The sequence below is a fragment of the Pongo pygmaeus genome, chromosome 2 (genome assembly GCF_028885625.2).
Source record: "Pongo pygmaeus isolate AG05252 chromosome 2, NHGRI_mPonPyg2-v2.0_pri, whole genome shotgun sequence".
Classification (NCBI taxonomy): Eukaryota; Metazoa; Chordata; class Mammalia; order Primates; family Hominidae; genus Pongo; species Pongo pygmaeus.
The window spans coordinates 104,196,477-104,337,574 of record NC_085930.1 but is presented as its reverse complement, the minus strand read 5'-3'; the positions used below and the strand labels follow the sequence as shown (position 1 = coordinate 104,337,574).

Below are 141,098 nucleotides of genomic sequence, written 5' to 3'. Positions count from 1 at the left end.
AAAAATGTGTCTTACTTAGTGAATACATGGGATTGAGGAGATTTATAGATGTTTTATCCTGGAACATGTTACCAAAATTGCTGGCAACCGACTGTAGTCTTTCCCTCTTCCTATAGGGGGAGACACAAACTTACTGATTCAAATTTTGAAACTAAACATACGCACGCGTGCACGCGTACACACGTACACACACACATACACACACACACAGACACACACCCCTCCCCAAACGCCTAGCAAACAGTCCTGACTGAAGTTTATGCAGGAGGAATTTCTAAGAATACATAAAAATGTCCAAGGTGTACTCTCGAGTAAATACTGTGGTCCAGCATAGTGGTAAAGAACCAGGCCTTGGAGTGCAGCTGCCCCAGGTTCCAGGTCCACATTGCCATTTTCTGGCTGCTAGTAATAAGCACCTAACTTCTTAGTCTATTTATTTGGTGGACAATGGGAGTACCCACTTTAAAAGGTGTGGTAAGAATTAAATAATTTAGTAGCACAGTGTACAACACATTAAAAAGTAGCAGATGCAGGCCGGGCATGGTGGCACACGCCTGTAATCCCAGCACTTTGGGAGGCCGAGGGGGGCGGATCACGAGGTCAAGAGATCAAGACCACCCTAACTAACACAGTGAAACCCCATCTCTACTAAAAATACAAAAAATTGGCCAGGCATGGTGGCACACGCCTGTAGTCCCAGCTACTCAGGAGGCTGAGGCAGGAGAATGGCATGAACCCGGGAGGCGGAGCTTGCAGTGAGCCACGATCACACCATTGCACTCCAGCCTGGGCAACAGAGCGAGACTCCATCTCAAAAAAATAAATAAATAAAAAATAAAAAATACCAGATGCTGGCCAGGCATGGTGGCTCACGCCTCTAATCCCAGCACTTTGGGAGGCCAAGGTGGGTGGATCACGAGGTCAGGAGATTGAGACCATCCTGGCTAACACGGTGAAGCCCTGGCTCTACTAAAAACACCAAAAATTAGCCAGGCGTGGTGGCGGGTGCCTGTAGTCCCAGCTACTTGGGAGGCTGAGACAGAAGAATGGCATGAACCTGGGAGGCGGAGCTTGCAGTGAGCCGAGATTGCGCCACTGCACTCCTGCCTGGGAGACAGAGCGAGACTCCGTCTAAAAAAAATGAAATAAAATAAAATAAAAATACCAGATGCTACTATTGCTTTCATAAAACAACTGTCAATTCAAATTCATCTATAAAAGAATTTGTTTATCCAATGGTTGGCCCTTAGGCCCTCTGAAAATTCCTTTGTTGGTGGTCTGCTAAGCTCCCCACAGGGTAATCCTCCAGTTCCTTTCAGCTCAGGGGTGTGAAAACACTACTTTCTGGAATTTATAGAGACCATGTTAAGGGCTTGGGGATATAAATGGCTGTGAAAGTGGACTTTCCCATGTTCTAGCCCTTGGCACAGTGTCAGCTCTTGGCTGTGTCTGTGCAAGTGAGAACAGAAATAGATCTTGGGTGTGGCTAGGAACTATTCCTTTTAGAGAGATCTAGAAGTCATAGGCCCAAAAATGTAAAGGGAAGGAACTATCTCCTTTACATACTGAATTCCTCAGCCAAAAACAAAAACCAAAACAAAATCCTAAAACCCTTTCTCAGCAGAGGCAAGTTCCTGAATGAGAGGTAAAGAGGGAGGGACAGTACGGCTGTGCTCCATAGTTCCTGGGCAAGTGGCTGCCTGGGAGCAGCAGGCAAGTTCATGTATGGGAGCAGCAGGCAAGTTATTATACCACTGTGCCTGGAAGAGGGACATACACACAATTACACAGAGCAGCCATGAAGCAGCGTGTGGGAAGGCAGAGGAGACCTTTGTATTGTCCTCACAGAGATGAAGAAACTCAGTCTCAGAGCTTACAGAATGTTTGAGCTGAAAACAGCTGTTTAAATCAGCCCTCCCTGTCATTTCTGCACTGGGGATGGTAGTATCATGGTACTTACTGAGAAGCTACAGCCTGTGGCAGAGAAAGGACAAGATCCTTCTGTACCACACCCCTACTACCATCTTCCCATCACACAGCTGGGATTCCTCTTAAGAAAGGCATCTCTCATGGTAGGACCATCTGTAGGAGCAGTAATTTGGCCTTCTTCATAGGCAAAACTGTTGAAAAAAGGCTGTGGCTGTGCTGAGGAGAGTTATCAGAATGTCTAGCTCTGCAGGGCAGGAGGAGTTGAGCACTGATGGCTGCCCACGATGCTCTCAATACCCATCTCTTGCACCCAGGGGTCAGGGCCAATCCACATGAGCAATGACTGCCCACATTTTTGTTCTGGAGATATGAATGCAGCAAAGTCTCTAGAATGTGTCCTCTGACCTGACCTGCAGCAGAAACTGCTGAGTACTCACACGAAAATGTCATCCCGAGGCATGATGTGGTTTAAACCTTCATCCATTTGGAAAATTTTGTGGAATCGGTGATTATACACATCTGCGACCACCATCTAAGAATGAACAGTAACAGAAAGACCACAGAATGGCTCAGAGTGCTCCTACTAACTGCTTAAAACCCAGAGACAAGTGAAAAAAAAAATACCCATACTCAAGTGTTGCCTCTAGAGAAACCACCACACAAACAGCCCCAGAGAGCTGAGGGCCAAGGCCCGAGGGGGAGCAGCATGGCTGCCACCAGAATTGAACATGCTGGTAGCATCTGCCCTTAGTGGCAGGAAGGGCGAAGAGTGTGGTGCTAACCAGAAACCAGCAGTTGTCCAGAGCCTCTGGAGTATTCCATAGTCTGCAGTCTCTATGCCACCCTCAGTGCACAGAACTGACAGCGGAGCCCTACTCCTGGTCCTCTGACCACGGCTAGTGTGAACCCAATGAAGGAAAGATAGTGTTTCCTGGAGCTGGAAGGGACAGTCTCAGTCACAGTGTGCATAGTGAGTGAGGTATCCAGACACACACAAATAATCACATTTGTGCTGGCAATAACAACAACCCCAAAAAGTGGCTTCAAGGGTGAAAGTAAACTCCAAATGCTATGAAGTATCCCAAATAGAATGAGTGCCACTGATCACCCCGCCTTACATTTTCTGCAGCAATGCCAGACAGCCTGGAGAGAGCCTCGCACAGGTCGGACACAGCCCCCATCAGCGGCACAGTCACACGGTACTGCAAGACAGAGATGGTCAAGGTCACAAGGGTGCCCCACAAAGGGTGCGAAATGAATTAGGAGAAGCAGGCATCACTAGGGGCAGAGGAGCCCCTCTAGAAACAGTGTATGGTGAGGTCAGGGTACAGATGAGTCAGAAGCAGAGCAAATAAGCAAGACCTCTGTGTCAGCATCCTCCTCAATACACAGGCAGCAGCATGGGGGCTAGGCCATCTCTTTCTCTTCCAAACATTGCTTCATTTTATTCTTAATTCTTTAGAGTACTTTCTAAAGAACTGCTAAAATTACACAAATTCAAATTGCCATCTGTTCCTACCTTTTTATTTTATTTTTATTTTTTGTAGAGACAGGGTCTCAAACTCCTGGCCTTGAGCAATCCTCCTGCCTCAGCATCCCAAAGTGCTGGGATTACAGGTGTTGGCCACCAAGCCCGGCCTCAACTTTTTTTTCTTTTTTTTTGAGACAGAGTCTCGCTCTGTCACACAAGCTGGAGCGCAGTGACGCGATCTTGGCTCACTGCAACCTCCACCTCCCGGGTTCAAGCGATTTTCCTGCCTCAGCCTCCTGAGTAGCTGGGATTACAGGCGCGCACCACCACGCCTGGATAATTTTTGTATTTTTAGTAGAGACAGGGTTTCACCATGTTGGTCAGGGTGGTCTCGAACTCCTGACCTCGTGATCCGCCCGCCTCGGCCTCCTGAAGTGCTGGGATTACAGGGGTAAGTCACCGCACCTGGCCTGCCTCAACTTTTTTTTTTTTTTTTTTTTGAGATGGAGTCTCACTCTGTTGCCCAGGCTGGAGTGCAGTGGCGCAATCTCAGCTCACTGCAAGCTCTGCCTCCCAGGTTCACGCCATTCTCCTGCCTCAGCTTCCCGAGTAGCTGGGACTACAGGCGCCCGCCACCACACCTGGCTAATTTTTTGTATTTTTAGTAGAGACGGGATTTCACCATGTTAGCCAGGATGGTCTTGATCTCCTGACCTCGTGATCTGCCCGCCTTGGCCTCCCAAAGTGCTGGGATTACAGGCGTGAGCCTCCGCGCCCGGCCCTCAACTTTCTTTAGAGATAAAGAAACCAAAGCCAGAAGGCTAAGCAATACAATTACTCAGTGAGCCATCAGCAGGGTTAGACATTAAGACCCGCTGCTCACACCTCTCATCTGGCCTAATCTTCTGTACAGGCTGTCCTAGGTTATTTGAGGGTATATCTGAGTACAAAAAGTACCCTGCTTCTGGTTCCCCAACATTCAGATTCAAGAACCACTTAGTAGATCAGGTTACTTTAGTCGCGTGAATGAAGTGTGGCCAAGAAAGTGACAGAGGCTGGGTGCGGTGGCTCACGCCTGTAATCCCAACACTTTGGGAGGCCAAGATGGGCAGATTACTTGAGGTCAGGAGTTCTGGCCAACAAGGTAACATCCTGTCTCTACTATGTCTCTACTAAAAATACAAAAATTAGCTGAGCGTGGTGGTACACGCCTGTAATCCCGGCTACTGAGTGGCTGAGGTAGGAGAATCGTTTGAACCTGGGAGGAAGAGGTTACAGTGAGCTGAGATCGTACCACTGCACTCCAGCATGGGCAACAGAGCGACTCTGTCTCAAAAAAAGGTGACAGAGAAGCAGAGAAGCCCCAAAAACCTTCACAATAGGACTTAAATGATATGGGATTACACGAAGGTCTGATGGAGGCCAAGGGCCCATACCCAGGCAAGTACCAAGGGGACTCAGAGGCAGCCAATGCAGCAGATAGGAGCAGTCCCACTGGGATCTGGAGACCACTTGCAGTGAGGGGTGCCATAAGGGTGTGGATTCTGTCACCTGAGTAGGTCTGCAGTGAGGGTCAGCAGGAACGAGGAAAACCTCCATAACTCGATCTTTCTTCAAGGGCAGTGGCAGCGTTAGATAGCAAAATGGGTCAAAGGTCACAGAAACCTTAGCACATTCTGGGCAAACCAAAGTAGATTTGAAGAGGCCATGGAAAGTATCCACAATCACAGAATCATTCCTCAACCTGTGATTCTCCCAGGCTTCCTTTGCCACCACCTGCGTGAAAGGGATAAATAGGACATTCTCAACACCTCTCAGCCCCTTGCCCCTGCATCCAGAATGACTCACAGCAAACCTGGAGATGAATAAGGTGGCAATCTGTACAGCCAAGAGCTTGATCCAGGACAAGCAAGGCCAGGACTACTCTTAATGTATCATACTCATACCACACAACAGCTCTACACCCAATCCCCACCCCAACACACATATACATATTTCATATATATGTTTTTATATATATATATATTTCAAATATATATTATATTGATTGAGACATGGTCTTGCTCTGTCGCTCAGGCTGGCGTGATCACGGCTCACTACAGCCTCGACCTCCCGGACTCAAAGCAATCTTCCTGCCTCAGACTCCCAAGTAGCTAGGACTATAGGCATGCATCACCATGCCTGGCTAATTTTTTTTAGGTTTGGTAGGGATGGGGGTCTTACTATGTTGACCAGACAGTTCTAGAGCTCCTGGCCTCAAGTGATGCTCCCACCTCAGCCTCCAAAGTGCGGAACCGCAGGGGTAAGCCACTGCGCCTCGCCCTAATCCTCACACTTAATAAGGTTGACAACATAGGACCTATTGGAAACTAGGGGTCTGTGTGTCCTGATAGGAAACAGAAGCCTGGAGAACACCATGGGTACAGAGACATGGCCAGGGCAAGGAAAGCCCCCCCATATGTTTCCAGTGATCTAAAGTAAGGTTTTTGGCCGGGCATGGTGGCTCACGCCTGAAATCCCAGCACTTTGGGAGGCCAAGGCAGGCGGATCACCTGAGGTCAGGAGTTCAAGATCAGCCTGGCCAACATGGTGAAACCTCCTCTCTACTAAAAATACAAAAATTTTGCTGGGCGTGGTGGCACGTGGCTGTAGTCCCAGCTACTCGAGAGGCTGAGACAGGAGAATCGCTTGAACCCGGGAGGTGGAGGGTGCAGTGAGCCGAGATCGCGTCATTGCACTCCAGCCTGGGCGACAGAGTGAGACTCCATCTCAAAAAAAATAAATAAATAAATTTAAAAAATAAAGTTTTTATCTATACTACAGCTCAGCTAACTCATAGTTTTTCTAAGAAGATCTAAATTTTACTTTAAAGCATTCATATTGATTATCCCAATGTGATAGGGTAGCTGAAATACTAAAATCCTCTTGCACTGATCAGAAAATCAAGGCAAAAAGTATAAATGTCCTAATGATACTAATAACAAATTAAGTAATCATGGATGGATTTTATTGTGAGCAATAACAATCTTAGGGGTCCTCACTATAGGTACTTTACAGTTTTCAGAGTGTTCTTAGTCCCTAGTTCACCAGTGAAATATCAAACAAGCTCACTCTAATTTGAAAAAGCCCAAGAGGAAGCATTAGGAGTAACTAGGGTACAGTGCCTCATGCCTGTTGTAATCCCAGCACTTTGGGAGGCTGAGGTGAGAGGACTGCTTGAGCTCAGGAGCTGGAGACCAGCCTAGACAACATAGCAAGATTTTGTCTCTATTTAAGAAAAAAAAAAAAAAAGCAGTAACTACAGTTAGCCCCTTTCTGACCAGAGACCATATCCCTATAACTAGCTACAGTGAGAAGCAACCAGGGCCCTGTCAACAACACTCAAAGACCAGAAGAACATCTCTGCACTCTCAATAGGAGGCAGGTTCTTTGGCATATTATCGTTCAGACATCATTAATGGCATACCACGTCTGGCCGCCCATTGGCATCCTTCAGCTCCAAGTAGGGCTTTTTCTTTACTCGGTTCAGATCTTCATGCAATCCATCTAGAAGAAAGGCCAGCAGCTCCTGAGAATCTTGTTGCTGGTAGCCAGAAAATTGAGGAGCAAAACGTCCCACTTGAGTCTACAACAAAAACCAACTGCATCAGAAGGCATAATACATAAAGAACTAGTTAAATCAAATAAGAATTGTCATCAAAAATAGCTCTGAGGAGTTAGCTGGGGCAGTGAGAGAGAACACTTGGTTGAGTAGTCCAATTAACTCCTGAAGAGCCTACAGGAGGCCAGTGGTTCCCACCAGAGAGAAGGCCTAGATCAGAGAGCCAGGAGGATGAACCTGGAACCTGGGCCACTGCCCTGAGTCCTAAGGAGGAAGGGTGGGGTACCCAGAGTAACCACACCCAAGTACTGACATGAATCCCTCTCCAACATGTCCTTCTTTGGTTCAGAGTCTTAAACTCCATAAGGACATTACAAACAATACTTGCATCAGCTGGAGGAATCCTCCTGTACATAACAGCCCTCAGGTCCCTAAATACTGTCTGTCCAGTATTACTCTCTACCAGTTATTCTGAGAGTATGGTCCCCAGCCAGCAGCATTAGTATCACCTGGAAGCTTAGTAGAAAAGCACATTCTCAGGCCCCACACCAAACCTATTCAATCAGAAACTCTGGGGATGGGTCTAGCAGTCTGTGTTGTATTAAGCACTCCCAGAGATTGTGATGTATCCTATGGAGAACCAGCCAGGCACAGTGGCTCATGCCTATGATCCCAGAATTTTGGGAGGCTGAGGCAGGCAGATCACCTGAGGTTGGGAGTTCAAGACCAGCCTGGCCAACATGGTGAAACCCCATCTCTACTAAAAATACAAAAATTAGCTGGGCATGGTGGTGCACACCTGTAATCCCAGCTATGCAGGAGGCTGAGGCAGGAGAATCACTTGAACCCAGGAGGCAGAGGCTGCAGTGAGCCGAAATTGTGCCAGTATGCTCCAGCCTGGGCAACAGAGCAAGGCTGTCTCAAAAAAAAAAAAAAAAAAATGGAGAACCGCTGTTCTACACCTGTTCTCTAATACCATAGCCACTAGCCACATATGGCAATTTAAATTTATATTAATTACAATTAAAAACCATTAAAAATTCAGTTCCTCCGTCAAATGAACCACATCTGAAGTGCTCAGAGGTGCTTGAGCTGGTGGCTACCATAACACAGTGCAGATATACAACACATCCATCACTGAGGAAGCTCCACACTTCCCTAATATCCCTAAACACTACCTTCCAGTTGTTTATTTACATTAGCTTCAGCACAGTGTGTTGCCACCCAATTCTTTTTTATTTTTTTTTTTCTGGGACAGGGTCTCGCTCTGTTGCCAGGCTGAAGTGCAGTGGTGCGATCTCAGCTCACTGCAACCTCTGCCTCCCAGGTTCAAGCAATTCTCATGCCTTGGCCTCCCGAGTAGCTAGGATTACAGGCATGTGCCAACACACCTGGCTAATTTTTGTATTTTTAGTAGAGATGGGGTTTCACAATATTGGCCAGGCTGGTCTCGAACTCCTGACCTCAAGTGATCCACCCACCTTGGCCTCCCCATGTGCTGGGATTACAGGTGTGAGGCACCGCACCCAGCCGTTGCCACCCAATTGTAGTTTCTTTGTGACTTAGTATGTGAACAGTCATTCATATATTTCCCAGGGATTAATGTGACCAAGGGGATGAAAGATAATTAGTTTTCAATTTCAACAAACCACCTGAGATTTTAGTTTTCTCACTGAGCTAAGGTGCTATTTTTTTTCCTCTCTGAATCATAAATATGCATGTCTTTTCTTATCATATGTTGCATGAAGCTCCATGAATCCCAGTGGTACAGGCTAAATAGGATCTTTCAGATTTCAGCTTAAATCTGCTGAGCGGGAGGGAGCAAAGCACCTCCACCTCAGCAGGAAAAAGCATTTGGGGCAATGGAAAGCCCAAGTTGCTCCGAGTGTATCCATGTCTTCTCCTTAAACCTTCCTGGCTGAGGGACCCCAGTGATAACTGCCCCTCACATCACCTTCCAAGAATGTCAGCCCAATTCCTGACTTAGGGGGTCCCAACTCAAACCACAAAGCCTGTAGAATCCAGGCTCAGAGAACCTGGAAACAGCCTTCAGATGATACTAGAAGTTAAACTGAATTTTCATTTTTTTTAGAGACAGGGTCTCTGTCGCCAAGGCTGGGTACAGTGGCACAATCACAGCTCACTGCAGCCTTGACCTCCCAGGCTTAAGTAATTCTCCCACCTCAGCCTCCCTGGTAGCTGGGACTACAAGTACATCACCATGTCCAGCTAATTTTGTTGTTGTTGTTGTTTTTGAGACAGAGTCTCACTCTGTCGCTCAGGCTGGAGTGCAGTGGCGTGATCTCGGCTCACTGCAACCTCCATCTCCCAGGTTCAAGCAATTCTCCTGCCTCAGCATCCTGAGTAGCTGGAATTACAGGTGTGCACCACCACGCCTGGCTAATTTTTGTATTTTTAGTAGAGACGGGGTTTCACTATGTTGGTCAGGCTCATCTCGAACTCCTGACCTCGTGATCTGCCCGCCTCAGCCTCCCAAAGTGCTGGGATTACAGGAATGAGCCACCGCGCCCGGACTTTTTTGTTGTTGTTGTTGTTTTTTCTTTGAAACAGAGTCTCATTCTGTCGTCCAGGCTGGAGTGCAGAGGCGCAATCTTGGCTCACTGCAAGCTCTGCCTCCTGGGTTCACGCCATTCTCCTTCCCCAGCCTCCCGAGTAGCTGGGACTACAGGCGCCTGCCATCACACCTAGCTAATTTTTTTTTTTTTTTTTGTATTTTTAGTAGAGACGGGGTTTCACCATGTTAGCCAGGATGGTCTCAGTCTCCTGACCTTGTGATCCGCCCGCCTCGGCCTCCCAAAGTGCTGGGATTACAGGTGTGAGCCACCGCGCCTGGCCAACTTTTTTGTTGTTTTTAAAGAAACAGAGACTTGGTCGGGCACGGTGGCTCATGCCTATAATCCCAGCACTTTGGGAGGCTAAGGCAGGCAGATCACCTGAGATTAGGAGTTTGAGACCAGCCTGGCCAACATGGCAAAACTCCGTCTCTACTAAAAATACTAAAATTAGCCAGGCATGGTGGCGCACACCTGTAGTCTTAGCTACTCAGGAGGCTGAGGCATGAGAATCACCTGCACCCGGGAGGTGTAGGCTGCAGTGAGCCAATATCATGCCACTGCATTCCAACCTGGGCAAGAGAGTGAGACTCTGTCTCAAACAAAACAAAACAAAACAAAAACAGAGTCTCACTATGTTTTCCAGGCTGGTCTCAAACTCCTGGGCTCAAGAGATCCTCCCACCTCGGCCTTCCAAGAAACTGAATTTTTGTAGTCCGGCTTAGGAAACTGACCATTTATTTAAATACTGCCACCACAGAATACAGCATTCTTAGGAGACAGCTTACAAATAACTTCTGGGACATCCCCAACCCAGAGGTGGGCACTGAGGACACTTAGGGGTGTGCTAAATGACTGAATAACAGAAAAAAGGGCTTGACAATGTGGTGCTTTTAGTCTCAGAAACCATCTTTTTTCTTTTTTTTTTTTTGAGATGGAGTCTCGCTCTGTCACACAGGCTGGAATGCAGTGGCACGATCTTGGCTCACTGCAACCTCCATCTCCCGGGTTCAGGCAATTCTCCTGCCTCAGCCTCCTGCGTAGCTGGGATTACAGGTGTGTACCACCATATCCAGCTAATTTTTGTATTTTAGTAGAAAGGGGGTTTCACCATGTTGGCCAGGCTGGTCTTGAACTCCTGACCTCAGGTGATCTGCCCACCTTGGCCTCCCAAAGTGCTGAGATTACAGGCATGAGCCATCGCGACCGGTCATGAGATCACATCTTTTTTTTTTTTTTGGAGACAGAGTCTCGCTCTGTCACCAGGCTGGAGTGCAGTGGCGCGATCTCGGCTCACTGCAACCTCCACCTCCCGGGTTCAAGTGATTCTCCTGCCTCAGCCTCCCAAGTAGCTGGGACTACAGGCGCGTGCCACCACGCCCAGCTACTTTTTGTATTTTTAGTAGAGATGGGGCTTCACCATGTTGGCCAGGATGGTCTCAATCTCTTGACCTCGTGATCCACCCGCCTCGGCCTCCCAAAGTGCTGGTATTACAGGCGTGAGCCACAGAGCGTGGCCCAGATCCCATCTTAATCCCAAAATGCAACGAAAGGAATGCCTCATAACAACACTAAACCACTCTCCCCAAAGTGGGAAAAAGGAAGTACAGGAGAGTATCCCTTATCCGAAAATCTGAAATCCAAATGCTTAAAGATCCATAAACTTTCTAACACTGACATGATATTCAAAGGAAATGCTCATTGAAACATTTTAGATTTTGGAATGGGGATGCTGAACTAGTAAGCATAATGTAAATACTGTAAAAAAAAAAAAAAACCCTAAAAAACCTGAAGTCCCGAAACATTTCTGGTCCCAGGCATCTATATACAGGGATACCCAACCCATATATATATGTCTACCTACTTTGAACATGCGAGGTGCCACATGGGCGTCCCTTCCAGACCACATCTGCTTAATGAGTTCGGCATAGGCTTCTGCAATTTCCCCTTTCATCCCCAGAGGGTTGTCTCTGTTGATTTCGGCTTCATACTCATCTTTGAGAAAGTAGTCAGTCAGTGGTGCAGTGTTGCTCAAGCACTGAAACAGAACATGATAAGGGCTTTACACACCTTCTAGACAGTACCAGAGATACAAGATAAATCAAGTTCTAAAGGGTCACTGAGGGACAATGCCAACAAAATGAGGCACTCAGGAGATTCTCTAAAGGCTCACGACAGTAAAGCACAGCCTCAAGGAGGCCAAGCTGGTGGACCTCTTGCAGCTAATCTCTGAGGGACATGGTCTCAGAGGACCGCATATGCATTGGCTAAGACTTTGTCTCTGAAAAAAACTACCTTAGGAAAAAAGCTGAATAATTGAATAATTCTTATTTAATGAAAAAGGTTTTTTGTTTGTTTGTTTGTTTGAGACAGTTTCGCTCTTGTTGTCCAGGCTGGAGTGCAATGGCGCGATCTTGGCTCACTACATCCTCTGTCTCCTGAGTTCAAGCAATTCTCCTGCCTCAGCCTCCTGAGTAGCTGACATCACAGGTGCCGGCCACCACACCCAGCTAATGTTTGTATTTTTAGTAGAGATGGGGTTTCACCATGTTGGCCAGGCTGGTCTCAAACTCCTGACCTCAGATGATCCGCTCACCTCGGCCTCCCAAAGTGCTGGGGTTACAGAAGTGAGCCACCGCGCCCAGCCTTTTTCATTAGTTTCTGTTCTTAACACTATTATTTCTCTCCTTCTACTTCCTATGGGTTCTTTTTCCTAGCATCATGAGATGGAAGCTTAAATCATGAAATTTTAACCCTTTTTGCCCTAATATTTACATTTAGAACTATAAAACTCATCATTATCCTCACTCAATAGCTGAGGAAAATTGAGGGTACAAAGACTTGGAAAAACTTGCCCATGAAAAGCCAAATCACACCTCTTCTTCAGTACTAGGCTACTTCCACCTCACCACAAGAGGAAAATAATTTTTTTTGTTTGTTTGTTTGAGACAGAGTTTCGCTCTTTTTGCCCAGGCTGGAGTGCAGTGGCGCAATCTCAGCTCACCACAACCTCCACCTCCTGGGTTCAAGCGATTCTCCTGCCTCAGCCTCCTGAGTAGCTGGGATTACAGGCATGCGCCACCATGCCCAGCTAATTTTGTATTTTTAGTAGAGATGGGGTTTCTCTATGTTGGTCAGGCTGGTCTGGAACTCCCAACCTCAGGTGATCCACCTGCCTCGGCCTCCCAAAGTGCTGGGAGCCACCACGCCCGGCCGGAAAATAATTTCAAAACCCAAGGGTTATCTAATCTTTTAACAAATGTTTTATGTTTTCGCTCACACTACAAAAAAATTCCAAGTTAGACTGTAGGCCAGGTGTGGTAGTTCATACCTGTAATCCCAGCACTCTGGAAGGCTAAGGAGGGTGGATCACTTGAGGCCAGGAGTTCAAGACCTTCCTGGCCAACATGGTGAAACCCCATTCTACTAAAAATACAAAAAATTAGCTGGGCATAGTGGCACATGCCTGTAATCCCAGCTACCCGGGAGGCAGAGGTTGCTGTGAGCCAAGACTGCACCACTGCACTTCAGACTGGGCAAGAGAGCAAGACTATGTCTCAAAAAAAAAAAAAAGTGAAAATGTAAGTCTTTAAAAAATTTTTTCTTTAATTTTTAGAGATAGGGTCTTGCTTATGTTAGCTAGGCTTGGTCTCAAACTCCTGGGCTCAAGTGATCCTCCCATTTGGACCTCCCAAATCACTGGGATACAGGTGTGAGCCACTGTGCCCAGCCAGATTATCAATTTTATGAGGACAAAAACGATTGCTGGTTTGCTTACCACTGAGTACCTATGTAAAGAATATTGGGCCAAGTGCAGTGGCTCAGATCTGTAATCCCAGCACTTTGGGAGGCCAAGGTAGGAAGACTGCTTAAGGCCAGGAGTTTGAGACCAGCCTGGGCATCATAAGTGAGACCACGTTTCCACAAAACAAACAAACAAACAAACAAACAAACAAACAAAAAACACACATGCAAAACAAAAAGAAAAAACAATTAGCAAGGCCTGATGGTACACACTTGTAGTCCCAGCTATTTGGGAGGCAGAGGTGGGAGGATCACTTGAGCCCAGGAGTTCAAGGTTACAGTGAGCTATGATCATGCCACTATACACTAGCCTGGGCATCAGAGAGAGATCCTGTCTCTAAGAAAAAAAAAAAAAAAAAATGAATTTTGCTTTGCTCAAACAGAAGGTCTAGCTTTGCCCCTGGCTTCTGGGAGGTAATCTATTTGCCCCTGGAATGTTATGCCTGATAGGACTGTCTGTTTGCCTGGTGGGCCTTGGGTCATACTGGATAATCTAACAATACAATTTTGGAGGTGGAGAAGAGGCTGATCAGAACTGTACAGTCTAGTCTTAGGGTGAGAAGGGCTAGCCACTCCAGAAAAACCAAAAATGTGACTTAGGGTGGGGGCTTTGGGTCCCATGGTATCAGTTCACATAGGTAATTAGTCAATCATATTTATACTTTATTATATATTTTTTTGAGACAGTCTCGCACTGTCACCCAGGCTGGAGTGTAGTGGCATCATATCAGCTCACTGCAACCTCCGCCTCCCGGGATCAAGAGATTCTCCTGCCTCAGCCTCCCAAGTAGCTGGGATTACAGACACCCGCCACCATGCCCAGCTAATTTTTTGTATTTTTAGTAGAGACGGGGTTTCACTATGTTGGCCAAGTTGTTGTCAAACTCTTGACCTCATGATCCGCCCGCCTTGGCCTCCCAAACTGCTGGGATTACAGGCATGAGCCACGACACCCTGCCAGTCAATCATATTTATATAATGAAGCCCCAGTAAAAATTCTGGACACTGAAGCTCACGTGAGCTTCCATAGTTTGCAGCTCTCCATATGCATCATTACACATCAATGCCAGGAAAACACCATGTTCTGGCCAGGCACGGTGGCTCACGCCTGTAATCCCACCACTTTGGGAGGCTGAGGTGGGTGGATCACCTGAGGTCGGGAGTTTGAGACCAGCCTGGTTAGCCAACATGGTGAAATCCTGTCTCTACTAAAAATACAAAAATTAACCAGGCGTGGTGGCGTGTGCCTGTAATCCCAGCTACTCAGGAGGCTGAGGCATGAGAATTGCTTAAACCTGGGAGGCGGAGGTTGCAGTGAGTCAAGATTGCGCCACTGCACTCCAGCCTGGGCAACAGAAAGAGGAAAGAGATGCTGTACCAAAAAAAAAAAAAAAAAAAAAAAAAAGGAAAGTACCATGTACTGACTCCATAGGTAGAAAACAACAGAAGCTCTACATTTTGATCCTCCTGACCTCTGCCCTATATGCCTCTTCCCTTGGCTGATTTTAGTCTACATCCTCTCACTACAATAAACCATCATCATGAGTATAATAACTTTAAGTAAATTCCGTGACTCCTTCTAAACAAATTACCAAAACTAAGGGTGGTCTTGGAAACCTGCACACTTGCAGTTGGTTTCGGAAATGAGGGCAGTCTTGGGGACTGTGCCCTCCTAACTTTGAAGCTGGACTTTAACTCCTTGCAGCCCATGACTATTACAGTGCTGTCACATAATATATGCCCAATAAATATTTGATGAATTCATAAACAAGGTTTATTTTCTTTTCCATTTTGAGACAGGGTCTCGCTATGATGCTCAGGCTGGCCTCAAACTCCTGGCCTCAAGCAATACTACTCCCTCAGCCTCCCACAGGGTTGTGATTACAGGTGTGAGCCACTGCGCCTGGCCAATAAGCAAGTTTCAAAGAGGGGATTTTGGATTTTCTCTAGTAAGGAGCATGGGGCGGGACATCTATTTTTTTTTTTTTTTTTTTTTGAAACGGAGTTTCACTCTTGTTGCCCAGGCTGGAATACAATGGCGCAATCTCGGCTCACTGCAACCTCCGCCTCCTGGTTCAAGCGATTCTCCTGCCTCAGCCTCCTGAGAAGCTGGGATTACAGGCATGTGCCACCACACCTGGCTAATTTTTGTATTTTTAGTAGAGATGGGGTTTTGCCATGTTGGCTAGGCTGGTCTCGAACTCCTGACCTCAGGTTATCCACCCACCTTAGCCTCCCAAAGTACTGGGATTACAGGCGTGAGCCACCATGCTGCACCCGGACTTTTTTTTATCTTTTTTTTTTTTTTTTTTTTTTCTTGAGACAGAGTCTCACTCTGTCGCCCAGGCTAGAGTACAGTGGCGTGATCTCAGCTCACTGCAACCTCCGCCTCCCAGGTTCAAGTGATTCTCCTGCCTCAGCCTCCTGAGTAGCTGGGACTACAGACGCATGCCACCACACCCAGCTAATTTTTGTATCATTAGTAGAGATGGGGGGGGTTTCACTACATTGGCCAGGCTGGTCTTGAACTCCTGACCTCGTGATCCACCCACCTCGGCCTCCCAAGTGCTGGGATTACAGGCGTGAGCCACTGCGCCAGGCTGGGACGGCTATTTTTAGTGAAAAGGTAGTCAGCCTTCAGCAAGGCATAATTGAGCTTGGCATCACCTGCTGTAACTTTTCCTCATCCCATCAGAGACCAATCAGGGATGCACTCCAATATTTTCTACAGAGATCATACCTCAACAGTCAATAAAATTCAAAATAATCTTACTATAAAACCAAACACAGAGCTGACTACAAAGACATCTGGGGTCCACAAACACTGATGAAACCATTCTATACCACCTAGTGGGAGATGCCCTAGGAGAGACTACTGAAGCACTAACAAGGGGTAGGCAGGGACTCCTGGGAAAGGATCCACCCAGTACCTTTGCAGCCACTTACACCCAAACCTCAAGATGCTGTGTTATTTGAATGGAAGTTCTCTCTACCTGTAAAGCAGAGTTCATGAAGCAGGTGTTTCCCAGGTTTCCAAGTCCACAGAGCCCAGGTTGTATATGAGAGGATGGTGGCTCCTGACAATTATACGAAGCAGAAAAGCCAGATCCACTGGAAAACACAACACACATCAGCAATAAAAGCAAGTGCATAACACATGCCCTCAAGATGCTTTTTGAGGCTCCTATTGGGGCCTCTAGAACTTGTGTGGTAGTAAGCCCATGATGCAAATTCCCTCTACCCCCACCCCTGCCCTCCAGACCTGCCCCACCCTTTACTTGACATACTAGCAGCTGGTAAGCACATCCTTAAGGAAAGAAACACTATTTGAATTTTCCTCCGTTAGGCTTTGGCAAATGCTAATTTTGCCAGGTGACTTTAGGGAACACCATTTTAGTTATTAAGACCTTGCATCTGCTACCACCCACCAGGCCACACCCAGGCTTGACTGGCCCTGAAAGTTCATGCACACTTCCTCACCTCATTTGCCCTCTTCCCCACATCTATGCCACGTGGCAGGTGTGCCTGAAATGCCTGGAGAAAGGATCACAGCCATCCGTGACAGCTGAGCACTGTCCCTTCACAACTATTCTGCCACATGTGCCAGCCCATCCCTTCATAAACAAATGCAGTGACCCCCCACCCTCCGAGACTACCTGTGATGTAGGCTGTGGGGAAAACACCAGCTCACAGGAGGACAAGCAACACAGATCAGAACTTGGCAGCACACTTTACTGTAGGTATGAAATGGAGTGAGAAACTACATGTAGCATGTTCCCATGAGGAACTCTAACCCCACTATGCTTAGTGTAGCGGCAGATGAGCTCTCAAGATACAGCCTGGGAAAGGACCGCGGGAAAGGAAGCAGAGTGAAAGGACCTGCTCTTACCCCCTGCTGACACCGGAACTGTGCATCCCACAGGTGCTAGTGCTATCACCATTTGCAATGAGAGAGGCAGACACTGAGGAATAGGGACTTGCCGATGATTTTGGAGAGGTAGTAAAATTTCTGCTAGGCGCAGTGCTTGATCTGGGAGAGAGAAGCAGAAACAATGCTACTGACTTTTTGCAAAGAGCAAGCCCTATTTAATGCCTTAGGTTGCTTCTCAAGGAATAAATATTCTTCATATTAAGTTAAAATAAATTACAAAAAGCCTGTATTCATACTACTTCAAGGTAAACTTTATTTAAGTGAGAGTCCACAAATTAACTGGTCTTCCTGTCACATCAGTCCACACCACCACATATCCTTTCAGTGTGAAAAACCACAAGGCTGACCAGGCGCAATGGCTCATGCCTGTAATCCTAGCACTTTGGGAGGCCGAGGCAGGCAGATTGCCTAAGCTCAGGAGTTCAAGACCAGCCTGGGCAACACAGTGAAACCCTGTCTCTACTAAAATGCAAAACAAATTAGCCAGGTCGGGCGTGGTTGCTCACGCCTGTAATCTCAGCACTTTGGGACGCCGAGGCAGACGGATCACCTGAGGTCAGGAGTTTGAGACCAGCCTGACCAACATGGAAAAACCCCGTCACTACTAAAAATACAAAATTAGGCCGGGTGAGGTGGCTCACCCTTGTAATCCCAGCACTTTGGGAGGCCGAGGCTGGCAGATCATGAGGTCAGGATCACGAGGTCAGGAATTCAAGACCAGCCTGGCCATGAGGTCAGGAGTTCAAGACACTGTGAAACCACATCTCTACTAAAAATACAAAAATTATCTGGACGTGGTGGCAGGTGCCTGTCATCCCAGCCACTCGGGAGGCTGAGGCAGAAGAATCACTTGAACCCGGGAGTGAGCCGAGACTGCACCACTGCACTCCAGCTTGGTGACAGAGTAAGACTCCATCTCAAAAAAAAAAAAAAAAAAAAAATTAGCCAGATGTGATGGCGCTACTCGGGAGGCTGAGGCAGGAGAATTGCTTGAACCCGGGAGGCAGAAGTTGCAGTGAGCCAAGATCGCGCCATTGCACTCCAGCCTCGGCAACAAGAGAGAAACTCTGCCTCAAAAAAAAAAGAAAATAAAGAAATTAGCCAGGCATGGCAGCATGTGCCTGTAGTCCCAGCTACTGGGGAGGCTGAGGGGCAGGAGAATTGCGTGAACCCGGGAGGCAGAGGTTACAGTGAGCTGAGATCGCGCCACTGCACTCCAGCCTGGGTGATAGAGCGAGACTCCGTCTCTTAAAAAAAAACAAAAAAAAACCCACAAGGTTCATCTTCAAGCATCCTGGTTTGATTTACAAATCATAAACTTCCCTGAATTTTTTTTCTTTTTTTTTTGAGACGGAGTCTCATTCTCTCACCAGGCTGGAGTGCAGTGGAACAATCTTGGCTCACTGCAACCTCCACCTCCCAGGTTCAAACAATTCTCCTGCCTCAGCCTCCCAAGTAGCTGGGACTACAGGCGCGTGCCACCACACCCAGCTAATTTTTTTGTATTTTTAGTAGAGATAGGGTTTCACCATGTTGGCCAGAATGGTCTCGACCTCTTGACCTTGTGATCTGCCTGCCTTGGCCTCCCAAAGTTCTGGGATTATAGGCATGAACCACCGCGTCTGGCCTGCTTCCCTGAATTTTAAAAATTATCAGTGAAAGGCAAAGAAAAATGGCAATAAGTCCAGGCGAGGTAGCTCACGCCTATAATCCCACCTCTTTGGGAGGCTAAGGTGGGTGGATCACTTGAGGTCAGGAGTTCGAGTCTAGCCTTACCAACATGGTGGAACCCCGTCTCTACTAAAAATACAAAAAATTAGCCAGGCCTAGTGGCGCATGCCTGTAATCTCAGCTACTTGGGAGGCTGAGGCAGGAGAACTGCTTGAACCCAGGAGGCGGAGGTTGTAGTGGGCCGAGATCGTGCCATTGCACTCCAGCCTGGGCAACAAGAGCAAAACTCCATCTCAAAAAAAAAAAGAAAAATGGCAATACGAGATGACTTTCCCCAAAAAGGCTGGATGCAAATTAAATAGCTGGCTATAAGGACATGAGAACAGAAAAATGGCAATTTGGTTTCAATGGAGTATTTTGTTTCTTCAAATTTGCCAGTGTAACCTCTCTGTTTCAAACTCATGTTTTAATATTTTTCAGGCTCTTATTTTAGATTTCTACTTTCAAATTAATTCAAGGGCTAATTGTCCAAATTTTAAATTGCTATCAATTTCATCAATCTGCTAGAATCTATATAAGGACATAAGGAAGAAAGTAAATCTTATTTTAAATTTTTTTAATTTTTACCTTTTTTTTTTTTGGTAATCCATAGCAACAGTCTCCTTATGTTGCCCAGGCTGGTCTCAAACTCCTGGACTCAAGCAATCCTCCTGCCTCAGCCTCCCAAAGGGCTGGGATTACATACATGAGCCACTGCACTCAACCAAAGAAGAAAGTGAATCCTCCTCCATTGTTTCAAATATAAAACTGGGATTTCCCTTATAGAATACTGGGTTATTTTTAGAATACAGAAAATGACTAAGAAGATGTACTGTTCCCACACGGTGTTCACCCTCATGGGATCTGATCTCAACTTGGCTTCCCTGTGAGAAGAAATACGTGGCAGCAAAAACAAGTATGATCTTGTATACCAGCAGTGGGCACATCAGGAAATTATATAGGGTCTAAGCAGGTACCTGAACTGAGGTTTGCTCCACAATGCGGTCACAGTAAGGGAGAATGAGGGCTCCTCAGTCTCTCACCTTCTCATAAGGAAATGTACCCTTCTCTAATCCTAAAGAGGATTTGGTTCACACAGCTTCATCCTCATGCTGCAAAGGAGTCCAAGAACTCAAGCAGCTGCACTAAGTGAGATTCACCACAGCCAAGGGTACTCTCATTCACCACATGGGAGACTTAAGCATGCATGCGTTCAATCCTGTCTAGTGAGATGTCCAATGTGATTTCCTAGCCTCTTATGCATAAAGAAAGTCTGCTGCCCAAGGCTGGTCTGATATGCAATGGCAGACTCAGTCATCTCAGCACTGAGGGCAGGTAAGACAGAATAGTGAAATTCAAGTTCTGATGCACAGAACCTCAAGATATAGAGCATGGCACTCCTCTTTTCGGTAACTATTCATTGATAACTTATCTATTTTCTTGAGCTTAAAAGGGCAAAAATCGGCCGGGCCTGGTGGCTCATGCCTGTAATCTTAGCACTTTGGGAGGCCAAGGTGGGAGGACTGCTTGAGGCCAAGAGTTCAAGATCAACCTGGTCAACATAGCAAGACCCTGTCTCTATTTATTTATTTATTTATTTTTAAAAAGGGCAAAAATCCATACAAATCATTTGAGATATCCAAGACCTGTCAATTTCTTAAAGAGACAACATTTCCAGGTGATAGAAATTAAAGAAAAATTTTATTTGATGTTTAAAATGTTCTAGAAAATACTGCCAGTAGTTTTCACAGTAAATTCAATCAAATTAAGGGCATATAAGGATACTTTTTGTATGCTTTAAAATTTACACAGTAAGATTAAAAAACAAAAAAACAAAAAAACTCTATCCTTAGGCTGGGTGCAGTGGCTCACGCTTACAATCCCAGCACTTTGGGAGGCTGAACTTGTCTCTACAAAACAGAAAAAGCCAGGCATAGCAGCACGTGCCTGCAGTCCTAGCTACTCAGGAGGCTAAGCCAAGAGGATCCCTTGATCCCAGGAGTTTGAGGTTGCAGTGAACTATGATCATGCCATTGCATTCCAGTCTGGGCAACAAAGCAAGACCCTATCTATTAAAAAATACTCTATCTTTGACAGACAAGTCAGAAGCAAAACTTCTCTTCAGAAAATTTACTACAATCTGGGAAATGCTGAGCATTAGGGCAGGGACTTGTCTCCAGACCTTCCGGCAACTGTGGAACACACCCTGGGCATTACAGGCTGGAAAACAGGCAGCCAGGGGAAATGTCTGAATCTCAGGCATATATATTAGGTAAGCAAGATCTCACTCTGATTTGTGACTGGGTCTCATGCCACACTCTGAAAACAGACACCATGCCTCCAAACAAGGATACCTCTCCTCCTAAGAGACACTGTAGTCAAGCCTCTGGACTCCCAGGCACTTTTCTACTGGTAAGTCCTGCTCCCCAGGCATGTCACATGATTATCAATTACAACTCAAACGTGCGCCTGAAACCATGGTGGAGCCCTGTAACATCCCTGTGCCCAGGCTCAAAGTGAGTCTCTGGACAAACCAGGCAGAGCCCATCCCTGCCCTCCTTAATCTACTGCACTCCACTTGCTTCTCAGATGTTCTCCAGACTGAATGCTGCTCTGAGGATAAGTCTATCCTTTAAGACTAGGTTGGGCGCGGTGGCTCACGCCTGTAATCTCAGCACTTTGGGAGGCCGAGGTGGGCGGATCACCTGAGGTTGGGAGTCCGAGACCAGTCTGACCAACACAGAGGAACCCCATCTCTACTAAAGATACAAAATTAGCCAGGCATGGTGGCACATGCCTGTAATTCCATCTACTCAGAGGCTGAGGCAGGAGAATCACTTGAACCCAGGAGGTGGAGGTTGCAGTGAGCCAAGATCGCGCCATTGCACTCCAGCCTGGGAAACAAGAGCGAGACTTCATCTAAAAAAAAAAAAAAAAAAAGACTGACCTCAAGTATCCAGAGTCTGGTACCCGGAATTATAATTAAGATAATGATAAACTCTTTTAATTTAACTTTATTTATTTATTTTGAGAGTGTCTCACTCTGTCACCCAGGCTGGAGTGCAGTGGTCCAATCTCAGCTCACTGCAGACCTCACTTCCCCAGTTCAAGCAATTCTCACGCCTCAGCCTCCCCAGTTCAAGCAATTCTCATGCCTCAGCCTCCCCAGTTCAAGCAATTCTCATGCCTCAGCCTCCCCAGTTCAAGCAATTCTCATGCCTCAGCCTCCCGAGTAGCTGGAATTACAGGTGCATGCCACCATGCCTGGCTATTTTTTTTATTTTTAGTAGAGACAGCGTTTTACCATGTTGGCCAGGCTAGTCTCGAACTCCTGGCCTCAAGTGATCTGCCCGCCTGAGCCTCCCAAAGCGCTAGAATTATAGGCGTGAGCCACCAAGCCCGGTTAATTTATTTTTCATTCATTCATTCAATCATTTATTTATTTTTACAAAGATAATCTTTATTGACAGTCACAGGCCACAGGGGTGAGCCCCAAGGTTTGGGTTCTGGGATGAAGGAGAACCCCTGCCCCCTGCCCTGGTCCTCTGCTGACTGAGGGGACCCCCATGGTGCTCAGACTACAACCAGGGCCTCCCTGGCAGCCCAGGAGTGTGGGTGCCGCAGAGACAGGCCCCTTGCAGAGCTGACCTAGAGCCCACCATCCCCATAGCCTGTGTGAGCAGGAAGCCAGGACCCACAGGCTGTGTCCCGGGCTTGTCACTGATGCCAGTGGAGGTTGGCAGCTGCCCCTCTTAGCACCTGAGACAGTGAAAGAAGGCAGCTGCTGCTATGAAGAAGATGCTCTGTGGACAGACTTGCTGGGGCTGAGTTGAGGGGCGCACAAAGGCAGGCCCTGTCCACGGTCTGGTCAGCTGTCCCTGCCACTGCTACTTTTCTGGTCTGAGGCTGTAGCCTTGGTCAGGTTCCCAGCTTCCCTCTTCAGGACACTGAGCAAATTCTGGGAGCTCTCCAGCATCTTGAGGTCGGTGGCCTCCGTCTCCACAATGGTCTGGTAGAACTTACTGCGAGAGGCAATCTTGCGTGCCAGGTTCTCATTGACGCGGGCCAGCTTCTCGTTGACGCAGGCCAGCTTCTCTGTCAGCTGCCTCACCTCATTCTGCAGCCGCTGTTTCTCGTCCTCCTGCTGGATCTGCCAGCACAGCTCCTCCTGCTTCTGGCATAGCTCCTCTATGCATCTGACCAGCTTGTTGTCATAGTTCTGCAGCGCCACGGCCTGCTGGGTCAACATCTCCTGGGGCCCCCTATTTTTTTTTTTTGAGATGGAGTTTCACTCTTTTTTTGTTTTGTTTTGTTTTTTGTTTGTTTGTTTGTTTTTTGAGACAAGAGTCTCGCCTGTTGCCCAGGCTGCAGTGCAGTGGCGTGATCTCAGCTCACTGCAAGCTCCGCCTCCCAGGTTCACACCATTCTCCTGCCTCAGCCTCCCCAGTAGCTGGGACTACAGGCGCCTACCACCATGCCCGGCTAATTTTTTGTATTTTTAGTAGAGACGGGCTTTCACTGTGTTAGCCAGGATGGTCTCAATCTCCTGACCTCGTGATGTGCCCGCCTCGGCCTCCCAAAGTGCTGGGATTACAGGCATGAGCCACTGCGCCCAGCCTGAGATGGAGTTTCACTCTTGTTGCCCAGGCTGGAATGCAATGGTGAAGTCTCAGCTCACTGTAACCTCTGCCTCCTGGGTTTAAGCGATTCTCTTGCCTCAGGCTCCCAGGTAGCTGGAATTACAGGCACACGCCACCACGCCTAGCTAATTTTTGCATTTTTAGTAGACACAGGGTTTCACTATGTTGGCCAGACTGGTCTTGAACTCCTGACCTTAGGTGATCCGCCCGCCTCAGCCTCCCAAAGTGCTGGGATTATAGGCATGAGCCACCGTGCCCGACCTAATTTTATTTTTTTAAGAGACAGGATCACATTATGTTGCCTAGGATGGTCTCAAACTCCTGGGCTCAAGCAATCTTCCCACGTCAGCCTCTCAAACTGCTGGGATTACAGGCATGAGCCACCAGTGCCCAGCCACAATAAACTCTTAACAGTCAGAATACTTGCTGCCTTCCCAAAAGTCAAGCTGTGACTCCACACCAACACTGTGAACACCATCCGTAGGCAAAGGTGGCTTTCTTAACTTCAGGGACACCAATCTCTTCTAGCTCTGGGCTGGCAACCTTAAAGGGCCTTATATACCTCAGGCAAGTGACGTTAAAGGGAAAGAGAGAAACAGATGGAAAGAGACAAAGCCAGGTCTACAGAAACCCCTGAGAAACTAATATTAAGTTAGCTGGAGCAATTCGCATGGAAGAGAAAACTCTGAAAATGCCCAGAATTTACAAGGTGGTCCTCATTAGTGAAAAAAAGACACTTAAATATAAACAACCGGCCAGGTGTGCTGGCTCACACCTATAATCCCAGCACTCTGGACGCCAAGGTGGGTGGATCACCTGAGGTCAGGAGTTCGAGACCAGCCTGGCCAATGTGGTGAAATCCCGTCTCTACTGAAAATACAAAAAATTAGCTGGGCGTGATGGCACGAACCTGCAATCCCAGCTACTCGGGAGGCTGAGGCAGGAGAATCGCTTGAACCTGAGAGGCAGAGGTTGCAGATCGTGCCACTGCACTCCAGCCTGGGCAATGGAGCAAGACTCCACCTCAAAAAAAAAAAAACAAACAACCACCACCACCACCAAGGAATCCATCCATGGAAACATTTACTATCCTCTGCCAAGAAATATATAAAATTGGACGGAGGACTGTTGAGGGATAAATAAATAAATAGAAATACATTGGCCAGGCATGGTGGCTCACACCTGTAATTCCACCACCTTGGGAGGGATCGCGCCACTGCACTCCTGCTTAGGCGACAGAGCAAGACTTTGTCTCAAAAAAAAAAAAAAAGAAATATATAAAACTGACTCTATTGGTAGGTTTTAAAAAAGTTATTAAGCCAACTAGTGACCTTCCTTCGATGACATATTCCCTTGATGTATGTTTTCTTATTTTTTGAGACAGAGTCTTGCTCTGTCGCCCAGGCTGGAGTGCAGTGGCGTGATCTCAGCTGACCGCAACCTCCGCCTCCCGGGTTCAAGAGATTCTCCTGCCTCAGCCTCCCGAGTAGCTGGGACTACAGGAGCATGCCATCGCACCCAGCTAATTTTTTTGTATTTTTAGTAGAGACGGGGTTTCACCATGTTGGCCCAGGATGGTCTTGATCTCTTGACCTCGTGATCTGCCTGCCTCTGCCTCCCAAAGTGCTGGGATTACAGGCGTGAGCCACTATTTCCATTCCCTCAATTTCAACTTCTCTGTGTCTTTGACACACAATGTATTACTAAACATGTTTTTGTTTGTTTGTTTTTCCGAGGTGGAGTCTCGCACTGTCACGCAGGCTGGAGTGCAATGGTGCCATCTCAGCTCACTACAACCTCCACCTCCTGAGTTCAAGCGATTCTCCTGCCTCAGCCTCCCAAGTAGGTGGGATTACAGGTGCACGCCACCACTCCTGGCTAATTTTTTGTATTTTTAGTAGATATGGGGTCTCCACTATGTTCGCCAGGCTGGTCTTGAACTCCTGACCTCAAGTGATCCACCCACTTCCGCCTCCCAATGTGGGATTACAGGCCATGAGCCACTGCACCCAGCCTTGTTTTGTTTTCTTGTGTTTTGAGACAAGCTCTTGCTCTGTCACCCAGGCTGCAGTGCAGTGCACAATTAGCTCACTGCAGCCTCAAACTCCTGTGCTCAAGGGATCCTCCCACCTCAGCCTCCCAAGTAGCTGGAACTGCAGGCACAAGCTACCATGCCCAGCTAATTTTTTAAAAAATGTTTGTAGAGACAGGAGTCTTGCTATGTTGACCAGGCTGGTCTCAAACTCCTATCCTCAAGCAATCCTCCCATCTCAGCTTTCCAAAATGCTGGGATTACAGGTATGAGCCACCATGCCTGACTCTTTTTTCCCAAGAGACAGGGTCTCCAGCCTGACCAACATGGAGAAAACCTGTCTCTACTAAAAATACAAAATTAGCCGGGCGTGGTGGCTCCTGCCAGTAATCCCAGCTACTCGGGAGGCTGAGGCAGGAGAATTGCACGAACCTGCGAGGCAGAGGTTGCGGTGAGCTAAGATCGCGCCATTGCACTCCAGCCTGGGCAACAAGAGTGAAACTCCGTCTCAAATTAAAAAAAAAAAGAAAAAGAAAAAGAGACGGTCTCACTCTGTTGCCCAGGCTGGAGTGCAATGATGCAATCATGGCTCACGGTAACTTCGAACTCCTGGGCTCAAGCAAGCTTCCTCCCTCAGCCTTCTGAGTAGCTGGGACTATAGGCACACACCACTGTATCCCTGGTGTGGTTTGTCTTTTAAAGTCTGATCTGAGAGTTTGTCTTTAGTTTGGTAAATTTAACTTATCTACAGTGATTCTAATGCTGTTATTAGACTTAACTGAATTTAATTCAACCTCCTTATTTCAGGTTTTCTTCTTTTTTCCTCTTTTTCCACATGTTCTAACATGTTTTCTAACTACCATACTTCTTAGTTTTTTTCCCCCCCTTCATTCTTGCCTTCCATTAATTTTCTATTTGCAGGTGTGGCAGTTTGCTAGTCGCCTCCTGATAGCTATTTTCCCCTCCTTCCTTAGTTTGAGAACCCCAGTTTTCAGCTGGACATGATGCAGTCCTGCTATACAGTACATCCCAGCCTTCCTGAAAGCCAGGTATTGTCATATGATTAGCCAATGAGATATAAAGGAAGGTTTGATGTATGATATCTGAGAAATGTCCTAAAAAGGAAGGAGTAGGTCAGCTGGGCTTAATATTGCCATGGAGCTGCTATGTCAGCAATGGATTGACTGCCTACGTCAGAAATTCTTTTCAGAAAGATGTAAGCCTCCATCTTGCTTAATACGCTAATTTGCAGATTTTTCTTACGTGCCAGCAAGCCTTTCCTAACTGACATAGCATGTTTCAAAGTTATACATTCAATTTTCCGTTTCTATTAGTTGTTCCATTAACTTATTAGGATCTCTATTTTTATTTTTCCCCATAAATTACATAAACTTACAATTGTTCACCTTTCTCATCCCCAAGAATAGTAGTTCTGGACATTCTCATCTCTTTCTGCTCTATACTAATTCCTGCCCCCTCACCTATGTTGGAATTACCCAGAATTTATCTCTGGAATATTATAGATATTAGTTGCTTTCTTAAACCTTGATTATTATTGTACCTTTTTTTTTTTCCTGAGACAGAGTCTCACTCTTATCGCCCAAGTGGGAGTGCAGTGGCACGATCTAGGCTCACTGCAATCCCCACCACCATTCTCATGCCTCAGCCTCCCCAGTAGCTACGATTACAGGCATGTGCCACTGCACCTGGCTAATTTTCTTCTATTTTTTAAGAGATGGGGTTTCAGCATGTTGGCCAGCCACCGCACCTGGCCTATTATTGATTTTTTTTGGCCGGGCGCGGTGGCTCACGCCTGTAATCCCAGCACTTTGGGAGGCCAAGGCAGGCAGATCACTTGAGGCTAGAAGTTCGAGACCAGCCTGGCCAACATGGTGAAACCCCGTCTCTACTAAAAATACAAAAATTGGCTGTGCATGGGTGGCATGCACCTGTAATCCCAGCTACTCGGGAGGCTGAGGCACAAGAATTGCTTGAACCCAGGAGGCGGAGGTTACAATGAGCCGAGATCATGCTACTGCACTCCAGCCTGGGCTACAGAGCAAGACTCCATCTATTAAAAAAACAAAAAAACAAAACCCCTGAGTGTATAAAATCAAGAAATTTGTACCAAGTGATACATCCATGTAACCAGTACCCTAACCAAGAAACAGGACACCCCCAGACCCCTAGGTGTCCTCACGATTCAGTCGCAATTCTTCCCAACACTAACCAGTCCTGACCATGAATCCCCAAGGTTAATTTTGCCTGTTATAAAGTTTTATGTCAACAGAATCATTATGCCCTGCTTTGTGTCCACCTTCTCTCATTCATCATTTCTCATTAGACTCATCACTGTTGTGCAAAGCTGTACAGAATTTCATTGTGTGCTTACACTTACTGCAGTTTATCCACTTACTTTTGGTGGACATTTGGGTTAGCTCCAGTCTGTAACTATGACAAGCAGTGCTAGCACAAACATCCTGAAATATGTATTTAAGAGAACATGGGATATATTTCTATTGGTTATACGCCTAACAACAGGCTTGTTGAGTAGCAGAATGTGCATATAATTCTACATTTTTGCCTCTTTTTTCCACTAGTGTTGCCTGACTTTTTCGTATTGACTAGTAGGAGTTTCTTTGCAACTCTGGATATACGACCAGGTGTGGTGGCTCACGCCTGTAATCCCAGCACTTTGGGAGGCTGAGGCAGGCAGATAACTACAGGCCAGGAGTTCAAGACCAGCCTGGCCAACGTGGTAAAACCTAAAAATACAAAAATTAGCTGGGCATGGTGGTGGGCGCTTGTAGTCCCAGCTGCTCGGGAGGCTGAGGCATCAGTCACTTGAACCCGGGAGGTGGGGGTTGCAGTGAGCTGAGATCGCACCTTGCACTCCAGCCTTGGCAACAGAGTAAGACTCCATCACAGGGAAAAAAAAAAGAAAAAAAAAATTCTGGACACAACTTGTCAGACATGGATTACAAATCTCTTCTCTCACTGTGTGGCTTATGGCTTGTCTCCACTCACTAGTGAACAGACATTCTTTTTTTTTTTTTCTTTGAGATGGAGTTTCGCTCTTGTTCCCCAGGCTGGAGTGCAATGGTGCAATCTCAGCTCCCTGCAACCTCCGCCTCCCGGGTTCAAGCGATTCTCCTGCCTCAGCCTCCCTCCTGCCTCAGCCTCCCGAGTAGCTGAAATTACAGATATGCACTACCATGCCCGGCTAATTTTGCATTTTTAGTAGACACGAGGTTTCTCCATGTTGATCAGGCTGGTCTCAAACTCCCAACCTCAGGTGATCCGCCCACCTCGGCCTCCCAAAGTGCTGGGATTACAGGCGTGAGCCACTGCGCCTGGCCTTTTTTAAAAAAAAAAAAAAAAAAAAAAATGGAGATGGGGTCTTGCTGTCACCCAGGCTGGAGTGCAATGGCGGAATCATAGCTCACTGCAGCCTCAAACTCCTGGACTCAAGCAATGCTCCCACCTCAGCCTGTCAGGTAGCTGGGACTACAGGCACTCACCATTGTGCTTAATCCCATCTGCAAAGTCCCTTTTGCCATGTCACCTGACATAATGTCAGATTCTGAAACAGATTCTGGGAATTAGGATATGGGTATCTCAGGGTGAAGATGAGCACAGCTATGCCTACCACAGCTATTTTATTCATCTTGTCAATAACTGGCAACCAGGGTTTCTTAAACTGGAGTCCATGACTGGACTTCAGTGGGTCTAACAGTTCTTCTCTTAAGAACTCATAGTTTTTATGGTTCTCAAATGACCTAGGAGCCCACTACTGTGTAATGGTCACAGTCCAAGGCCTGACAGAGGGAAAAGGACAGAGCGCAACATTGTTCCCATAACTACTGGAACACAGATATAATTTCCAAAACTTATACCATAAGGAAAATTCATCACTTCTTTATCTCCCTTTCTAAGAACATGCACAGTTCCACTTACCACATGAACATCTCTTGAGACAGATGTGTCTTTAGTCCAAGTTTTGTAGCTGAACAATGCACCCAGCAAGCTCCCAGGGCAACAATGAGTGACAGGCCACTGGGCAGAAACAGGTGGAATCAAGCTATCACCTTTTTCTGTTTTTTTTTTGGGTCAGAGTCTTGCACTGTCACCTAGGCTGGAGTATAATGGTGCGATCTCAGCTCACTGCAACCTTCACTTCCTGGATTCAAGCGACTCTCGAGCCTCAGCCTCCGGAGTAGCTGAGATTACAGGTACCTGCCACCATGCCTGGCTAATTTTTGTATTTTTAGTAGAGACAGGGTTTTACCATGTTGGCCAGGCTGGTCTCGAACTCCTGGCCTCAGGTGAGCCACCTCCCATGGCCTCTCAAAGTGCTGAGATTACAGGCATGAGCTACCATGCTCAGGCCTCAACTATTACTTTTAAGTCATATAAAACCCCATGCCTTAGCCTTCCTCTTATCCATCAAGGCCTCTAACTACAGGTGGAGAAAATAAAAGCATGACAAAAACAAAGCAACCTCTTGGTAGAGCAGCAACCTTAGACTTGATCCCTCAGATCCCTTCCTCCTTTTCTCATTCTCCACGAGGAGAGGCTCGCCACCTTGCTGAGATATCCTGACAGGCTTCCCTTAGATGCTGCCCTGCTACCAAAAGCCAGGGTCTTCATCCAGAAGCATGAACTCTGGATACACAAAATAGGGGTTGTTCATCTGAATCAGATCAATTTTTCTTAGTACAAGTACTGCCTTAGGAAAGACTGTCTCTTTTGCACATGTGAGCCTACGACAAGGGAGAAAAAAATTCACTTACTTTGACTGCAAGGTCTGCCTGGGCCATGTGCCATCTTCATTTTGAGGCTCAATTACCAGCACCTGAGTGAAAGGGGAAACCAAATGAGGAGAGTTCAAACCACCGCACTTCCAACATGCTTAGAAGCAGAAAGTATCTGGCCACACACCCTGCGCAGAGCTACCTGCTGGGGAATGGCCTGGGCCCTCCTACCTGACCCTGGTATAGCCCAGCATCCTGGACAGTGTTGTCTAGCTTGCTCAACTGCTCGTAGGTGTTGCTCATGTATTTGTTCCAGAGCCGTGTTTCACGCTCCGCAGGGATGTTGAACAGCTTCCGCATCTCTTTCTCGATGGTTGCTAGGAACAGGCAGAAATATCACTTGGGGCTTTGTCCACATGCAAGGCTAAAGACAGCCATGGAAAACTAATGCTCATCCTCTTTCTTGTCAGATGCTCACAGGTGCTCTGGATCAACCCCCTGATAACTCTTAAAATCAATCATCTCCCATGGGTGGCCTCTTGCACTCATATGCCTGGAAAGTCTCCCTATGCTTCTTCTCTAACGTGTGTCTCTCATTTATAGCGCAAAAGCAACATAGAAAGTGAGAAAGCTTATCTTTGGAGTTAACTCAGATATGGCTTCAAAAGCTAGCTCTGCCATTTTCTGGCTGCGATTTGTTTTTTTTTAAGACAGGATCTTGCTCTGATGCCCAGGCTGCAGTGCAGTGGTGGGATCATAGCTCACTGTAAACCTTGCTGAGATTTTTAAATAAGTTATTTTTAAACTTCTTTGGATCTACATTTCCTTATCTTCATTATCATAGACAAATGGGCAAGGAGCAGGCCCAGTGTTCTCTCCATAAGAATTCCTGGAGGAATGGGCTCCCAGGTCAGGACTGGCAACTACAGCTCGAGATGATTTGGGTAACAAATCTGAAGAGGGCATATAAAATAATGCCTTCTTCCCTCCCATCAGCCACAATGTCCTACACTCTCTCACCACATACGAGGGACCCCAGCCCAGCCTCTCACCAATGGTGTCTGCCTTGCTGAAATGGCAACTCAGCACATTGGTGGGGTCACTGTTCTCGCAGAGCTTCAGTTCCAGCAAATACACCTCGACTTTGCAGTGCTTGACAAACAGGCCATGCTCCACGACCTATGAACAAGAGGCAGGGGTGAGGGCATAGCGGTTTTGCAGCTGGGCAGTCTTGGATGTAGCATATCTTATCAGAAGCAAAAAGCAGAAAACTCATGATAATTCATTTCCTTTACTGATCAAGGGATCAAAAGAACAGATTTTTAAAGCTACCAGTGCCTGGACAAAGAGTTTAAAAATATTTTTTCTGGCCAGGTGTGGTGGCTCATGCCTGTAATCTCAACACTCTGGGAGGCCGAGGTGGGTGGATCATTTGAGGTCAGGAATTTGAGACCAGCCTGACCAACATGGTGAAACCCCATTTCTACGAAAAATACAAAAATTAGCCGGGCATGGTGGCATGTGCCTGTAATCCCAACTACTCAGGAGGCTGAGACAGGGGAATCACTTGAACCCGGGAGGTGGAGGCTGCAGTGAGCCAAGATCGCTCCACTGCACTCCAGCCTGGGCGACAGAGCGAGACTCTGTACCCCGCAAAAAAATATATATATATATTTTTTCTACCCACTAAGACCAAGAGCATCTTGATGATATTAGAGAGAAGCCTATTCTTCACTGTTTTTTGTTTTTTGTTTTTGAGATGGAGTCTTCCTCTGTCAGCAGCCTGGAGTGCAGTGGTGCGATCTCAGCTCACTACAACCTGCACCTCCTGGGTTCAAGAGATTCTCCTGCCTCAGCCTCCCGAGTAGCTGGGACTACAGGGGCCTACCACCACTCCCAGCTAATTTTTGTATTTTTAGTAAAGATGGGATTTCATCATGTTGGCCAGGATGGTCTCGATCTCTTGACCTCGTGATCCGCCTGCCTCGGCCTCCCAAAGTGCTGGGATTACAGGCGTGAGCCACCATGCACGGCCTGATCAAAGACTCTTTTTTTTTTTTTTTTGCAACCGAGTCTCGCTCTGTTGCCAGGCTGGAGTACAGTGGGGTGATCTTGGCTTACTGCAACCTCCGTCTCCTGGGTTCAAGCAATTCTCCTGCCTCAGCCTCCCGAGTAGCTGGGACTACAGGCATGTGCCACCACGCCCAGTTAATTTTTGTATTTTTAGTAGAGATGAGGTTTCACCATGTTGGCCAAGATGGTCTTGATCTCCTGACCTCGTGATCCGCCCACCTCAGCCTCCCAAAGTGCTGGGATTACAGGTGTGAGCCACTGCGCCTGGCTCAAGGACTCTTAAGCATAGAGGGAAAAGCAGTATCATAAAGGTTTTTTAAGATAAACAAGATGCAGGACATTAACTATATGTCCATATGGCCCCAGTGAACTTTCTCTCATAGAATTTTCCAGAAAGTGTTCTCACAGCACTGCTGGGCACATTCCAAGCCACAGGGCAGCTCTGATGTTTAGAGGCCACTCATGATAATATCCTGGGTGAGCAACTTCGCTCACAACCACAGTTTCCTAAAGAGAACCAGAAACAAGCCGGGTTTGGTGGCTCACGCCTGTGATCTCGCCACTTTGGGGGGCTGAGTCGGGCGGATCACAAGGTCAGAAGTTTGAGACCAGACTGGCCAACATGGCGAAACCCCATCTCTACTAAAAATACAAAAATTGGCCAGGCATAGTGGCAGGCACCTGTAATCCCAGCTACTCAGGAGGCTGAGGCAGGAGAATCACTTGAACCTGGGAGGCAGAGGCTGCAGTGAGCCGAGATCATGCCGTTGCACTCCAGCCTGGGCAACAAGAGCAAGACTCCATCTCAAAAAAAAAAAAAAAGAGATCCAGAAACAAGGCCTCAAGCACCACTATTCAACCACTGAGGTATATTCATTTTCCTAGCAAACACTAGTCAATGTCCAACAGAAAGCACCTGCAGACAGTGACCAGCAGGTGGGACAATTCACATAACTCACTTTTCTGACGATGGGTTGCTGGCCTTCTACACAGCCGTACCAGTTTAGTAGTTTATTCCAGGCCTCGGTGGGGACCAATACGTAGTCCAATTCATCAATTAAGTGTTCTTTCAAGGTCTGACTCTCAGGATCTAAAAAAGGAAAAGAACACATAAGTCACTGCTCTTTGCCCCAGAAATGATGGTTTTACATGATTTCCATGTACTTTTCAGAAATAAGAAAATTATTTACAGAAAGAAATAGGTATGAAATTCCAAAATTCTGTCACTGGTCGTTATACAGAGCAGACTTTTGTCTTTATCCATGAACATTTTATGAGGAATTGGTATTTCTTCTATAATTGGAGGGAGAAGAGGATAAAAAAGAAAAACCCCAGGCTGGGCGTGGTGGCTCACACCTGTAATCCCAGCACTTTGGGAGGCCAAGGTGGGTGGATCACAAGGTCAGGAGTTTGAGAGCAGCCTCGCCAACATGGTGAAACCCCATCTCTACTAAAAATACAAAAATTAGCTGGATGTGGTGGTGTGTGCCTGTAATCCCAGCTACTCAGGAGACTGAGGCAGGAGAATTGCTTGAACCCAGAGGGCGGAGGTTGCAGTGAGCCGAGATCACGCCACTGCACTCCAGCCTGGGTGACAGAGTGAGACTCCGTCTCAAAAAAAAAAAAAAAAAAAACACTCCAATTTACAAAGGGCTTCCAGATTCCACAATAAAAATTGTTCATTATGAATATTTATCTATCTATCTATCTATATATATATATATTTTTTTTTTTTTTTTTTTGAGGTGGAGTCTCACTCTGTTGCCCAGGCTGGAGTGCAGTGGCATAATCTCGGCTCACAGCAACCTCCACCTCCCAGGTTCAAACCATTCTCCCGAGTAGCTGGGACTAAAGGCACCCGCCACCATGCCTGGCTAATTTTTCTTTTTTTCTTTTTTTTTGTTTTGAGACAGAGTCTCGCTCTGTCACCCAGGTTAGGGTGCAGTGGCATGATCTCAGCTCACTGCAACCTCTGCCTCCTGGGTTCAAGTAATTCTCCTGCCTCAGCCTCAAGAGTAGCTGGGACTACAGGCACGTGCCACCACGCCCAGCTAATTTTTCATATTTTTAGTAGAGACAGGGATTCACCATGTTAGCCAGGATGGTCTCGATCTCCTGACCTCATGATCCACCCACCTTGGCCTCCCAAAGTGCTAGGATTACAGGTGTAAGCCACTGCGCCCGGCCTAATTTTTGTATTTTTAATAGAGATAGGGTTTCACCAGGTTGGCCAGGCTGGTCTCAAACTCCTGACCTCAGGTGATCCATCCACCTCAGCCTCCCAAAGTGCTGGGATTACAGGAGTGAGTCACCACGCGCAGATGTCAAAATATTCTTTTTTTTTTTTTTTTTTTGAGATGGAGTCTTGCTCTGTTGCCCAGGCTAGAGTGCAGCAATCTTGGCTCACTGCAACCTCCACCTCCCGAGTTCAAGCAATTCTCCTGCCTCAGCCTCCCAAGTAACTGGGATTACAGGCGCCTGCCACTGCATCCAGCTAATTTTTGTATTTTTAGTAGAGACGGGGTTTTACCATCTTGGCCAGGCTGGTCTCGAACTCCTGACCTCAGGTGATCCACCCATCTCAGCCTCCCAAAGTGCTGGGATTACAGGTGTGAGTAACCGCACCCAGCCAAAATATTCTTAATGATAACACATTAAAGTCAGATATTGTCTTCCTCTGAAAGATTTCTTAAGAAACTAAATAAACAAGGCACTGAAGTTAAATTTATTTAATCAACAGTCAATTAGCATTTTTAGCTTTAAATACTTTAAATCAAAGCCCAGCTGCATAATCCCCTGTGGAGTGGAGAGAGAACATATGCAACATGCTAAACATTCATCTTACACCCACCAGACAGGCAACAGTACTGGGAGTCAGAACTGATCACCCATGGTCTGAAACACACTTGCTCAAAGAAAGAAGGGAAGATTGATCACCTCTCACGATGGGAGCTTCCCTTCTAAGGCTATGCCCATCAGCAGCCACTCAGAGAACAGTGGAAGCCACTGTTCTCCCGATGATGAGTGAGGCCATGAAATTGTAAAAGTAAAATGTACATCCGATGGTGCAACTCATCTGTAACTCAAGGCAAAACAATGTTAAAAAAAAAAATTGGCCGGGCACGGTGACTCACGCCTGTAATCCCAGCACTTTGGGAGGCCGAGGCGGGCGGATCATGAAGTTAAGGAATCAAGACCATGCTGGCCAACATGGTGAAACCCCGTCTCTACTAAAAATACAAAAATTAGCCAGGCGTGGTAGCGGGTGCCTGTAGTCCCAGCTACTCAGGAGGCTGAGGCAGGAGAATTGCTTGAACCTGGGAGGCAGAGGTTGCAGTAAGCCGAGATCGCGCCACTGCACTCCAGCCTGGTGAAAGAGCGAGACTCCATCTCAAAAATAAATAAATCATACGTGAGGTGGTTAGGGTTTCCCACTATCCCTCCGACTAGTTTGCACGCCTTTTTCAGGGCAGGGTTCCTTTGTTGTCATTCCAATAGTGCTCATGTCATCTTCACCAGACGTAGATTTCATCTCGAGAAACCATTTTCTTTGCTCACCCATAAGAAGCAACTCCTCAGCCATTCAAGTTTTATCATAAGATTAAAGCAATTCAGGCCAGGCATGTTGGCTCATGCCTGTAATTCCAGCACTTTGGGAGGCTGAGGCAGGCAGATCACTTGAGGTCAGGAATTCAAGATCAGCCTGGCCAACATGGTGAAACCCCGTTTCTAGTAAAAATACAAAAATTAGCTGGGCGTGGTGATGCATGCCTGTAGTCCCAGCTACTCGGGAGGCTGAGGCATAAGAATTGCTTGAACCCAGGAGGTGGAGACTGCAGTGAGCCGAGATACCTCACTGTACTCCAGCCTGGGTAACAGAGCAAGACTCTGTTTCAAAAGAAATAAAAATAAATAAAAATTAAAATTAAAAATAGGCCAGGCGCAGTGGCTCACACCTGTAATCCCAGCACTTTCGGAGGCCGAGGTGGGCAGATCATGAAGTCAGGAGTTCAAGACCAGCCTGGCCAGCGTAGTGAAACCCCGTCTCTACTACAAATACAAAAATTAGCTGGGCATGGTGGTGCACACCTATAGCCCAGCTACTTGGGAGGCTGAGGCAGAAGAATCGTTTGAACCCAGGAGGCGGAGGTTGCAGTGAGCCGAGATTGCGCCACTGCACTCCAGCCTGGGTGACACAGCAAGACTCCATCTCAAAAAAAATAAAAATAAAAATAAAAATTAAAAAAAGCAATTCAGTCACATCTTCAGGCTTCACTTCTAATTCTAGTTCTCTTGCTATTTCCACTTTTGCTGTTACTTCCCCCACTGATGTCTTGAGCCCCTTGAAGTCATCCGTAAGTGTTGGAATGAACTTCTCCCAGACTCCTATTAATGTTGATTTCGACCTCCTCCCATGAATCATGAATATTCTTGTGCGTGTGTGTGGGCAGGAGGAAGTGGCAGGGCTTACTCTATCACCCAGGCTGGAGTGCAGTAGCATGATTACAGCTCACTGCAGCTTCGACCTCCCAGACTCAAGCAATCCTCCTGCCTTAGTCTCCCAAGTAGCTAGAACTACAGGTGCATGCCACCAGGCCTAGCTAATTTTCGTATTTTTTATAGGGATGGGGTTTTGCCAAGTTGCCCACCCTAGTCTCCAACTCCTGGGTTCAAAGGATCCACCTACTTCAGCCTGCCAAAGTGCTGGGATTATAGGTGTAAGCCACTGCACCAGGTGGAATCATAAATATTCTTAATGGCATCTAGAATGGTAAATCCTTTCCAAAAGGTTTTCAATTTAATTTGCCCAGATCCTTCAGGAGAATCACTATCTATGGCAGATAAAGTCTTATAAAATGTATTTCTTAAATAATAAGACTTGAAAGTTGAAATCAAATCAGGCACGCTGGCTCAGGCCTGTAACCCCAGCACATCGGCAGGTTGAGGCGGGAGGATCACTTGAGGTCAGAAGTTTGAGACCAGCCTGGCCAACGTGGTGAAATCCAGTCTCTACTAAAAATACAAAAATTAGCCGGGTGGAGGGACAGGAACCTGTATCCCAGCTACTCAGGAGGCTGAGGCAGGAGAATCACTTGAACCTGGAAGGAGGAGGCAGGAGAATTCCTTGAACCTGGGAGGGAGAAGTTGCAGGGAGCCAAGATTGAGCCACTGCACTCCAGCCTGGGCAACACAGTGAGACTCTGTCTCAAAAAAAAAAAAAAAAAAAAGTTGAAATTACTTCTTGACTCACAGGCTGCAGAACGGATGTTTTTAGTAGGCATGAAACAACATTAATCTCCTCATGCATCTCCATCAGAGCTCTTGGGTAACTAGGTACATTGCAATGGAGCAGTAACTTTTTTTTGAGACAGAAGCTCGCTGTGTCCCCCAGGCTGGAGTGCAGTGGCGCGATCTCGGCTCACTGCAAGCTCCACCTCTCGGGTTCATGCTATTCTCCCGCCTCAGCCTCCCGAGGAGCTGGGACTACAGGCACCCACCACCACACCCGGCTAATTTTGCTTTTGTATTTTTAATAAAGACGGGGTTTCACCACGTTAGCCAGGATGGTCTCAATCTCCTGACCTCGTGATCCACCCACCTTGGCCTCCCAAAGTGCTGGGATTACAGGCGTAAGCCACTGCACCCGGCAGCAGTAACATTTTGATAAGATTAGCTCAGTGCTTTTTCTGAGCAGGTCTCAACACTGAGCTAAAAATATTGGGAGGCTGGAGGCCAGAGGCCGGGCGCGGTGGCTCACACCTGTAATCCTAGCACTTTGGGAGGCTGAGATGGGTGGATCACGAGGTCAGGAGATCACGAGGCCAACACGGTGAAACCCTGTCTCTACTAAAAATACAAAAAAATTAGCTGGGTGTGGTGGCAGGTGCCAGGCGCCTGTGGTCCCAGCTACTCAGGAGGCTGAGGCAGGAGAATCGCATGAACCTGGGAGGCGGAGCTTGCAGTGAGCCGAGATCGCACCACTGCACTCCAGCCTGGGTGACAGAGCAAGACTCCGTCTCAAAAAAAAAAAAAAAAAAAAATATTGGGAGGGCGGGTGTGGTGGCTCACGCCTGTACTCCCAGCACTTGGGGAGGCCATGGTGGGCAGATTACCTGAGGTCGAGAGTTCGAGACCAGCCTGACCAACAAGGAGAAACCCCGTCTCTACTAAAAAAACAAAATTAGCTGGGCGTGGTGGCACATGCCTATAATTCCAGCTACTCAGGAGGCTGAGGCAGGAGAATCGCTTGAACCTAGGAGGCAGAGGTTGTGGTGAGCCAAGATCGCACCATTGCACTCCAGCCTGGGCAAAAGAGCAAAACTTCAACTCAAAAAAAAAAAAAAAACATCAGTAAACTTGTTGTGGTGGCTCATGCCTGTAATCCCAGCACTTAGGGAGGTCAAGGCGGGTGGATTGCTTGAGGCCAGGAATTTGAGACCAGCGTGGCCAACATAGCGAAACCCTATCTGTACTAAAAGTACAAAAATTAGCCAGACCTGGTGGTGCATGTCTGTAATCTCAGCTACTTGGGAGGCTGAGCCATGAGAATAACTTGAACCCAGGAAGCAGAGGTTGCAGTGAGCCGAGACTGCGCCACTGCATTCCAGCCTGGGCAACACAGTGAGACTCTGTCCCAGAAAAATAAAATAAAAACAAAAATATTAGGTATACCATGCTGTAAATAAATATGCTATCATGCAGGCTTTGTTGTTGCATGTGTAGGGCACAAGCAGAGCAGATTTAGCATAATTCTTAAGGGCCTTGGGATTTTTGGAATGATAAATGAGCATTGGCTTCAAACTAAAGTCACCACCTGCAGTATCCCTTAAGAAGAGAGTCAGCCTGTCCTTCAAGGCTCTGAATCTGGCCGGACAGAGTGGCTCATGCCTATAACCCCAGCACTTTGAGAAGTCAAGGCAGACAGATCACTTGAGCCCAGGAGTTGGAGACCAGCCCTGGCAACATGGCAAAATCCCATCTCTACAAAAAACAAAACAAACAAACAAAAAATACACAGCTGGGCGCGGTGGCTCACGCCTGTAATTCCAGCACTTTGGGAGTTCGAGGCGGGTGGATCACCTGAGGTCAGGAGTTCGAGACCAGGCTGGCCAATATGCTGAAATCCCGTCTTTACTAAAAATACAAAAAAAAATTAGCTGGGTGTGGTGATGGGTGCTTATAATCCCAGCTACTTGGGAGGCTGAGGCAGGAGAATCACTTGAACGTGGGAGGTGGAGGTTGCAGTGAGCCAAGATCGTGCCATTGCACTTCAGCCTAGACGACAGAGTGAGACTCTGTCTTACAAAGAAAAAAGAAAAAAAAAAAAACATATAAAAATCAGCCAGGCATGGTGGCAAGCAACTGTAGTCCTAGCTACTCAGGAGGCTGAGGTGGGAGGATCACTTGAGCCCAGGAGGTTAAGGCTGCAGTGAGCTGTGATCACACACTACAGCCTGGGTGACAGGGCAAGACCCTGTAAAAAGAAAAAAAAAAAAAAAAAAAGGCTCTGAACCCAGGCACTGACTTTTCCCCTCTAGCAGCAAAGAGGTAGATGGCATATTCCCAATAGAAGGGTGTTTTGTCTACATTTAAAATCTGTTGTTTAGGCCAGGCACAGTGGCTCATGCCTGTAATCCCAGCACTTTGAGAGGCCGAGGCAGGCGGATCACTTAAGGTCAGGAGTTTGAGACCAGCCTGGCCAACATGGTGAAACCCCATGGTGAGACTCTGTCTCAATAAAATAATAATAAAAAATTAAAATAAAATAAAATAAAATAAAATAAAACCTGTTGTTTAGGCCGGGCGCAGTGACTCACACCTGTAATCCCAGCACTCTGGAACGTCAAGGCAGGAGGACTGCTAGAGCCCAGGAATTCAAGATCAACCTGGACAACATGACAAAACCGACAAAAAATCTCTGCAAAAAATACAATAATTAGTCGGGTGTGGTGGGGCCTGTAGTTCCAGTTACTCAGGAGGCTGAGGTGGGAGATCACCTGAGCCTGGGAAGGTCAAGGTTGTAGTGAGCCGTGATTGTGCTACTGCACGAGGTAGCAGTAGCTACCTTTTTTTTCTTGAGACAAGGTGGCACCTTGTCTCAAAAAAAAAATAAATGAATAAACAACTTTCTCCATATCAGCAATAAGGCTGTTTCAGGCTCTTATAATTCATGTCTTCACTAGAGTAGCACTTTTTTTTTTTTTTTTTGAGATGGAGTCTCACTTCTGTCGCCCAAGCTGGAGTGCAGTGGTGCAATCTCAGCTCACTGAAACCACCATTTCCTGGGTTCCACCATCTCCCAGGCAACATGACAAAACTCCATCTCTACAAAAAAAAAAAAAAAAACCATACAAAAATGAGCCAGGAATGCTGGCAAGCACCTGTAGTCCTAGCTACTCAGGAGGCTGAGGTGGAAGGATCACTGAAGTCCAGGAGGTTTACATTTACATTCACAACTTGGCTAGCTATATGGCACAAGAGGCCTAGCTTACAACCTATTTCGGCTTCCTTAACCAAACTCAAATCATTTCTAGCTTTGATTTGAAGTGAGAGACATGCAATTCTCCTTTTCACTTGAACATTTAGAAGACATTGTTAGGGTTACTAAGTGGCCGAATTTCAATGTCATTGTGTCTCAGGCAATAGCAAAGCCTGAGGAGAGAGAGATGGAATGGCTGGTTCGTGAAGCAGTGAGAATACACACAGTAATTACCAATTAAGTTCACTGTCTTACATGGGCTCCCTTCATGATGCCCCAAAACAATTACAATAGCAACATGAAAGATCCCTCTTGGCTGGGCACGGTGGCTCACGCCTGTAATCCCAACGCTTTGGGAGGCTGAGGTCGGGAGTTCAAGACCAGCCTGACCAACATGGAGAAACCCCATCTCTACTAAAAATACAAAATTAGCCGGGCGTGGTGGCACATGCCTGTAATCCTAGCTACTTGGGAGGCTGAGGCAGGAGAATCACTTGAACTCAAGAGGCGGAGGTTGCCATGAGCCAAGATCGTGCCACTGCACTCCTGCCTGGGCAACAAGAGCAAAATTCCGTCTCAGAAAAAAAAAAAAGAAAGCTCCCTGATCACTGATCACCATAACAATTAATAATGAAAAACTTTGAAGTATTTTGAGAATTACCAAAATGTGGTAACAGAGACATGAAGTGAGCACATGCTGCTGTAAAAATGGAACTGACAGATTGTCAAGGCAGGGTTGCCAAATACCTACAAAATTTGCTAAAAATGCAGTATCTGCAACATATAATAAAGGAAAGCACAATAAGCGAAAGTATGCCTGAATTTAAAACCTTAAGAATTTTCCATTTCATAAAAATGAGAAAAAGAACAAAATGTGAACATAATGAAATGATTCCTTAGGAAACAAAGTAAATGATATTGTTTATACAATGTAGATCTCTCCTAAAACAAGGTCTGAGCTGAAGCGTTGCTCATTTTTAAAAATATCCAAGTTAGGCCAGGCACAGTGGCTCACACCAACACTCTGGGAAGCCAAGGTGGGAGGATGGCTTGAGGCCAGGAGTTCAACCAGCCTGGGTAACATAGCAAGACCCCGTCTCTACCAAAAAACTTAAAAAACAGCTGAGAGTGGTAGAACACTGTAGTCTCAGTGACTAAGGAGGCTGAGACAGGAAGATAGCTTGAGCCCAGGAGCTCAAGGCCAGCCTAGCCAACATGGTAGAGACGGGGTTTCACCATGTTGGCCAGGCTGGTCTCGAACTCCTGACCTCAGGTGATCCACCTGCCTCGGCCTCCCAAAGTGCTGAGATTACAGGCGTGAGACACCACTCCTGGCACTGCCCTGATTTTTGACACCCATGATAGATCACCTCTATCATGACTTTAAAGAGGTCTGAAGTCAGACAGAAGAAAGCCTGGGAAAAGCTGACTGTCATCTCAGTGCATGTACAAGTGCAAGAAAAGCTCTAGTGTGTTACATGTCGCTTTTCCCACAGTTCCCACTGGGAGCTGACTACAGTCATAACTCTGTCTACTGACCTTCAACCTCTCCTCACACTAGTTATATGATAAAAACAGCCATCACAGGAATTCTTGATGAAAGTTCACAGGTTTACAATTTGTTCCACTGCAAAGGTAACAAAAAATTCTGGTTCTTAAATTTTAGATACAATTTCAAAATGACATCCTATTTCTTTCCATTCCATATACTAACTTAAAATGTGAAATAGCTAGCAGAACTAATTTGCAAAGAGAGAAAGTTAAAATGTTAGAAGCATGCTCTTATCAGATGCAGTTAATTTAAGGGAAAAAAAGTAGCTTAACTTTTCATTAAGGGTTTGCAAAGACTTCTGCTATAGATGCAAAATGAGGATACTTGTTTCTATCTCCTCACACTAGGAAAGTTCACAACGTCCATGTTACAGATGCACATAACATCAGGCCACCGCCCAGGTGAATGTTTAGCTAGAAAAGCAACATTTACTATACCTGAAAATAGCCCAGAGTTGTCTATTGGGCCAGGAAATAGGTTATGTTCACCTACATTATACATGTCCCAGCTGTCAAAGCCCACATACTTCTTCCACTGCTTGAACCACCGGCTGTCAATAAGATACCTAGAGAGAGACAAAAATTTACCAGAAAAGCTGAGATTATAAATTTCTGCAGCTGCTTCCTTAATCTTTTTTATGGTCCTTCCACTTGGGGCATATGCAATACCCACTAAAAAACACTGTCACAAGAGCAAGAGCAGGGCCCAGGCCCCACATGGCACAGAGAGTCTGGCCCAGGGTATGCATCCATTAAGTGAAATGATTGTTCAAAGAGTGAATAAAAGAAAGAAAACAAGTGGCTTCAAAATGCTTATTTAAATGGAGTCTTTCTTTTTTTTTTCTTTTAGACGGAGTCTTGTTCTGTCGCCCAGGCTGGAGTATAGTGGCACAATCTTGGCTCACTGCAACCTCTGCCTCCCAGGTTCAAGCAATTCTTCTGCCTCAGCCTCCTGACTAACTGGGATTACAGGCACCCGTCACCACTCCCAGCTAATTTTTGTATTTTTAATAGAGACAGGGTTTCACCATATTGGGCAGGCTGGTCTCAAACTCCTGACCTCAGGTGATCCGCCCACTTCGGCCTCCCAAAGTGCTGGGATTACAGGCATGAGCCACTGCGCCTGGCCTCTTTTTTTTTCTTTGAGACAGAGTTTTCGCTCTTGTTGCCCAGGCTGGAGTGCAGTGGTATGATCTTGGCTCACTGAAACCTCCGCCTCCTGGGTTCAAGCAATTCTCCTGCCTCAGCCTCCCAAGTAGCTGGGATTACAGGCATGCACCACCAGGCCCAGCTAATTTTTTTGTATTTTTAGTAGAGATGGGGTTTCACCATGTTGGCCAGGCTGGTCTCAAACTCCTGATCTCAGGTGATCCTCCTGCCTTGGCCTCCGAAAGTGCTGAGATTACATGCATGAGCTACCACACTCAGTCTAAATGGAGTCTTTTTATGGGTAAAATCATGTTTGCTAATAAACAAGTCATTAACTTCTTTTTTTTTTGAGACAAGAGTTTCGCTCTTGTCACCCAGGGTGGAGTGCAATGGTGTGATCTCGGCTCTCCACAACCTGCGCCTCCCAGGTTCAAGCGATTCTCCTGCCTCAGTCTCCCGTAGCTGGGATTACAGGCATGTGCCACCACACCTGGCTAATTTTGTATTTTTATTAGAGACAGGGTTTCTCCGTGTTGGTCAGGACAGTCTCAAACTCTCGACCTCAGGTAATCTGCCCACCTCGGCCTCCCAAAGTGCTGGGATTACAGGCCGTGAGCCACCGCGCCCAGCCACAAGTCATTAATTTCATAATGATCTTTACAGAGGTCCCAGTCCAGGCAGACAGTTTGGTTACACTGTTTTGCTTGACATGAACAGCACTAAACTAATGCTCTTTCTGAAAATGGGTTAGAAACACCACCCACTTCAGTTTTCCGTTAAAGACCAAATGAGTTCCAAAAATGTACACACAAGGCCAGGCACAGTGGCTCACACCTGTAATCCCAGCACTTTGAGAGGCTGAGGTGGATGGTCACTTGAGCTCAGGAGTTCAAGACCAGCCTGGGCAACAAAGCCCGTCTCTACTAAAATTACAAAAATTAGCTGAGTGTGGTGGCACATGCCTGTAGTCCCAGCTGCTTGGGAGGCTGAGGCACAAGAATCACTTGCACCCGGGAGACAGAAGTTGCAGTGAGCTGAGATCATGCCATTGCACTCTAGCCTGGGCGACAGGAATAAAACCCTGTCAAAAAAAAAAAGTATATAACATGCATGTACATATATAAATATACACTTACACATGTACATATAACAGTGCCTAGGTATGTTCATCTTGTCAAAAAGCATTAAGTTGTGCTTCATATTCAACTTACCACTTTTTTACTTAAATGTAAGCAAATGTCGTATTTTATTTACCTATTTATTTCCTTAGAGAGAGGGTCACCCAGGCTAGACTGCAGTGGCACAATCATAACTCTCTGTAGCCTCAAACTCCTGGGCTCAAGTGATCCTCCTGCCTCAGCCTCTGAGTAGCTGTGACTATAGGCACATACCACCATGCCTGGCTAATTTATTTTTTTATTTTTATTTTGTAGAGGCTAGCTCTTGCTATGTTGCCCAGGCTGGTCTTGAACTCCTGGCCTCAAGTGATCCTCCTGCCTCAGCTTCCCAAAGTGCTGGGATTACAGGCATGAGCCACTGCACCAGACCTGTTTATATTTTTAAAGTATCACTATGCTGGCTGGGAGCGGTGGCTCACGCCTGCAATCCCAGCACTTTGGGAGGCTGAGGCAGGTGGATCACGAGGTCAGGAGATCGAGATCATCCTGGTCAACATGGTGAAACCCTGTCTCTACTAAAAATACAAACATTAGCTGGGCATGGTGGTGCATGCCTATAATCCCAGCTACTCGGGAGGCTGAAGCAGGAGAATCGCTTGAACCCGGGAGGCAGAGATTGCAGTGAACTGAGATCGCGCCACTGCACTCCAGCCTGGTGACACAGCGAGACTTCGTCTCAAAAAAAAAAAAAAAGTATCACTATGCTGTTTTACAATTAAAACAGAATCTCTGTGGAGCAACAAAGCATCAACAATTATACTGGTGCATCCTTAAACTTTTATAACAAACAAATGCGAGAGGAGGTCAGGCAGCTTCCCAGAGGTCACAAGGATCCATAAAAACACCCGTCTCTAAAATGCTATTTTTCTTCCAAATCCCTTGAGCAATACCTTCCATACAATTTTACTGTATGATTTTAGTCTATCTTAAACTTCCTCTGCTTCTGCTGAGTATTCTTTATGAACCCTATACAGGTTAACTTAAAAAGTACCTCTGCTAGGCCGGGCGCAGTAGCTTCCGCCTGTAATCCCAGTACTTTGGGAGGCCACGGCGGGCGATCACCTGAGATCAGGAATTCGAGACTAGCCTGACCAAAATGGAGAAACTCCGTCTCTACTAAAAATACAAAAAAAATTAGCCGGCCGTGGTGGCGCATGCCTGTAATCCTAGCTACTGGGGAGGCTGAGGCAGGAGAATCGCTTGAACATGGGAGGGGGAGGTTGCCGTGACCCGAGGTCGCGCCATTGCACTCCAGCTTGGGCAACAAGAGCGAAATTCCTTCTCAAAAAGAAAAAAAGAAAAGAAAAGAAAACACAAAAAAAGTACCTCTGTTTACCCTACCTTTCACAAACTGGTTAGCTCAAGGTGAATACATAAGCTGTTATCTGTACTCCTCGTAACCCCAATTTTTCTATTCTCCCGCTCAATTCCTCTGCAGATCATCATCACAATGATTTCTTAAAGATGGGTAACACTCGGGCCGGGCACGGTGGCTCCCACCTGTAATCCCAGCACTGTGGGAGGCCGAGGCGGGTGGATCATAAGGTCAAGAGTTTGAGACCAGCCTGCCCAACATGGTGAAACCCGGTCTCTACTAAAAATACAAAAAATTAGCTGGGTGTGGTGGCGTAAGCCTGTAATCCCAGCTACTCGGGAGGCTGAGGCAGGAGAATCGCTTGAACCCGGGAGGCGGAGGTTGCCGTGAGCCAAGATCACGCCACTGCACTCCAGCCTGGGCAACAAGAGTGAAACTCCATCTCAAAACAAAACAAAACAAAACAAGATGGGTAACAATCATACTCAATGCAAAGTCTAGCCTTAGTTTTTCTACTCCTACACAATAATACCACCCAGGAATCTCTCCAGTAGTACAAAGTATTGTCCCCTCTACTAAACAATCTATTAAGCTGCCTAATAACTCAGCCTGGGTCTTCTAAATTCTGGACTCTTCATCTTCTATCTAGCTCTAGGACCTAGGCTATCCTCCTCTCCCACTCCGAGATACTGCTGCCGCAAATATTTTTGACACTTGCTACCAAAATAATCGGGGTTCTCAGACATTTGTTCAGCTTCTGACCTTGACATCTGTTGGCAGTTGACAAGTTACAAAGTACCTACTTCTGATTTTCCCCTCAACCCACTGAGGGCGGTGAGCCAAATATTGCTATCCTGGTTTTAACAGTGAGGAATCCAGGTCTGTGACACCTTCGCCCAAGGTCACACGGCGAGTCCTCATGGTAAAGGGCTCTCCCCACCCTTAGGGTCCCCACCGACATTCCCCTTCTCCACATCCTTCCTCCTGGCCCCCGCCGGGCCCGCCCCCTAGGGCTCCAAATGAGCTGAGAAGTCCCTCAGGCCCCGCCTGCGCTTTCCCAAAGCTGATCCTGGAGTTCTTCTCCTGAGGGGCAGGTGTCAGGCTACTCTTCCAGGGTCACTACATACCATCCCCGCCCAGCCCCTACTCTAGCCGAGAAAAAGGAGGCCCCTTTTTCTCCGCCCCTGCTTCCGCACAGAGGAAGAGCGATCCGGGAGCTCACCACTGCGCCCCGCGTTGGAGTGTGGTCCTCATTAAGGCTCCAAGCTCGGACTTCTGAGTCTCCGCATCCGGTCGCTCACGGCAGCCTCCACCTTCCGCCATCTCGTCCGCGGCCCCGGCCCAGCCGGCCCGGACATCCGCCCCGCGCGCGGCGTGCTATAGACCGCGCCCACGCACGCACGCTCGCGTGCCAGCCCCTGCCCCACCTCGAGCCGCGGCCTTCGGCTCCTGCAGCCTCTGTCTTTTCTCCCCTCCCCTCTCGCGCCACCTAGCTCACCGGCGAACAGTGGAGCGGAAAGGCACACGCGAGAGGGGTGGGCGGGGAGCAGCAGCTGCTACTTCCTCCCGCCCTGCCGCCCGTTACGCGGCCGTCGGGCCTCCTTCCTTTGCTTAGGATGGCGCTACACTTCAAATCTCTGTTCAGCCCGCCGATCTCAGGGAGTTAGACAGCAAGCCCACGACCCATCGGGCACCCCAGCCTGGACTTCGAGGTTATCCTGGTCCTAAATAAATGCAGGCCAGGTGCGAGAAGCCCGGTAGTTAGGTCTGCTCATTCTCACCCCTGCCATTCCGCTTTCAACTGGAGGCCTTAGGCGAGTCAGCTGCCCAAACGTGGGATCGGGGCTCCTGCTCCGGCGGCCCTACAGGGATTTCGGGAAGTACCATGTGCACCAGCGCCTTGGGACCAAGACTCAATGGTGTGCTGTAGTCATTAACAGTCGCCTTAAACAATCGACGCCAGAGCCACCTGGCCCACCGCAGAATTCCGTCAGCTCTTCATACTGAGCTACTTGCCAAGCAGCCACAGAGGGGCGATAGCAACAGGGGAAGGAGAGGTACTCCACATTAGTTACCCAGGCATGTACTTAGTTCCTGGAACAAGATACAACGTCCTGAACACTATGTTTTCCAGTCGCCCCGCTCACACACACAACCCTCCTCTTGGAGGAAGAAGTAAACCCAGAGGAAAGAGGAAGTAAGGCAGTTGGTCTACATGCGTCTCCATACACTTGTCTAACAGTCCTTGTCCTCAGAAAAAAATAAGACCTAGTTCCTGCCCTCATAGAATCTAGTAGAAAAGAAGAGATGTTTCAGAAATAACCTCAATGCCTAGCAGTATGTGGTAAGTGCCATTAAAGGGTGTGAACCAGGCCGGGCGTGGTGGTTCAAGCCTGTCGTCCCAGCACTTTGGGAGGCTGAGGCGGGAGGATAGGTTCAGCCCAGGAGTTAGAGACCAACCTCGGCAACATGGCGAAATCCGGTCTCTACAAAAAAATACAAAAATTAGCCGGGCAGTGGCTCGCATCTGTGGTCCCAGGTACTCGGGAGGCTGAGGTAGGAAGATCCCTTGAGCCCAGGAGGTCGAGGTTGCAGTGAGTCGAGATGGCACCACTGCACTCGAGACTGGACGGCAAAGTGAGACCCTGTCTCAAAAAAATAAATAAATACAAATAAAGGGTGTGAACCGGCCGGGCGCGGTGGCTCACGCCTGTAATCCCAACACTTTGGGAGGCCAAGGCAGGAGGATCACCTGAGGTCGGGCGTTCGAGACCAGCCTGACCAACGTGGAGACCGAAATGCCGTCTCAAAAAAAAAAAAAAAAAAAAAGGCCGGGCGCCCGGCGCGGTGGTTCATGTTTGTAATCCTAGGACTTTGGGAGGCTGAGGCAGGCAGATCACGAGGTTAGGAGTTCGAGACCAGCGTGGCTAATATGGTGAAACCCCATCTCTACTAAAAATACAAAAAAAAAAAAAAAAATTAGCCGGGCGTGGTGGCCCATGCCTAGTCTCAGCTACTCGGGAGGCTAAGGCAGAAGAATCGCTTGAACCTGGGAGGCAGAGGTTGCAGTGAGCCGAGATTGTGCCACTGCACTCCAGCCTGGGCAACAGAGCGAGACCCCCTCTAAAAAAAAAAAAAAAAAAAAAAAAAAGGGTGTGAACCAAAGGCTGTAGAACGCCAGGCACAACCCCCGCTCTCATAGAAAGCCTTTGACTTGAGTAGCATCTGAGTGTGGTATTGAAAAAAAATGCTGGCGGAATAAAAATGAGGATGCATGTTACAGGAGGGGAGACTCAAGGGACCAGAAGATAATTTCTGAAACAGGCAGGACAGGATCAGAGAGTGGGGATTAGGCCAGCTGAGCCGGGCACTACAACGCTACAACAGCCTAAGGGGATCTAAAGCTAGAAAGGAAGCCAGACAGACCATATATCCTGCCTTAAAAGGCAAGCAGGCATTGTAGGAAGTTTTGGAGCAGAGACAAAATGGCTGAGGGTGCTTCACGCCCACGGTGGTGTAACTCAGACACAGAACCATTAGGAACCTCTCACTATGGAGGTGGCTGTGAGGGAGAAGAGGAGAAACAGAGGAGCCATGTCTATTTTATTTTATTATTCTTATTTTTCTACCTGTTCCTGTTGAAAAGATGAGCTATGTTTTGTGTCAGGGGTGAAGGAAGGGGAACTGGCCCAGTGAAAATATGGTAGGTCATTTGAACAGATTTACTATTTTTATGTTGGGTTTGGCCAATTGAAATTAATTTGCACTCCCTGGGTCATCCATCACACACCATCTGATAAGAAAGGCCTCTTGGCAGTTGGGTAGATAGTAGGAGAAAGTAAATATGGAATTAAAACTGCCTTAAATAACCACATAGCAATTAATCCCCTGTGGATAAGAGTTACCACCACATGATGATTCTACATCTGCAGAGCCAACCCTAACAAGTCCCCTTCTATGAAAGTTCTTTGAAACTTGTTTTTTTGTTTTGTTTTGTTTTGTTTTTTTGTTTTTTTCTGAGACGGAGTCTTGCTGGGTCCCCCAGGCTGGAGTGCAGTGGGGCAATCTCAGCTCACTGCAACCTCTGCCTCCCTGGATCAAGCGATTCTCCTGCCTCAGCCTCCGGAGTAGCTAGAATTACAGGCGTGCGCCACCACTCCTGGCTAATTTTTGTATTTTTAGTAGAGATGGGGTTTCACCATGTTGGGCAGGCTGGTCTCAAACTCCTGACCTCATGATCCACCGTCCTCAGCCTCCCAAAGTGCTGGGATTAAAGGTGTGAGGCACTGTGCCCGGCTGAAACTCTTAAAAATGTTATCAAAAAAGAAACACTACCTTTAGTCCTGTTATTTATGGAAAAAGAAAGTTGAGGCCAGGCACGGTGGCTTAGGCCTGTAATCCCAGCACTTTGGCTTTGGAAGGCCAAGGCAGGCAGATCGCCTGAGGTCAGGAGTTCGAGACCAGCCTGGCCCATGTGGTGAAACCCTGTCTCTACTAAAAATGCAAAAATTAACTGGGCATGGTGGCGGGTGCCTGTAATCCCAGCTACTCAGGAGGCTAAGGTAGGAGAATCACTTGAACCTAGGAGATGGAGGTAGCAGTGAGTCAAGATCGCACTACTGCACTCCAGGCTGGGTGACAGAGCGAGACTCTGTCTCAAAAAAAAAAAAAAAAAGAAAGTTGGTCACTGACATCGGTTCAGAATCTACATTTCAGGGTGTCTGCTTCCCTCTTCTTTTTTTAGCAGTTTCACCAAACCATTTATGGCAGTCTTAAGGAACACAAGTAGGACAAGTCCTCAGCACCACTAGAAAAGGGGACAAAACCTAATTATAAAAATGAAAAATTTGGACAATATTTTTAAGTCAGGAATTTAGTGCTTTTAATAGCTATAAAAATAGCGCACTAATTATTGGTAGTCCTTAAAAATTAATATTAGGATTGCAAAATATTCTTCTTGATATCTGGGTATTTGGAGGGAAAAAAAGAAAAATAAATAAATAAAAGATTACAAAATGCTGGTAGTTGAAATGTGAAGAATAAAGTGAATTCCATAGTTAGAAGGTCACCTTTTTTTTTTTTTTCTTTGAGACAGGGTCTTTGTTGCCCAGGCTGAAGTGCAGTGGTGTAATCTTGGCTCACTTGCAGCCTCGACCTATTGGGCTCAAGTGATCCTCCTACCTCAGCCTCCCGAATAGCTGGGACTACTGGTCTGCATCACCATGCCTAGCTAATTTTCATTTTTTTAGTATAGATGGGGTTTCACCATGTTGCCCAGGCTGGTCTTGAACTCCTGGCCTCAAGTGATCCTCTCTCCTTGGCCTCCCAAGTGCTGGGAGTCCAGTCATGCGCCACCGTGCCCAGACTACAAGGTCACCATTATTTACAAAGTCTTTAAACTTTGCTAGCGAGTTTGTTTGATTTAAATGGTGGGGGTGGCCGGGCGCAGTGGCTCATGCCTGTAATCCCAGCACTTTAGGAGGCCAAGGCAGTCGGATGACGAGGTCAGGAGTTCGGGACCAGCCTGACCAACATGGTGAAACCCCATCTCTACTAAAAATACAAAAATTAGCTGGGCGTGGTTGCATGGGCCTGTAATACCAGCTACTCAGAAGGCTGAGGCAGGAGAATCACTGGAACCCGGGAGGCAGAGGTTGTGGTGAGCCAGGATCGTGCCATTGCATGCCAGCCTGGGCAACAAGAGCAAAACTCCGTCTCAAAAAAATAAATAAATAAATAAATGGTGGAGGGTTTTTGTTTGTTTTTGAGACAGGGTCTCATTCTGTCATCCCCCCTGGAGTGCAGTGGCACAATCTTGGCTCACTGCAACTTCTGCCCTGCTCCCGAGGGCTCAAGTGCTCTGTCCACCTCTGCCTTGAGATTACACGTGTGAGCCACCGCGCTGAGCCATTTTTTGTTTTGTTTTGTTTTTTGAGACAGAATCTCACTCTGTAGTCACAGCGACTTAGGAAGCAAAAAAAATGGGGCCAGGCATGGCTCACTCCTGCAATCCCAGCACTTTGGTAGGCTGAGGTGGGCGGGTCACTTGAGGTCAGGAATTTGAGACCAGCCTGGACAACCTAGTGAAACCCAGTCTCTACTAAAAACACAGAAATTAGCTGGGCATGGTGGTGCTCGCCTGTAATCCCAGCTACTTGGAAGGCTGAGGCAGGAGAATCACTTGAACCCAGGAGGCAGAGGTTGCCGTGAGCCAAGATCATGCCACTGCACTCTAGCCTGGGCAACAAGAGCGAAACTTCATCTCAAAAAAAGGAGAAAAAAAATTAAAAATTTAAAATAAAACAATTAGCCTGGTATGGTGACGTGCACCTGTAATCCCAGCTATTAAGTAGGCCAAGGTGGGAGGATCTTTTTAGCCCAGGAGTTTGAAGTTGCAGAGAGCTGTGATCCTATGATCGTGCCACTGCACTCCAGCCTGGGTGACAGAGCAAAATCCTGTCTCAAAAATAAAACAAAAAAGAGAACTGGAAACAATGAACATCTGCCTGCGTGTTCCTATTGTGGTAGTGACCTAGGGACTTGGGAGGAAATGACAAGGGTAACTGATTCAGCTCAGGAGACATCTTGGCCCCAGGGCTGTGTTCTATGTTGAGCCACTTTATCCTAGAGAGAACCATAGGCCCGGTAGGACACCAAGATCCCAGAAGTGGACAATCCATCCATTATCAGAGGACCTTGGGCCACAAGAACAGAAGAGAAACCAGGAAGGGAGCTAGAAGAAAACCTGGCTTATTGGTCACATACTGGTTGATCTTGGACTGTGATGTCTAATTAAAGATTCATAATGTTGGCCAGGCGCGGTGGCTCATACCTGTAATCCCAGCACTTTGGGAGGCCAAGGAGGGCGGATCATGAGGTCAGGAGATCGAGATCATCCTGGCTAACACGGTGAAACCCCATCTCTACTAAAAATACAAAAAATTAGCTGGGCGTGGTGGCAGGTGCCTGTAGTCCCAGCTACTTGGGAGGCTGAGGCAGGAGAATGGCATGAACCCGGGAGGCGGAGCTGGCACTGAGCCAAGATCGCGCCACTGCACTCCAGCCTGGGCGACAGAGTGAGACCCTGTGTCAAAAAAAAAAAAAAAAAAAAAAGATTCATAATGTCAGGCCGGGCACAGTGGCCCACGCCTGTAATCCCAGCACTTTGGGAGGCCAAGGCAGGTGGTTCACCTGAGGTCAGGAGTTTGAGACCAGCTTGAAGGAGAATCGCTTGAACCCAGGAGGCGGAGGTTGCAGTGAGCCAAGATCACGCCACTGCACTCCAGCCTGGGCAACAAGAGCGAAACTCCATCTCAAAAAAAAAAAAGATTAATAATCTCTGCCTGTGTGAACTTTAAGCTTTTTTTTTTTTTTTTTTGAGACAAGGTCTTACTCTGTCGCCCAGCCTGGAATGCAGTGGCGCAATCTCGGCTCACTGCCACCTCCGCCTCCCGGGTTCAAGGGATTCTCCTGCCTCAGCCTCCCTAGTAGCTGGGATTACAGGCACCCGCCACTGCGCCCAGCTGATTTTTGTATTTTTAGTAGAAACGGGGTTTCACCATGTTGGCCAGGCTGTTCCTGAACTCCTGACCTCAGGTGATCCACCCGCCTCGGCCTCCCAAAGTGCTTGGATTATAGGCTTGAACCACTGCGCCTGCCCTTTAAGCTTTATTTGATTCCAAATCATAAGGTTTTTGTCTTAGCTGCTACCACAGTTTTCTTTACACCTGATAGGACTTGGCTCTCCCAAGTTATTCTTGGTCCACACTTGGCCAGCACTAACAGAGCACACATGGCGGTATTCACAAATATTAGACATACTTTAATTGGAGGTGGCAACAGAGGAGAAATATTTTTGGTTCCTTCTCACCTGTGCCTCCTTAACCTGCCCAGGGGACTGTGAAAAGAAAAAGATTCTAGAAGCACACTTTAGAAGAATTAAATGTCTTCTCAGTGATTTCTAACCTCTGTTATATAAGGATTAGGTTATTGCAGAAGATAATAGAGGCAAAAAACTGAATAAGTCTCACAGAGAGGAAGTGGGATCACTTTTTTTATATGGGGGAGTTGTGCCAATGGACAGATTCCATTCTGGTTATGCCACTTGTGTTGATGGCCAGCCCTCTTTGGGCAGAGGGTGTGGCAGCCTGGGCCCAGGTGCCGCCAGTGTCTTGTCTTCCTCCTGTAATTCTATTACCATCACAGTCTTAACCATGAATCAGTATTTAACGTTAATTTGCGGGTATCCTTTGCCCTTTCCACAGTGCAAATTCTCAGTAGGCATTTCTTGCATAAATGAAAGAAAGAATGATCTGGCCATTAGTCATTTCTTCACTGGACTAATAGTACTTGAGTATTATGTGCTCATGGTCCCTACCCTCCAAGGGTTCACAGTGTGGTTAGGGATGGAGGATGGTTACATATGTAATACAGTATTGTATGTTGTGTGATAAAAGTGTCACAAGGGCCGGGTGCAGTGGCTCACGCCTGGAATCCCAGCACTTTGGGAGGCCGAGGCAGGCAGATCACGAGGTTAGGAGATCAAGACCATCCTTGCTAACATCATGAAACCCCATCTCTACTAAAAATGCAAAAAAATTAGCCCGGTGTGGTGGTGGGCACCTGTAGTCCCAGCTACTTGGGAGGCTGAGGTAGGAGAATGGTGTGAACCCGGGAGGCAGAGCTTGCAGTGAGCCGAGATCGAGCCACTGCACTCCAGCCTGGGCGACAGAGTAAAACTCTGTCTCAAAAAAAAAAAAAAGTGTCACAAGAACATGAAGGGTCATGCTTGCAGATACTTCTCTGGGAAGGAAACTTAAGCAACTAGTGTAGAAAGCAAAGGCATATTTAATTCCTTTTGGCCTTTGGGGGTATATGATGACATCCACAAAGGATGCTCAGGAGACCAGGACTTTATTTTTTATTTTTATTTATTTATTTTTTTAAGACAGAGTCTCACTCTGTCGCCCAGGCTGGAGCACAGTGGCACAATCTTGGCTCACTGCAAGCTCTGCCTCCCGGGTTTATGCCATTCTCCTGCCTCGGCCTCCCGAGTAGCTGGGACTACAGGCGCCCGCCACCACACCCAGCTATTTTTTTTTTTTTTTGTATTTTTAGTAGAGATAGGGTTTCGCCGTGTTAGCCAGGATGGCCTTGATCTCCTGACCTCATGATCCGCCTGCCTCGGCCTCCCAAAGTGCTGGGATTACAGGCGTGAGCCACCCCACCTAGCCGACTTTATTTTTTTATTTATTTATTTTTTCTGAGACAGAGTCTTGCTCTGTTGCCCAGGCTGGAGTGCAGTGGCGCCATCTCTGCTCACTGCAAGCTCCGCCTCCCGGGTTCCTGCCGTTCTCCTGCCTCAGCCTCCTGAGGAGCTGGGACTACAGGCGCCCGCCACCACACCCGGCTAATTTTTTGTATTTTGTTTGGTAGAGATGGGGTTTCACCATGTTAGCCAGGATGGTCTAGATCTCCTGACCTGGTGATCCGCCCGCCTCAGCCTCCCAAAGTGCTGGGATTGCAGGCGTGAGCCACTGTGCCCAGCCTTTTTTTAATTACTTTTGTGTGTGTGTGTGTGTGTGACAGAGTCTCACTTTATCACCCAGATTGGAGTGCAGTGGCACAATCTCGGCTCACTGCAACCTCCACTTCCTGGGTTCAAGCAATTCTCATGCCTCGGCCTCCCCAGTAGCTGGGACTACAGACGTGTGCCACCACACGCAGCTAATTTTTTTTTTGTATTTTTTGTAGAGATGTGGTTTCGCCAGGCCAGGCGTGGTGGCTCACGCCTGTAACCCTATAACTTTGGGAGGCTGAAGCGGGTGGATCACCTGAGGTCAGGAGTTCAAGACCAGCCTGGCCAACATGGTGAAATTCCATCTCTACTAAAAATACAAAAAATTAGCCAGGCATGGTGGCAGACTCCTGTAATTCCAGCTACTCAGGAGCCTGAGTCAGGAGAATCACTTGAACCCAGGAGGCAGAGGTTGCAGTGAGCTGAGATCACACCACTGCATTCCAGCCTGGGCAACAAGAGCAAAACTCCAAAAAAAAAAAAAAAAAAAAAAAGAAAAGAAAAAGACACATGGTTTCGCCACGTTGGATGTTGGCCAGGTTGGTCTTGAACTCCTTACCTCAGCTGATCCACCCGCCTCGGCCTCCCAAAGTGCTGGGATTACAGGCGTGAGTACCTGGCCTGAGACCTGGACTTTAGATTCACTCACATGTACATGCACACACACACAGTCATGTGCTGGGGACAAAGGTGACTGGGGTATTCTGCTGCAGGGAGATTTAGATTCCCTTCACTTGCTTCCCTATGAAGCCAGGTGGTCTTCAGAACTGTAGGACACCACTGAGGGTAAGCTACATGTGTTCCTGAATGCTGCTAGAGCTCTAGGAATTTGGATCAAGTGGGCTTGCTTTGTGATCTCCTCTACTGGTCTTGAAGGCCACAATTACACTGGACCTGTGAGGGGCACTAAAAGTGGGTCTCCCAGGAGCCTCTGTGTCTCTTCACAGCCAAGATCAGGTCACCTGCCCTTACATTTACAACAGGTAAGGCTGGCTAGGAAAATATTCGCCAGCCAGTTAGGGGCAACAAGTTGCCTAGCACCCCTGCCCAACACACCACTGTCATGTCATGTCAATCTCAATGCTTCTAGATGCAACTAACAGAATCCCCAGCAGCAATTGGCCCACCCATTTGGTGGTTCTTGTTTTTTCACGTGACACATCTGGAGTTGAGTTCTTGGGAAGGTCAAAGCTGAAAGACATCAGTTTGTTTCTCTGGGGCCTTCTAGTTCTTTGCCTTCAAAACTCCAACGTGGCTGCCTTGCTCCCAGAATTTTGGGTACCCTCAACAACACCCACCAGTGAGAAGGGAGAGAGGAAACAGGATCCTGTTTCCTGGGATCATGGGGGCTTTCCCAGGAGCCTCTGCATCTCTTTGTAGCCAAGATTAGGTCACCTGCCCCTATCTTTACAGCAGGAAAGTAGATTCTGCCAGCCAGCCAGGAGGAACGACTTGGGAATGGTTGTTGGGTAGAGATCAGCAATGTCTCTGTACACAGCCTCTCTGAGAGGCGGTGAGAATCACACCATTTCAGGGCCAAGGCCTATGAGACCTCATTTCTTGGACAAGGACTTCTGACATTTGTCCCCATCAGCTCCCAATCAGTCAGTGTCTGATGTGAGGCAGATACCCCATTAATTTCTGTGGCTGGCTGGAGCTGGGCTTTATTTTAGTGCCCACCCAGGTGTGTCACACCTGTATGTGAATGTATGCTCTTCCCGCTTACTTGGTGAGTGCAGTAACAAAAACATGTCAATTCAGAATACTCTGATAGGGATCATAGCCTGCTCTTTATAAACCCATGCTGTGTTTTCTTGGGAAAAAAAAAAATTTTTTTTTTGAGACAGGGTTTCTCTCTGTTGCCCAGGCTGGAGGGCAGTGGCACAATCTCAGCTCACTGCAACCTCTGCCTCCTGGGTTCAAGCGAGTCACCCGCCTCAGCCTCCCAAGTAGCTGGGACTACAGGCACATGCCACCATGTCCGGCTAATTTTGTTTTTGTTTTTGAGATGGAGTCTCACTCTGTCGCCTAGGCTGGAGTGCAGTGGCACAATCTTGGCTTCTGCAACCTCCATCTCCCAGGTTCAAGCAATTCTCCTACCTCAGCCTCCCAAGTAGCTGGGATTACAGGAGCGCACCAGTATGCCCAGCTAATTTTTGTATTCTTAGTAGAGATGGGGTTTGACCGTGTTGGCCAGGCTGATCTCAAACTCCTGACCTCAAATGATCCGCCCGCCTCACATTCGGCTAATTTTTGTATTTTTTGGTAGAGACAAGGTTTCACCATGTTGGCCAGGTTGGTTTTTTGGGGGGTTTTTTGTTTGTTTGTTTTGAGACAGCCCAGGCTGGAGTCGCACAGGCTGGAGTGAAGTGGCACAATCTCAGTTCACTGCAGCCTTGACCCTCTGGGCTCAAGTGATTCCCCCACCTCAGCCTCCTGAGTAGATGGGACTACGGGTGCATGCAACCGTGCCTGGCCCCTTGGGGAAATCTTTAGCCAGTACTTTTTACTCTTATCTTATCCAAAAGTTAAAATGTAAGGGATTTATTAGGCTTATCAGGCCAGGAATGCTTTTCTGAAAATAAACTTGTTTTATTTATTTTGAGACAGGGTCTCACTCTGTCTCCCAGGCTGGAGTACAGTGGCGCAATCATGGCTCACTGCAGCCTCGATCTCCTGGGCTTAAGCAATGTTCTGACCTCAGCTGCCCAAGTAGTTGGCTGGGACCACAGTCATGTACCACCAATCTTGGCTCAATTTTTGTTGTTTTGTTTTGTTTTTGAGACAGTCTTGCTCTGTCACCCAGGCTGGAGTGCAGTGACCCAGTCTCAGCTCACTGCAACCTCCACCTCCCAGGTTCAAGCGATTCTCCTGCCTCAGCCTCTGGAGCAGCTGGGACTACAGGTGCGCACCACCATGCCCAGCTTATTTTTGTATTTTTAGTAGAGACAGGATTTCACCATATTGGCTGGACTCCTGACCTCGTGATCCACCCGCCTTTGCCTCCCGAAGTGCTGGGATTACAAGCACGAGCCACCTCGCCTGGCCAGTATTTTTTTGTAGAAACAGTGTTTCACCATGTTGCCCAGGCTGTCCTCAAACTCCTGAGCTCAAACAATCTGTCCACCTTAGCCTCCCAAAGTGCTTGGATTATAGGTGTGAGCCACTGCACCAAGCATGAAAATAAACTTGTTTTAAATGTTGTTTTTAGGACTACATTGAGTTAGAATAAGGAAGTCATTTGATCAACTGCTAATTGTGCAAGAAATGCCTGACCTAATTTTATCAGATTTAATGTTTGACCAAAAAAAACCCAAAAGCAGCCCTTCTGCAAGAACTGCTGAAATGGAAGTTTCTGAACCTAGGTCAGTGGCCTAAATGCTGTATGTGTTTTCTGTGCAAGCAATGCTCTGCATCCATTTCTGCTTTTAAAGCCAGGACTTCACACAGGCTGAATGTGATTTCTACTCTTTTACTTGTTCATTTGAGCTGCTGATTCACGATGGGGTGGGGTGGGTACCGGTCAGAGCAGTAGCAGTTGCATGGTTGAATGAAAAGAATGTGTATATGTGAGAGTGTGTCTGTGTGTATTGGGGGAAGACAGTGAAGTCTTAACTCTGAAACTTCCTGGAGAAGAGAGAGTTAGAAAGGACTGGCCAGGCATGGTGGCTCACGCCTGTAATCCCAGCACTTTGGGAGGCCCAGGTGAGTGGATCATTTGAAGTCAGGAGTTCAAGACCAGCCTGGCCAACATGGTGAAACCCTGCCTCTACTAAAAATACAAAAAAATTAGCTGGGTATTTTGGCGGGTGCCTGTAGTCTCAGGTACTCGGGAGGCTGAGGCAGGAGAATCATTTGAACCCGGGAGACAGGTTGGAGTGAGCCGAGATTGTGCCACTGCATTCCAGCCTGGGCAATAGAGCGAGACTCCCTCTCAAAAAAAAAAAAAAAAAAGAAATGACTTCTAGTTGAGAGAGGAGGCATACAGCTTAAAGTCTGAGGAGGAATGTTCTCCAGCCAGGATCAGGCATACTGGGAGTTCAGAAGTTCCCTTTACTGAAGCTGAGTAATTCCAGGGGAAACCAAAAAAAGTTCCCTTCACTGGTAGTCCAAGGCATAAACTGAGATGGTGGGGGTGGCATGGGGCAAGGAGGGGTGAATCACCAGGCATCCTGGAGAGAAGTTAGAGTTTATTGGAAAGTTCTGAGTTCCCCATCCTGTAGCCTAACCAGAGAGTGTGGCCTAGGCCACATTGACCCTGTACAGGAAAGGGGAGAGTTGAAGTGGGATGTCTCTTCTCACAGGTCCAGCTGGTAGAACACTGAGTAGGACCCTAGGTCCCTAGACTTTCCACTTCGGTGTCTCTGGAGGTGGGTCGTGGAACACATATTTTCACGAGTACCTGGGTGACTGCTGGGCACTGTATATTCATCTCCTAGAATAGGACCTGGTACCTCCTAGACACATGGCTTTCTAGCTTTGGTTCCAGCTGCCCCCTGAGACTGCAGGCAGTCCAGAAGCATGGGTTCCAGCTAACTATTCTTTAGGAACTGTCCCTTCCCTTGGCTCCTTGCTCCAACCTTGTTCCTCCCCAGCTATTTCTCTCTGCCATCGAATCTGGAAGGATTGTGAATCTATAGGCCTCAGGCCCAGGTCCCCTAATCTTTTTCTTGCTGCTTTCCCCACGTGACCTCATCCTCTCCAGTGGCTACTGCTCCCGTGTCTAGACCATTGCCTTTAAACATTCTCTTCTGCGCCTCTTGTAACTGCCTGCCCCAGATACCTCTGTCTGGATGTCTAATGCAATATAGCTGAATCTGAACACATCCACCTACCCCCAAAACCTGCTCCTCCTGTTGCCGACTCAGTCAATAATGCCACCTTCCCATCTCAGGATCTCACACACTATACTCCTTGCCTGCCCACCCGCCATCAGCTTATTCCTTAACCAACTGCTTCTTGACTTCTTTTCAGTCTCAATTTTTTTTTTTCTCTGAGAGGGAGTCTCGCTGTGTCACCCAGGTTGGAGTGCAGTGGCGCAATCTTGGCTCACTGCAAGCTCCGCCTCCCAGGTTCACGCCATTCTCCTGCCTCAGCCTCCTGAGTAGCTGGGACTACAGGCGCCCGCCACCATGATAATTTTTTGTATTTTTAGTGGAGATAGGGTTTCACCGTGTTAGCCAGGATGGTCTCGATCTCCTGACCTCGTGATCCACCCGCATTGGCCTCCCAAAGTGCTGGGATTACAGGTGTGAGCCACTGCGCCCGGCCACTTTTTTTTTTTTTGAGATGGAGTCTTGTTCTGTCGCCCAGGCTGGAGTGCAGTGATACCATCTCGGCTCACTGCAACCTCCGCCTCCCGGGTTCAAGTGATTCTCCTGCTTCAGACTCTTGAGTAGCTGGGATTACAGGCGCCCGCCACCACGCCCAGCTAATTATCATATTTTTAATAGAGACGTGGTTTCACCATGTTGGCCAGGCTTATCTCAAACTCCTGACCTCAAGCCATCAAGCCATCTGCCCACCTCGGCCTCCCAAAGTGCTGGGATCACAGGTGTGAGCCACCGCACCCAGCCTCACTGTCACTTTTTCCAGGAGGCATGCATGAGCCTCCCTACTGGGCCTGGTCCTCTTATTCTTTTTTTTTTAACTAGTATAAGGTGCACAATTTTTTTCTTGTCTTTTTTTCCTATTCTCAAAGCACAAAACATGCTTTTTTGATAATTATATACTGTCCTTCTGACTTCTTCAGGCACCTGGCAGAGCACGTGGCACAGGACTGGATTATGAATGAATAAGGGAGCAAAGTGCTTTTGGGGAAGAGACATGTAGGACATTAGGGGTCACAGGTAATCTGGGTCTACCCAGATTTACAGGTTGCTATTCTCCATTCCAGGAGTCAGATCTGAAGTCTACAAATGTCAAAAAGCCTTGGCACCATTTGAGTGGATTTTTTTTTTTTTTTTTGAGAAAGAGTCTCGCTCTGTTGCCCAGGCTAAAGTGCAATGGCACAATCTCGGCTCACTGCAACCTCCACCTCCCAGGTTCAGGCAATTCTCCCTGCCTCAGCCTCCCGAGTAGTTGGGATTACAGGCACCCAACACCACACCTGGCTAATTTTTGTATTTTTAGTAGAGACGGGGGGTTTCACCATGTTGGTCAGGCTGGTCTCCAACTCCTAGCCTCAAGTGATCTGCCCTCCTCCGATTACGTGGGATTATAAAATGCTAGGATTATAGGCGTGAGCGTCCATGACTGGCCACTCAGGAGTCTTGATTGCATTTGTGAATGACTAATCTTCTTCCCCAGAAGTTAACAGTCTAGGAGGGGTACAGGGGCTAGCCATCTCAGGGCCCACAGGGCCCGGCATATGATATTCATCACAAATATTGGTCTATTAATATAATAACATTTCCATTCTGGCAGGGCGCAGTGGCTCACGCCTGTAATCCCAGCACTTTGGGAGGCCTAGGCGGGCAGATCACCTGAGGTCAGGAGTTTGAGACCAGCCTGGCCAACATGGCGAAACCCCGTCTCTACTAAAAATATAAAAAGTAGCCAGGCATGGTGGTAGGCACCTGTAATCCCAGCCACTGGGGAGGCTGAGGCAGGAGGATTGCTTAAGTCTTGGGAGGTGGAGGCTGCAGTGAGCTATCATGCCACTGCACCCCAGCCTGGGCAACAGAGTGTGAGACTCCTGAGAGTTCCAAGGAACAACACAGGTAGAGTGAGGTCCAAAGGGGAAGCTGATAGTTCTGCCTGGGTCACCTCAAGGGGGACTCAAAGGCTGGGGCAGAGAGAACCAGAGGGAGGTGGGCCTGTTCAGGAGTTCTCAGGTTGGAGCCAGAGCAGGTCCAGAAGGCCCTACAATCCTTAGTGACCTAAGGGCAGACAAAGGGGAAAAGCAGCAGCAAAGATCGCTGCTTAGGGCAAGAGGAAAAGTCCTTGAGAGTTGGTTCAGACATAAGAAGGATCTTGAGTCACAAATTTGAACACAAATGCTGGGACTCCAGAACCTCTGGTCCAGTCAGCTGGGTGAACAGCACTACCGTGTCTCTGGGTACCTGTTTCCACAAGCGGAAGCTACACCCAGGCCCTGCAGTCCCCCGCACTGCGTTAGGAAATGGCTCCAAATCTGTCTTGAAAGATTATTGCTGCTCATGCCTGTAATCCCAGCACTTTGGGAGCCCGAAGCGGGCGGATCACGAGGTCAGGAGATCGAGACCATCCTGGCTAACACGGTGAAACCCCGTCTCTACTAAAACATTAGAAAAAAATTAGCCGGGCCTGGTGGCCGGCGCCTGTAATCCCAGCTACTCGGGAGGCTGAGGGAGGAGAATAGTGTGAACCCGGGAGGCGGAGCTTGCAGTGAGCCGAGATTATACCACTGCACTCCAGCCTGGGTGACAGAGCAAGACTGTCTCAAAAAAAAAAAAAAAGATTAAAGATTATTGGCAGCAGGGTCAACAGATGGAGAGGCTGGACCTGAGTGGTGCCTGAGAAGCAGCAGCTGGCTTCAAAGACAAGCCCTTATCCTGGGCCTGAATGTGCAATTGCACGTTAAGTGTTGGGCAGGGCATAGTCAGAAGGGCCAGTTAAATTGTAGTTTTCTCACTCTTGAATACATGAGGCAGAAACTTGTAAGATCAGCGTCACAGCAGATACAGGCACTTGGTAGCAACATGGAAAGGTCTAGCCAGGTAACAAAATTTCTAACATTGCATGAGCTTCCGTGTAAAATGGGCTTGTGTGGACCTAACAATTGGAGAGGCCATGACTCCAAATATGAGTGGGGGCTCATGTTATTTTGTGACAGACATTTCAGTGTGCAGCAAGTAGTCAGAAGTCTATTATTTGAGTTAGGCAGTCAACCCTTGCCCTGTGTCTTTTTTGAAGTAAGGACTTTGTTTTAACTGGGTCTTGGGATGGCCCTTTGCATGTTCTGGTGAAGGCAGAAATGCAGGCCAGGAGCCACACTTCCCACAAAGAATGGATCCTACACGCTGCAGACAAAAGGACAGAAAGTTCAGACTTGGCTAGGATAAGGGAAGGAGGATTAAGTTCCCACCACTATGACAATGAGGTTAGAAAAAGTATCCCCAGGCCGTGTGCAGTGGCTCACACCTGTAATCTCAGCACTTTAGGAGGCCGAGGCGGGTGGATCACGAGGTCAGGAGATCGAGACCATCCTGGCTAACACAGTGAAACCCCGTCTCTACTAAACATACAAAAAACTAGCCGGGCGCGGTGGCAGGCGCCTGTAGTCCCAGCTACTCAGGAGGCTGAGGCAGGAGAATGGCGTGAACCCGGGAGGCGGAGCTTGCAGTGAGCCTAGCTTGCGCCACTGCACTCCAGCCTGGGCAATAGAGCGAAACTCCGTCTCAAAAAAAAAAAAAAGAAAAAAAAGGAAAAGAATCCCCAAATGACAATGACACAGGACATACACACAGTTCTGCTGACATCCGGCACTTTATTAGTGGGGAAACTCGCCTTGGTCTGGCAGAGACTGGGATGGACAGGACCAGCGCCCATCTCGAGGAGATATTTTCTGGAAAATCAGGTATTCCTCCCTTGTAGGTTTAGAGGAAACACCCTCATAGATGAAAACCCCCCAGAGAGCAGCGCTGCAACTGCCAAGCAGCCGGGGTAGGAGGGGCGCCCTAGGCACAGCTGGGCCCTTTAGAGAGCAGAGCTTCGATGTCAGGCTCGATGTCAATGGTCTGGAAGCGGCGGCTGTACCTGCGTAGGGGCACACCGTCAGGGCCCACCAGGAACTTCTCAAAGTTCCAGGCAACATCGTTGCGACACACCGGAGACCAGGTGATGAGCTTGGGGTCGGTCATAAGCGCAGTGGCGTCGTCGCTGGGGGCTGGCAGGGCCTCCCGCAGGAAGGCGAAGAGAGGGTGCGCCCCCGCACCGTTCACCTCGCACTTCTCGAAGAGCATGAAGTTGGGCTCGAACCCACCACCAGGTCGGACGTACTTGAGGGAATTCAGAATCTCTTCGTTCTTGGCGTTCTCCTACGGGAGAGAAGGGCAGCTAGGACCCGGGGTCAAGAAGGGGAGGGAAACGTTCTAACCACAAACAAGGGAGTTTTTCTATGAGTCACCAGGATTTTGCCCTCCATGCGCAATCCCAAGGGCGGACAGGAATTTCAGCAGCTACGAGCAACAGAAAGGAAGCGAGAGGGTAGCCAGACTCTCCGCGCGTGGAGCCTATGGCACCTACCAGCACACCGCCGGCGCCCCAGCCACCACTGCAGGTCCGCCCCCGCCCCACCCCGCCCCGCCCCGCCCGGCGCACCTGATGCCCAAACTGGTTGCACGGGAAGCCGAGCACCACCAGGCCCCGGGGTCCGAGGCGCCGCTGCAGCTCGTTCATCTGGGTGTAGTCCCGGACCGTGGTGCCTCAAAGGGACGCCACATTCTCGATAAGTAGTACCTTGCCCCGCAGGGAGCCCAGGCTCACAGGCTCCCCGCCGGCCAGCGGGCGCGCCGAGAAGGAATACACCGACTGGGCCGCCGCCGCCACTAGCCGAGCAGCACACATAGCGCAATTGTCTAAGAATCCAGCGGAACGCCCCGAACAAGCCTTGTGAGGGAAGGCCAGGAGGCGCCTCCTTTTAACTGGCCGGCGGCGGGTCACGTGGGGCAGGCAGTTTTCCGGACCTGAGGGTCCCGCCTCATCCTTCCCCCGCCCTACCCGGAGGGCTCGGCCCCTCCTCTGCCGGGAAAAGGCTGGAGAGTGCGCCCGAGCGGGAGGCGTGCTCCTCCCAAGCCGGGAGGAGCCGCGGGCATGTCTGGTCTGGCCCAGGCAACCAGGCGGCAGCGGTCCAGGTTACCCTTCCAAGGGCTGGGGCCCTCGAGGGCTCCGTTTTTTCTCAGAGGTTCCTCAGTTAGGATGTGGGGTTCGGCATCGGAGGCTAGTGGGCGACGGCAGCAGCTGCAGGAGCTGCCCGTGCACAAACAGCCCTCTTCTCCTGTGCCATGTTACCGGCAATGCAGGGGACAGCCAGAGGGATCTAGGTTTCCGGTCTCCCTCCTCCCTGTCTCCAAAGCGGCACCGCCCTCGTGCGGGTTTTCTAACAGGGCAGAGTCCTGGAAGCTCTGCCCCAACCTCCTGAAGTGGAGCCCAGTAGCTCGCCAGGGCCAAGGAAACGCGGCCGGAGTCCTCCCTCCCTGGCCTCCTCAGTAAGCTGCATTCACCGTACCCCCAAATCTGAACTAGAATGCGGTACAGGGTAATCATTTCCATGTTGTTGGGAGGGACCAGATTAGCTGCTGGGTGGGTGGGAGGTGGGGCACAAGCTAGTCTTTTGCACCCCCTACAAACCTCTCCAGGGTGAGCTAGGCCAGGCAGTCCTTGCATCCTCCTGCCCCCAGCCCTGGAGAGAGCAACACAAACAACAGGATACAGGAAGTTTAGAAAACTGCCTTTATTCTATTAGTAGTTGGAAAAATTAACTGGTACAGAAAAAAAGTTTAGTCAGCTGGAGAGAAGAGAGACTGAGTGCCACCCATTAGAACTGGTGGCTCCTCTGGGAGGGAACCTGGATACAGTGAGGAGAAAAGAGCACTGTGAATTAGAGCCAGACGCTGAAGTCCAAGTGAGACAGGTTATGCCACCTTCCAAAGTGTCTAATTGCCTCAGGCGTGAAACCAATTCCTATTTACTTAGCCCAGCTCCAAGGGGTACTGAGATACATGGGGCCAAAAAGGGGTAATATGGCCATATTTTATCAGAAAAAGTGACAAAACGGGAATTTAAAAAATGAATTTTCCATCTGACTTTATTTCCAAATACACTTTCTTTTTTAAAAAACCAGTACACTTTCTTTGAGGTGACAAATATCAGTATTAGGAAATCCAATTATACAAAAAATACTACATCTAGTCTGGGGTAGATATATTTATTTTTGGTAACATACATTAAGTGGCACTAATTACACAGTAACTATAAGGTAACTAACATGAAACCACATAACTGTAACTCTGCCACAGCTGCATGAACTTGGGCTTTTCTGGCTGAGCCCATTTTCAAAAAACTGCCCACCCCAGAGCTATGCCCACAAAATCTGTTACGGAGTAAAGCCCTGAAGTGGTGACTCACCAGAGTACCTTGCAGCTGACAGATAATAGGCAGGACATGTTAGTTATAAAGTAGTTACAGCCTAATTCACAAAAGTTACCAACTGTTTCTCTTTCTAGAAAGAAGCAAGAAGTTAAGAAATTCCTTGAATTAGCGCCTGGTGTGTCAGGTGGGAGTGCAGAGGAGGGCTGTTAGAGCAGTGTCAAAAGGACTGGTGGGCCAGACAGGTTGGACATCATTAATAATCATAGTTGGCTTCTAAATACTGGTAGCAAGATGACTTCTGATTTGTAATCTTAGGTAAATTATAGATAAATGAAAAAGGCCAGTAATCATACACTAAGATTAATAAACAGCACTTCAAAATTAACCGCATAAGGGTTGTGCTTGCAGCAAGGTTTCACAAGACAAGGCACCCAGATTTTTTCTTCCCACGTCTAGCTTGCAGAGCAGCTCTCGTAGCCATTTCAAAAACCTCTCTCACTCCATCTTTGGTCTTTGCTGAACACTCCATGTACCCAAAAGCGCCAATCCTATTTGCCATATCTCTGCCTTCTTCAGGTTTCACCGGCTCCTAGCAAAGAGAAAAAAATAGTCCTTTTAGCTAATAGTGTGGCATACATATAGTAAGTAGAAAGTATTCAAATTCAGCTAAAAGATTTTTTTTTCTTTTTTTGAGACAGTTTTGCTCTTGTCTGTCGCCCAGGCTGGAGTGCAATGGCATGATCTCAGCTCACTACAACCTTCACCTCCTGGGTTCAAGCGATTCTCCCGCCTCAGCCTCCCGAGTAGCTGAGACTACAGGTGCCCACCACCACGCCCAAATAATTTTTTAGTAGAGATGGGGTTTCACCATTTTGGCCAGGCTGGTCTCGAACTCCTGACCAAGTGATCTGCCCACCTCGGCCTCCTAAAGTGCTAGGATACAGGCATGAGCCACTGTACCCAGCCTAAAAAAAAAAAGACTTTCAAAAGCTGTTAAACTTGGCCAGGTGTGGTGGCTCACACCTGTAATCCCAGCACTTTGGGAGGCTGAGCTGGGCGGATCACGAGTTTAGGAGATCAAGACCATCCTGGCCAACATGGTGAAACCCCTCTTTACTAAAATACAAAAAATCACCTGGGCGTGGTGGTGGGCGCCTGTAACCCCAGCTACTCAGGAGGCTGAGGCAGGGGAATCGCTTAAACCTGGGAGGCGGAGGTTGCAGTGAGCCAAGATCGTGCCACAGCACTCCAGCCTGGCGACAGAGTGAGACTCCTTCTCAAAAAAATAACAAAACTGCTGAACTTATGAAATTTTTAAACTGACATATGGTAACTACCCCCTACCAAACATAAAATCTTTAATAAACATGGTATTCACTGGGAAGCAGAAAGAGGGAAGAGGTCAGAGGAGCCCTGGAAGGTTAAGGAGTCAATCAAGAGCAAAATTACTCAAGCTACCAATCCAGGATTAAATGCCCTGAAGGAAACAAAGCCTACCCTTGACATTCAGACAGAGAAACCTGAGTAAGAGAACTTAGGCTGAAGATCTCAATGCTTCTCCTCCAGTGAGGAAGCCCTGCCATTAGGCCAGCTGGTTTCTGAGAAGCCAAGATGCCACATCCATCATTACTTTTAAAAAGGCATTGGGAGTGGAGGAGAGGGAAGGCATTAGGGCTTTCTATCTGGACTCCCAGCCTTCATGATTTCCTTATCTTTCACAGTTGCCACTAATTTATCTTTGGCCTCACATGTACCAAAGTAATAGCTGGGGAAGGCAATCAAGAGTCTAACAGGGCCGGGCGTGGTGGCTCACGCCTGTAATCCCAGCACACTGGGAGGCCAAGGCGGGCAGATCACCTGAGGTCAGGAGTTTGAGACCAGCCTGACCAACATGGAGAAAACCCATCTCTACTAAAAATACAAAAATTAGCCAGGCGTGGTGACACATGCCTGTAATCCCAGCTACTTGGGAGGCTGAGGCAGGAGAATCACTTAAACCTGGGAGGCTGAGGTTGCAGTGAGCCGAGATAGCACCACTGCACTCCAGTCTGGGCGACAAAAGCAAAACTGTGTCTCAAAAAATAAAAATAAAAAAAAGAGTCTAACAGAGGTCGGGCACAGTGGCTCACACCTGTAATCCCTGCACTTTGGGAGGCAAAAGTGGGCAGATCACTTGAGGTCAGGAGTTCAAGACCAGCCTGGCCAACAGGGTGAAACTCCATCTATACTTTAAAAAAAAAAAAAAAAAAAAATTAGCGGGGCATGGTGGAGGGCGCCTGTAGTCCCAGCTACTCAGGAGTCTGGGCAGAAGAATCGCTTGAACCCCAAAGGCAGAGGTTGCAGTGAGCTGAGATTGCGCCACTGCACTCCAGCCTGGGTGACAGAATGAGACTCCATATCCAAAAAAAGAAAGTTTCTACATCTAGAGCCACTGACTACTAGCTACTGATGAAATGGTTCATTCTCAGGCCAGCAGTCCTTATGGGCATAGCACTACCTCATAAAAAAAAATTCCATCTCACAGGACTGGTGAACTATCTTAGGGATCTTCTGTGAAGATCCCAATTAATGAGGGTCAGAGGGCCACAGAGGGGCTTCTGAGCCTCTAAAACAACCTGGCCTGTGAAGGTTCCTGCTGGGCTCCCCAAACCTCCAAACTTGGGGCCCTAGTTCAAGAATACAAGACAGTCCTGCCCCAGATCATGCCTGCTTCATCTTGGCTAGCTCCCGCCTTGTGTGCTCATCATTCCGAAGATCCTTCTTATTCCCAACCAGGATGATGGGCACGTTGGGACAGAAATGCTTGACTTCTGGGGTCCACTTTTCTGGGATGTTTTCTGAAAGAAAAATGTAGAGAATTTGGGGATACATACAATTCTATCTTGAAGACTTTCCAAGAACCTCAGTGAAATTGCAGAGACACTTTCTTTGTGGCTTCAGAAGAATGCTAGACATTTAATGAAACCCACTAGTTTCAAAACCATAAAAAAGGAGAAATATAATCCCTTTCCTTTAAACAGAGAACCAACAGCTTTTTCTCAGTCCAGCCAAGAGTGGTACTGAGCATCTCTGTAGGTGGGGCCCGAGTAAGGGCTCTGGAGGAGCAAAAGATCCACCACACAAGGTAGTTTCACGGGGGGCACTTCCTGCCCCACAAAGGCAGGCACTTTACAGGACATCTGTCAAAGCTGGTAGATGATTCTGACATAGCTTACAGAAGGGGTCCCCATTCTAGGGCAGCAGCTGACCCAGGGTCTACATGCTCTTTTTCTAACTTGTTCGTGGACTCTCAGCATAACTTCTACCCTATGGGGTTTACTGGTATTTCAAATGGCTCAAGAGTGACTTTTGGCTGGGAGCGGTGGCTCACACCTGTAAACCCAGCACTTTGGGAGGCCGAGGTGGGCGGATCATGAGGTCGGGAGATCAAGACCATCCTGGCTAACACAGTGAAACCCCGTCGCTACTAAAAATACAAAAAAAATTAGCCGGGTGTGGTGGTGGGCGCCTGTAGTCTCAGCTATTCGGGGGGCTGAGGCAGGAGAATGGCGTGAACCCGGGAGGCAGAGCTTGCTGTGAGCCGAGATTGCGCCACTGCACTCCTGGACGACAGAGCAAGACTCCGTCTCAAAAAAAAAAAAAAAAGTGACTTTTGAAAATAACCAAAAGAGGCTGGGCATGGTGACTCATACCTGTAATCCCAGCACTTTTGAGAGGCTGAGGCAAGTAGACAGCTTGGGCCTAGGAGCTCAAGAATAGCCTATGCAACATGGCTAAACCCCATCTCCAGCCAGCGTGGTGGCTCGTGCCTGTAATCCCAGCACTTTGGGAGGCCGAGGTGGGTGGATCACCAGAGGTCAGGAGTTCGAGACCAGCCTGGCCAACGTGGCGAAACCTCATCTCTACTAAAATTACAAAAATTAGCTGGGCACGGTGGCGCGCACCTGTAGTCCCAGCTACTTGGGAGGCTGAGGCAGAAGAAACACTTGAACCCAGGAGGTGGAGGTTGTGATGAGTCGAGATCGCGACACTATACTCACTCCAGCCTGGGCAACAGAGTGAGACTCTGTATCAAAAAAATCAAAAACCCCACCTCCACAAAAACATACAAAAACTTAGTAGTTTACAGTGGTACATGTGCCTGCATTTCCACCTACTTGGGAGGCTGAGGTGGGAGGATCACTGGAGCCCAGGATTCAAGGTAGCAGTGAGCTATGATCACGCTACTACTGCACTCCAGCCAGGGTGACAAAGTGAGACTTCATCTCTTAAAAACAAATAATTGGCTGGGCGCAGTGGCTCACATCTATAATCCCAAAACTTTGGGAGGCTGAGGCAGGTGGATTGCCTTAGGTCAGGAGTTCGAGACCAGTCTGGCCAACATGGTGAAACCCCATCTCTATTAAAAATACAAAAAGATTGCCAGGCGCAGTGGCTCACGCCTATAATCCCAGCACTGTGGAAGGCCGGGGCGGGTGGATCACCTCAGGTTGGGAGTTGGAGACCAGCATGACCAACATGGATAAACCCCGTCTCTACTAAAAATACAAAATTAGCTGGGCGTGGTGGCGCATGCCTGCAATCCCAACTACTCGGGAGGCTGAGGCTGGAGAATCACTTGAACCCGGGAGGCGGAGGTTGCGGTGAGCCGAGATCGTGCCATTGCACTCCAGCCTGGGCAACAAGAGTGAAACTCCATCTCAAAAACAACAAAACAAAACAAAAAAATTAACTGGGCATGGTGGTGCATGCCTGTAATCCCAGCTACTAGGGAGGCTGAGGCAGGGAAATTCCTTGAAGCAGGGAGGTGGAGGTTGTAGTTAGCCAAGATCGTGCCACTGCCTTCCAGCCTGGGTGACACAGCGAGACTCCGTCTCAAAAAAAAAAAAAAATAAATAAATAAAAATAAATAGGCCAGGCGCAGTGGTTCATCAGGCCTGTAATCTCAGCACTTTGGGAGGCCGAGGCGGGTGGATCAGGAGTTCGAGACCAGTCTGGCCAACATGTTGAAACCCTGTCTCTACTAATAATACAAAAATTAGTCGAGCATGGTGGTGCATGCCTGTAATCCCAGCTACTTGGGAGGCTGAGGCAGAAGTGCTTGAACCCGGGAGGCAGAGTGCAGTGAGCCGAGATCGCACCATTGCACTCCAGCCTGCGTGACAAGAGCAAAAGTCTGTCTGAAAAAAACAAAAATAAAAATAAATAAAACAAAACAGCATACAACCATGACCCACCTCTACAAATGTTATTTGTAATATTTACTGTTACTGGGTTTACTGTTGTTATTTTCTGATTTACTTTTTTGGGGGCATTGAGGGGAGCCTATTCTGTCTTCCCTCATCTAGAAGAGAAGTTCTTTTTTTCTTTTTTTTTAAGATGGAATCTTGCTCTGTCGCCCAGGCTGGAGCACAGTGGTGCGATCTCAGCTCACTACAACCTCTGCCTCCCAGGTTCAAGCAATTCTCCTGCCTCAGCCTCCCGAGTAGCTGGTATTACAGGCACCCGCCACCACGCCCGGATGATTTTTTTGTATTTTTAGTAGAGACAGGGCTTCACCATGTTGGCCAGGCTGGTCTTGAACTCCTGACCTCAGGATCCACCCACCTTGGCCTCCCAAAGTGCTGGGATTACAGGTGTGAGCCACAGTGCCTGGCCTAGAATAGATGTTCTATTAGTAGGTGCTGTAGTTATTTCCTGAATATGTGAAATTATACCAATAGTCTACCCCCTTCCTGGAGTTTGAGGTACATAGAATTTGAATACATTGACTGTCGTCACTTTTGGTGAATAAATTTTCAAACTTTATCTATTTTTTTTTTTTTTTTGAGACAAGAGTCTCACTCGGTCACCTAGGCTGGAGTGCAGTGATGCGATCTCGGCTCACTGCAACCTCTGCCTCCCAGGTTCAAGCAATTCTCCTGCCTCAGCCTCCTGAGTAGCTGGGATTACAGGTACACGCCACTATACTCGGCTAAGTTTTGTATTTTTAGTAGCGACGGGATTTCACTATGTTGGCCAGGCTGGTCTCAAACTCCTGACCTCAGGTGATCCGCCAGCCTTGGCCTCCCAAAGTGCTGGGGTTACAGTCATGAGTCACCGCACCTGGCCCAAACTTAATTTTAAATGTTTAATTCAGTATGTAGATCATGTGTAATCTCTCCCAGCCCCAAAGTAATGTGATCATATCAGGGCACATTACTTTACATGGATTTACAGTAGGGTTTCCCAGGGGGACTTTGGGAATTCCAGAGAACTAGATAGAGAAAAGAAATCTTTATCTACATCAGGAGTCAGAAAATAAAATCTTGCCCAGAGTAGACATAGGGTCTCACTATGTTGATCAGACTGGTCTCAAGCTCTTGAGCTCAAGTGATCCTCCCACCTCGGCCTCTCAAAGCTCTGGGATTATAGATGTGAACCACTGTGTGCCTGGTCTATATATTAATTTAAAAGCTTAGGCTGGGTGCGCTGGCTCACGCCTGTAATCCCAGCACGTTGGGAGGCCAAGGCAGGTAGATCACGAGGTCAAGAGATCGAGACTATCCTGGCCAACATGGTGAAACCCTGTCTCTAATAAAAATATAAAAATTAGCTGGGTGTGGTGGCACATGCCTGTAGTCCCAGGTACTTGGGAGGCTGAGGCAAGAGAACCGCTTGAACCTGGGAGGCGGACGTTGCAGTGAGCCGAGATCGCACCACTGCACTCCAACCTGGCAACAGAGCAAGACTCCATCTCGAAAAATAAATAAATAAATAAATAAATAAAAACAGTATCTCTGGGTCTCAAAGGAGGTCTTTGGCTTTCAACCTCTTCCTTTTTTATACTATAGTCATGACTTGTTTCCTTCTGGCCCCTCCCACAGAGGGGAAGACCGAGAAAAGAGAGCCACAGTAGAAAGTAAATAGGCAAATTGGTCTCCTCTCTGATGTACATGCACACCTGTGGATAGGGTCTGCATGCTGGAGAATGCTGCACTCTCACCGGTTATCACTGCAGGAGAGTTTAATAGATAGGTGGGGCCCTTTTTCTGAGCTGACTGACCTAGCTTGATTTTGTTATGGGCCATTTAAAAGTTCTCAGTTATCTTGACTAGGGAGTCAGGGCAGAATCCCACCAGTAATTTGCCTCAGTAACATGTGTCATCAGAAGTCAAATGTCTGTATCAACAAAATAAAGAGCTATTAAATAGGAGTGGTGAGAGTGAAAAAAATACCATATAAATAAAAAGAAAATAAACTGGTGGCTGGGTGCAGTGGCTCACGCCTGTAATCCCACCACTCTGGGATTGCCTGAGGTCAGGAATTCAAGACTACCGTGGCCAATGTGGTAAAACCCCACCTCTACTAAAAATACAAAAAAAATTAGCCAGGCGTGGTTGCACACGCCTGTAATCCCAGCTACTTGGGAGGCTGAGGTAGGAGAAATGCTTGAACCCTACTGGATTGTGCCATTGTACTCCAGCCTGGGCGACAAGGCAAGACTATCTAAACCGAACCAAACCAAAACAAACAAAAATAAACTGAGCATGATGGCTCACACCTGTAATCCCAGCACTTTGGGAGGCCAAGGTGTGGGAAGATCACTTGAGGCCAGGAGTTCAAGACCAACTTGGGCCAACATAGAGAAACCTCATTTCTCTCTCTCTTTTTTTTTTTTGAGACAGAGTCTCACTCTGTCACCCAGGCTGGAGTGCAGTGGCGCAATCTCGACTCACAGCAACCTCTGCCTCCCAGGTTCAAGTGATTTTTCTCTTGCCTCAGCCTCCCAAGTAGCTGGAATTACGGGCTCGCACCACCATGCCCGGCTAATTTTTGTATTATTAGTAGAGATGGGGTTTTGTCATGTTGGCCAGGCTGGTCCCAGACTCCTGGCCTCAAGTGATCTGCCCGGCTCGGCCTCCCAAAGTGCTGGGGTTACAGGTATGTGAGCCACCACGCTCAGCTGCAAAACCCCATGTCTACAAAAAAAAAAAAAAAAATTTTTTTTTTGAGACAGAGTTTCGCTCTTGTTGCCCAGGCTGGAGCACCAAGGTGTGGGAAGATCACTTGAGGCCAGGAGTTCAAGACCAACTTGGGCCAACATAGAGAAACCCCATTTCTCTCTCTCTTTTTTTTTTTTGAGACAGAGTCTCACTCTGTCACCCAGGCTGGAGTGCAGTGGCACAATCTCGACTCACAGCAACCTCTGCCTCCCGGGTTCAAGTGATTTTCTCTTGCCTCAGCCTCCCGAGTAGCTGGGATTACAGGCATGCGCCACCGTGCCCAGCTAATTTTTGTATTTTTAGTAGAGATGGGATTTCACCATGTTGGCCAGGCTGGTCTTGAACTCCTGACCTCAGGTGATCGGCCTACCTCAGCCTCCCAAAGTGCTGGGATTACAGGCATGAGCCACCATGCCCGGCCTAAAAAATACAAAAATTAACCAAGCGCAGCAGTTTGTGCCTGTAGTCCCAACTACTGGGGGGGACTGAGATGGGAGGATTGTTTGAGCCCAGGAGGTCGAGGCAGCAGTAAGTTGTATCTGCAACTGCACTCAAGACTGCGCAAGAAAGCGAGACCCTGTCTCAAAAAGAAAAAAGTGAGACTGAAGAGACAAAATGTTTTGCTCTGGAGGCAGTTTTTTCCCTCAAGAATTACACACTAGATAACGAGGGCAAAGGCACACAGTCCTTCTCATTCCGACAGGAGCTAGGTGAAGTTATTTATGTATGAATCTGATAGGAGAGTGTCAACTAGCTCAAATTTTCTCTGTGGCCTAAAGCTCTGCCCAGCCTCCAGGGCCTTCCAGCAGCTTCACAAAAGGAAGTCATATTAGTTTGAAAGCCAAAACTAGGCTGGGTGCTGTGGCTCACACCTGTAATCCCAGCACTTTGGGAGGCCAAGGTGGGTGGATCACCAGAGGTCAGAAGTTCGAGAGAAGCCTGGCCAACATGGAGAAACCCGGTCTCTACTAAAAATACAAAAATTAGCCAGGCGTGGGGGCGTATGCCTGTAGTCCAAGCTACTTGGGAGGCTGAGACAGGAGAATTGCTTGAACCTGGAAGGCGGAGGTTGCAGTGAGCTGAGATTGTGCCACTAAACTCCAGCCTGGGCAATAGAGCGAGACCCTGCCTGTAAATCAATCAATCAATCAATCAATCAATCATAACTGCTGAAAATGATCTAAGTGAACCAATGGCATGGAATACGTGCTCTTTCTCTGTCCTGGGACATACTGCACAGAGGACTCAATCTTAGCTTGGCTCCTTGGGCCAGCATGACCTTAAACAAGTGGCTCAATGTCTTGGAGCAACCCCAGTTATCATCATTAAGGTGGGGACAACCATAACAACACAATCACTCTAACACTAACTATCCAGGCAACCCGAGGCCACAAGCAGACCCTCAAAGGCTGTTTGTGGTAATGATGACAACATCCTTGACCCACCTGCTGCCCTGTCATGACAGGGAGGACTGCAGCACAAGTTTATTAATAGACACCTCATCATCTTCAGCACAAACCGAAAGCAAGTTTTTTCAAGCCTGGTTTCACAGAATGTCAGGTCAGCATTCTTCAGTCTTTTTCTAAAGAATACTGACTTCTGGGCCAGGTACGGTGGCTCACGCCTGTAATCCCAACACTTTGGGAGGCCGAGGCAGGCGGATCATGAGGTCAGGAGATCAAGATCATCCTGGCTAACATGGTGAAAACCCCATCTCTACTAAAAAATACAAACAATTAGCCAGGCGTAGTGGCGGGCACCTGTAGTCCCAGCTACTCGGGTGGCTGAGGCAGGAGAATGGCGTCAATCCAGGAGGCAGAGCTTGCAGTGAGCTGAAATTGAGCCACTGCAATCCAGCCTGGGAGACAGAGCAAGACTCCCTCTCAAAAAAAAAAAAAAAAAAAAAAAAAAGAATACTGACTTACTGACTTCTGAATTATGTGGCTGTGTTTAGGCTAATGAAATGATCACATTCAAGCTTCTATCAGCTAAGACACTTCAGAAAAAGGCTAAGACAGGGAAACCAAAAAAAAAGTCCTTCCCCAAAAGAGATGGCTTTATATTTGGAACTCATCTAGTTTGCCCATCTTTTTTTTTTTTTTTTTTTGGGGGAGATGGAGTCTGCAGTGCAGTGGCACGATCTTGGCTCACTGCAACTTCCGCTTCCCAGGCTCAAGTGATTCTCCTGCCTCAGCCCCTGGAATAGCTGGGATTACAGGCGCACGCCACCACACCCAGCTAATTTTTGTATTTTAGTAGAGACAGCGGTTCACCATGTTGCCTAGGCTGGTCTCAAACTCCTGACCTCAGGTGATCTGCCAGCCTCGGCCTCCCAAAGTGCTAGGATTACAGGTGTCAGCCACCGCACCAACCTTAGTTTACTCATCTTTGTATTTGGAATTCATCTAGTTTACAAGGCAGTTAGATTTTTAAATAACATTTAATATTATTTAGTAATAATAATAATTATTATTTTGGGGATAGAGTCTTGCTCTGTCGCTCAGTCTGGAATGCAATGCCATAATCTCGGCTCACTGCAATCTCTGCCTACCAGGTTCAAATGATTCTCCTGCCTCGGCCTCCCAAGTACCTGGGACTACAGGCGTGCACCACCATGCCTGGCTAATTTTTTCGTACTTTTAGTAAAGACGGGGTTTCACCATGTTGGCCAGGTTGGTCTCGAACTCCTGACCCTCAGGTGATCCACCCGTCTGGGCCTCCCAAAATGCGGGGATTACAGGTGTGAGCCACCGTGCCCTGCCTAGGTGGATACATTTTAAATACAGTAGCCATGGGAGACCTAGGCTGAAAGGGACCCAAGGCCCATGCTCTACAATCCCAAACTCCAGGACTCTGGCCACTGATGATGATTGCTTCTCTGAAGTTCATGTCTGCTTTTCAGCCACTTGATGCCCACAAACCAGATGCCAACTAGCTACACAGGCAGTGACAAATATCAGGGTGCAGGGCCACTCACCTAAACTATCAGGGCTGTCGATGGAAAAACACATCAGTATAACATCAGTATCTGGGTAGGAGAGGGGCCTCAGGCGATCATAATCTTCCTGCCCAGCTGTGTCCCACAAAGCCAACTCTACCTGTAATGGGAAAAACAACCACAAGAGTGCAAAGTTAATCCCCCCACCCACTTTTAGAAAAAGTGATACTTACCATAGTACACTGAAATGGCAGACGGTCTGAAACAGTAAAACATAGGAGTATTTACATTTTTTTCTTTTTTGTTTTTTTTTGAGATGCAGTCTTGCTCTGTCACCCAGGCTAGAGTGCAGTGGCACGATCTCTGCTCCCTGCAAGCTCCACCTCCCAGGTTCACACCATTCTCCTGCCTCGGCCTCCAGAGTAGCTGGGACTACAGGTGCCCACCACCACGCCCGGCTACTTTTTTGTATTTTTAATAGAAACAGGGTTTCACTGTGTTAGCCAGGATGGTCTGGATCTCCTGACCTCATGATCTGCCCCCCTCGGCCTCCCAAAGTGCTGGGATTACAGGCGTGAGCCACCGCGCCTGGCCTTTTTTTTTTTTTTTTTTTTTTTTGAGACGGAGTCTCACTCTGTTGCTCAGACTGGAGTGCAGTGGCAAGATCTTGGCTCACTGCAAGCTCTGCTCCCGGGTTCACACCATTCTCCTGCCTCAGCCTCCTGAGTAGCTGGGACTACAGGCGCCCACCACCACGCTCAGCTAATTTTTTGTAGTTTTAGTAGAGACGGGGTTTCACCATGTTAGCCAGGATGGTCTTGATCTCCTGACCTCGTGATCCACCTGCCTCGGCCTCCCAAAGTGCTGGGATTACAGGCATGAGCCACCACACCCGGCCGAGTATTTACTTTTATAAGCATCAATCTCAAATGAGAGTATATTTAAATTATTTTAGGTTGAAATTTCTCAAAATTGAAAATCTGAGAACCTACCTCTACAAAAACACCTTAAAAATTAGCTGAGTGTGGCCGGGCACGGTGGCTCATGCCTGTAATCCTAGCACTTTGGGAGGCTGAGGGGGGCTGATTGCCTGAGCTCAGGAGTTCGAGACCAGCCTGGGCAACATGGTGAAACCCCGTCCCTATTAAAATACAAGAGAAATTAGCCAGGCATGGCAGCGTGCGTCTGTAGTCCCAGCTACTCGAGAGGCTAAGGCAGGAGAATTGCTTGAACTCAAGAGGCAGAGGTTGCAGTGAGCTGAGATCGCGCCACTGCACTCCAGCACTCCAGCCTGGATGACAAAGCGAGCCCCCGTCTCTACAAAAATTAAAAAATAAATAAATAAAACTTAGCTGAGTGTGGGCCGGGCGTGGTGGCTCACGCCTGTAATCCCAGCACTTTGGGAGGCCAAGGCGGGCAGATCACCTGAGGTCGGAAGTTCGAGACCAGCCTGACCAATGTGGAGAAACCCCATCTCTACTAAAAACACAAAATTAGCTGGGCGTGGTGAAGCATGCCTGTAATCCCAGCTACTCAGGAGGCTGAGGCTGAGGCGGGAGAATCGCTTGAACCCAGGAGGCGGAGGTTGCAATGAGCCGAGATTGCACCACTGCACTCCAGCCTGGCCAACAAGAGCGAAACTCCATTTCAAAAAAAAAAAAAAAATTAGCTGACCGTGGTGGTGCACGCCTGTAGTCCCAGCTACTTGGGAGACTGAGGTGGGAGGACTGCTTGAGCCCGGGAGGCTGCAGTTGCAGTAAGCAGAGATTGTGCCACTGCACTGCAGCCTAGGCAGCAAGACCTTGACTCAATTAGGAAAAAAACAAAAAAACAAAACAGATACTAGAACTGAACCAAGTGGCACAATTCAAAATGTCAAGTCAAAAATAACTCTGTAGCTTATAAAAGTGTTTAATTATAAATAACATTCTACTAGGAAAGAAAGCAGACAGGAGGGAAGAAATCAAATTTTAAATAATATTCCACCAGGCACACAGGCAAAAGAGGAAGATACAAGACTAAGTAAATTTTCTGCTATAATGTGGAAACCATGGAGACAAATCTGTATTTTGAGTTGGTAGGTAGGAAAAGACACCATGCTGGCTGTTAGGCAAGGCCTGAGATGACAGGAAAGCCCTTTTGGCTGTGCCTTTATTACTCAAGAAATGTCTGAAATAATGCATCACATAAGGTGAGAGAGTACTCCTTTCACATCCGAGTACATCCTCACCCTCCTGTGGTAGAAGGGTAAACTGCTGCCTGGGCTCTGAATACAAGTCTCATTCAACACTGCCCAGCACCACACCCAGCTCTGCTACCCCATTCTTATCACCAGACTCCATGTTAAACATCCTCTGTACAGAGGCCCTCTGAAGCCCAAGAGGTCTCCCTCCAAAACTTGGAACACATCTTTCTTCTCTTAGCACCTTCACAGCCCAAATTTCAGTTTCTAAATGATTTCTTCCTTAAAATTGATGGCTCTTCCACCCCCGAACTTTTGCCCCAGGATGCATCACAAAGAACCTCCACAAGGCCCACTGTACTTCTGTCATGCAAACTATCATTCTGGCATGTGTAACTAGGATATACTGATGCCCAATTATCACAATCTGTCTGCCCTCACAGTAATGGAGCTCATTTACTCCCTGGCAAATCCCACTCTCCCGGCCCCCTCCACCCCACGGTGTTTAGTCATATACCCAGCCTCTATTGGCGCTTGATAAAATGCTTCCAAGGTGTTGAGTCTGTCTCATATCAAAAGGGGCCTTTTCATTGTGAGCAGGCCTACTCTTGGTACCATGATCACCTACAATCTTGTATGGTTCCCTAGGCCGTACTATTGCCTACTGGGTTTTTTTGTTTTGTTTTGTTTTGTTTTTGAGACAGAGTTTCGCTCTGGTCGCCCAGGCTGGAGTGCAGTGGCGCAGTCTCAGCTCACTGCAACCTCTGCCTACCGGGTTCAAGTGATTCTCCTGCCTCAGCCTCCCGAGTAGCTGGGATTACAAGTGCCCGCCACCACGCCCAGCTAATTTTTTGTATTTTTAGTAGAGATTGGGTTTTGCCATGTTGGGCAGGCTGGTCTCAAACTCCTGACCTCCGGTGATCCTCCCGCCTCAGCCTCCCAAAGTGCTGGATTACAGGTGTGAGCTACCGCGTCTGGCCTTGTACTACTGCATACTGTTAAATGAATATTCCTACACAGTACCCTCTCCCATCTTGGGGACTCTTGAGTTGCTCTGAGGCAGGCAGGTAGCCTGTGATATGCTCTTCAATCAAACACTTTTATTCCAGGGGACTCTCCTCAAGTGAGAACCTCCCCCTATCTTGCAAGGGTCAGTGATGTCCAAGGTTTGCAGCACAAGAAAAATACTCACAGACCATGCCTCAAGGTTTTAAGTCAAGGTCTCTAAATTTCTTATGGGCAAGATTCTGGTTGTTCCAAGATGCCCAGGCAGAGATGATGTTTCCAAGAAAACCAAAGAGCTGCTTCCAAAACATACATACTGCCACAGATGGAAAAGACCCTTCCAGTTCATGCTCACAGACAAGCAGCAATTAACAGCCACTCTCTGGAGAAAATGTTAGGATACAACCAGTAATATACATTCACTACTAAGCTTTTGAGAAATAAGCTATGAAAATGCCAACCTGACATTGCTTCCCCAAGCCAATGGATCTTTCTATGTATGGTGCATCAATCTAAGTTAGGTAAGAGGGCTGTAACTTGACACCAATCCTGAAGATTGGTGTCATCACATTTCTACCTAGTTTTTCACAACTGGGCCCTGTATCCATATAAAACCAGTCTTCCTATCAGGACCACAAAACACCTATGTCCAAGCATCCATGCTTGGCAAAGGCTGAATTAACACTCTCTGTATTCGTTTGCCACCTTCAGGGTACATCCCAAAATTCTGTTAGGCTGCTATTTGTTGTATTTTTTCCATCTACACTTGGGCCAAAAAGTATCTTAGAGTTCCTATTAGCATAAGAGCAATCATCGTGGCTCACTCTGTATTTGAATAAAAAAGACTACAAACTATAGGACGGGCGCAGCCGCTCACGCCTGTAATCCCAGCACTTTGGGAGGCTGAGGCAGGCGGATCACGAGGTCAGGAGATCAAGACCATCCTGGCTAACACGGTGAAACCCTGTCTCTACTAAAAATACAAAAAATTAGCCAGGCGTGGTGGCAGGCGCCTGTAGTCCCAGCTACTCCGGAGGCTGAGGCAGGAGAATGGCGTGAACCCAGGAGACAGAGGTTGCAGTGAGCAGAGATCACGCCACTGCACTTCAGCCTGGGTGACAGAGCGAGACTACGTCTCAAAAAAAAAAAAAAAAAAAAAAAAAAAAAGACTACAAACTATAAAAGAGACTTTTGAGCATGGTAATATTCATCTCTTAGAAAGCGCTTTGGTGCTTCCAAACATTTTCCGTTACTTCACAGAACCTTGATGTCACCTATAAAAACCATTTTACAAATGAGAAGACTCAAAGGTCAAGAGCTTACTGATGGTCAAAGCCCTTCAATGAGGGAAGCCCTACAATGAGGGACCCTGGAGTTCTGAGCGGCTGATCTAACCCACATTCCTCACACAATGCCACAAAAGGAGGCTAGGTGGCCCTGGGACAGAAAGAAATAAATAATGTAGACAAGTAAGAAGTGGCCAGGCGCAGTGGCTCATGCATGTAATCCCAGCACTTTGGGAGGCCAAGGCAGGCGAATCACCTGAGGTCAAAACTTCAAGACCAGCCTGGCCAACATGGTGAAACCTCGTCTCTACTAAAAATACAAAGATTAGCCAGGCTTGGTGGCGGGCACCTGTAATCCCAGCTCCTCGGGAGGCTGAGATAGGAGAATCGCTTGAATTTGGGAGGTGGAGGTTGTTGTAAACCAAGATTGTGCCATTGCACTCCAACCTGGGTGACAGAGGGAGACTCTGTCTCCAAACAAACAAACAAACAAAAGCAAAGTAAGAAAGGAGAAAGGGGATGAATGGAAGCTAATATATCAAGTGTCAGCAGCATATGAGACATATAACTGAATGCCCAAGAAAAATTAGAATGTTGGAGAACAGCACCTCATTCTAGTTTTAGGGGTTTTTTCCTTTCAGCTGATCCACTTCAAAAGATGTATAGGAGAGCTGGGCACGCTGGCTTGCGCCTGTAAGCCCAGCCACTTGGGGCTGAGGTGGGAGAACTTGAGCTCAGTTTTTTGAAACCAGCTGGACCAACACAAGGAGACCTCATCTCTAAAAACAAATTACCCAGCTGTGGTGGCACATACCTACAGTGCCAGCTATTTGGGAGGCTGAGGTGGAAGGATCACTTGAGCCCAAGAGTTCAAGGCTGCAGTGAACTATGATCATGTCACAGCACTGCAGGCCTGGGAGACAAAGTACAATCGCTGTCTATTTAAAAAAAAAAAAAAAAAAAAAAAGTATGAGAGGCCAAGTAAAGCATTACTTAGACACAAAAGGAAGCAGAAGATTAAAAAAAAACCAAACAAACCAAAACCAAAATTAAAACCCCAAAAAACCCTCCAATTTCACAAGAGCTTTGTTCCAGTCTTGCCAGAGGGCTTTTAGGACAGAAATGGGGAAGCACTGTTCTCACCATCAATGACAATAAAATAAAACAATTGTGGCAGGCTATTTTATGTTAAAGTAAAAAAAAATCTTTTGGCCAGGCGCAGTGGCTCATGACTGTAATCCCAGCACTTTGGGAGGCTGAGACGGGTGGATCACGAGGTCAGGAGATCGAGACCATCCTGGCTAATATGGTGAAACCCCATCTCTACTAAAAACACAAAAAATTAGCCGGTCTGGTGGCGGGCGCCTGTAGTCCCGGCTACTTGGGAGGATGAGGCAGGAGAATAGTGTGAACCCAGGAGGCGGAGCTTGAACTAGTAATCTAATACTGGGACATTTGATTAAATACTTTGACAGAATTTTTGTAAAAGTCCAAGCATACAAAGAAGTTTATCTGAGCATTATCTATATGGCAATGAACTAAACTTCAAATATACGTAAACTTGAAAAGAGCATATACGGCTGGGCAAGGTGGCTCACGCCTGTAATCCCAGCACTTTGGGAGGCTGAGGCAGGTGGATCATCTGAGGTCAGGAGCTTGAGACCAGCCTGGCCAACATGGCAGAATTGCATCTTTACAAAATACAAATGTTAGCCAGGCATGGTGGTGCGCGCCTGTAATCCCAGCTACTCTACTCTGGAGGCTGAGGCAAAAGAATTGCTTGAACCTGGGAGGTGGAGGTTGCAGCGAGCTGAGATTGTGCCATTGCACTCCAGCCTGGGCAACAGAGCGAGACTCTGTCTCAAAAAAACCAAACCAAACCAAAAAAACAACACATATGCTAAGGACACCATGTGAAATACGTATGAATGTAAACAAAGTCTGGATGAGTAGCAGTTAAAAATGAAAAAACGGCCAATCACGAGGTCAGGAGTTCATGACCAGCCTGGCCAATGTAGTGAAACCCCATTTCTACTAAAAACACAAAAATCAGCCACGTGTGGTGGCACATTCCCGTAATCCCAGCTACTGGGGAGGCTGAGGCAGGAGAATCCTTTAAACCTGGGGGAAGGCTGGGCACAGTGGCTCACTCCTGTAATCCCAGCACTTCGGGAAGCTGAGGTGGGTGGATCACCCAAGGTCAGGAGTTCGAGACCAGCCTGGTGAAACCCCATCTCTACTAAACAAAAAATGAGCTCAGCATGGTGGCACATGCCTGTAATCCCTGCTACTTGTGAGGCTGAGGCAGGAGAATCGCCTGAACCTGGGAGGCAGAGGTTGCAGTGAGCCAAGACTGAGCCACTGCACTCTAGCCTGGGCAACAGAATGAGACTCCGTCTCCAAAAAAAACAACAAACTTGGACTAAGACGGCAGGATGAGAATGGATTATTCTTTCCAACATTTTTGTTATATAGTATACTGAAAAGGCAAAAAGCTCTAATTCTCTACATGCTCCATAAATATTCTAACATGGAAAATGGCATCAGTTGTTATGAAAAGTATACTCACCTGCTTTCCATCCACCTCGATATCTGCCACATAGTTCTCAAACACTGTGGGCACATACACCTCTGGGAACTGGTCCTTGCTGAAGACTATGAGCAAGCATGTCTTTCCACAGGCTCCATCACCAACAATCACCAGTTTCTTCCGGATGGCAGCCATTGCTGAAACACAAAACACAGATGTTACCTGCAATGCACAAGAAGCCATAGGTAGCTTACAGGCTATGACACATGCTTTGGTAACCACGGGGCATAAGCCTCTATTAGCATACTCAAATTCAAACTTCTAGTACACCGATCCACCTGGCACCAAAAGGTTATACATTAAACACTCGTAACTAACATTATACTTAATGGTAAAAGACTGAAAAAAAGGTCTGCCCCCTAAGATCAGGAACAAGACAAGAATGTCTGTTCTTGCCACTTTTTTTTTTTTTTGAGACGGAGTCTCGCTCTGTCGCCCAGGCTGGAGTGCACTGGCCCAATCTCAGTTCACTGCAACCTCCAGCCTCCCGGGTTCAAGCAATTCTCCTGCCTCAGCCTCCCAAGTAGCTGGGATTACAGGCATGCACCACCACGTCCAGCTAATTTTTGAATTTTTGGTAGAGATGGGGTTTCACCTTGTTGGCCAGGCTGGTCTTGAACTCCTGACCTCAGGTGATCCACCTGCTTCAGCCTCCCAAAGTGCTGAGATTACAGGCGTGAGCCACCACGCCTGGCCTGTCTTGCCACTTCTATCCAGCAGGATATTGGAGGTCCTAGCCAGGGCAATAAGGTAAGAAAATGAAATAAAAGACATCCAAATTGGAAAGGAAGAAGTAAAACGGAAAGGAAGAAGTAAAACTATCTCAATTCATACATGAGATGATTTTGTAATGTGGGAAATCCTAAAGAAAACTTTTAGAATAAACAAGTTCAGTAAGGTTGCAGGATACAATATTAACATTAAAAAATCAATTGAGCCAGGCGCAGAAGCTCACGCCTGTAATCCCAGCACTTTGGGAGGGCGAGGCGGGTGGATCACGAGGTCAGGAGATCGAGACCATCCTGGCTAACACGGAGAAATCCTGTCTCTACTAAAAATACAAAAAATTAGCCAGGCCTGGTGGCAGGCGCCTGTAGTCCCAGCTACTTGGGAGGCTGAGGCAGGAGAATGGCGTGAACCCGGGAGACAGAGGTTGCAGTGAGCCAAGATCGGGCCACTGCACTCCAGCCTGGGGGACAGAGCAAGATTCCATCTCAAAAAAAAAAAAAAATTTATCAAGCAGGGTAAAAACAATGAAAGGACTGATGAAAGGGAGTACCCAAGGGAGGAAAGAACCAAAAAAGTCATTGGCGGGTTGTTTCGGTAGACGTTCTGCAATCTTTCTAAGTTTGGATATTCCTTCTTTTACCAATCTAGATTTGTTTGTAAAGAAACAGCATTCTTGGCTGGGCGCAGTGGCTCACGCCTATAATCCCAGCATTTTGGGAGGCCGACGCAGGCAGATCACCTGAGGTCAGGAGTTTGAGACCAGCCTGACCAACATGGAGAAACTCCGTCTCTACTAAAAATACAAAATTAGCCGGGCGTGGTGGCACATGCCTGTAATCCTAGCTACACGGAGCACGAGGCAGGAGAATCGCTTGAACCCGGGAGGCAAAGGTTGTGGTGAGCCGAGATCGTGCCATTGCACTCCAGCCTGGGCAACAAGAGCGAAACTCCGTCTCAAAAAAGAAAAATCAATTGAGGCCGAGCACAGTGGTTCATGTCTGTAATCCCAACACTTTGGGAGACTGAAGCAGGAGGAATGCTCAGGCCCAGGAGTTAAGAGACCAGCCCTGACAACATAGTGAGACACTGAGAAAGGAAGGAAGGACAGAAGCATGAGAGGGGAGGAGAGAAAGAAAAGGGCCAGGTGCAATGGCTCACACCTGTTACCCCAGCAATCTGGGAGGCCGAAACAGGTGGATTGCTTGAGAGTCCAGGAGTTCAAGACAAGCCTGGGAAACATAGTGAAACCCTGTCTCCACTAAAAATACAAAAAATTAGCCAGGAGCGGTGGTGCACGCTAATCACAGTTACTTGGGAGGCTCAGGTGAGATAATCCCCTGAGCCCATGAGGTGGAGGCTGCAGTGAGCTGAGACTGCATCACTACACTCCAGCCTGGGGAACCACAGTGAGACACTGTCTCTAAAAAAAGAAGGAAAAAAAAAAAAAATCAGCCAGCTGTGGTAGCACACACCTGTAGTCCCAGCTACCAAGGAGGCTGAGGTGGGAGGATTGCTTGAGCCCAGGAGGTGAAGGATGTGGTGAGCTATGATTGCATCACTGCACTCCAGCCTGGGTGACAGAGTAGAACCTTGTCTCAAACTCTTATGACTCAACTACAAAAAAGTAGCTTAGGTTGGTGGTCTGGCTCAGGATCTCTTGCAAGGTTGAAGTTATAAAGAACTCTTTTTGGGCTGGGCACGGTAGCTCACGCCTATAATCCCAGCACTTTGGGAGGCTGAGGCGAGCAGAACACTTGAGGTCAGGAGTTCGAGACCAGCCTGACCAACCCAGCAAAACTCTGTTTCTACAAAAAATACAAAACTTAGCCGGGTGTGGTGGCGGGCACCTGTAATCCCAGTTACTCGGGAGACTGAAGCAACTGAAGCAGGAGAATCGCTTGAACCCAGGAGGCAGAGGTTGCAGTGAGCCCAGATTGCACCACTGCACTCCAGCCTGGGCAACAGAGCACTCCAGCCTGGGCAACAGAGTGAAACTGTGTCTTAAAAAAAAAAAAAAAAAGAGAGAGAACTCCTTCTGGCATGAAGTACAGCATGTTATTTATCTATCCATCTATCTTTTTTTTTTTTTTTGAGATGAGGTCTCACTCTGTCACCCAGGCTGGAATGCAGTGGCGTGATCTTGGCTCAATGCAATCTCCACCTCCGAGGCTCAAGTGATCCTCCCACCTCAGATTCCCCAGCAGCTGGGACCACAGGCATGCGCAACCACGCCCAGCTAATTTTTGTATTTTTGGCAGAGATGGGGTTTTGCCATATTGCCCAGGCTGGTCTCCAACTCCTGAGCTCAAGTGATCTACTCGCCTCGGCCTCCCACAGTGCTGAGGGATTACAGGCGTGAGCCACTGCCTATCTATCTATGCATCTATCCAATCTATGTACCTATCTAACCTATCTATGTATTTATCTATTATGTAGTTATTTTCAGAAAGGGTCTCATTCTGTCACCAAGGCTGGAATGCAGTGGTGCAATATTGGCTCACTGCAGCCTCTGCCTCCCAGGCTCAACTCAAGTGATCTTCCCACCTCAACCTCTCCAGTAGCTGGGACTACCAGGCTCCTGCCACCACAGCTGACTAATTTTTATACAGATAGGGTTTCACTATATTATCCAGGCTGGTCTTGAACTCCTGGGCTCATGCAATCCTCCCAATTCAGCCTCCCAAAGTGCTGGGATTACAAGCATAAGCCACATCACCAGGCCTAAATACAGTATATAGAAAAAATGAGAAAATAAAGAACTCTTACAATTCAATAATAAAAAGACAAATAATCTAATCCAATTAAAAAATGAGCAAAGGATGTGAGTAGGTATGACCCTGCAATTCTATTCCTAGGTATATATCTAAGAGAAACAAAAACATATGTCCACATAACAACTTGTATCTCTACATGAATATGCATAGCAGGATTATTCATAATAGTCAAAAAATGTAAAGAACCCAAATATCCAACAACTGATGAATATTATATACCCATACCATAGAATGGAATATTATTCAGCAATAAAGGATAAAGTACTGATATATGCTATAGTATGGATGGATCTTGAAAATGCTATATAAGTGAAAGAACCCAGTCACAAAAACCAACATGCATGATTCCATTTATATAAAATTGTCCAGAATAAACAAATTCAGAAAGAGAAAATAGACTGGTAGTTGCCTAGGGCAGGGACTTGGGGTTGGAGAGAAATGGAAAATGAATAATGGAATAGTGGAGTCTCTCAAGTAAAAAGATTTTTCCAAAATTATTGTGGTGATGGCTGCACAACTCTATGAATATACTATAAACTATTGATTATAGTATATATAATTCATACATTTTATTTATTTTGAGACAGGGTCTCACTCTGTTGCCCAGGCTGGAGTATAGCGGTGCGATCTCCACTCACTGCAACCTTAGCCTCCCCAGGTTCAAGTGATCCTCCCACCTCAGTTTCCCAAGTAGCTGGAACTAAAGGTGCATGCCACCACACCCGGCTAATTTTTTGTATTTTTAGTAGTGACCGGGTTTCACCACGTTGCCCCAGCTGCTTTCAAACTCCTGAGGTCAAGCGATCCTCCTGCCTGTCTCTCCCAGTGTGTTGGGATTACAGGCGTGAGCCACCGCACCCAGCCCACAGTATATATAATTCACACTTTAAAAAGGTGAATTGTAAGGTATGTGGATTATATTTCAATAAAGCTGTTACCACCACTCTCGCCCCCAGTGGGGGGAAAAGAAAGAGAAATCTGCAGATTCCTTCCATCTGGCAGACAGTGATGGTCAACCATCCCAATTCCCGCCCTTCCCTCTTAGACCATACTTCAATTTTTAGCTATGTACTTTGTTGTAGGCTACACTTCCTAGCTTCCCTTGGAGACATGGCCATGTACCATGAGATGTGAGAATCAGCAATTATGTTGTGGGACTTCCAGAAAGTCTTTCTTAAAGGGAAGTCTTTATTATCCTCCTCCTTTCCTGCTGCTTAAATCTAAAGTAAGGGCTGGTTTCTAAGCAGCCATCCTGGTATGTGAGAATGAATGCCATACCGTGGGGCTGGAGGAACCAAAAGGTAAAAAGGAGCCTGGATCTCAGGTGATCTTGGGAGCCACCATCTCAGCCCCAAGACTGCCTACCTTCCATGTTTCTTCCACATGAATGAGAAATAAATGACTGTCTTATTTAAGGTGGTATTTTTCAAGTCTCTGTTACCTGTAGTCAAACTAATCCTAAATAATATATACTCGGCTGGGCATAGTGGTTCACGCCTGTAATTCCAGCACTCTGGGAGGCCGAGGCGGGCAGATCACGAGATCAGGAGTTTGAGACCACCCTGGCCAACATATGAAACCCCATCTCTACTAAAAATATAAAAATTACCCAGGCGTGGTGGGGTGAGGCAAGAGAATCGCTTGAACCCGGGAGGTGGAGGTTGCAGTGAGCCAAGATCATGCCATTGCACTCCAGCCTGGGTGACAGACTCTTGTCTCAAAATAATAATAATAATAATAATAATAATAAATACTCATTATCAAAACTATATTGTCTAAAGGGTATGTTCCCCAACCAGAATGGGTAAGACAATCCACAGGGGTACCAGAAGAAAACTCAGAGGGCAAACAACAATGACAAAAATAAAAAATGAAAACAAAACAAAAAAACCCAGAGGGCTGACAGTGCTGCCATTACTCATTTGTGAATTCTCAGGACAATATTACATATAGCAGTGAATAAATATATATAATAGAATGTTATCCAAATCTACAAAATCTAGTGATTTAACTTTTTTTTTTGCAAAAAGGGAGTAAATTGAAGATACTACTAATCATGAAAGCACAATAAGCAGTATATCGATGACAGGGAAATGTGCTTAATGCAAATCTTCAAACAAGAGCATGCAGTCAAGGCTAGGAGCAATGGCTCATGCCTGTAATGCCAGCACTTTGGGAGGCTGAGGTAGGCAGATCACTTGAGGTCCGGAGTTCAAGACCAGCCTGGCCAACATTGTGAAACCCCGTCTCTACAAAAAATATAAAAATAAATTGGACGTAGTGGCATGTACCCATAATCCCAGCTACTCGAGAGGCTGAGGCAGAAGAATCTCCTGAACTCAGGAGGCAGAGGCTGCAGTAAGCCGAGATCTCGCCATTGCATTCCAGCCTGGGCAACAAGAGAAAAACCCCGTCTCAAAAAAAAAAAAAATTAATTAATTACTGGGTTGGTGGCAGGCACCTGTAACCCCTGAAAGGCTACTTAGGACGCTGAGGCATGAGAATCACTTGAATTCGGGAGGCGGAGGTTGCAGTGAGCTGAGAACGCGCCACTGCACTCCAGCCTGGGCAACACAGTGAGACTCTGTCAAAAAAAAAAAAAAAAAGGATTGGCATGGTGGCTCACGCCTGTAATCCCAGCACTTTGGGAGGCCGAGGCCTGTGGATCACGATGTCAGGAGTTCGAGACCAGCCTGACCAATATGGTGAAACCCCATCTCTACTAAAAATACAAAAATTAGCCGGGCATGGTGGCGCACCTGTAATCTCAGCTACTCAGGAGGCTGAGGCAGGAGAATCACTTGAACCCGGGAGGAGGAAGTTGCAGTGAGCTGAGATCGTGCCATTGCACTCCAGTTTAGGCAACAAGAGTGAAAATTCGTCTCAAAAAAAAAAAAAAGAGAGAGTGAAGTTCCCCAGTTAGAGTCAAGTGTGGCAACTCATGCCTGTAATCCCATCTACTCAGGAGGCTGAGGTGGAAAGATAGCTAGAGTCCAGAGTTTGAGACCAGCTTGGGCAAAATAGCAAGACCCTATCTCATAAAGATAAAAAAAAATTGGCGGGGCGTGGTGGCTCACACCTGTAATCCCAGCACTTTGGGAGGCCGAGGTGGGCAGATCACGAGGGAAGGAGATCGAGACCATCCTGGCTAACATAGTGAAATCCCATCTCTATTAAAAATACAAAAAATTAGCCGGGCGTCGTGAAGGGCGCCTGTAGTCCCAGCTACTCGGGAGGCTGAGGCAGGAGAATGGCGTGAGCCCAGGATGCGGAGGTTGCAGTGAGCTAAGATCGTGCCACTGCACTCCAGCCTGGGTGACAGAGCGAGACTCCGTCTCAAAAAAAATAAACAAATAAAATAAATAAAAATAAAAAAATAGACACTGGGCGCGGTGGCTCACACCTGTAATCCCAGTACTTTGGGAAGCCAAGGCAGGCAAATCGCTTGAGCCTAAGAGTTGGAGACCATCCTAAACAACACAGTGAAACCCTATCTCTACCCAAAATACAAAAAATTAGCTGGCTGTGGTGGTGCACATCTGTGGTCACAGCTACTCAGGAGGCTAAGATGGGAGCATCACTTGAGTACTGGAGGCAGAGGTTGCAGTGAGCTGAAATCACGCCACTACACTCCAGCCTGAGTGACACAGTAAGACCCTGTCTCACAAAATTAAAAAAAAAAAAGATTTAATAAACTTTACATCTCTCATAAGGCCCAATCTGTATGGGTTTTTGCCCAAAGTCAAACAACCAGGACCCTGTGGGATGCAAAGAAACGTCAACAGGAATTCCCCAGTTCAAAAAAAGGCTGCTTTGGCCAAGTGTGCTGGTTCATGCCTGCAATCCCAGTACTTTGAGAGGTGGATGGATCACCTGAGGTCAGGAGTTCGAGACACACCTGACCAACATGGTGTAACCCCATCTCCACTAAAAATACAAAAATTAGGAGAGCGTGGTGGTGGGCACCTGTAATCCCAACTACTGAGATGCTGAGGCAGGAGAATCACTTGAACACAGGAGGCAAAGGTTGCAGTGAGCCGAGTTAGTGCCATTGCACTCCAGCCTGGGTGACAAGAGCAAAACTCCGTCGTATCAAAAAGAAAAAAAAGAAAAAGAAAAAGAAAAGGCTGCCACCTTTGAGTAGCACCCTACCTAGAAGACATTCAATTCTTGAGAAATAATCTCTTTCGGCCAGGTGTGGTGGCTCACGCCTGTAATTCCAGCACTTTGGGAGGCCAAGGCGGGCAGATCACGAGGTCAGGAGATCAAGACCATCCCGGCTAACATGGTGAAAGCCCATCTCTACTAAAAACACAAAAAATTAGCCGGGCATGGTGGCAGGCGCCTGTAGTCCCAGCTACTCGGAAGGCTGAGGCAGGAGAATGGCGTGAACCCGGAAGGTGGAGCTTACAGTGAGCTGAGATCGCACCACTGCACTCCAGCCTGGGCTACAGAGTGAGAATCCATCTAAAAAAAAAAAAAGAGCTATCTTTGCTTTGTTTATAGTTCAACATGCCCACAATATTTGTTCCAGTATTGACTTAAATCTTCCGTTATGGTTTGAAAAGTTTCCTTATAGATGGGAAATAAATCATTGCCTGTCCTTGGGCCCTCTCCAGCCCCACCTTCCTCTCTGCACTTTCAGCCTGCACTCCATTCCTTCTGGGTGCTTTGGTGTGTCTGAGATTACTGCCTACGTCTTCTATTCTGTTTGTGCCTTCCCTTCCTAGAATGTCCAGACTCTGTCTCCACCTTTGCTAATAGGGAGGGAATTCACGTTTAAAGACCCCAGTCCAGCCAGGCACGGTGGCTCACGCCCATAATCCCAGCACTTTGGGAGGCCGAGGTGGGCGGATCACTTGAGGTCAAGAGTTAGAGACCAGCCTGGCAAACATGGCAAAACCCCGTCTCTACTGAAAATACAAAAATTAGCCAGGCATGGTGGCATGTGCCTGTAATCCCAGCTACTCGGAAGGCTGAGGCACGAGAATCACTTGAACCTGGGAGACGGAGGTTGCAGTGAGCCGAGATCGCACTACTGCATTACAGCCTGGGCGGCAGAGTGAGACTGTGTCTCAGAAAAAAGAAAGAAAAGAAAAAGAAAAATACCTGAAGAACATTTGGCCCAGAAAAAGCATAAAATCATTTAGCCACTAATGGTGACAAAGACAAAAATTACAAGTGATTACTGGACAAAATGAAAGCCTAGGTGATTTCTGGGATGCTGGGAGTGCGGCAATACACAGATGTTGAGAAGTAAAAAGTACAAGCACAGAAAATCAAACTTGCTGTTTTCTCCTTCAAAAACGCAGGAGAAACTTTGCAGAATTATCTTTCCTTTCCACTTTGCTATAATGCAGCATTCTTTACAAGTACATGGTTTGTCAAGAAAGGAAATCACGCTTAGCTCTCCCAGATGTGTCATTTTCCAGGCTAGGTTTGGTCTCAGAAATAACTTTGGAGTAGAGGTTTATTTATCCAAAAGTCAGTTATACCTAATTAAGTCACCAGTAACAATACACAAATAACAGTATTTCTTTTACAATTTTTAATTTTTTTTTTGAGACAGGGTCTCACTGTCATCCAGGCTGGAGTGCGGTGGTGTTATCATGGCTTACCACAACCTTGACCTCCCAGGCTCAGGTAATCCTCCCACTTCAGTCTCCCAAGTAGCTGGCAGTACAGGCACACACACCATGCCCAGCTAATTTTTGTGGTTTTTTTGTAAAGACAGAGTTTCACCATGTTGTCCAGGATGGTCTTAAACTCCTGGGCTCAAGTGATGCCCCCACCTTCTAAAAATTATCTTGGCTGGGAGCAGTGGCTCACGCCTGTAATCCAAGTACTTTGGGAGGCTCAGATGGGCAGATCACTTGAGGTCGGGAGTTCAAAACCAGCCTGGCCAACATGGTGAAACCATTCTCTACTATGAATACAAAAATTAGCCTAGCGTGGTGGCAGGCACCTGTAATCCCAGCTACTCAGGAGGCTGAGGCAGGAGAATTGTTTGAACCTGGGAGGCGAAGGTTGCAGTGAGCCGAGATGGCGCCACTGCACTCCAGTCTGGGTGATAGCAAGACTCTGTATCGGGGGAAAAACAAATTTAATTATATTTTATGTAGAGGCGGGGTCTTGCTATGTTGCCCTGGCTGGTCTCAAACTCCTAGCCTCAAGTGATTCTCCCGTGTTGGCTCCCTAAGTGTTGGGACTACAGGCGTGAGCCACTGCGCCTGGTCCATTGCCCCCACCCTTTTTTTTTTTTTTTTTTTTTGAGACAGTCTTACTCTGTCGCCCAGGCTGGAGTGCAGTGGCGCGATCTTGGCTCACTGCAACCTCCGCCTCCCAGGTTCAAGCAATTCTCCTGCCTCAGCCTCCCAAATAGCTGGGATTACAGGCATTTGCCACCACGCCTGGCTAATTTTTGTATTTTTAGTAGAGACAGGGTTTTACCATGTTGACCAGGCTGGTCTCAAACTCCTGACCTCAGGTGATCCACTTGCCTCGCCTCCCAAAGTGCTAGGATTACAGGAGTGAGCCACCGCACCCAGCCCGCATTGCCCATTTTTAAACTCAGTTGTTTTTTTACTTTCTTGATGATCTCTTTTGGGGCACAACGTTTTTTATTTTGTTGAAGTCAAATTTATCTATTTTTCCCTTTGGTTACTGATGGTTTGGTGGCATATCTAAAATACCACTGCCAAATCCAAGGTCGTAAAAAAAAAATATATGCTTCTTTCTATAGTTTTAAGTCTTACACTTTAGGCCTTTGATTCATTTTGAGTTAATTTTTATACATGATACGAGGTAAGGGGTCCAACTTCATTCTTTTTCATTTGGAAATCCAGTCACCTCAGCATTATTTACTGAAAAGACTATTTTCCCCCCAACTGGATGGTCCTGGCACACTTGAGAAATCAACTAATTATCAACTGAGGGTTTACTTTTGGATTAATCCTGTTCATTGGTCTATATTGTCTACCCTTATACTAGTACCACAGTCTTGATTACTGTTGCTTTGCAGTAAGTTTTAAAATCTGGAGGTGTGAGTCCTCCAGCTTTGTTTTTTTCCAAGATTATTTTGGTTATTCTGGGTCCCCTGAATTTCCATATGTATTTTAGGAACAGTTTGTCAATTTCTGCAAAAAAGCCAGCTGGAATTTTCATAGGAATTACACTGAATCTATAGATTGATTTGGAGAGTATTGCCATCTTTACAATGTTAAGTCTTCTGACATATGAACATGGATGCCTTTCCATTTATTTAGGTCATCTTTCATTTTTTTACTTCCTCTTTCCTCCCTTCCGTTTTCTCCTTATACTTAGAACCACAGGCATCAAACTAAAGGTAGGGAAGCCTTGTCTCCCACCACTACTTTGTAGAAGAGGAAAAATATAAGAAACAGCTAACAAATAATGCAGTTATAAACTTTAGACAAACAATCCTCGCAACAGTCCTCCTGTAAGGTAAGTTCTAATACTCTCATTTACAGATGAAGAAACTGAGTATGGAAAGGCTAATTTGTTCAACGTCAGTCACACTGCTAGCCAGTAAGAGGCAGAATTGGACAATGAAGTAAATTAAGCAATCCGTTTCAGAGTCCACATTTCTAAACATTCCACTGTCTTACCCTCCTTCCTTCCCCGTGTCAAGAGAACTGATTCTACAGCTTTAGCGTATTATTCTCCTTTGCCTACTCAGGCAAACCCTGGTGACACTGTGAAAGACTCGATTAATTAATATGCAACTTAGGGCGATTAACTAGTTTGAATATTTTTCCTTAACTTCACAAACTCAGTCTCTGATGTATTTGATTAACTCTGTCTATGTCTATATTCAGTGTGACCATATGGGCTTTTTAAAACTGTTACATGACCGGGCGTGGCAGCTCACGCCTGTAATCCCAGCACTTTGGGAGGCCGAGGCAAATGGATCACCTGACGTCAGGAAATCAAGACCAGTCTGGCCAACATGGCAAAATCCCATCTCTACTAAAAATACAAAAAAATTAGCCAGGCGTGGTGGCGGGTGCCTGTAATTCCAGCTACTCTGGAGGCTGAGGCAGGAGAACCACTTGAACCTGGGAGGCGGAGGTTGCAGTGAGCTGAGATCTCGCCATTGCACTCCAGCCTGGGCAACAAGAGAGAAACTCCGTCTCAAAACAAAAAAAAAAAAAACAGGCCGGGCGTGGTGGCTCACACCTGTAATCCCAGCACTTTGGGAGGCCGAGGCGGGCGGATCATGAGGTCAGGAAATTCAGACCATCCTGGCTAACATGGTGAAACCCCGTCTCTACTAAAAATACAAAAAATTAGCCAGGCGTGGTGGCACGCACCTGTAGTCCCAGCTACTTAGGAGGCTGAGGCAGGAAAATCGCTTGAACCCGAGAGGCAGAGGTTGCAGTGAGCCGAGATCGTGCCATTGCACTCCAGCCTAGGTGACAGAGCGAGACTCCATCTCGGGGGGGGGAAAAAAAAAGGGCCGGGCGCGGTGGCTCATGCCTGTAATCCCGGCACTTTGGGAGGCCCAAGGCGGGCAGATCACGAGGTCAGCATAAAGACCATCCCGGCTAACACGGTGAAACCCCGTCTCTACTAAAAATACAAAAAAAATTAGCCGGGCATGGTGGCGGGCACTTGTAGTTCCAGCTACTCAGGAGGCTGAGGCAGGTGTGAACCTGGGAGCAGAGGTTGCAGTGAGCTGAGATCGCGCCACTGCACTCCAGCCTGGGGGACAGAGCAAGACTCCGGGTCGCAAAACAAACAAAAAAACAAAACCCTATTATGTTTGTTTTCTACACTTTTATGATGTTTTTGCATACATTTCTTTTAGATGTGTGTATCTTTTTTCTGTACACACTGGAGGAAGAAATAATAACAATGTCACATATGTTTGAGTCACTCTGAAATCATCAACTCTCGGTTCTTTGGTTCTAGCATGTCTTACACCTGTTTACTCTTACTGAGTGTTTTAATGTCTGTTTACTCATTACAGATGATGTCAAGGAAGGCCATGGCTTTCTCTTCTTTTTTTTTCCTGGAAACAAGGTCTCACTCTGTTGCCCAGGCTGGAGTGCAGTGCTGTCATCATGGCTCACTGCAGCGTCAAACTCCTGGGCTCAGGTGATCCTCCCACCTCAGCTTCCCAAGTAGCTGGGACTACAGGTGTGTGCCACCATTCCCGGCTAAATTTTTTTGTATTTGTGTGTGTGTGTGTGTGGAGACAGGGTTTTGCCATGTTGCCCAGGCTGGTCTCGAACTCCTGGGCTCAGTGAGGAACTCCTGGGCTTAAGTGACCCACCCGCCTCTGCCTTCCAAAGTGGTGGGATTATAATAGGTGGAGCCATGACATCCAGCCAGCTATGGCTTTCTGAGCTTTAGGGAGCTCTGCTATAGAAAGAATGATAGGTGAAGGCCAGTCCTTTTCACACTTTACAAGTCAAAGTGATTTTCTGGGATAACTATAGCTCATCTCCACTGCTGCCTGCCTTGCTTATCTGGGTGCTGAGTGTGGGAGTGGTGTGTCCATCACATGTTCTTCAGATGCTACAGTGGCTACTGACTATGCTTCAGTAGGTAAATTAAAACCATGCATTAATGAGCAATTCTCTGCATTTCACATAGCAGTCTTTGGTAATTTTCTCACATTTGTGTGACCATGATGCTTACTCGCATTTGTCTGGACAACTTCCTGAAGGCCTTCTGGAGCTGTTCAATGGGCCAGCCCACTAATAACTAATATAGTATCTCACATTTTGAAATGTGGAGCTGTTCAATGGCCAGCATACTAATGACTAATATCTCACACTTTGAAATCTTTGTTCATTAGCTTTTAATTAACAAAATAATCCTATCTAAGCTACATATCTAACCATGTGGTATAGCCATACAGTGGAGTACTACTCAGCAACAATAAGGAATGAGGTACAGTACTGTACTGAAACATGCTACAACAAGGATGAACCTTGAAAATACTATGCTCAGTAAAAGAAACCAGTCACAAAGAACCACATATTTCATACCATATTTGTATGAAATATCCAGAATAGGTAAATCTACAGAGACAGAAAGCAGCTGCTGGGCGTGGTGGCTCAAGCCTGTAATCCCAGCACTTTGGGAGGCCGAGGCAGGTGGAACACCTGAGGTCACAAGTTCAAGACCAACCTGGCCAACCTGGTGAAACCCCATCTCTACAAAAATACAAAAAAAAATCAGCCAGGCCTGGTGGCGTCCACCTGTAATCCCAGCTACTTGGGAGGCTGAGCTTGCAGTGAGTGAAGATTGTGACATTGCACTCCAGCCTGGGCAACAAAGCAAGACTCCATCTCCAAAAAAAAAAAAAAAAAGGAGCATAGTGGTTGCTTAGGGATGAGGCTAACAGGGACTCTCCAGGCAGAACCCAAGAAGAATGTGTGAGCTTAGTTTGGGGTTCAGCAGCACTTGCTGAGAGGAACCTGCTGTGCTTCTCAGATTCCCTAGGCCCATCTTGGAAGGACTTACTCCAGAATAGGTTCTGAGTGGCAGGTCTATTTCCAGCCACATGTCATTAATAGACTAATTCCTCTGCTGAAAAAGAGTCATGACACTTCTTACTTCTTACAGCAGTGAACAGCCTCAGGAGCTCTGTTCTGTCCAGAATTCCAATAGCTAACAACTTACAATAAATAAAAGTTACAGAAGCCGGGCGCAGTGGCTTATGCCTGTAATCCCAGCACTTTTGAGAGGCTGAGGCGGGCGGATCATGAGGTCAGGAGATTGAAACCATCCTAACACAGTGAATCCCAGTCTCTACCACACACAAAAAATTAGCTGGGCATGGTGGCAGGCGCCTGTAGTCCCAGCTACTTGGGAGGCTGAGGCAGGAAAATGGCATGAACCCAGGAGATGGGGCTTGCAGTGAGCCGAGATTGTGCCACTGCACTCCAGCCTGGGCAACAGAGTGAGACTCCACCTCAAAAAAAAAAAAAAAAAAAGTTACAGAAAAAACAGTAAGACTTGATTAGTAGGCCCAAGTCCACATACTGATTTACAAGACAAAAGCAAATCAGTTTCACAAAAGGAGGCTTCCCCTCCTTTATTGGCGGGTCCCCGTCCATCTATAATACCCACAGACTGTGAGAAGCAAATAGCTTTCACAGTCCGTTATCAGGATTTTTTTTTTTTTCTTTAAGATGGAGTCTCACTCTGTCACCCAGGCTGGAATGCAGTGGCACAATCTCAGCTCACTGCAGCCTCCACCTCCCGAGTTCAAGCGATTCTCGTGTCTCAGCCTTCCAAGTAGCTGGGACTACAGGCACCCGCCACCACGCCCGGCTAATTTTTGTAGTTTTAGTAGAGACGGAGAACATCTTGGCCAAGCTGGTCTTGAACTCCTGACCTTGTGATCCACCTGCCTCGGCCTCCCAAAATGCTGGGATTACAGGCGTGAGCCACTGCACCCAGCCTTAATTTTTGTATTTTTTGTAGAGACGGGTTCACCATGTTGGCCAGGCTAGTCTTGAACTCCTGACCACAGGTATTCCACCTGCTTGGCCTCTCAAAGTGCTGGTATTACAGGTATGAGCCACCACGCCCAGCCCCATGTCAGGATTTAATTCACACCTTACTTGGGATGCTAGCCAGTTTGAACCAGTCAACATGTAAAAGGAAAATACAGATGTAACAAAAGTTGGACTGGAAAAACACGTGGCTTAATCCTCTGTCTAATACTCCAAGGAAAACTTACAAATTTTGATAGAGTGACAGTAGAGAAACTGAAAAAATCTATTTCAGAAAAGGTAAAAGGCATCATGGACATTAATATAAAAGAGCAAGGGGCCAGGTGTGGTGGCTCTCCCCTATAATCCCAGCATTCTGGGAAGCTGAGGCGGGCAGATTACTTGAGGTCAGGAGTTCGAGACCAGCCTGGCCAACATGGTGAAACCCCATCTCTACTAAAAATACAAAAATTAGGCTGGACGCAGTGGCTCATGCCTGTAATCCCAGCACTTTGGGAGGCTGAGGCGGGAGGATCATGAGGTCAGGAGATTGAGACCATCCTGGCTAACACAGTGAAACCCCGTCTCTGCTAAAAATACAAAAAACTAGCCAGGCGTGGTGGCATGCACCTGTAGTCCCAGCTACTTGGGAGGCTGAGGCAGGAGAACTGCTTGTACCTGGGAGGCAGAGGTTGCAGTGAGCCGAGATCGCACCACTGCACTCCAGTCTGGGTGACAGAGCAACTCCGTCTCAAAAAAAAAAAAAAAAAAGAAATACAAAAATTAGCCAGGTGTGGTGGTACACACCTGTAGTTCCAGCTACTAGAGAGGCTGAGGCAGGAAGACCAGTTGAACCCAGGAGACAGAGGCTACAGTGAGCCAAGATCGCACCACTGCACTCCAGCTTGAGCGACAGAGTGAGAATCCGTCAAAAAAGAAAGAAAAAGTAAAAATTATACACACTTAGGGAGCAAAGTCACTGCTTCAATGTGAACACAACAAACAAAGTCTGGATTGCATTCAATCCTAAAACTGGTAATGTCACAGCTTCACTGTCCAACATGGTAGCTACTAGCCACATGTGCCCATTAAAATGTTACAAATTTTTCCAGAAAATGGTCACCACAAACATCAGGTCTTTTAGAGGCCAGGCGTGATGGCTCATGTCTATAATCCTAGCACTTTGGGAGGCCAAGTGGGGTGGATCAGCTGAGGTCAAGAGTTCAAGACCAGCCTGGCCAACGTGGACAAAGCCCGTCTCTACTAAAAATACAAAAATTACCCAGGCATGGTGAGCGTGCCTGTAATCCCAGCTGCCTGGGAGGCTGAGGCAGGAGAATGGCTGGAACCTGGGAGGCGGAGGCTGCAGTGAGCCAAGATCGCGCCACTCCAGCCTCGGCAACAGAGCAAGACTCTGTCTCAAAAAATAAAAAAATCAGGTATTTTAAAGATAAATTCTAAGTGCTCCCATCCATCTTTTACGCTTCCTTCTTAGTCACTCTACCACCTACTACTGCAGTGTAACGGTGATCTTCTCCTTGCCAGGCCCAGTGGCCTTGTGTCAACTTTTTTTTTCAGAGAGGGTCTGCCTCTGTCACCCAGACTGGAGTGCAGTGGCGTGATCATGGCTCACTGCAGCCTCAACCTCCCAGGCTCAATCAGTTCTCCCACCTCAGTATCCCAAGTAGCTGAGACCACAGGCACACACCACCACGTCTGGCTAACTGCTGTAGAGATGGGGTTCCATCATATGGGCCAGACTGGTCTCAAACTCCTGGGATCAAGCGATCTACCTGCCTTAGCCTCCCAAAGTGCTGAGATTACAGGCGTGGGCCACTGCACTGGCCTTTTTTTTTTTTTTTTTTAAGAGACAGGCTCAGCCTCAAAAACAGTTGGGACCACAGGTCCCTTGTCTCGTGTGTGTGTGTGTGTGTGTGTGTGTGTGTGTGTGTGTGTGTGTCTCAAAATCCCTCTCTCACCCAGGGGTGTGTGGGTGTGTGTGTGTGTGTGTGTGTGAAAATCCCTCTCTCACCCAGGCTGGAGTGCAGTGGTGCAATCTCGGCTCACTGCAACCTCTGCCTCCCGGATTCAAGCAGTTCTCCTGCCTCAGTCTCCTGAGTAGCTGGGATTAACAGGCGTGCACCACCAAGCCTGGCTAATTTTTTTTTTTTTTTTTTTGAGATGGAGTCTCCTCTGTTGCCCAGGCTGGAGTGCCATGGCACGATCTCGGCTCACTGCAAGCTCTGCCTCCTGGGTTCACGCCATTCTCCTGCCTCAGCCTCCCAAGTAGCTAGGACTACAGGCACCCGCCAACAAACCCGGTTAATTTTTTTATGTTTATTTTTTAGTAGAGACAGAGTTTCACCATGTTAGCCAGGATGGTCTCAATCTCCTGACCTCGTGATCTGCCCACCTCAGCCTCCCAAAGTGCTGGGATTACAGGCGTGAGCCACTGCCCCCGGCCTAATTTTTGTATTTTTAGTAGAGACAGGGTTTCACCATGTTGGTCAGGCTGGTCTTGAACTCCTGACCTTGTGATCCACCCGCCTCAGCCTCCCGAAGTGCTAGGATTACAGGCGTGAGCCACTGCATCCGGCTCCTTGTCTCAATTCTTATTGCCCTGACCAGTCTCATACAAACCACTTTTTTGTTTTTGTTTTTTTGAGACAGAGTCTCTCTCTGTTGCCCAGGCTGGAGTGCAGTGGCGTGATCTTGGCTGAATGCAACCTCCGCCTCCCAGGTTCCACCAATTCTCCTGCATCAGCCTCACAAGTAACTAAAATTACAGGTGCACACCACCACGCCCAGCTAATGTTTTGCATTTTTAGTAGAGATGGGGTTTGACCATATTGGCGTCTCAAACTCTTGAACTCAAGTGATCTACCTGCCTCGGCCTCCCAAAATGCTGGGATTTCAGGCGTGAGCCACTGCATCCTGCCCCAAACCACTGTCTTCTATGGGCCATTCCTTGTTCTAGCTACTAGAGATGTAGCTTTATCTGGAAAACACTCAGGGAAAACAGCACAATGTAATTAAGTGCTGTAACAAAAGTTTATCTTCTCTGGTATGAACTCGGAGAAAAAGCAAGTGATTCTGCCAGAGGGCTTCAGATAAGATGATATCTGACCTGGATGGACCTTGAAGAAGGAGGACAAGTCCCCTGGAAAGAGTGGTAATGATGGTTCAGGAATACTTTCTAAGGTGAGGAAACAGCTTGAGCAAATAACTTCAATGACCAGTAATACAAGAATTTGGCGGTCGGGCACGGTGGCTCACACTTGTAATCCCAGCACTTTGGGAGGCCGAGGCGGGCAGATCACGAGGTTAGGAGATGGAGACCATCCCGGCTAACACGGTGAAATCCCGTCTCTACTAGAAATACAAAAAAATTAGCCGGGTGTGGTGGCGGGCACCTGTAGTCCCAGCTACTCGGGAGGCTGAGGCAGGAGAATGGCGTGAACCCGGGAGGCGGAGCTTGCAGTGAGCCGAGATCGCGCCACGGCACTCCAGACTGGACGACAGTGCGAGAATCTGTCTCAAAAAAATAATAATAATAATTTGGAAAGGAGATTTTTGAAAATAAGGCTGGAAAGATGGGGTGATGGTTAGACCGGAGGATATGGCATGTCATGCAGAGAAATCTGCATTCTATTCTGTAAGGAAGGAAAAGCAACTGGACCAGCATGATCAGGTCTGTAATTAATAGAGAAACAAAGCCTGACTGGGCACGGCTGTTCACACCTGTAATCCCAGCACTTTGGGAGACTGAAGGGGGGTGCAGATCACCTGAGGTCAGGAGTTCAAGACCAGCCTAGCCAACATGGTGAAACCCCATCTCTACTAAAAATACAAAAATTAGCCAGGCGTGGTGGTGGGCGCCTATAATTTCAGCTACTCGGGAGGCTGAGGTAGGAAAATCGCTTGAACCCAGGAGGCGGAGGTTACAGTGAGCCAAGATCACGCCACTGCACTCTAGCCTGGGCAACAGAGCGAGACTCTGTCTCCAAAAAAAAAGAAGAAGAGGAAGAAACAGAGCCTTGGCAGGGCACGAAAAGTGACTGAGTGGTTAACTGGATAGGGATGAGAAAACTATGGCGAGGGTATGAGGGTGCCCAAAAGAAAGAACCCTAATGGAAGGGGAGGTGGAATGGGCACAATCTAAGGAGGCGTTTTCCAAACCTCACAAACATTTCCTCACAGTCAGCTGAAAAACATCAGTGCCCAGGTAAGCTGTTATTACAGGTAAAACCAGCATAGTCTTCAAGTGTATGGAATGGAGAGGGGCAGTGATCTAGCCAAAGAGTGCCAGCAACACAAAGGAAGTGGTGGTCATGAAGAAGCCAGAGATAACTGAAATGCTCAAAAAGGTATGATGATAATGAACACCAAGAAAAAAGGAAGAACACATTACAAGAAAAGAGTCCAAACTACATGCTTGCAAAAAGAACACAGGTCTATGAGGAGGTGTCCAGCAAGAGGAGAAAACCTTTTCATATAGCCACAGGGAAGAGTAGATGGCAGTGAATTGAGGAAACATGGGCACTGAGATATGTGGTGGAAAATGTTCTTTCAAGAAGTAAGCCCGGGGCCGGGCCCGGTGGCTCACGCTTGTAATCCCAGCACTTTGGAAGGCTGAGGAGGGTGGATCATTTGAGATCAGGAGTTCGAGACCAGCCTGGCCAACATGATGAGACCCTGACTCTACTAAAAATACAAAAAATTAGTTGGGCACAGTGGCTCGCACCTGTAATCCCAGCACTTTGGAAGCCGAGGTGGGCGGATCACAAGGTCAGTAGTTCGAGACCAGCCTGGCCAACATAGTGAAACCTTACCTCTACTAAAAATACAAAAATTAGCCAGACATGATGGCACATGTCTGTAATCCCAGCTACTCGGGAGGCTGAGGCAGGAGAATCGCTTGAACTCGGGAGGTGGAGGTTTCAGTGAGCCGAAATCATACCACTGCTCTCCAGACTGGGCAACAAGAGCAAAACTTCATCACAAAAAAAAAAAGTCAGGCCGGGTGCACTTATCAGCACTCTGGGAGGCTGAGGTGGGAGAATGGCTTAAGCAGGAGTTCAACACTAGCCCGGGCAACATAGTGAGACCATATCTTTACTAAAAAAAATGTTTTTAAAGTAGTCAGCCTGGGCTTGGTGGCTCATGCCTATAATCCTAGCACTTTGGGAGGCTGAGGTGGGAGGATCACTTGAGCCCAGGAGTTCAAGACTAGCCTGGTCAACATAGTGAGAGTTCGTCTCTACAAAAAATAAAAATATTACCCAGGCGTGGTAGCATACACCTGTGGTCCCACCTACTCTGCAGGCTGAGGTGGCAGGATCGCTTGGGCCCAGGTGGGCAAAGTGACAGTGAGTAGCAATCGAGACACTGCACTCCAGCCGGGGTGACAGAACAAAATCCTGTCTCAAAAAAAAAGGTCAGAAAATAAATGTTACAACGTGGATGAACCTTTAAAACATTACATAAGTGAAAGAAGCCAGTCACAAAAGACAATATATTATATGATTCCATTACACGAAATATCCAGAAGAGGCAAATCTATAGAGACACAAAGTAGATTTAGTTGTTACCTAAGGCTGGGTGTGGTGATAGGGAGATTGAAGATGACAGTTGAAGAGCACAGGGTTTCTTTTTGGGGTGATAATAATGTTCTAAAATTGACTGTAGTGATACATGTAAAACTCTGTGAATATACTAAAACCCACAAAACTGTTCATTTCAAATGAATGGTGTGATATATGAATTATATCTCAGTAAAATTGTTACCAAGAGTTGGTTGTTTTTTTAAAAAAAATAAGCGTTGAAAGTATGGCAGAGACTGCCTGCTTATCTGCCTCAATAGCTTTCCCCTTCATAGTCACACGGCTGCCAGTTATAAAGACTACATTTCCCAGCACTCACTGCAGCTAGGTGGGGTATTAAGATCTGACCAACAGACTGTATGCAGAAAATGATGATGCAGGAGAGGAGAGAACTTCTAGAGCAACATTACGAGATTAGAGGGGAATGAGATTTAGTTTGCAAGTGGAAGGGCTGACCCTAGATAGAACAATGGACTCCCAAGGGACTGATCCACAGGAATAGAGAAATAAGTAAGAAGCAAGATCGTAACAGCTGATAGAGGCAACGAAAGGGAACAGGAGATTTGAGCCAAAGGACATGGTGCTATATTATCCTAAAAGCAGGAGAATAAACGGATTAAGGAATCTTAGTGGGACTGCTAGGCAGTGCTAAAAGCAGCCACCTTTGAGGTCAAGGGTCCATGAGTTCAAAGAGAGACAAGTCAGTGAATTTTTTCTTTCACTACATTCAGTCAAAAGCACAGAATAGGTAAAGAGTAGGATTGAGGCTAGGCGTGGTGGCTCACACCTGTAGTCCCAGCACTTTGGGAGGCTGAGGTGGGCAGATCACTTGAGATCAGGAGTTAGAGACCACCCCGGCAAACATGGTGAAACCCCGTCTCCACTAAATTAGCCAAGTGTGGTGGTGCGCTCCTGTGGTCCCATCTACTCGGGAGGCTGAGACACAAGAACTGCTTGAACCCAGGAGGCGGAGGTTGCTGTGAGCCTTGAGATCGCACCACTGCACTCCACCCTGGGTAACACAGCAAGACTTTGTCAGAAAAAAAAAAAAAAAGTAAGATTTAAACCACGGCTGAGATTTTGCCAGGTAAGATAAAATGAGAGACAGAACAGGGAGTGAAGAATACATAAAAGGGGGTAATTACAGTGATAAATTAAAGGTGAAGAGCAGTGAAAGGGTAGGCAGTAGGATCAATAGATTTTAAGCCCCAGTGGGGGCTTAAAGAATTCTGCTGGCAGGGTGCGGTGGCTCACGCCCATAATCCCAGCACTTTGGGAGGCCAAGGCGGGTGGATCACGAGGTCAGGAGATTGAGACCATCCTGGCTAAAACACCGTGAAACCCCGTCTCTACTTAAAAAAAAAAAAAAAAAAAAAAAAAAAGAAATACAAAAAATTAGCTGGGCACGGTGGCGGGCACCTGTAGTCCTAGCTACTCTGGAGGCTGAGGCAGGAGAATGGCGTGAACCTGGGAGGCGGAGCTTGTAGTGAGCCGAGATCGCGCCACTGCACTCCAGCCTGAGCGACAGAGCAAAACTCCGTCTTAAAAAAAAAAAAAAGAATTTTGCTGTCTGAGTATTACAGTATTATTACAGGGCTTTAATACTGGTGGCTCACGCCTGTAATTCCAGTTATTTGGGAGACTGAGGCAGGAGAATTGCTGCCTCGGGAGGCGGAGGTTACAGTTAGCTGAGACTGGGCCACTGCAATCCAGCCTGCGTGACAGAGCAAGACTCCGTCTCAAAAAAAAAAAAAAAAAAAAGGCTGGACACGGTGGCTCACGCCTGTAATCCCAGCACTCTGGGAGGCCGAGGCAGGCGGATCACGAGGTCAGGAGATCGAGACCATCCTGGCTGACACGGTGAAACCCCGTCCCTACTAAAAAATACAAAAACTTAGCTGGGCGTGGCGGCGGGCACCTGTAGTCCCAGCTACTAGGGAGGCTGAGACAGGAGAATGACGTGAACCTGGGAGGCGGAGCTTGCAGTGAGCCAAGATCGCACCACTGCACTGCAGCCTGGGTGACAGAGCGAGACTCCGTCTCAAAAAAAAAAGTGTGTTAACAAATGATCTCTGAGACAAGATTATTAAATGAAAAAGGTGAGGTGCCAAATATGTCATATGCTATCATACTATAGTGTAATGGCGGGATATATAGATATGCAAAACAGGGCTTGACAGAGGTGCACAATATTCACCAGTAGACACTGGTATATGTATAGACTGTCTCTAGAATAATACATAGGACTTTTTTTTTTTTTTTTTTTCCAGAAAGGGTCTCGCTTTGTCACTCAGGCTGCAGTGCTGGAGTGCAGTGGAGTGATCATGACTCAATGCGGCCTAGAACTCCTGGGCTCACCTCAGCTGCCCCAAGTGCTGGGATTACATGCACTGGTCTACAAGAAACACAACAGGTACCTCTAGGGGCCATATATTCTTTTGCACTGTTTGAATTTACCAAATAAAACTATTATGTTTTCGAACAAGATAAATTTTTAAATGTATGGACTTTGAAAGATTTATATAGTAGATTACATCAAGGGGGTAAGAAATAAAGCAATACATATGCAAAAATCCATCTTGGAATCTGAACTCAAGAAACTACAGAAGCGGCAGGGCACGGTGGCTCACGCCTGTAATCCCAGCACATTGAGAGGCCGAGACGGGCAAATCAGGAGTTCGAGACCAGACTGACCAACATGGTGAAACCCGTCTCTACTAAAAATGCAAAAAAATTAGCTGGGCATGGTGGCACGTGCTTGTAATCCCAGCTACTCGGGAGGCTGAGGCAGGAGAATCGCTTGAACCCGGGAGGCAGAGCTTGCAGTGAGCCGAGACCGCGCCACTGCACTCCAGCCTGGGTGACAGAGCAAGACTCCATCTCAAAAAAAAAAACAAATGAAACTACAGAAGCATACTGACCCCCCTCTCCCCCAACATCTTCCCTAGTCTAACCAAAACTGCCCACCCCCCGACCACCTCCGGTTTCTGTAAGGAGATAAAACAAGATTATCTGTGTTCAGGCCAAGGGTTGATTCCCACTACTCATAACATTTCCCCTAAACCTCATTTTAAAGGCCAAGAGTTACACCCTAACCACCAGAGGCCTCAGTGGCTTCCTGGCTACTCCACTATAAATTCCTCTTCATCCCTGAACTCCTACAGCACTTCGTCTTTCAGTGCTGTTTCATGCCTATGTGAGCTTGAATCACTTAATACTTTGTTCTGGTACAGAGAAGGCTGTATCAGGACTTGGTGCCATGCGTCTGTAATCCTAGCTACTCAGGAGGCTGAGGTAGCTGGATCCCTTGAGCCCAGGAGTTCAAGGCTGCAGTGAGCTATGATCATGCCACTGCACTCCAGCCTGGGTGACAGAGCAAGACTGTAGCCAAAAAGGTGAGGTGGGGGGATGGTATATAAAAGAGTTAATTTCCGGCCGGGCACGGTGGCTCAGGCCTGTAATTCCAGCACTTTGGGAGGCCGAGGCGGGCGGATCACGAGGTCAGGAGATCAAGACCATCCTGGCTAACACGGTGAAACCCCGTCTCTACTAAAAATACAAAAAAATTAGCCAGGCATAGTGGCGGGTGCCTGTAGTCCCAGCTATTCGGGAGGCTGAGGCAGGAGAATGGTGTGAACCCGGGAGGCAGAGCTTGCAGTGAGCTGAGATTGCACCACTGCACTCCAGCCTGGGCGACAGACTCCATCTCAAAAAAAAAAAGTTATTTTCCTACCTTTTAGAAAGGAAACTTTCAAAAGCCCAAATTACTAATATTAGACACTAGGGCCTTCAAATTTACTTCCTCTAAGTTACTACCCTTCTTTTCTGAATTGGCCTTAGGAAGTTACTTCTTTCCAAACAAGACCTACAAGTAACAACGCATAGTATGTAAAACTCCTGACCAGGTGCGGTGGCTCACACCTGCAATCCCAGCACTTTGGGAGGCAGGAGGACTGCTTGAAGCCAAGAGTTGGAGACCAGTCTGGGCAATACAGTGAGACCTCATCTCTTAAAAAAATATGAAAACGGACAGGCAAGGTAGCTTATGCCTATAATCCCAGCACTTTGGGAGGCCATGGCGGATGGATCACTTGAGCCCAAGAGTTTGACACCAGCCTGGGCAACATGGCGAAACCCTGTCTCTATAATATACACAAAAATTAGCCAACCAAGCATGGCGGCTTGTGCCTGTAGTCCCACCTACTGGGGATGCTGAGGTGGAATAATCACCTGAGCCCAGGAAGTCAAGGCTTCAGTGAGCTGTGATCGCACCACTGCACTCCAACCCGGGTGTCAGGGTGAGATCCCGTCTCAAAAACCAAATAAATAGCTGAGTGCAGTACTGTATGCCTGTAGTCCCAACCACGTAGGAGGCTGAAGGGGGAGAATCACTTGAGCCCAAGAGTTGGAGGCTAACGTGAGCTATGATGGTGCCACTGCACTCCAGGCTGAGTGACAGAGCAAGACCCTGACACTAAAAAAAATTCTTACAACCCAAATTAGCTGAATAATTTTGATAGCCTGTTTATGAACTACACATTTTACAATACTTATTTTCTTACATTCATAGCAAATCTCCCTCTTTGCACAATTTTCAGCTTACTTTTGGCATATAATAAACCACAAAAGACGTTTTGAGGTGGTGCTAGGTTATAATGAATGCATTATAAACACATTTATCAGCCAATCACTATATGCCAACACAAAACAGTTCTCCAGCCAAGAAACAGAAGTAGAAAAAACTCAACTGAATAACTATGCTGCTTCTACCAGATCAAGATCTTTACAATATTTGGAAGGATAATGAATACATTTCCATGGAGATAAAATAATCATGGCCTTAAAAATGACTAATTCGGCTGAGCACGGTGCCTCATGCCTGTAATCCCAGCACTTCGAGAGGCTGAGGCGGGCAGATCACCTGAGCTCAGGAGTTTGGGACAAGCCTGACCAACAAGGAGTAACCCCGTCTCTACTAAAAATAGAAAATTAGCTGGGCGTGGTGGTGCATGCCTGTAATCCCAGCTACTCCAGAGGCTGAGGCAGGAGAATTGCTTGAACCCGGGAGGCAGAGGTTGTGGTGACCCGAAATCGTGCCATTGACTCCAGCCTGGGCAACAAAAGCGAAACTCCATCTCAAAAAAAAAAAAAAAAAGACAAATTCATCATACTTAAAATAATTATAATTTTACCTCATAATTCTCCAAAGAGCTCATTCTGCAAAAGAAAGAGTGATGATTACAGCAGGCTTTCTTCCATTTCTCAACTATCCAAGAAATAGAATCTACACAGCATAGCTCTGGACATGACTTAATTTTCACATTTTTACTGCATTTGTTACTTTAATTTTTTTTTTTTTTGAGACAGGGTCTCGCTGTATTGCCCAGGCTGGAGTGCAGTGGCGCAATCTCAGCTCACTGCAACCTCCGCCTCACGAATTCAAACAATTCTCCTGCCTCAGCCTCCCGAGTAGCTGAAACTACAGGCCCACGCCACCACACCCAGATGATTTTTTTATTTTTTATAGAAACAGAGTCTCACCATGTTGGCCAAGCTGGCCTCGAACTCTAGCCTCAAGTGATCTGCCCGCCTCGGCCTCCCAAAGTGCTGGGATTACAGGTGTGAGCCACCATGCCCAGCCCATCTTCTATGTTCTTAAGCACAGGCTACACCACCTTCTCACCCAAGCATGCCTTCTTTTTTTTTTTTTTGGAGACAGAGTCTCACTTTATTGCCCAGGCTGGAGTGCAGTGGCATGATCTCGGCTCACTGCAACCTCCAGCTCCTGGGTTCAAGTGATTCTCTTGCCTCAGACTCCAAGTAGCTGGGATTACAGGCACGTGCCACCATGCCCAGCTTATTTTTTGTATTTTCAGTAGAGGCGGGGTTTCACCATGTTAGCCAGGATGGTCTTGATCTCCTGACCTCGTGATCTGCCTGCCTCGGCCTCCTAAAGTCCTGGGATTACAGGCGTGAGCCACTGCACCCAGCCCCAAGCATGCATTTTTCTAAACTGCTGTGAACTGTGCTACTGGCCAGTCAGACTTACAGAGTTGTCTAAAATAAGAGCACATAATTTTCCTCCAAAGTTTCTACTTGCCAAACTCCATTAATGTAAGAAATATATCCATCTTATTCACCCTTTTCGGACAAGCACAGGCACAAGCACCTAGCTGGGTGCTCAAATAAATTGTTGAAAAAAACAAATTTCTAGAAGCAAAAAAACATTATATAACCAATTTGTGGCACAGAGATTTTAAAAAGACAATGGTTTCACAATCAGTTGCACACCACAGTCGGATCAGCTGCGCACCATAGCAGTGAAGCTACCAGTTAGGATACTTTTAGTAAGTCGAGAATTCGGCCAGGCACAGTGGCTCATGCCTGTAATCCTAGTACTTTGGGAGGCCGAGGCAGGTGGATCACTTGAGGCCAGGAGTTAAAGACCAGCCTGGCCAACATGGCGATAACCCCATTTCTACTAAAAATACAAAACTTAGCAGAGCATGGCAGCTGATGCCTGTAATCCCAGCTACATGGGATACTGAGGTGGGAAAATCGGTTAAATTCAGGAGGCAGAGGTTGCAGTGAGCCAAGATGCCACCACTATACTCCAGCCTGGGCAACAGAGTGAGACTCTGCATCAAAAGAAAAATAAAAAAAAAAAAAACCCAAAACTGTTTCAGTGCAATTGGTAGAAACCTGTCCTATCAACCCCAACTTCACCCACAACTAATACTGCATAGCACAGAGGAAACACCATTAAACTTTTGGGAAACAGGGCCGGGTGCCATGGCTCATGCCTGTAATCCCAGCACTTCGGGAGGCCGAGGTGGGCGGATTGCCTGAGGTCAGAAGTTCGAGACCATCCTGGCCAACACGGCGAAAACCCATCTCTACTAAAAATACAAAAAAAGTTTGCCAGCCGTGGTGGCACATGCCTGTAATCCCAGCTATTGGGGAGGCTGATGCAGGAGAGTGGCTTAAGCCTGGGAGGCAGAGGTTGCAGTGAGTGGAGATCGGGCCACTGCACTCCAGCCTGGGTGACAAGAATGAAACTCCGTCTCAAAAAAAAAAAAAAAATTGGGGAAATGAAGCTGAAAACATAGAGCTGTTTATTTTGTTTACTGACTGCATGGGAAATTCCTGATGAAAGGGCCAAACTACCATCCATCCATCTGTCCATAATGAACTTGAGCCTGGTATAGGTTAAGTACTGCTTATCCAAAATGCTGGGGCCCAGAAGTGTTTCAGATTTCAGAATTTCTTCAGATTTTGGAAGATCTACATTATACTTACTGGTTCAGTATCCCAAATCCAAAAATTCAAAGTCTGAAAGGCACCACTAGGCATTTCCTTTGAATGTTATGCCAGCGCCCAAAAAGGATCTTGAAGCATTTCAGATGCTCAACCTGTACTGCCATTATTTGGCCATCCTGATCAAGTGGCTGCCAAGCTCTTAGTTCAAGAGCTTTCCTTTCTGTAGCAGTAAGGGCACTTGGAGATCAAGAGCAGCAGGCATAAGGCACATGGTGGTAAGCAATGAAGAAAACCTTCAATTTACTGCCAAGTGAAAATCACTTCAAACTCAAGTTCTTTGGGGAAAGACGGGCAAGGAACAATCCCTGAGGTAACATACCTTCAAGTTTCCTAAATAAGAGCATGAAATCATTTATTTCAGAATGTAAATATTATAAGGTTAACCTTCAATGGATGCACAGAATCAGGATTTGACTTAGTTTGGCCTAATTCCAAACTTACATTGCCTCTAAGACAATGCGTATCTAGTAAAACTGACAGAAAAAAATGAACCATTAGGTACCTCCCAGTGAGCTAAGAATTTATATATGCTTATAGTAAACCTTATTGCAGGATTTTACTTTTACCAAGTATATATATTTCTTAAAATAAAAAACTAGGCCGGGTGCAGTGGTTCACACCTATAATCCCACCACTTTGCGAGGCCAGAGCTCAGGAGTTAGAGACCAGCCTGGACAACATGGCAAAACATCATCTCTATAAAAAATAAATTAATTAATCGGGTATGGTGGTGCTTGCTTGTAGTCCCAGATGCTCGTGAGGCTGAGGCAGGAGCATTACTTTGGCACAAGAGTTAGAGGCTGCAATGAGCCATGATAGCACCACTGCACTTCAGCCTGGGAAACAGATCAAGACTGTCTCAAAAACAAACCAAAACTTGTCATATTCTAGGAAGCCAAGCAAATAAAACGAATGAACAAAAAAACTAGTCTAAAAAACTTTAGGCCAGGCGCAGCTGCTCACACCTGTAATTCCAGCACTTTGGGAGGCCGAGGCAGGAGGATCACAAGGTCAGGCCTTCGAAACCAGCCTGGCCAACATGGCGAAACCCCTCATCCACTAAAAACACAAAAAATTAGCTGGGCATGGTGGCGGGTGCCTGTAGTTCCAGCTACTCGGGAAGTTGAAGCAGAAGAATTGCTTGAACCCGAGAGGCGGAGGTTGCAGTGAGCTGAGATCCGCGCCACTACACTGCAGCCTGGGCAACAGAGCAAGATTCCATCTCAAAAAAAAAAAAAAAAAAAAAACCGCCAGGCACGGTGGCTCACGCCTGTAATCTCAACACTTTGGGAGGCAGAGGCAGGCGGATCACAAGATCAGATCGAGACCATCCTGGCTAACATAGTGAAACCCCATCTCTACTAAAAATACAAAAAGTTAGCTGCGTGTGGTGGCACGCACCTGTAGTCCCAGCTACTCAGGAGGCTGAGGCAGGGGAATCAACCTGGGAGGCAGAGGATGCAGTGAGCCAAGATTGCGCCACTGCGCTCCTAGATGACAGAATAAGACTCCGTCTCAAAAAAAATAAATAAAAATTTAAAGAGGAAATGCTCTTTAACTCGACTGAGTGGCAATTACTTGGGTATACACATTCATCAAAATTTATCAAACTGGCGGTTTGTGGTGGCTCATGCCTATAATCCCACGGTTCTGTGAGGTTGAGATGAGAGGATCACTTAAGGCCAGGAGTTCAAGACCAGCCTGAGCACATAGTGAGACCCCTCTCTCTACAAAAAAAAAAATTAAAAAATAAAAACGTAGCCAGGCGTGGTGGTGCACACCTGCAGTCCCAGCTACTCGGGAGGCTAAAGTGGAGAATTCTTGGGCCTAGGAGGTCGAGAATGTAGTAAGCCATGATTCCGACACTGCACTTCAGCTGGGTGACAGAACAAGACCCTATGTTTAAAAAAAATAAGAACAAAAAGATTATCAAACTATCATTTAAAAGTATGTGCATTTTATTGTATGCAAATTATACCTCCACGAAGGTAATTAAGACAAACCTCAGGTGATTCCAACTTGGGGAACGGGATTCCAAGTTTGGGAACAGTCGAGTCTAGGAACCACTGTTCTTAAGTACCAGGAACCAAGTAGTAAGCCCTGTTTTATTCAAAGAAATCTTAGGGTGCTACTCCCGCTACCCTCCCACCACCCCCAAAAAAAGATACTACAAACTAACCTGAATAGTGAAAGTTGAAGATAGCTGGACTCAGTGGCTCATGCCCATACTTGCAGCACTTTGGGAGTCTGAGGTGGGAGGACTGTTTGAGCCCAGGAGTCTGAGACCAACCTGGGCAAGACAGCGAGACTCCATCTCTACAAAATGTAAAAATATTAGCTGGGCGCAGCGGCACACACACCTGTAGTCCCAGCTACTAGGGAGGACAAGGCGGAAGGATACCTTGACACCAAAAGTTGGAGGCCACCATGACCTATGACTGTGCCACTGCACTCCAGCCTAGATGACAAAACAAGACCTTATCTCTCAAAAAAAAAAAAAAAAGGCCAGGCGCGGTGGCTCACACTCGTAATCCCAGTACTTTGGGAAGCCAAGGCAGGTGGATCACAAGGTCAGGAGTTCGAGACCAGCCTGGCCAACAAAGTGAAACCCCATCTCTAGTAAAACACACACACACACACAGATTAGCCGGGCATGGTGGCGCGCACCTGTAGTCCCAAGCTACTTGGGAGGCTGAGGCAGGAGAATCGCTTGCACCCTGGTAGGCAGAGATTGCAGTGAGCCGAGATTGTGCCACTACACTCCAGCTTGGACAACAGAGCAAGATTCCGCCTCAAAAAAAAAAAAAAGCCAGAAGGCCAGGCACGGTGGCTCACGGCTGTAATCCTAGCACTTTGGGAGGCCAAGGCAGGCGGATTGCCTGAATTGCCTGAGCTCAGGAGATGGAGACCAGCCTGGGCAACATGGTAAAACCCCGTCTCTACTAAAATACAAAAAAAAACTAGCCAGGCATGGCAGCATGCACCTGTAGTCCCAATTTACCTGGGAGGCTCAGGCAGGAGAATCGCATGAACCCGGGAGGCAGAGTCTGCAGTGAGCCGAGATCACACCACTGCACTCCAGCTTGGGCGACAGAGCGAGACTCTGTCTCCAAAAATAAAAATAAAAAAAGTAGGCCAGGTGCGGTGGCTCACACCTGTAATCCCAACACTTTGGGAGGCGGAGGCAGGCAGATCACCTGAGGTCAGGAGATCGAGACCATCCTGGCTAACACGGTAAAATCCTGTCTCTACTAAAAATACAAAAAAAAAAAAAAAAAAACTAGCTGGGCGTGGTGGCGGGCACCTGTAGTCCCAGCTACTCAGGAGGCTGAGGCAGGAGGACTGCTTGAACTCGGAGGGCGGAGGCTGCAGTGAGCCGAGATCGCGCCACTGCACTCCAGCCTGGGTGACAGAGCGAGATTCCATCTCAAAAAAAAAAATTAGCTGGGCGTGGTGATGTGCCTGAAACCCCAACTAATCGAGAGGCTGAGGCAGGAGAATCACTTGAACCCGGGAGGTGGAGGTTGCAGTGAGCTGGGATGGCGCCATTGCACTCCAGCCTGGGCAACAAGAGCAAAACTCCATCTCAAAAAATAAATAAATAAAATAAGTTAGTTGAAGGGCTACATGTCTGGCACTTGAGGTAAGTGCTTCTCTCTCACTGAAATCTCATGGCGCTCCCTTACCATTCCCTTTCTACAGAAGAAAAAAACTGAATTACAAAGGAGTCATATTACTGCCAAGGGTCTCAAGCCATCAAGTGTCAGAGCTAGTATTTAACTGTTTCTCTCCAGAATCCATGGTCTTAAATAAGATACTCTACTGCCTTCCTTTTCCTTCCTTCTTTTCTTTGTGTGTATGTTTGAGACGGAGTTTCGCTCTGTTGCCCGGGCTGGAGTGCAGCAATCTTGGCTCACTGCAACCTGCGCCTCTCAAGTTCGAGCGATTCTCCTGCTTCAGCCTCCCGAGTAGCTGGGATTACAGGTACCCACTAACACACTCTGCTAATTTTTGTATTTTTAGTAGAGATGGGGTTTCACCATGTTGGTCAGAGTGGTTTCAAACTCCTGACCTCAGGTGATCCACCCACCTCGGCCTCCCAAAGTGCTGGGATAACTGGCATGAGCCACCGTACGCAGCCTGCCTTCCTTTTCTGAACTTAAGATCTTCAAAAGATAAACAGAGCTTCATTATGAATAACTGGAAAAGTTAAACAAGAGATTTCATCCAGAAAAGAAATTTTCCACACACACACACAAAAAAACAGGTATTTCCAACAAAGCTGCCATATCACATAATAAAATTATCTTGTAGAAAAAAGCATTAACAAAGTGTTACAACATTAAATATCCATCTTAAATTTACTTCCTTAACCTCTCAAAGCCTATATCCCAAACAACAAAGTTACAAAAAAAAAAAAATCCCAGTAGTAGAGCATATAATCTCTAGGTCCATGGAAGAGACACTAGAGAATCACAACTCATCTACAACATACAGAGTAGGATACAATGGCCATAAGAATACAGTAAAATAAAAATGTACACATAACAAAAGTTAGAATGCTCAACCATATACTTGAAGTCAAAACAAGCAACTTTTTTAAATCACGGGACTGAATTCTTGTGCTTTAGAGCAGCTATAAGCTTCAGAAATTAAAAATCTTGGCCAGAGTAGCTCACGCCCGTAATCCCAGCAGGAAGCTGAGGTGGGTGGATTGCCTGAGGTCAGGAATTTGAGACCAGCCTGGCCGACATGGTAAAATTCTTGTCTCTACTAAAATACAAAATACAAAAATTAGCCGAGGGTGGTGGGCAGGTGGTGGATGGCACCTGTAATCGAGCTAGTGGGTAGGTTGAGGCACGAGAATCGCTTGACTCACACCTGTAATCCCAGCACTTTGGGAGGCTGAGGCAGGAGGACCACTTGAGCCCAGGAGCACAAGATCTGTCTGGGCAACATAGCAAGACCCCATCTCTAGTACAAAAAAAAAGAAGAAAAAAATAAAGCAAAAAAGTTTTAAAAACAAATCCTTGGTGGCTCATGCTTGTAATCCCAACACCTTGGGAGGCCGAGGTGGGCGCGCCACAGGGTCACGAGGTCAAGAGATCGAGGCCATCCTGGCCAACATGGTGAAACCTCATCTCTACTAAAAATACAAAAATTAGTCGGGCATGGTCACACACACACACCTGTAGTCCCAGCTACTCTAGAGACTGAGGCACGAGAATCGCTTGAACCTGGGAAACAGAGGTTGAAGTGAACAAAGATCACTCACTGCACTCCAGCCTGGGTGACAGTGAGAAGAGAAGAACCAATGACTTCAAATAAAATAGGCAGAAGTCATTAAGTCAAGGAAATTAATATTTTGAAATCCTTTCCCTTTTTCTTTTTTTTTTTTTTTTTTTTGAGTCTTGCCACCGTCTCCCGGGCTGGAGTGCAATGGCGCAATCTCAGCTCACAGCAACCTCCGCCTCCCAGGTTAAGGTGATTCTCCTATCTCAGCCCCCTGAATAGCCGGGATTATAGGCGCCTGCCGCCACGCCCAGCTAATGTTTTGTATTTTTAGTAGAGACAGGGTTTCACCATGTTGGCCAGGCTGGTCTCAAACTCCTGACCTCAAGTGGTCCACCTGCCTCGGCCTCCCAAAGTGCTGGGATTACAGGCATCAGCCACTGCTCCCAGCCAGGAATTCCTTTTTATATTTATCCAAATTATCATATTAGTTTACTATTTAGTCAGAATGGAATTAGATCTACTCCTACTCACAGTGATTCTACTTTTTTTTTTTTAATATCAGATCATGTCATTCCCTTTCTAAAGAATATCTAAATGACTTCTAATCTCAGAACAAATCCAAAGAATTTCCCATGTCCTAAAGGCCCTATATGATTTGGCCCCTGCCCACCTCTCTAACCTCTTTCTACCTCCAACTTTTCCTTTCACTCCACTTCAAACTTACTTCATTGGCTGTGTATGTTTCCTCTTTCCCTTCACTTAAATTTAAGATACTATCATAAATATGCTTAAATATGGCCAGACGTAGTGGCTCTCACCTGCAATCTCAACACTTTCAGAGGCCAAGGGGGGCAGATCACCTGAGGTCAAGAGTTCGAGACCAGCCTGGCCAACATGGTGAAACCCCGTCTCTATTAAAAATACAAAAATTAGCTGAGCACAGTGGCGCATGACGGTAACCCCAACTACTCCAGAGGCTGAGGCACAAAATCACTTGAACTAGGAGGCAGCGGTTGCAGTGAGCCGAGATGGTGCTACTGCTCTCCGGCCTGGACGACAGAGTGAGACTCAGTCTCAAAAGAGAAAATATATATATACACACACATATATATACACATGTACGTATATACGTATACACGCGTATATATACACACACACATGCTTAAATATGCGTACTCATCCTCTTAAAAAAATGAAATCAAGCTAAGTTTGACATAAACTGCATACTGATTGCAATTTAGCAAGGGTATTTTATGTTTTTCATTATTATTAGCTATAAAAATGTGTTTGGAGGAAGCATCAATAAACTGAGACCAACACCCAGAACAAGCAGCTTCACTGCCTGATTTTCAGTCACATGACTACCGTAATTATGAACATACTGAGGCCTTCACTTAATACTACAGCTCCACAGATTAAAGATGAACAATTTTACAGTAATTACAAACTTCAAACTGTCTTGGAAATTTTAATCCCACAAATACTTAACAATGAGCATGTCCCCAAAGAGCCCCAAGTATAGCAAGGCATGTAACATTAACAAGTTCAAACTTTAGTTATATTAATGTGTAGTTACAAGCAAACAGTTCCATTGGACAGGTAAACAAAGGAATAAACTAAATGGTAGAGTCAGACAAAATACTTAAGATGCTTTTTTTTTTTTTTTTCTGAGACGGAGTCTCACTCTGTTGCCCAGGCTGGAGCACAGTGGCGCGATCTCAGCTCACTGCAAGCTCTGCCTCCCGGGTTCACGCCATTCTCCTGCCTCAGCCTCCAGAGCAGATGGGACTACAGGCGCCCGCCACCACGCCCGGCTAATTTTTTTTGTATTTTTAGTAGAAACGGGGTTTCACCGTGTTAGCCAGGATGGTCTCGATCTCCAGACCTCATGATCCACCTGCCTCGGCCTCCCAAAGTGCTGGGATTACAGGCGTGAGCCACTGCGCCCAGCCAGGATCCTTTTAAAACTACAAATATGGGTGGGCGTGGTGGCTCACCCCTGTAATCCCAGCACTTTGAGAGGCCAAGGCAGGCGGATCACCTGAGGTCAGGAGTTCAAGACCAGCCTGGCCAACACGGTGAAACCCTGTCTCTACTAAAAATACAAAAATTAGCCAGGAATGGTGGTGGGTGCCTGTAGTCCCAGCTACTCCAGGGGCTGAGGCAGGAGAATCGCTTGAACCCAGGAGGCAGACGTGCAGTGAGCTGAGATCGCACCACTGCACTCCAGCCTGGGCAACAGAGACTCCATTTCAAAAATAAAAATAAGTATAAAACTACAACTATATGGCCAATTTTAAAATCCAGTGACTATGAACTATTTATCATAATCACTAGTAACCACAATGCAATTAAACCCAAGGTGCTGTCTACAGAAGGCCAGCAGCTTCAAATTAGCTCTCTTAGAAGCTGAACTATCAGTCTTTCTTCTCAGAGTTAACATACATCTCTCAGCTCTCTAAGACACTTAAAAAGACGCAAACTAGCACCTTCTCCAGTCACTGCATGGACTCCACCCCATGGACAAGAAACACTTGAAGAGCTACCTGTTTTTACTCTCCTAATAACTTACACCCCCATATGACCAGAATAAACTTTTAAAAAGGAGTTAACTGACAAATGGAAAGAAATCAAGACGAAAATACTCCACCACCACCACATGCATGTGCACAGGGAATTGTTTACTTGATACATGCAGTACCCCAAATCAATAGTCAAAAGTGCCCACAGTTAACTAAAAATATCTTAGCCTGACCTAAATATCTTGTTTTTGAAGCAGTAAAGTGTAGGCCTTGCTCTAGAAGTTGGTCCCTTAAAAAAAAAAAATCCAAACACTTAAAGCCATGATTAGGCCAACCAGGGACCCTCGTACATTCATCTATCTCCCTCAATTGAAGGCAGGACCATCCAGTTAACAAGGGGAGAGTGCTGTGTAAGCTAATAAACTGAAATTTTTTGGCAAATGAACAGTTTCTCCCACACTATTCACCATCAACAAGGTTTAAAAGAAGAAACAATGGAATAAGCTGGAAGTCCTGAATTTTAGCTGACTCTGGAGGCCAACTGCTTGGGAGTAAATGGAGAATACCTTAACACAGCAGACAGTTCTGGTCTGCTCCCGACTAGATAAATAACCTTGGGAAATTTACTTAAGTCTCTGGGACTCACTTTGCTCATCTGCAAATGGGGTTGGACAACCAGTCCTGAAAGATTCCTCTTAGATCTAAAACTCAGAAACTATACAGTATTCCTAATCTCTTCTTCCCTCCAACACAGATTTTTATGAGAACAGAGAGGATAAATCTAGCACTAGACTTTAACTCAAACCAAGGTGCACCTTATATATTTAATGTCCCCCAAGAGCCATCAGTGCTCCACAAAAGTAGATGGAACCAATTAAGACAAGTTATCCAGAGATCCTTCAATAAGTCATTCTTTACAATTAAAAACTAGTTTTTCAGTCCAATGTCACTTGTGCCAAATGCTCAAAACAGTATCTCCGCCAATCTAGCCACATCTAAGGTGACAATCATCCACATGGTACACATTACACATCTGGGTGATACTAAGTGGTTGAAACATTCTCTCCACACACAACATTTTAAATTATGGAAGTTTTTTGGTTTTTCAATTTTTCTCCTTCAGAAAAGCAGAGTGAAATATAATCTACTTACCTGCAAGAAACGTTTAAGACTTTCTTCAAGACAAAAAGAACCAAACAAGTCAACAACAGAGGTAAAAATTTAAAATCAGAACTATTAAAAAACACAAGTGGAACCAACTCTGAGGTAAAAAGGATTCCAATTTTCCACCGTAAACTACTAAACAAAGTTTGTGAAGAAATCAACTTGGATGCAAATAGCGCTATTCAATGAAGACGACCGGTAACTGTAGATCCAATCAGTAACTAAGGTACAGATGTTTAGGTCATTCCTAATCAATACAGCAACTTCAACTAAGCAACATTGCATCTATTTTCATGCAACATTGCTTAAATCATTTATAGTTTTGTGTGTCTTTTTTTCCCCAACTGGAAAATACCCCTTTTCCACTCAATACAGATCCCAAAGCTTTCAGACGAGTTCGGGCGCGTTCGGGGTGGTATGGCCGTAGATCATACCCCCTAAGCGTTCAATACAATCTTTTACTTACTTACACAGTCTCCAACAAGTCCGCATTAAAAGAAAACCTACCCAAAGTGTAACTGGACTTTAATCAATATAAAACAGTGATTCTCGTTTCTCGTTAAACGTAAAAAGCAAAATGGAGTTGTAAAGAGTTTCTTTCCCATTTCAACTCCGACAGCCACGCGCGCTTTCAGCGGCCGGCTACACCGCGCGGTCGCGGTGCCCGGCCCAAAGCCCCCGCCCTGCCCGGCGCTGCCGGGAGAGGAAGCTTCGGGGACCGAGGGCGGGCAGGCGGGCAGCTTGGGCTCCACCAGGCCCGGCCGGGCGGGGGAAGGGGCACAGGAGGCTACGGGGCGCGCTTCCGGGGACTGCGCGGGCGGGGTCGCCGCTTGGGGCGCGGGGCCCGGGCTGGGAGTCAGGTCAAGGGTCAGGGGCCAGGGGCGGCTCGGCCAGGGGCGCCTCGGCCACGAGAAGCCGGTGGGGCGCGGCCGCGGCGGGGCGGCGGCCTGCCGGCCGGAAGAGTACCGGGCGGGCGGGCCTGGGGCCCCGCGGCGCCTGGAGAGAACCCTTCCGCTCACCTCAGGCAACGAATCCGAGTCCAGCCTCTTCGCGCCGGGGACGCCGGTCCGCGAGTCGCAAACTCGGAGACGAAGGCGGGTAGCTGAAGACCAGACCGTGGACTAACGAGAGAACCGACGGAGGACCGCGGGCGGCGGGAGGGGAGCGCGAGAGAGCGAGGGCGGGCGGTGGCGGGAGGGCGGGGAACGACGTGCGCGCCCCCGAGTGCCCAGCGGGCTCGAGCCGGCACAGGTCGCGGCCCCGCGCACGCGCGCGCACTCACAGCTCATCCACTATTGCTCAGGAGCCCGTCCACGCCCTAAAAGCAAAACCCTTAACCAATCATTGCAGCCGCGTGGGGCATCACGGGAATGCCGGGGCTATAAAAGACCTGGTTGCTATTTTGTACTCCCGGAGTCACTCATCCCTTAAGCAAGTAGGGTGGGGTTAGGTGCGCGTGCGCGGTTTTAATACTCCTCCCCGAACTGCCAACTCTTCACGCATGCGAAGTAGGCCCCGCCCTGCCTGGATTTACGCGTGCGCACTAACGGGCCTGGTCCCGGAAGACCACACGCGTGCGTGGTGGGGACTACGGTGACAGTGCCCCGGGTGGGGCGAGGGCCAGTCATGGCGGAGTCCTGGTCTGGGCAGGCCTTGCAGGCTCTGCCGGCCACGGTACTGGGCGCGCTGGGCGCGCTGGGCAGCGAGTTCTTGCGGGAGTGGGAGGCGCAGGACATGCGCGTGACCCTCTTCAAGCTGCTGCTGCTGTGGTTGGTGTTAAGTCTCCTGGGCATCCAGCTGGCGTGGGGTTTCTACGGGAATACAGTGACCGGGTTGTATCACCGTCCAGGTGAGGCTTCCTACGAACCTCCGTGGTCTGGCCGCCCCCGCCCCCACCCTCTCCTGACTGTACCATTGGGTTCCCCACTATCCTGCAAGAGGCTCATCAGAACTTAACATTGGTTCACGGCCTTACCACCCTGAACGCATCTGACCTCGGAAGCTAAGCCGGGTACTTGGATGGGAGAACTTAACGTTGTGCCCTGACTCATGCCACCATACCATTTTACGCCAGAATCCCCACCAGTCCACCCATCACATTGTATCTGTTCTCTCACCTGCCAATACCATTAGTCCTTTAGGACCCTCACCAGACTTCACCAAACAATACCAGTGGTCTGTAACCTGACCTGGGCTGATGCCTGCTCAGATTCCCACCCTAGCCTGCTGCAGCTCTGGATATGTTTTTTGCCTCCAGGTCTGGGTGGTCAGAATGGATCCACGCCTGATGGCTCCACGCATTTCCCTTCGTGGTGAGTAAATCTGTCCATATCGCAACCCCATGCTTGGCATTCCAAGGACACTCCTGTGCTGGTGACAGAGAGGGGAGTTCTCAGGCTATAAGCTCACCAGCTTAATGGCCTTTGCAGTAAGCTTCAAGTCTGCACGTAGAGCTGAGGCTTCAAGTTAGGATGACACCAAGGTCTGGACAGTCCATCAGCATGCTGTTCAGCAGCCTGTAGGATAGGTGGTGGTATTGTCATAATTTCAGAGAGATGAAATGACAGGTTTGTTGGATTCCACTCCGCACAACCCCCTCAGTTGGGAAGGCAGTAATCTCTGTCCTTAGCACATTGACCTCATCAGGGTCAGCCTCCTCTTCTGCAAAACATGCACTCACTAATCAGGGCATTCATTCAGATAATCTCTGGGCCCCTATCACGTGATAGGGGACACAAGAGGCCCAGAGAACAAAGACAACCCGGGCCCTGCTCATGGGGAGCCAGGGATTTATTAGGGGAGGGCAGCAGTGCACGGGGCAAGGGTGGTCAGGGAAGGCTTCTCCCAAGAAAGACACCTAAGCCGAGATCAAAGGCCACAGGGCGACAAAGTGTACCAAGCAAAGGGAATGGATTGAGCAAGGCTAAGAGGGAAGGATAAGGGTGACATATTAGAATAGGTAAGACTGTGATGCTGGAGCTTGAACGTGAGAGCTTGTTGGACCCTGGGAGCCATTGAAAGACTAACTCAGCAAGGCTGTGGTCTGATCTAATTTGCCTTTATAAATGCCTACTTCATGGCAAGTAGATAAAGGGGTCCAAGAGTTAGGGCTAGAGGTTAGAAAGGCTGCCACTGCCCAGGTTTCTGTCTTAGAGAAGAGGCCAGGCCCCATGGCTCATGCCTGTAATCCCAGCACTTTGGGAGGCTGAGATGGGCGGATCACTTGAGGTCAGGAGTTTGAGACTAGCCTGGCCAACATAGGGAAATCCCGTCTTTACTAAAAATAGAAAAAATTAGTTGGGCATGGTGGTGTACGCCTGTAATCCCAGCTACTCGGGAGGCTGAGGCATGAGAATCACTTGAACCCAAGAGGCAGAGGTTGCAGTGAGCCCAGATCACACCACTGCACTCCAGACTGGGCATCAGAGTGAGACTCTGTCTCAAAAAAAATAACAGGCCGGGCACGGTGGCTCACGCCTGTTCCTAGCACTTTGGGAGACTGAGGAGGGTAGATCGCCTGAGGCCAGGAGTTTGAGACCAGCCTGGCCAGCATGGCGAAACCCCGTCTCCACTAAAAATACAAAAATTAGCTGGGTGTGGTGGCGGACGCCTGTAATCCCAGCTACTTGGGAGGCTAAGGCAGGAAAATTGCTTGAACCCGGGAGGTGGAGGCTGCAGTGAGCTGAGATCTTGCCATTGCACCCCAACCTGGGCAACAAGAGTGAAACTCCGTCTCAAAAAAAGAAAAGTAATAACAATAATAATAAATAAATAAAATAAAAAAACTAGAGAAGGATGGCAATGCCGTACTAACATGGAGAACCAGGAAGAAGAATGAGTCTGCAGGGAGAAGGTGCTGGGCTCAGGGTGGGCTGTGGGAGATCAGCAGAGAGGTCTAGATTGTTATGTGACCTTACTGAGCCTAGCTCAGCCCCCAAGAAGGAGCCTGGGAGAGCCAATTTCAGCAACTGTTCTGCCCATGGAATAACCCGTCTCTCTTCTCTCTCTCCATCACTTTCAGGGAAATGGCAGCAAACGAACCTCTCAAAACCCACAGAGAATAAGGGAAGGCAGCAGAGGGTCTCCAAGGGCATCACTGGGTCTGCTGGCTTCTACACTGGGTTCTGCTACTCCCCAGACCTCAGGGACAACTGCGGGGGGTTCAGGGTTGGTAGCAGGGAGTACCCAGTGCCTGCAGGGCTGGGCCTCTTCTGCCTCTTAACCCTGCTCCCTCACCCAGGCACTGGGCAAGTGAAGAGTTTGCCTGTACTCTTATCTGGGTGCCTTAAGGAGAGAGATTGTGTTCTTCCTGTCTCAGGGGTGATAACTCAGGAAGCCTCTGGGTTGGGAAGACCATCAGTTCTTTTGTCTTAGGTTTCTTTTCCTGTCCCTCTTCCCATCCCCAAGATGTGACCCCATAAAAATTTTTCCTGAGTTGGCCAGGCATGGTGGCTCACGCCTGTAATCCCAACACTTTGGGAGGCTGAGGCAGGCAGATCACGAGGTCAGGAGTTTGAGACCAGCCTGACCAACATAGTGAAAACCCCATCTCTACTAAAAATACAAAAATTAGCCGGGTGTGGTGGCACGCACCAGTAATCCCAGCTACTCAGGAGGCTGAAGCAGGAGATTCGCTTGAACCTGGGAGGCAGAAGTTGCAGTGAGCCAAGATTGCACCGTTGTACTCCAGCCTGGGCGACAGAGCAAGATCCATCTCAAAAAAAAATTTTTTTTCCTGAGAGGAAGCCTGAGGTTGACCAGCTCTGGGGTTTGTAAGGCAGGTCTGTTTTCTCCTAGGCCCTGAGTTTTCTGAATCTCTGGTTTTGCTTTGTTGGCAAGGAGCCAGGGAATCTTGACCTGAGCCAGACTTTAAGCTCTATGGTTGGTTATTTAGCTGGCCATTCAGGTATAAGGCAGGGTGGTGTACCTGCTGGTACCATCCAGATGGAGGCACCAAACACCCACATACCTGGCCCAACCAGACTTCTCCCATGAGCCAGGCAAAGGAAATTGTCATCTGCCAACTGTCCTACTCATATTCCTCTCAGTCCTTCTTGGGGGTAAGCTGACTACCTGAAGGAGGACAGCTGAACCCCTGGGGTAGCCTCCTACCCACCACTGCTTAAGTGCCTATGGGAATGTGGGTCTGTACCTTGTCCCCTCATAGGATGGTACCAAGCATTTAGTGCACAGTGGCCCCATCATAGCCTGCAGCCTCATCATTTCCCATCTGGACCTGGTACAAATGCACGTCACAGGCTCAGCTCCTCCCCACTAGCATCTTCTCTGCCTTCAAGAGCCAGGCAGCCCTGCCATGTCATAATAGGCCAGGGGAGTTTCCAAAGATGTGGGTGGCAAATGCCCCTATAGAAACACCAGTACCTGAAAGCATGGTAGCCTTGGACCTGCCTCCTTCCCTCGGGGCCATACTTCTGTTTCTATCTGCTGGGCCACCAGCCACTTTAATGACCCCTGCCTACTTCCTCCCTGTTGGATGTCACACTTCCATCTGGCTGCCTTTGCCTAAGCCATCTTTGTGGTAGAGGGGCCCTGGAATTGCAGCTGTACTGAGGATGATGTTATTCACAGCCCCTGGCCCACCCACTAATACTACTGCACAGAGTCAGGATCTCACATTTCACCGCAGGCTCAACTGAGGATGTGGCTTATTAAACACGGAAGTGCATCGGTTGTTGTGGTTATTCAGACAGAACAAGGGTGTGCATGCACAGGGGCAGTGAGAGAGGGAACATCCTGGGAGCTGTTGCCCCTTGGGACCCAGATGCAACAACTTGCAGGGAGGGGAGAGGTGATGCCAGCTCCCTGGAGGAGCAGGGATGGGGTGCCCAACAGGGGCAATATCTCCATTTTTATAGACTGGCCCCTTTCAAGGAGAACCTATTCCAAGCTTGTCTTGGAGGCCAGGAAGGTAGGCATTGGGTTGGCATTTCAGGAACCCTGTGAACAGAGAACAATGAAGCTAGAGACTGGCAAGTAAGAAGGAAGTTTAATTTTTTTTCAGGATTCAGTGGAGTCCATTAATGCATACCAGGGGCAAAGATCAGCCCAGGGTAAGGCAAGTCTGGGAGGAAGCCCACCCTGCCCTACAACAGCCCTGGAGCTCAGAATAGGTGGTGAGCCTGCCATGGTTTGCTACTGGGCAGCACACTAGACCAACTTGGGAATGCGGAAGAGTGAGTCTGTGTTCCCTCAGCCATCCCCAAGTTTACACACAGGCATAGCAGCCCTACTGTGAGTCGGCAATCATTCCTGACTTGCAGTAGGGACAATTTGCATTTACGGAAAGCAAACTGGAGGGGGTAGCCTAAGTCCACACTGCCCATGTTATTACCGTTTGCAATGTGAAAAACCATGGTGAGGTAGGTTGGGCAGGTTTTATCCTCCCCACAAAGGTGAGCCTTTGCTCCACAGCCAGCACCTGGCAGAGTGGGAGAGATGGCAGAACCAAAGCTTCTCATTACCCTCCAGCAGGCAAGAGTAGGTCAGTGGGATCATGGACTGAAACAAGACATTGTGTGAGCTGGTCCGTCACTCAGAAGCAGGGTCCTGAAGGAAGCTGGAGTGGCATGAGTTAGGTGGGGGGAATAGGTGGTGTGGCCCCTCAGCCAGACAATTAGAATCAGCCTCCACCTTAACTGCCCACCCCCAGTGAGTTCTGCCTCAGCTTCTTGACTAACCCCTTGTAGGGGCAAAACTTCTGGAAGGGACAGCCCCACCCTGAGCCAGCTTCACTTGAGGGTATAGTAGTTTGTGGGCACAAAGGGCATCTTGCTGACTACAGCCATCTGCTGCTTCCGCCGCACCTCTACCAGCAGCATTGTCCCTGGACGACTGTACTCGCAGGGCACATAACCCATCGCCACATTCTTCTTCAGAGAGGGCGAGGGGCAGCCACTAGTCACAGTACCTGTCAGGTAAGCATAAGCCATGCATCAGCACCACCCTGCCAGTGCCCCCACCCTCCTGGGGAAGAGACAAGGGTTTCCCAGATTCCCTGGTCCACCTACCAATCTTGGTACCCTCCATGTTCAGGATGGGACTGTGTGCCCGCATGGGGGCCCCCTCACACATCAACCCCACACGCCTCCGCTGCACCTTGCCCTTCAGCTGGGGAACAATGACTTTGGCTCCAGGGAAGTCCATAGCAGCTCGGCGGCGCTTCCCTGGAGAATGACACATAAGACATAAGCCACAGCCCATAGAAGCCCTGGCCACAGGAGGTCCTTATGAGCTCCTCAAGTAACACACTATCTAGCATCAAGGCCCCTTTGCTTGGGCTACTCCAGGCTCTATTCCTCCCCTCACTGCTGTCAGCCAACCAACCACCTCCTATCCCCTGGAGGCCATGCTGCCCACCTGCTGAGCATCTTCAGTTTCTTTTTTTTTTTTTTTTTTTGAGATGGAGTCACTCTGTCGCCCAGGCCTAGAGTGCAGTGGCACCATCTCGGCTCACTGCAGACTCTGCCTCCCAGGTTCAAGTGATTTACCTGCCTCAGTCTCCCAAGTAGCTGGGATAACAGGCGCCCGCCACCACGCCTAGCTAATTTTTATATTTTTAGTAGAGACAGGGTCTCACCATGTTGGCCAGGCTATTCTCGAATTCCTGACCTCGTGATCTACCCGCCTTGGCCTCCCAAAGTGCTGGGATTACAGGTGTGAGCCACCGCATCCGGCCAACATCTTCAGTTTTTACCTGCCTCAGTCTCCCAAGTAGCTGGGATAACAGGCGCCCGCCACAATGCCCAGCTAATTTTTTTTTTGTATTTTTAGTAGAGACGGGGTTTCACCATGTTAGCCAGGATGGTCTTGATCTCCTGACCTCATGATCTGCCTGCCTCGGCCTCCCAAAGTGCTGGGATTACAGGTGTGAGCCACCGCATCCGGCCAACATCTTCAGTTTCTAATGGGCAAAGCCACAGTGGCACCTTCAGGGAAGGGAGGCTCAGGAAGACTCCAGGCTACATAACCTTTGGAGGAGTCATGGGCTGGCTAGTCTTATTAAGCGTCACCCCAACCTCCAGGACCCTATCCTTGAGTGCTGGCCCAGCTCACCCAGTGTCCAACTGAGGCTGCCCTCCACAGGTGTAGTGTGTTCATCAATGTCATTCCCGTACAGGCAGAGGCCTGCCTCCAGGCGCAGGCTGTCCCTGGCTGCCAGCCCTGCCAGCTTCACCTCTGGGTTTTTCAGAAGAGCTGTTGCCAGGTGAACTGCCCCCGCTACCGGCACCGAGATCTGTATGAAACACCAGAGGGCAGATGGGAAGCTCCCTGTACCACATACCCCCAACCCCTCACATGCATCTTGTGCCCTGTACTGCCCCCTACACCACTTCTTGACACACCTCCACACCATCCTCTCCTGTGTAGCCACAGCGGGTCACACGGCAGCCAGACACGCCAAACACCTCCATCACAGCACTGGTCATGAAGGGCAGTTTCCTCAGGTCATCTGCCACGCCGGCCTGTAGTACCTGGGCTGCAGTGGGGCCTGGGCCCAGGGAGCCAGTGACCAAGTATCCAGGTCCCAGCATCCCTCAAACCTGGACTAAAGCCTTATTCAGGGACTAGAACAAGCCCTGAGCACGTCTTACTCTGCAAGTGGGAGAAGATGCCCTTGTCTCTAGCCCATGGAGCCTTGTGGTAGGTAGGAGGAGGGCAAGATACCAAACTTAAAATTATGGCACACAAATATCACACCTTCCACACCTTCTTCTTGGTATGGCCTCTGTGCTAAGCAGTCAATAAAGCCAGGAAGGCAAAGGTTGGCTCCAACCCCAGCCCAGCCCTCTCACCTTGCAGAGCTAGCAGGGCATTATCCAACACCTCCAGGCCCACATCTCTGCCCTGGTTCTGAAGCTCCCTGACCTTGTCCTAAAAGACAGAAACACAAGAGCATCTGGGGCCACTTACTGAGCAGCTACCATGGGCTGGACGCTGCAGAGCTGGACAGTAGTAAGACAGTGGAGAGGAGGAGGAGGAGGGAGGAAAAAAAGGTAGTAGGCTGGTTCCCATCTTACAAGGTCACATAGCTACTAAGTGATAGAGATGACCCAAGCCCAGGTCTGCCACCTCACACCAGAGGGGCCAAGACCCCCTCCCCATGCCTGGTAATCCCCCACCACCAAACCCTGGCATGCTCCAGAGAGGGCCTGCTCTTGAGTCTCATAGCTGTTCATTCACTGAAAGAGCCATTTTCCAGGTCCTTTGTCTGTGCCAACCCTGTCTTGGATAACAAGGATGCTGCTCTATGAACAAGGAAGACAAGGTGCCTAGAACACAGAGGGGGTATACCTGCATGAGGGCCAAATCTTTCTCCCAGCAGCCAGCGTTGGACACCACATACAGGTGGCCCTCAGAAGTACTGGTTACAATCAAGTCATCTAAGATGCCTCCAGCCTCGTTGGTAAACAGCGACAGTGTCCCCTAGGACCAAAGTGGAGCGTTTTGGCTTCCAGGTCCAGGAGGGCAAGGCCAAGGGTGAGCCAGACATAACCCTGGACCCACTTAGCTGCCAAAAGGTTATGAACCCTAATGTGAAGGACTCAGGGTGTACAAGGTACAAGTCTGGGCCCAAGTCCAAGGTCTTTGATCCTCATGCACCAAGTAAGTTTTCATCCCCTCCCTACCTTGGGGTGCTTCCCTGATCTGGTGAGACCTCTGCACCCCTCCCCACTCTGTACTGAGAGTCCCATCTGATGCTTAATCTATGACACCTAGGACCTGCTGCTTCACCTACCCAAACCTGGGACGACTCAGCCCATGTGCCAACCCACAGGACAAAAGCTTCAAAGGTCATCTTAATGATCCCAGGCTCTCCTAAGTACTCCACAGCAATGCCCCCAAAAAACTTCCTTAGCCTCCCCACTGGATGGACAAAAAGCCTGAGGTTGAGGGGGTCACATGAATCACCTGGGGATTTTGTTAAAATGAAGGTTCTGATTCAGCAGGTCTGGAGCAGCGCCTGAGAGTATATTCCTAACAAGCTCCAAAGATGCTGGTTTAGAGACCACACTTTGTTGTTGTTATTTTTCTTTTTAAACTGAGTCTCGCTCTGTTGCCCAGGCCAGAGCGCAGTGGTGCAACCTCAGCTTGCTGCAACCTCAGCCTCCCAAGTAGCTGGGACTACAAGCGTGCGCCACCACGCCCGGCTAATTTTTGTATTTTTAGTAGAAACGAGGTTTTGCCACGTTGGCCAGGCTGGTCTCGAACTCCTGACCTCAGGTGATCCACCCGCCTTGGCCTCCCCAAGTGCCGGGATTACAGGTGTTTGAGTCACGTCGCCTGGCCAGGGACTACATGTTGAATAGAGAGGGGTTAAGCAGAAGGGATGGCCAGAGAGCAGCATATTAACCTTGGTTTCTGGCCTCCTAGCCTGATGTAGTAAGGCTGGGATATTCCCCTCCCTACAAATGTCTGTGTCTCTGGAAATGACTCAGGGATTCTGTCCAAGACTGCAAGCCCTGAGAAGCTGTGTTTGACTCATCTCTGTGCCCCTAAGCTTGAGGTAGGGACTCAGCCCATTTGCTGGCTCATGACTAAGAAAACTCATAGAGCAGAAATAAAAGGGCCCACCTGGTTTGGTCTTAGCTCTGCAATGTCTCCAACCACTAGACTCTCCATCAGCTTCACCCGGTCACTACCAAGTATCTTGGTCTGGGGAAGAGATTGAAAGCCTCAGGCCATTGCAACAGCTACAATCCAAAAGGCCACTAAGCAAGGATGCATCCTCCCTGCCATCCACGGTGCAGTCCAGCCCACCCAAAGTGACTAACCAGTCTTTTGGTTCTACACGTGGCAAAGGACCACCTTCTGATTTCCTGACCTCCCCCAGTCACTCTGTGTGGGGGCACTGCCAGGGAACTGGACAGGACCTAGCACCTTCCTGAAATAACCCCTTTTCAAACCAACACGCAGCCCAATACATGAGAGTGGGTGTCAGCCCTGGAAAACCCGGGACATTAAGGCACACCACTTAGTGGGGGCAAGCTAGAAGGATGAGATGATGAGACCCTCTGAGCTCATTTCCTTGGGGCCATTGACCTATCCATGACACCCCCATGACCTCTAGCTCTTCTGGGAAGGCTGTCCTTGGAATCCAGTTCACAGCAAACAAAGCCAAGGAGTGGACCACTGTAAACAGGGAGGAAGGCCTGATCAGGCGGCCAGCGTGCTCCCCTGGCTCACCTGCAGCATATGAGACACGTCAAAGAGCGAGCAGTGCTGGCGTGTGTGCAGGTGCGAGTCAGTGTGACTGTCCCGGTACTGCACTGGCAGACTCCAACCCGCAAACGCCACCATTTTCCCGCCGTGGGCCAGGTGGAAGTCATACAGCGGTGTCCGGCGGAGCACCTCCTGCGGGCGGCTGGGCTTAGTGCCACCAGGGCCCTAGCCCCCAGCCGCTTCCCTCCCCCACCCTCCAAGACCAGCACCCTCTATCCCACCTGTGCGCAACTAAATGGACGACACAAGGCCGGGGAGAATGCCTGCAGGCGAGAGCCCAGATGGGCCACCACACTTACAGCCCTCTGCATCGTCGCCTGCAACGAGTGCAGACGGCGCACAGAGGCCACCACACTGCCAGGCACGCCGGGAGATGTAGTCCAGGCCTCTGCTTGGACAGGTCTCTCTCCGGAGCAAAGGATCTGAAGGGGGCGTGGGCAGCCCCGAGGGCAGGCTGGGATTTAGAGCAGAGAATGCAGGAACTCGCAACCACAGGGAAGCAGCCTCCGGCTCTTTCGGCTGGCTCTTCAGGGCAGCTCGGGCAATCCAGAGCTGATTGGGCTGCCCAGAACAAAGCTAGGGGCTAGACCACCCCCTGCAGAACCGCCCTGTCTCCAAAGGGTCAAAGTTCTGGAAAGGGCTGAAAGGTCTGAATCATACCTTTAGGACCTCAAGAGAGTAAGGTCAAGTGGGGGTGGGGAAGGTGGGCCAGCCTGGCAGGTAGGCAGCACCACAGTAGTCTGTCCTCATGTGGACTCCTAGTTCCACAGCTCTCCCACCAGGCAGACACAGGCAGCCAGCAGGCATGCATTCCACAAGTATTTATTGATCTTACTGCATACCAGGCCCTCGGATGGGGACACAGCCACGAATGAAGCATGGTCCCTGCTACCACAAGGTCCTCTTCACTCACACACACACTGAGGACTACTGCTCCATCACGCTTTCCGAAGCAGCTGAGTGAGGCTATGTAAGTGACCTTGCAGATGAAGTCGCCACCTGCAAGAACTCACAGGTGAGAGCAGAGGGTGGCCACCAAAAGGTCACTGAACTCCCCCGAGAAAACTGTTGAGCCACACACATGTCCAACTTTCCAGGTCCAAGACATACTGCAGTACTGCTTCGTAATAGCCACCAGGTACAAAGCCAGGAAGAACCAGAGGGAAACAGGTTTTTCTCACATGAGGGAAGAGCAGCCTGCAACACTTAATGGTTGGCCTGAGTTAATGCAGGACCTAGGCCTCTTAAAAGGCAACAATGAGAACCCTTACTTGGACCCACTCCCCACCACGGTTGATCTCTCATCATGCTGAGCATATCTCTTGGAAAGGGGCAGGCCGGGCGCAGTGGCTCATGCCTGTAATCCCAGCACTTTGGGAGGCCAAGGCAGGCGGATCACCTGACGTCGGGAGTTCGAGACCAGCCTGACCAACATGGAGAAACCCCGTCTCTACTACAAATACAAAATTAGCCAGGCATGGTGGCGCATGACTGTAATCCCAGCTACTCAGGAGACTGAGGCAGCAGATTTGCTTGAACCCGGGAGGCGGAGGTTGCAGTGAGCCAAGATTGCACCATTGCACTCCAGCCTGGGCAACAAGAGCAAAACTCAATCTCAAAAAAAACAAAAAAGGAGAGGGGCAACTGGGAGAAAGGATAGAGATGTGCTTTGGGCCATGTCAGATGGCAGAAGGGTCCCAGTTCTTTTTTTTTTTTTTTTTCTAAGATGGAGTTTCGCTCTTCTTGCCCAGGCTGGAGTGCAATGGCACGATCTCAGGTCCGCAACCTCCACCTCCCAGGTTCAAGAGATTCTCCTGCCTCAGCCTCCCAAGTAGCTGGGATTACAGGTGCCTACCACCACACCCAGCTAATTTTTTGTATTTTTAGTAGAGACAGGGTTTCTCCAGGTTGGTCAGGCTGGTTTTGAACTCCTGACCTCAGGTGATCCGCCTGCCTCGGCCTCCCAAAGTGCTGGGATTACAGGCGTGAGCCACCGCACCCTGCCTAGAAGGGTCCCAGTTCTTATTCTCAGGCCCTGGTTTTGCTAGAGACACGTGCCTAGGCCCTATGGGCACACCCACTTGAACATATATTCAGGAGCCAGCTCAGAAACTGAGAGACTCAGGCTGCCCAAATCTTCAGGTTTCCTTCCTAGGCAGGCAGCAGAAGAGTTTAGACAGGAAATTTCTTTCTGTGGCATAACACAAATGGAAAGAAAACCACTAGGGGACACACAGGAAGAAATAAGGTTTCTGTTTCTTCCTCAAGTGTCCCAAGTGCCATGGCAGCAATGGCCTTCCAGGTCCATACATGGAGCAGGTTTTAGTAGGTCAGCCCAGCCCAACTGCACTGACGTGAGGGAGCAGGCAGAAGACAGGAATGTGCATGTTGGCAAAAGGGGCAGAGGGCACTCAGGGATTCTCAGTAAGTACAACTGACTGGAGTGTTTTTGGGTAGAAGGAAGAATTGAGTTGCAGCCAGGCGAAGACAGAGCACCCCCCTGCCAGGAGCTCATGCTGAAGTAACACGGTAAGCCCCTGAGAATCCTGAATCTGTGAACGTGGCCCAGACAGAACAGGCATGCAGGCAACACTTGGAATGCACAGGAAACACACTTCAGCCTCTGGTGGCCCAAACCAAGTCTGGGTGGGCACAGAAAGGCCAACATCTTGGCTAGGAGCAACCATTCAAGTGTAGGAGAGCAAGTTCAGGTCATAACAGCCATCCACCTGAAATACAAAAGACCATCAGGTCTGATCTGCTCAGGGCAAAGCAAGCCAAGCAGAGGGAAGCGATTACTTACATCAAAGCGGCCGATCCTTGTGGAGGTGTGACTGGCCCGGATCATCTCTGTCAGTGCCCACATCTGCTGCACCTCGGAGGATACCCTGCTGGGGTCTGGGAGACCCTGCTCCAGAAGGAGGGGTCAGTGGCCATGGGTCTCTCCCCAGCAGTGCCCTTCGGGCTCCAGAGAGGCCAACCTGGGCTAGGGGCCCTCCAGCTGAGACCAACAACATTCTCAGATGGCTTATGAAACATGAGGCTAGGGCCTGATGTAGCCCCACAACAGAGATGCCTCAAATCCCACAGAATACCCAGGAGGAAGATAACACCCAAGGGCCCTGGGCCTAGCCCCAGAATTTTACAGGAAGGGGTCCACCTGGCCTGTGCTGGACACTAGAGCCATTCACACATGGTTCTTACCTAGGGTGAGGGCTTACCTCACGGAGGAGTGCAGGTTGCTCACAGGGCACTGGGTGGGAGAGCCACTTGGGAAAGGTCACGGAGGGGCTCTGCAAAGCAAAGATGTACTGCCCTGAGTGAGACAAAGTGGACAGCTCTGGGACCAAATTCCAAGGTCCTAGGAGCAGAGAGAAGGGCCGCTGGGCCTCAGACACTGGGAAAACCCTGTTTAGGGAGCCCACAGAGACCTAAAGGGGCAGTCAGACTACCTAAGTTCTCCTGCTGTGCAGACAGAGTCCTCAGAAACACAAGCTCAAAAGTGTCTCCCAGCACCTAAAGGCTCCAGCTCTGAAAGTAGCAGGTGGCCTCAAAGGTCAGGGGATATGGGGACATGGCCTCACCTCTCATTGTGAGCTTCCAGCATTCACACCCAGCTAACCTCCATGAAGGCTCCATTCACAATCTTCACCCATTACCCACCCCACCACCTAGCTTTCCCAGTCATAGAAGCTTTCTGGGGAAAGGGCCAGCCAGCAGCTGAGCTAGTCACTTACCTTTGGTCCCTGCTGATAGATCTGCAGCTCCTCCACTGTGAAAGACAGCCACAGTGGTGATGGCTGCCGCAGAATCAGGCGTAGCTCCGATATTCTAGCCATGTCACACAGCATCTGACACACACACACAAGGACCCGGCGAGGACCCAGCTCACTGCCCAGAAGCCTCCCAACCAGCAATGAGCCAGAATGCTGCCCACCCCGCAGGCCTTTGGGAAGGAAGGAACAGTAGTCCCTCCAAGGCACTTCCCTGGAAGCCACAGTCCAGGCCAGACTGGCCCCCTCTTCCCTCTTGGTATATTGATCCAATCCCCCCACCTCTGGTAAGTCCTCATCTGGGCTGCCCTGGCCATCCTGAGGCCCAGCTGACCTGATGCTTGAACAGCGATACATACTCCTGGGCTCCCTCCTCACTGTGTGGGTCGGGCATTAGACAGTAGTCCCGCAGGCAGGTCACCCACTTGGCAGGTGTGTGTGCTGAGGTGTGCTGACGGACACGGATGCTCAAAAAAGCTGTGTAGTAATTCTTAAACGTGATTTCCTGCAACTAGAACACATACAACCCATTACAACAAGTCAAACCCAGGCCCAGGGCCTGAAAAGCTCAAAGGTCAAAGGTGCCATCTCTTCCTTCCCATCTTTTTTTTTTTTTTTTTGAGAGGAAATCTTGCTCTGTTGGCCAGGCTGGAGTGCAGTAGCGTGATCTCAGCTCACTGCAACCTCTACCTCCCAGGTTCAAGCGATTCTCCTGCCTCAGCCTCCCTAGTAGCCAGGACTACAGGTACGTGCCACCACGCCCAGCTAATTGTTTTGTATTTTTAGTAGAGACAGAATTTCACCATGTTGGCCAGGATGCTCTCAAATTCCTGACCTTAGGTGATCCACCTGCCTCTTCTCCTTTGAATGTACTCTTCTACTAAACTAACAATTTCAACAAGTATCACTAAGGCCCAAAGACAATTCTGCCTTCCTAAAGGTGCTCACAGTCTAAATGAGTAGGTCATGGAAACAAACCATGAGTGCACATCTTGCCACACGTCCAAGATGCTGCTAGAGAGCAGAACTCTAACCCTGGAAGAGGCTGAAAATGTACATATGAGGCCTGAAGGAGGAAGAGTTCTCCAAGTGGACTAAGAAATGTAGAAAACGTGGCCAGGCATGGTGGCTTACGCCTGTAATCCCAGCACTTTCAGAGGCCGAGGCGGGCGGATCACGAGGTCAGGAGATCGAGACCATCCTGGCTAACACAGTGAAACCCCGTCTCTACTAAAAATACAAAAAATTAGCCGGGCATGGTGGTGGGCACCTGTAGTCCCAGCTACTTGGGAGGCTGAGGCAGGAGAATGGCGTGAACCCAGGAGGCAGAGCTTGCAGTGAGCTGAGATCACGCCACTCCACTCCAGCCTGGGCGCGACAGAGCAAGACACCGTCTCAAAAAAAAAAAAAAGAAAAGAAATGTAGAAAACGTAGGCTGGGTGCGGTGGCTTACATCTGTAATCCCAGCACTTTGGGAGGCTGGGGTGGGTGGATCATTTGAGTTCAGGAGTTCGAGACCAGCCTGACCAACATAGTGAAACCCAATCTCTACTAAAAATACAAAAAAATTAGCTGAGCGTGGTGGCGCATGCCTGTAGTCCCAGCTACTCCGGACGCTGAGGCAGGAGAATTGCTTGAACCCAGGAGGTGGAGGTTGCAGTGAGCCAAGATCAAGCCACTGTACTCCAGCCTGGGTGACAAAACGAGACTCCCTCTTAGAAAAAAAAAAAAAGAAATGTAGATAATGTAAAAGTAGCATATACAAATAATTACCAAAGGGTGAGAGAACCTGGTGTGCCACTGGAACAGCCAGTGATTCAGCTTGACTACTGCAGTGGATCTTGTCATTGGATACTCATCAGAATTACCCAAGAAAATGTGTTACCAAATAAATTGTCCAGGCTTCACCTTAGTCTACTAAGTCAGGATTTCCAAGGTTGGGCTCTTTAATTAAGTTTCCCAGCTAATGGTAAGGAACAGCTAGGGGGAGAACCACATACCACAGCACAAAGCTCCTGAGACAGAGAGACAGGGCTGGGCGCAGTGGCTCACGCCTGTAATCCCAACACTTTGGGAAGCCCAGGCGGGTGGATCACCTGACGTCATGAGTTCAAGACCAGCCTGTCCCACATGATGAAACCCTGTTTCTACTAAAAATACAAAAATTTAGCCGGGCGTGGTGGTGGGTGCCTGTAATCCCAGCTACTTGGGAGGCTGAGGCAGGATAATTGCTTGAACCCAGGAGGCGGAGGTTGCAGTGAACCGAGATCGCGCCACTGCACTCCAGCCTGGGCAACAAGAGCGAACCTCCGTCTCAAAAAAAAAAAAAAAAAAAGACAGAAACAGGTGGGGCACAGGCACAGAGGGATCTCAATCCCAGGCCATTGGAGGTGGGTTTTGCCCTCTTTGTTGAGTCATGCAGTCTCCAGTCACTCTATCAACTGATGTGGAAGTGCAACTGGAGACTGGCAACTCGAGTCATTGGGGAGATGGTGATGAGGTAAGTGACCTCTGTCAGGGACTATAAGAATGGGGAGGAGTGGCCGGGCGTGGTGGCTCACGCCTGTAATCCCAGCACTTTGGGAGGTCGAGGTGGGCGGATCACCTGAGGTCGGGAGTTCAAGACCAGCCTGACCAATATGGAGAAAGCCTGTCTCTACTAAAAATACAAAATTAGCCGGGCATGGTGGTGCATGCCTGTAATCCCAGCTACTTGAGAGGCTGAGGCAGGAGAAGCGCTTGAACCCGGGAGGCAGAAGTTGTGGTGAGCCGAGATCATGCCATCGCACTGCAGCCCGGGCAACAAGAGTGAACTCACTCTTGTCTCAAAAAAAAAAAAAAAAAAAAAGAATGGGGAGGAGGCATTGCTTAGCGATCCCCAACTGTGGCCAGGGACAAAATGACCCCTAACTTCTATTTTGGTTCACTATTTGGTATTTCCAGCAAAACCTAGCCCACTCTCGCCACCTGCATGCCAGCGCTATCCTGGATGTGGGCAAGAGACATAGCAGAGAACAAGACAGGAAGTTCAATTCTAGGAAAAATGTGTTAACTGAAGGACTAAATAAATGAATGGTTAACTAATTTGCAAGGGCAAGGAAGACGGCAGAGGCTTTCCAGTAAAAGATTAAATGCCTGGGAAACGACCGAGATTCCAGGTCGGCCCCGCCCGGGAGCCTCGGTCGCGCCCACCAGGCTTGCTCACCTCGAAGGGAGCGACGCTGGGGAAGGTGACATCGATGACCAGCACGCCAGGCCGGCCTTGGGAGGTCCGCACGTCGCCCACCTGGAGGGCTACGGTGCCTTTCACATGGCAAGGCACCAAAACGCGGGACATGGTGACAGCAGCCGCAACTAAGTGCAACCGCCGCTCTAGGCCCCCGACCACTAGCCCTTCCCGGCATCCTCAGCCGAGCCTCAAGAACTACAAATCCCGGGAGGCCCCGCGTACGGCCAGCCCAGCCAATCACCGAAGCTCAGGGTCGGCCGGGAGTCGGAAGTGCCTGCGGAAGTTTTTTTCTTTTTCGTTTCTAACACGGAATCTCGCTCTGTCGCCCCAGCTAGAGTGCAGTGGTGTTATCTCGACTCACTGCAACCTCCGTCTCCGGGATTCAAGCGATTCTTCTGCCTCAGCCTCTCTAGTAGCTGGGATTACAGGTGCCAGCCACCATGCCCGGCTAATTTTTTTTTTTTTTTTTAATTTTTAGTAGAGACGAGGTTTCACCATATTGCCCAGGCTGGTCTGGAGCCCCTGATCTCAAGTGATCCGCCCGCCTCGGCCTCCGAAAGTGCTGGAATTACAGGCGTGGGTCACCGCGCCCCTCCCACGGAAGTTCTTTTTCAGCCAATCACTGCGCGAGGCTTAGAGCCTACCCGCGAGCCGCGCCCAGCAACTGCCCAGCCTTTCTGTATGCAAGCCATTGAGCTCCCTTTGGGTTTCTTTCACTGCTTAGGGCGGTAGTCTGTTAAAGGCATATAAATACATAAACGCAAATCAGCAGTGATTAGCCTAGATTAACCTCAAAAATACGTATTAGCCGTTGGAAAAAAAAAAAGAAAGGATTTGAACACGCGCTTTGCAAAGTAGATAAATAGCCAATAAACCCATGAAAAGATACTTAATATTTATAGAGGAAATACAAATTAGAACTTCCACACAGTCATTAGACAGGCTAAAATTAAAGACTGACAAAGATGTGGAGTGCTTGGAACCCTCATCCATTGCTGATTTCCAACCACTTTGGGGTTTTCTGTTTGTTTTAGAGACGGTCTCATTCAGTTACCCAGGCTAGAGTGCAGTGCCGCGATCACGGTTCACTGCAGCCTCGACTTCGCGGGCTCCAGTGATCCCACCTCAGCCACCAGAGTAGCTGGGACTACACGCACACGCCACTGCGTCCTGCTAGATTTGTCTATTTTATTTCTTATTTTTATTTT

General features: G+C 47.9%; 6 protein-coding genes across 15 annotated transcripts in view; 1 reads left to right on the top strand and 5 right to left on the bottom strand.

The window, feature by feature from the left end:
• Positions 1-48,992, bottom strand: part of USP4 (ubiquitin specific peptidase 4) — a 68,334-nt gene extending 19,342 nt beyond the window's left edge. Inside the window, exons 1-13 of one of the 6 annotated variants that reach the window (XM_054481657.2) lie at positions 47,413-48,992; positions 42,987-43,114; positions 33,478-33,608; positions 31,498-31,624; positions 30,677-30,822; positions 30,485-30,546; positions 17,268-17,408; positions 16,372-16,489; positions 11,439-11,612; positions 6,867-7,025; positions 4,952-5,176; positions 3,048-3,131; positions 2,367-2,461 (exon numbers count right to left, since the gene is read on the bottom strand). In XM_054481657.2, coding sequence (XP_054337632.1) covers positions 2,367-2,461; positions 3,048-3,131; positions 4,952-5,176; positions 6,867-7,025; positions 11,439-11,612; positions 16,372-16,489; positions 17,268-17,408; positions 30,485-30,546; positions 30,677-30,822; positions 31,498-31,624; positions 33,478-33,608; positions 42,987-43,114; positions 47,413-47,513 — 1,691 coding nt within the window. In that variant the 5' untranslated portion in view covers positions 47,514-48,992. Of the gene's footprint in view, positions 1-2,366; positions 2,462-3,047; positions 3,132-4,951; positions 5,177-6,866; positions 7,026-11,438; positions 11,613-16,371; positions 16,490-17,267; positions 17,409-22,453; positions 23,282-30,484; positions 30,547-30,676; positions 30,823-31,497; positions 31,625-33,477; positions 33,609-42,986; positions 43,115-47,412 lie in introns of those variants that run through there. The other 5 variants (XM_054481658.2, XM_063661136.1, XM_054481659.2 and 2 more) reach the window with 5 other exon arrangements.
• A 15,225-nt stretch (positions 48,993-64,217) lies between these two features.
• GPX1 (glutathione peroxidase 1) lies at positions 64,218-66,138 on the bottom strand. Of its 3 annotated transcripts, none has more exons than XM_054481757.2 (2): positions 65,071-66,138; positions 64,218-64,787 (listed from the first exon to the last, which is right to left on the bottom strand). In XM_054481757.2, the coding sequence occupies exons 1-2, from the start codon at positions 65,314-65,316 to the stop codon at positions 64,428-64,430; spliced, it is 606 nt and encodes a 201-aa protein (XP_054337732.1). In that variant the 5' UTR covers positions 65,317-66,138; the 3' UTR covers positions 64,218-64,427. The 3 variants fall into 3 exon arrangements, with proteins under 3 accessions (XP_054337732.1, XP_054337733.1, XP_054337734.1); XM_054481758.2 differs by having other exon boundaries at positions 64,546-64,806; XM_054481759.2 differs by lacking the exon at positions 64,218-64,787 and adding an exon at positions 64,851-64,928.
• A 49-nt stretch (positions 66,139-66,187) lies between these two features.
• On the bottom strand, positions 66,188-123,458 carry RHOA (ras homolog family member A). The gene is made up of 5 exons (XM_054481760.2): positions 122,667-123,458; positions 84,806-84,963; positions 77,803-77,923; positions 69,547-69,677; positions 66,188-67,429 (listed from the first exon to the last, which is right to left on the bottom strand). The coding sequence occupies exons 2-5, from the start codon at positions 84,959-84,961 to the stop codon at positions 67,256-67,258; spliced, it is 582 nt and encodes a 193-aa protein (XP_054337735.1). The 5' UTR covers positions 84,962-84,963; positions 122,667-123,458; the 3' UTR covers positions 66,188-67,255.
• Positions 123,058-127,333, top strand: TCTA (T cell leukemia translocation altered). Its single transcript, XM_054481763.2, has 3 exons — positions 123,058-123,496; positions 123,905-123,959; positions 125,669-127,333. Exons 1-3 carry the CDS (start codon positions 123,274-123,276, stop codon positions 125,709-125,711), a joined length of 321 nt encoding a protein of 106 aa, XP_054337738.1. The 5' UTR covers positions 123,058-123,273; the 3' UTR covers positions 125,712-127,333.
• A 302-nt stretch (positions 127,334-127,635) lies between these two features.
• AMT (aminomethyltransferase) lies at positions 127,636-133,538 on the bottom strand. Its single transcript, XM_054481741.2, has 9 exons — positions 133,110-133,538; positions 132,853-133,020; positions 132,241-132,321; positions 130,960-131,091; positions 130,461-130,539; positions 130,011-130,156; positions 129,721-129,901; positions 128,676-128,831; positions 127,636-128,575 (listed from the first exon to the last, which is right to left on the bottom strand). Exons 1-9 carry the CDS (start codon positions 133,197-133,199, stop codon positions 128,397-128,399), a joined length of 1,212 nt encoding a protein of 403 aa, XP_054337716.1. The 5' UTR covers positions 133,200-133,538; the 3' UTR covers positions 127,636-128,396.
• A 156-nt stretch (positions 133,539-133,694) lies between these two features.
• NICN1 (nicolin 1, tubulin polyglutamylase complex subunit) lies at positions 133,695-140,454 on the bottom strand. Of its 3 annotated transcripts, none has more exons than XR_010125592.1 (7): positions 139,867-140,454; positions 136,996-137,172; positions 136,626-136,739; positions 136,110-136,181; positions 135,692-135,796; positions 134,888-135,617; positions 133,695-134,245 (listed from the first exon to the last, which is right to left on the bottom strand). XR_010125592.1 is itself a non-coding variant. In XM_054481753.2 (6 exons), the coding sequence occupies exons 1-6, from the start codon at positions 139,996-139,998 to the stop codon at positions 135,576-135,578; spliced, it is 642 nt and encodes a 213-aa protein (XP_054337728.1). In that variant the 5' UTR covers positions 139,999-140,454; the 3' UTR covers positions 133,695-135,575. The 3 variants fall into 3 exon arrangements, 1 of the variants encoding a protein (XP_054337728.1); XR_010125591.1 differs by having other exon boundaries at positions 133,695-134,259; positions 139,867-140,424; XM_054481753.2 differs by having other exon boundaries at positions 133,695-135,617.
• Positions 140,455-141,098: the final 644 nt, after the last annotated feature.

Coding starts and splice junctions, on each gene's coding strand:
- RHOA (XM_054481760.2), bottom strand. CDS start 84,961: ATGGCTGCCATCCGGAAGAAACTGGTGATTGTTGGTGATGGAGCCTGT. Junction 77,924..84,805: donor TCGAGGTGGATGGAAAGCAG/GTGAGTATACTT, acceptor TTCCCATTACAG/GTAGAGTTGGCTTTGTGGGA. Junction 69,678..77,802: donor CGACAGCCCTGATAGTTTAG/GTGAGTGGCCCT, acceptor TTTTTCTTTCAG/AAAACATCCCAGAAAAGTGG.
- TCTA (XM_054481763.2), top strand. CDS start 123,274: ATGGCGGAGTCCTGGTCTGGGCAGGCCTTGCAGGCTCTGCCGGCCACG. Junction 123,497..123,904: donor CGGGTTGTATCACCGTCCAG/GTGAGGCTTCCT, acceptor TTTTGCCTCCAG/GTCTGGGTGGTCAGAATGGA. Junction 123,960..125,668: donor TCCACGCATTTCCCTTCGTG/GTGAGTAAATCT, acceptor CATCACTTTCAG/GGAAATGGCAGCAAACGAAC.
- AMT (XM_054481741.2), bottom strand. CDS start 133,199: ATGCAGAGGGCTGTAAGTGTGGTGGCCCATCTGGGCTCTCGCCTGCAG. Junction 132,322..132,852: donor ACGTGTCTCATATGCTGCAG/GTGAGCCAGGGG, acceptor TCTCTTCCCCAG/ACCAAGATACTTGGTAGTGA. Junction 130,157..130,460: donor TGCCCTGCTAGCTCTGCAAG/GTGAGAGGGCTG, acceptor CCCTGGGCCCAG/GCCCCACTGCAGCCCAGGTA.
- NICN1 (XM_054481753.2), bottom strand. CDS start 139,998: ATGTCCCGCGTTTTGGTGCCTTGCCATGTGAAAGGCACCGTAGCCCTC. Junction 135,797..136,109: donor AACCTGCACTCCTCCGTGAG/GTAAGCCCTCAC, acceptor CTTCTGGAGCAG/GGTCTCCCAGACCCCAGCAG. Junction 135,618..135,691: donor CAAGGATCGGCCGCTTTGAT/GTAAGTAATCGC, acceptor TTTGTATTTCAG/GTGGATGGCTGTTATGACCT.